Source organism: Chiloscyllium plagiosum, unplaced genomic scaffold (assembly GCF_037043375.1).
Source record: "Chiloscyllium plagiosum isolate Xiang-an unplaced genomic scaffold, Cpla_swu_hap1 HiC_scaffold_30, whole genome shotgun sequence".
NCBI classification, from domain to species: Eukaryota; Metazoa; Chordata; class Chondrichthyes; order Orectolobiformes; family Hemiscylliidae; genus Chiloscyllium; species Chiloscyllium plagiosum.
Genome location: NW_028270168.1, coordinates 24,579,517 through 24,704,784, shown reverse-complemented (window position 1 = coordinate 24,704,784; position 125,268 = coordinate 24,579,517). Strand labels below are relative to the sequence as shown.

The 125,268-nt window shown below is 42.4% G+C and overlaps 2 protein-coding genes and 1 pseudogene across 2 annotated transcripts; 1 reads left to right on the top strand and 2 right to left on the bottom strand.

Annotated features, from left to right (window-relative positions):
* Positions 1 to 9,936: 9,936 nt before the first annotated feature.
* On the top strand, positions 9,937 to 26,272 carry LOC148142164 (uncharacterized; annotated as a pseudogene).
* LOC148142163 (amine sulfotransferase-like) lies at positions 25,860 to 57,392 on the bottom strand. The gene is made up of 7 exons (XM_087976820.1): positions 57,321 to 57,392; positions 53,937 to 54,098; positions 46,319 to 46,515; positions 38,862 to 38,988; positions 34,534 to 34,628; positions 30,342 to 30,519; positions 25,860 to 29,187 (listed from the first exon to the last, which is right to left on the bottom strand). Exons 2-7 carry the CDS (start codon positions 54,082 to 54,084, stop codon positions 29,078 to 29,080), a joined length of 855 nt encoding a protein of 284 aa, XP_087832946.1. The 5' UTR covers positions 54,085 to 54,098; positions 57,321 to 57,392; the 3' UTR covers positions 25,860 to 29,077.
* Positions 57,393 to 86,244: 28,852 nt separating this feature from the next.
* LOC122563630 (amine sulfotransferase-like) lies at positions 86,245 to 113,097 on the bottom strand. Its single transcript, XM_087976816.1, has 7 exons — positions 112,946 to 113,097; positions 109,558 to 109,719; positions 106,967 to 107,163; positions 98,666 to 98,792; positions 94,952 to 95,046; positions 90,726 to 90,903; positions 86,245 to 89,577 (listed from the first exon to the last, which is right to left on the bottom strand). The coding sequence occupies exons 1-7, from the start codon at positions 113,019 to 113,021 to the stop codon at positions 89,468 to 89,470; spliced, it is 945 nt and encodes a 314-aa protein (XP_087832942.1). The 5' UTR covers positions 113,022 to 113,097; the 3' UTR covers positions 86,245 to 89,467.
* Positions 113,098 to 125,268: the final 12,171 nt, after the last annotated feature.

Sequence of the window (125,268 nt, the reverse complement as noted above, 5' to 3'; positions counted from 1 at the left end):
AACCTCAACTTTACATTCCTACATATTTTTACTAATCTTTAATCTCATGTGAAATAACGTCACGGAAATAACTTTATGGTATACCATCACCAAGTCACCCTTTATTAACACGTGCATGGTGCATGGACTCTGACTAGTCAGCTCAGAGACAGTCTCTCCAGTGAGAAGGATTTCTGTTACTTTTTTTTTTAACCCCCACACTATCACCTAAGTGGTATTTTTTCCCCAGAACCCATGGTGTGTGTGTGCAGGTGTGAGACACAGTGAAAGACACAAAGTGCACCAATCTTTATTCAAATTCCACCACCAGGAAGATAGGAAAACACCCGGGTGGCCAGTGACAAACACTGCCCTTCACATCAAAGGGCAGTGCTGTGTGATCAAAACAGTGAAGGGGAGGGTAGGGACTGGATTCCTGTTACTTTTCTTTTTAAGGACACCCGGGCCCTATCCCTGGGTTAATTTTTTTTTTCCCCCCTTTAACCCCCACACTACCACCTAAGTGCGGTAGTGCTTATTTTTTTCCCCAGCACCCATGGTGTGTGTGTGCAGGTGTGAGACACAGTGAAAGACACAAAGTGCATGAATCTTTATTCAATTTCCACCACCAGGAAGACAGGAAAACACCCGGGTGGCCAGTGACAAACACTGCCCTTCACATCAAAGGGCAGTGCTGTGTGATCAAAACAGTGAAGGGGAGGGTAGGGACTGGATTCCTGTTACTGTTTGTCAGTCTGGACTCTCTGATTGGCACAGATTAACAACCCCAATCAGGGAGCCCACACTCAATGAGGATTACGTGGCTAACCCCAGTCCAATCACTACACCATAGTAATCAAGAATCTATCTAACTCGGCTTTAAAAATATTTTTAAAATTAAATTAAAAAGCAGGACCAAAATGTAATAAACTCCAGGTCACTACCTGAACAATGAGCTAATTAGCACAAGGTCAGTATGATTAAACAGGCAAATGCATGGCTCACACTGGTGTGGGAGAAACAGGTTCCAATTTGTGAGACATCAAACAACCAAATTTACAGCCTCACTTTATAAGTGCCCAAAGAACTTAATTAAATAAGACCTATGTATCTTAAGAGTAAAATTAATACACCTTTGTTGTAGTAAAATTAATAAAACTCAAATTAGGAAGCAAGCCAATCAAATTTATTAAGTCAAAAGCTTTTGGGAGGGGCAGCATGATTCTGATCCTAACCATGGGACTTGACCACGCCATCTCTCTCAGAACAACAGGTACAGCAGTTTTTTATAGTCTGGATGACGTGTACAACAAAAGCCGGGATGAAGGCGGAGGGAACTGTAATGGCGAACAAAAGGGACCACATACGCAAGATAGCAAGATCTGGATCAATCCAGAGGGACCCAAGGGTAGACCTTGAGACCACAGACAAAATAAGTACCATTGTAAGTCCTCGGATAATCAGTCTGAATTGTGGTCCAAATGGTTTTGAACATTTTACCTGTGGTCATACTTTCAGAAAAAAACAATCGGCAGCCGGACGAGGTAAGGAGCAGGGAATGGGAACATTCGCTGGTTCCGGCATTTCACCCTTGTAATTGTAATTGAAGTACAATTACATTTAAAACAAATAGTCCCCGTGGGCGTTCATTCATCTGTGGTGTTTGTGAGGGACAGAGCCAGGGGCGTTTGAGAAAGGATGTAGTGAGGCTGGAACCAACCATTATACTTTTGCATGTTATAACCTACAGTCTCCCAGGTGACCTTATCATTGGCAACAGAAATAGTCTGGTCAGGGCCTCGCATGAGTGACTCGTGAGATTCTCTGTCAGACTTACCCCCCCCATCAAATGGATAATTGTGAGGACCGCTCCTCGTCCAACCACCATTCTGCCGCCTCTGATTTACGAAGTGGAATGGGTCTGCCCCCACTCGAGTATGAGGGGATTTGAGTACAAACCCAGCATTTAGAGATGGTATTTTGCTGCACGTGCATATAGAACATGTATAGGTAAGTATTAACATGTAACCCGTGCCTACTCCGGTAAGCAACTCATCCAGCAAAATGGATCCCCTGGTTGGAGTCCAATCCGGGATGGCAACCCCCGCCCGTCCATCACCCCGCCCCCCCCCCCCCCCCGACCACCACCAGAATCACCTGCTCAGTTAAAATCCTTGCCACAATGATGGTTGAGCAACTCTGGGTAGGGTAGGCCTCAACCCACCAGGTGAATTGGTCAATAATCACAGGACAATACATCTTCTCATGGGATTGGGGAAAAGGTCCCATAAAATCTATTTGTACACGCTCCCAAGCTCCCTTTGGGCGTGGCTGGTGCCCCATTCTAATTTTAATGGGCCTGCTTGGGTTGTGCTGGGCACACATCACACAGCAATGACAGATTCTGCCCATGTCCTTCCACCACCATTCCTTCCCGATGCTGGATATCATAGCATCACACCCCATGTGCAAAACGCCGTGATGTAATTGCATAAGAGTATGTTGGATATACACGGGGGCCAGGACCTCAATCTCCAGACACCTTTCTCATCTGGCGTGGACCCCTGCACCTTCCACCTGGCACATTCACCCTCAGGGGTACCAGTGTGCCAGGGGTAATGCTTATGGTGGGGCCATGCTCAGCAAAGATGGGAGACCAAGGATGGATGTCTTCTGTCTCTAGGGCTGATTGAGCAGCTTTGTCAACAGCCTGGTTCCCCTTAAAAGTGTGCCACTTTTATTCTATTTATCTGGTTCCTTCTAGTGGGCCTTGACCTTCAACACTGCAGTCTTTGATGGGAGCTTGCTTGCCTCCTAGAACGTAGAACATAGAACACAGAGAAGTACAGTACGATGTTGTGCCAAGGTTTAATTCTAATCTAAAATAAAATAACCTAACCTGCGCACCCCTCAATTCACTGCTGTCCATGTGCGTGTCCAGCAGTCGCTTAAATGTCCCTAATGATGCTGCTTCCACCACCGCCACTGGCAACACAGTCCATGCATTCACAACTCTGCGTAAATAACCTACATCTGATGTCTCCTCTATTATTTCCTCCCAACGTCTAAAACTATGACCCCTCGTGCCAGTCAATCCTGCCCTGGTGAGAAGTCTCTGACTATCAACTCTAACTATGCCTCTTATTACCTTATACACCTTGATCAGGTCACCTTTCTTCCTCCTCCTCTCCAGAGAGAAAAGTTCGAGCTTATCAACCTCTCGTCGTAAGACAAGCCCTCCAGTCCAGGCAGCAGCCTGGTAAACTTTCTTTGCACCCTCTCCAAAGCCTCCATATCTTTCCAATAACAGGATGACCAGAACTGGACACAATATTCCCAGTGTGGTCTCACCAGGATTTTGTAGAGTTGCAGCAAAACCTCACGGCTCTTAAACTCGACCTCCCATTAACGAAATCCAAAACACCATATGCTTTCTTAACAATCCTATCCACTTGGGTGGCAACTTTGAGGGATCTATGCACTTGAACATCAAGATCCCACTGTTCCTCCACACTGCCAAGAATCCTGTCTTTAATCCTATCTTGAGCATTCACGTTCAACTTTCCAAAATGCATCACTTTGCATTTATCCAAGTTGAACTCCATCTGCCATTTCTCAGCCCAGCTCTGCATCCTGTCAATGTCACGCTGCAGGCTGCAAGAGCCCTCGATACTATCAACGACACCTCCAACCTTTGTGTCATCGACAAATTTACTAAGCCACCCCTCAACCTCCTCATCCAAGTTATTTATGAAAGCTAAAAAGAGCAGAGGCCTAAGAATAGAGGCTTCAGGTACCACTCACCACTGACCTCCAGGCAGAATACTTTCCATCTACAACCACTCTCTGCCTTCTGTCAGCCAACCAATTCTGAATCCAGAGTCAAAACTCCCTGTATCCCATACCTCCTGACTTTATGAATGAGCCTACCATGTGGAACTATATCAAATGCCTTGCTGAAGTCCATATACACCACATCCACTGCCCAACCTTCATCAACCTGTCTCATCTCCTCAACGAACTCAATAAGATTTGTGAAGTATGACCTGCCCCTCACAAAGCCATGATGACTGCTTTTAATCACGATGTGCTTTTCCAAACAGTCATAAATCCTATCCCTCAGAATTCTTTCCAAAACCTTGCTGACCACAGACATAAGACTGACTGGTCTGTAATTGCCAGGGATTTCCCTATTACCCTTCTTGAAAAAAGGAAGAACATTCGCCTCCCTCCAGTCCTCCGGTACAACTCCCGTGGAGAGTGAGGAAGCAAATATGTTCGCCAGTGGCTTAACCACCTCTTTTCTCACTTCCCGGAGCAACCTAGGATAAATCTGGTCTGGCCCTGGGGACTTATCAATCTTAATGTTTTCCAAAATTTCCAGCACATCAACTTCCTCAATCTCGATCTGTTCAAGCCTGTTTCCTGGCTCCTCAAAGTTTTCATTCACAACAAGGTCCCTTTCCTCAGTGAAAACCAAAGTAAAAAGCTCATTCAGGGCTTCCCCTATCTGCTCAGGCACCATGCACAAGTGACCTACGCTATCCCTGACTGGCCCTACCTTCTCCCCGATCATTCTCTTATTCCTCACGTATGAGTAAAATGCCTTTGGATTCTCCCTAATCCTTCCCGCCAAGCCTTTTTCGTGCCCCTGCTGGCTCTCTGCAGTCCATTTTTGAGCTTCTTTCCAGTAAGCCTGTAATCCTTTAAAGCTGTGCTAGATCCTTGCTTCCTCCACCTTATGTAAGCTGCTTTCTTCCTTTTGATAAGAAGCTCCTCTCTTCTCATCATCCAAAGTTCCTGAATCTTACCCCTTCTTACCTGTCTCAGAGAACAAATTTATGCATCACTCGCAACAACTGTTCCTTAAACAGTATCCACATGCCTTTCTGTCGAACAATTGCTCTCAATCTGTACTTCCCAACTCCTGTCTGATAGCGTCATAATTTCCTTTTCCCCAATTAAATATCTTGCCATGGTAACTGCTCCTTTCCCTCTCGATGGCTATGGTAAACGTGAGGTCACCATAAGACCATAAGACATAGGAGTGGAAGTAAGGCCACTCGGCCCATCGAGTCCACTCCGCCATTCAATCATGGCTGATGCGCATTTCAGCTCCACTTACCAGCGTTCTCCCCGTAGCCCTTAATTCCTCTAGACAACAAGAATCTATCAATCTCGGCCTTGAAGACATTTAGCGTCCCTGCTTCCACTGCACTCCGTGGCAATGAATTCCACAGGCCCACCACTCTCTGGCTGAAGAAATGTCTCCGCATTTCTGTTCTGAAATGACCCCCTCTAATTCTGGTCACTGTCACCAAAGTGCTCTCCCACCGCAAGATCTGACTCCTGGCCTGGCTCATTGCCGAGCACCAAATCCAAAATGGCCTCTCCCCTCGTCCGCTTGTCTACATACTGAATAAAGAAACCATCTTGAACATACCTGACAAAAACAGCTCCATCCAAAACATCTGGAATAAGGAAGTTCCTGTCAATATTGGGAAAGTTGAAGTCACCCATAATAACAACCCTGCTACATCTGCATTTTTCCAAAATCTGCCGTCTATGAGTTCTTCCGTCTCCCTACTGCTATTAGGGGGTCTATAGAACACCCCCAATGAGGTGGCTACTCCCTTGCTGTTCCTAACTTCCACCCATACTGACTCAGTAGACAAATCTTCCTCGACAACCTTCATTTCTGTAGCTGTGACACACTCTCTGATTAACAATGCTACACCCCCTCTACTCTTTTACCCCCTGCCTGTTCTTTTCAAATGTTCTAAACCCTGGAACATCTAGCTAGCATTCCTGCCCCTGTGAAATCCAAGTCTCCGTTATGGCCACAACATCACAGTCCCAGGTACTGATCCATGCTCTAAGTTCATCACGTTTATTTCTGACACTTCTTGTGTTAAAGTAGACACACTTTAACCGATCCCTTTGTTTCATCACATGAAAAACTTCCCTGATAGATTTACTACATCCTGTCATTGCTCATCCTCAACTACCCCCCTCTCAGATATGTAGCTCTGGTTCCCACACCCCTGCCAAACTAGTTTAAGGTCTCACTTACTTAAAAAACAATCACTTACCCTTTGCAGCAGCCCTCGTTTCTCTCTGTCCTCTCTCCTCACCACTCTGTAAAAAGTGGAGGCCCGACTCCCGAGGTAAGTCCCTATTAAGTGGGAAAACCTACCCTTCCCGGCAGCCCTCGCTTCTCTCCGCTGCACTGTCTTTATTATCTGTCCGTGCTTGACAGGGGTGACTCCCATAGTGACAAATCCCCGTCTTCCCCAAATGGTCATGCAATCATGGACAATCCTGAAAGCATATCTACTATCAGTGTAAATGTTAACCCTCCTCCCTGACACCTCCGTGAAGGCCTGGGAGAGGGCCACTAACTCGGCCACCTGGGCTGACAGGCTTCCCTTTATTCTCCCCGCTCGACAACTCATAGTTCCATGTTCACTACTGTCCATCCCGTTCGTGGCAAACTGTCTACATATTTTTGCGAGCCATCCACAAACAGGGTCTCATCTGGTGCTTCCAAGAGCACATCCTTTATCCCACTTTCCTCTACTTCATTGTCCACATTCCCACACACGTGGTTCACCATTGCCTAACATCCCTTTCACTGGGTTTCCCCGGGTATCTCGTACAATGGTAATGGATTTGGTTGGTGGCAAAAGACCAGCCTCCCATTTTGCCCTTCTCATGTTAGAAACCGTGCGTACTTTTTCTGTATTTAACATTTCTACGAGGGTATGTTTGATACGCAAGACTAAATTCGCTGTCATCACAATAGGCTCACTGAACCTCACAGCCTACACAGCACAGTCTAAAGCAGCTATACATCTGAGCAAGGAGAAAGTGAGGTCTGCAGATGCTGGAGATCAGAGATGGAAATGTGTTGCTGGAAAAGCGCAGCAGGTCAGGCAGCGTCTAGGGAACAGGAGAATCGACGTTTCGGGCATTAGCCTGAAGAAGGGCTAATGCCCGAAACGTCGATTCTCCTGTTCCCTAGATGCTGCCTGACCTGCTGCGCTTTTCCAGCAACACATTTCCATACATCTGAGCAAGCCGTTCATGTCGGGACCCTCAGCAGTAGAGTAGTACCCTATAGGTCATTGTTTATTGCCATGGAGCTGGGTTACTACTGCCAAGTGCTTCAGGACTAAGTATAGTGCCTCCTGATGTCTTGGTTTGGATTCAGAATCCAGAAGGTTGTCATCGACATACCGGAATATCGTACTGTTGTGGTGCAGGTCAGTCTCCCTGAGTACTCTACTCATTACACGGTGGAAGATGGCTGGGCTATTATGGAACTCCTGGGGAAATCTGGTTCAAGTCTACTTTTTTTCCCCAACGGTCAATGCAAACTTATCTTGGGAGTCACGATGGGAGGGGGGGGGGGGGGGTGCCGTGGGTACACCAGAATCCATTCACAATATCCAATACAGTAAAGATTTTGGGGTTCTGGGAGAACCCATTTAAGATTGTGGATGGACTGGCAACTGTAAGGTATAATTTAGGCGTGACCCTGTTTAGAGCTGTATAATCAATTGTGAGATGGTAACTTCCATCAGGTTTACTGACTGGCCATGTGCGGGAATTAGTACTGCTTGTAGTGTCTCGGAGAATTCCCCTCTCCGCTAATCCTTTCACAATTTCCACAACCGCCCTTCTGGCTTCATGTTTTATGGGGTATTGGCGGTACGGCTTGTGTTCCGACCCTCCACGACTACAGGAGGGTCAGATCACAAACAAGCCTGTATCTAATTTAGTCTCCACCCATATTCCTGGGACAGAGGCGCAAATGGCACCAAAGCCTAGCTGCCAATCGCATCCCATAGTAGAGGCGACTTGAACAGTGCTCAAGTGGCTTGCGTAAGTCTGCATTTTTTCCTTTCTCCCATCGGAACAGGGCCAGATTAATTCACCCTTTCCCAGTCTATAAGGACTTTGTACTCCGAGATTAAATCATTTCCCATAATAGTTCCTTCATTATTTTTACATATATAAAATCGTATCAGTATATACAGGTTATTGATTTCTACTAGAGTGGTCTCACTCAAGTACGCAGGGGTTCCTTGTCCATTAATCTCCTTCACATAAATCATTTTGTTAGTGAGGGGCAGGGGTAAGTCAGTAATAGATGTGGAGGATCCCATATCCATCTCTCACTTTCCGCCCCCTGCCAGCAGAGACATGTAAATCCTTCCCTCCTTATCACCCGTTCCCATGGGGGCTGCTGGACATCAGTCTGATGTATTTTCAGTGTTTGTTCGTTTGCCATGTTTTTTCCAACGAGCATCTTCAGCGTCACCCCTTTTGCCACAGTACTGTCAGACACGTGTCGGCTTCCCGTTACTCTGTTTCCTCCCCCTGCAATCCCAGACAAAGTGGCCTGTCTTGCCACAATTGTAACACGTGGGTCTGAATTTTGTCATTGTGACAGCACCTAGGTTTTCCTGCTTTACAGACATGGGGGCTTTTCCTCCTGTGTCCTCATTAAAGCCTGTTGCCCATTCTACCTGGGCATCATAGTCTTTGAGAGCGACAACTCCCATTTTTAGGACTGCCTGGTACGGGGGAGACAGCTCGTCCTTGAAAGCCTGAATGAATGCCCAATCAGAGGAATCCCTAAACATTCTGGGCAGACCCTAAAGTGTCGTTCCCCTATCTGGAGGCGCCCTCCCCCCTCTGTTGTTTGGTGTTTGTTTTTTTGCCCAATTGGCGGGTGATTTCCCCAAAACACAATGGATTTCGGCCTTAAATTTGTCGAAGGGCTCCTGCTAATTATACCTGCTTTCATAGGGGTGTCCTGGGTCCACCTGCCTCTCCTATAGTCTTGACTTCATTGCTGTGCATAATCAGCTATGCCAGACCCATCAGATACTAGACGTCACTTGTCCTGAGGGCATGCAGCCCGAACCAGTTGGTGGATATCCCTTAAATGTAGTTGGTGGCCCACCTGGATGGTATCTAGTTCAGCCCAAAGCTCTGCATTATTACTGCGGGGCTGTAAGCGACCCAGGGAAGCTAAGATCTGCTGCAGTTCACCTGGTGTAAACAGCTTATATTTTGCATTCACATTAGCTTTTTCCCCATTGCAAGTTATTGGGGCTGAGTTAATTTCCTCAGGAGGGTCGTCTGACAGTTCAGGTGGTGTGACCGGGCTCTCCCAGATGATATGTGGTGGCAATGATACCAACTGACTATCCTCCAGGTACTGATCTTTCTTTCCCACTTCCCTTAGTTGGGATTGAAGCATCTGTTTTTCCTTAGTCCATTTCTTTGTGGATTCCAAAGTCTGACCTATGAGGCCAGCCAATTAATGGACCAAAAGGACACCTATTTTCTTGGTGTTATCTTTCTTTTTGCCCATGAGCCAATTTCGCTGTTGATGCAGGGCCTGGGATGGATCCCATCCACTCTTCCTCATCTGTCTAATGAGTGAATATTGATCTACTATCCTGCCATAACAATGAAGGGTTTATGTCATAGATCCTCTGTCGGATGATCATGTTTACCCACGGGCCATGACTTCTGTATGTTTTCCCACCAGCGGCTTCTCACCCAGAATGCTTCCTATCAGAGTCCAGCGATACCTGTTTTAGGGAGTGATCATTTCCCCGTATGCTGCTTATTTAATCTAGGCCTTTATCTCAAGCAGAAACAATCACACTGGCTTCTGAGTATGACTCACCTCAAAGGCCTCCCAACAGTCACTCTCTCGTTCACTCTGACCAGATCAACAGCTTCTGCTTTTGTCTGATATCCTGCCCCGACTCCTGGGAGGTGGCCACCCTACCCGGAACGTGAACAGGACCCTGCTCGCAGCGCCAATTTGTTGTAGTAAAATTAATAAAACTCAAATTTAGAAGCACGTCAATCAAATTTGTTAAGTCAAAAGCTTTTGGGAGGGGCAGCGTGATTCTGACACGGCACCTGACTATGCCGTACCTCATCCTGTGTGTTGCGTATGCGCGGGCAGTGATTGCTGTTTACGGGAGCGGCTACCACCCTGCAGTATTCTGCGACTACTTCTTCTTTAGTTAGTTTCTGTTTTCACCTTAAACGAACAAGGCATCATGTAATTGTAGCAAGATGTCTTCACTATTATACCCTCAGAAAGACAAGCACAACATTGCCTTCCTAATATCTTGTTATCCTGTTACTAGGAGCACAAAACCTCAATTTATTCTTAAGTAAAAATATGCATAATTTCCCAGTTTACCTGTCTTTTAGACCCAGATTGACAGAAAGCACTGATCAGATTTCTGTACTTAAGAAGGATTATTAATTAGAACAACTAGATAGATTCTACTACAATTATGAACTATTGAAATTTAACTGTACAAGTTAAAACTTTAATCTCCTCAATGAACCCCCCACCAATCCCACCCCCCACCACACACACACCACCACCACCACCAACCCACACATGCAGATGCACACAGATATAGATAGATAGACAGACAGACACGGTGGTGGGAAAAAAGTTCAGAAAGCAGTTCACTGGTTCCTTGCCAGCATTCTGCCAGATGAAAAATGGTGCACTGAGAACAACCTAGCTCTCAATGCTGGCAAAACCAAGGAACTCATTATTGACTTCCGGCGTGATGTTACTCATGTCCAGCCAACACATTAACAGCACAGAGGTGGAAGGAGTGGAGAATGTCAAGCTCCTAGGATGGTCATCCACAACAAGCTTTCTTGGACTCTTCATGTAAATACACTGGTTACAAATGCCCAACAACGTCTCTTCTTCCTTAGGCAGCTGAGGAAATTTGACATGACGGTGAATAAACTTGCCAACTTTTATAGGTGTGCTATCAAGAGCATGTTGTCTGGATGTATCACTACCTGGTATGGCAGCTGTACTATTCTAGATTGGAGATGGTTATGGAGAGTGGTGAACTCGGCCCGGACAATCACAAAGGCCAACCTCCCATCTGTAGAATGCATTTACAAGGCCCGCTGTCAAGGAAAGGCCACCAGCATTCTCAAAGATCCATCCCATCCTGGCTATGCTTTTCTACAATCTCTACTATCGGGGAGAAGGTACAGAAGCCTGAACACACGCACCAGCTGGTTTCGTAACAGTTTCTACCCTACTGTTATTAGAATACTGAATGGACTCACAAACTCTTAACATTCGCCTGTACCTGTGTTTTGGTTTCGCTGTTGTTTAGCTATTACTTACTTATCAATGCTACTTAGCTCTGTGAACTGCCTGTATTGCTCGCAAGACAAAGCTTTTCATTGTGCCTCGGTACGCATGACAATAAAATCAATACAATTCAATTCAATTCAATTCCATTAACTTATGAGGACTTTCTGTTCATTGAGTTCTCTCTTTTCCATATACCTTCACATGCTTGCTGGAGGCATAGAGCAATTGGTTCACAACTTATGAAGTCTCTCACTTATTGATAAAAAGCTTAAAGCAACAGGTGATGGAAAATAAACCAGCTTTCTTTATGTTTTAGATGTTTTTCTACAAGGCTAATGTTCCTTTCTTTCCAGTGGTTTGAAGGTTTCTGGTTATCCCATTCACACCCACAAGTTGTTCAGTTACCTGGGAGGCAATCACATGGTTGTTGGCAGACGGAACACCTTTGTCATCTTTGGCTGCAAAGAAATGTCTGGGAACTATAGACCAGTAAGCTTAACATCTGTGGTTTATAATTTACTTGAGAAGATTCTGAGAGATAAGATATACATGCATTTGGAAAGACAGGGTTTGGATGTAGTTTGCTCGCTGAGCTGGAAGCTTCAATTCCAGACGTTTTGTCGCCCTACGAGATAACATGTTCAGTGGGCCTCCAGATGAAGCACTGTTCATGATTCCTGCTTTGTATTTATATGTTTGGGTTTCTTTGTTTGTTGATAGTAAATCTTTACTCACTCATGCCACAGACCATGAATGGACAGACATAGTACCACAAACCATAGATATTAGACAGTGACAAACACAGAAAATGAAAAACCTAGACCTGCAGAAGAAACTAGATAAACTTACACAAAGTAACAACACTGACAATACAGAAGCATGGATAAAAACCTTATCTGACCGAACTTTAAAAGACACTGAAAAAGTTGAAAAATGTGGTGCTGGAAAAACACAGCAGGCCAGGCAGCATCCGAGGAGCAGGAGAATCAACGTTTCGGGCATAATCCCTTCTTCAGCCTCCCGCCTCCAACACACCCCATCTACCTGGCTTCTTACCCACCCTCGATCTCGCAGCCACTTCCGCCCCCAGCGACGCCACTCACCTGCTCAAGGACCACATCGCATGCTATGCCACTCCCACGTCGATCTCTGCCCCCACGTCGATCTCCGCCCCCACGTCGATCTCTTGCCCCACGTCTATCTCCGCCCCCCACGTTGATCTCCGCCCCCACAACTAACTCCGCCCCCAAAACTAACTCAGCCCCCGTGCCCAACTCCACCCCCACTCCCAGCTCCAGCCCCACACCAGGTCCTAGCTCCCAGCCCTGCCATATTTTCACCATCCCTCTAGACCTCCCCCTCTCTGAGGATGAATGATCAGTCCTCAGCAGAGGCCTCACCTTCATCCCCCTATGCTCCCAGATCAATGAGCTCGACACGCGGCTAGACATCAAGCATTTCTTCCGCCGCCTTCCCCTCCGCGCATACCTCTTCAACCAGGACTCTCGCTCACCCTCTGACGACCCCTTCTCCCGCTTCCAAAACACGCCATCCGCCTGGACACCCCATGCTGGCCTCTTACCCGCCCTCGATCTCCTCATTCCTGAAGAAGAAACATCGCTTCTCCTGCTCCTCGGATGCTGCCTGGCCTGCTGTGTTTTTCCAGCACCACATTTTTCGACTCTGGTCTCCAGCATCTGCAGTCCTCACTTTCTCCCAGGCAACTCACCGAAGAAACCCAGCAAACCATCAGACAGGTAGTCGCACCAACACTCAGCAAAAAAAAGGAAGGAAACACACTCAATACACAAGAAAGGAAAGCACTGGAAAGACGAAAAAAAGATAAAAACCTTGTTACCCTACCTGCAGACAAAGGACGCTTGACAGTCATTCTAAATCGAAGAGACTACATTGAAAAAGCGAATGCACTGCTTGCAGATACCAGCACTTACCAATGCATGACAATAGACCCAACCCCACAACTAGAGAACTGAATCACAGCCCTACTCAAAAACCTTCAGACATCTGGAGAAGTAAATAAGACCGACTTCCAAAACATGAAACCAGACAAATCCAACACACCACGCTTCTACAGATTACCCAAAATTCACAAACCAGGAGTCCCCCTCAGACCCATAGTCTCGCTACCTAGAACACCAACTTACAGATTGGCCAAGGTGTACACCAAAAACTAAAATACTGAGTAGTAGACTCACGCCGCTCCATCCACTCCACCCAAGAATTCCTGAAGACCATCAAAGACATGAAGATAGAAGAGGATGAAATAGTGGTCTCCTTTGATGTAACAGCCCTGTTTACATCAATCAACATTAACCTGGCCAAGGAAACACTGACTACACTATTAGAAAACCCAAATACACATACACCAAACACCACTAACTTCATCAGCACGGACAGTATCGTCAAGCTAGTGGACCTATGCCTTACCACACACTTCACCTTCAACAACAAAACCTACAGATAAACCAATGGAACACCAATGGGATCTCTGGTATCAGGGTTCTTAGTAGAGGCAGTAATGCAGAGACTGAAACAAACAGCTCTGCCAACCATCCAACCCAAACTTTGGGTCCGCTACGTGGATGACACCTTCGTCATCACGAAACGAAACAAGTTAGAGGAAACCTTCAAGATCATCAATAATACCCTTACTGGCATAAAATTCACTAAAGAGGTGGAAAACAGCAACAAACTACCATTCCTAGATGTCACTGTAGAGCGAACGACAAATGGGGAACTTCAAACCAGCGTCTATAGGAAAACAATACATACTGCCCAAATATCGAACTACAGAAGCAATCATCCCAACATCCACAAACGAAGCTGCATCAGAACATTATTTCAACGAGCCAATACACACTGCAGCACAGAGGAACTACGCAGAGCAAAGGAAAATCACTCATGCTGTATATTCAACAAGAATGGATACCCAAAGAACACAGTCCGCCGATTTCTCAGCAACAAACTCAAACAAGCAGACAAAAAACATCCAGAAACCCTAGCCACTCTCCCCTGCATCAAAAACATCTCAGAAATGAATGCCAGACTACTCAGACTCCTTGGCATCATGGTAGCCCACAAACCCACCAACACACTAAAACAGCAGCTAATGAACTTGAAAGACCGATACAGACAAGAAGCAAATCTAGTGTTATTTACAAAATACCGTGCAAGAACTGTTACAAACACTACATTGGACAAACAGGCAGAAAACTAGCCACCAGGATACATGAACATCAACTAGCCACAAAACAACATGACCCTCTCTCACTAGTATCGTTCCATACAGACAAGGAAGGACTGCACTTCGACTGGGACAATACATCCATCCTAGGACAAGCCAAACAGACACATGCACAAGAATTCCTAGAAGTATAGGATTCCAACTGGAATGCTATCAACAAACACATCGAGTTTGACCCCCATCTTCCACCCCCTGAGAAAAATAACAGGAATGACATCACCACAAGAAGTGACAGCACCAGAGGAAATGACATCATCAATTCAAAGAAAGCCAGACATATAAATAGAAAGCAGGAATCATGAACAGTGCTTCGCCTGGTGACCCACTGAAAATGTTACCTAGTAAGGTGACAAAACGTCTGGAAATGAACCTTCCAGCTCAGTGAGCAAACCTACATCCAGAACCTCAACCTGAGCTACAAATCTTCTTAAAGCTCGCTAAGACAAGGTTTGATTAGGAATAGTCAGCATGACTTTGTGAGTGGGAGATCATGCCTCACAAATTTGTTAGAGTTCTCTGATGAAGTGATCAAAAAGTTGACAAGTGCAGAGCAGTAGACATAGTCGATATAGATTTCAGTAAGGCCTTTGATAAGTTTCCACATGGTAGGCTGCTCCAGAAGGTTGGATCACATGGAATCCAGGGCTAGCTGGCAAATTGGATACAAAATTGGCTTGATGGTAGGAAGCAGAAGGTAATAGTGGAAGGTTGCTTGTTGGTTGGAGACCTGTGACTAGTGGAGTGCCTTGGGGGCCGGTGCTGGGCCCATTATTGTCTGTAATTTATATCAATGATTTGGATGAGAATACAAATGGCATGATTAGTAAGTTTGCTGATGACACTAAAATAGGTGGTATCGTGGACAGTGAGGAAGCTTATCAGAAATTGCAGCAGCACCTTGATCAGCTACAGAAGTGGGCCGAGAAATGACAAATAGAGTTTAATATAGATAAGTATAATGTCTTGCATTTGGAAAGACAAGTCAAGGCAGGAGTTTCACGGTGAATGGTAGGGCCTCGTGGAGTGTACTGGAACAGAGGGATCTTAGAGGTCAGGTGCACGGTTCTCTGAAAGTGGAGTCACCGTAGACAGGGCAGTGAAGAATGCTTTTGTCACACTGGCTTCATTAGTCAAAGAAGTATAGACGTTGGTAAGTTATGTTGTGGTCATATAGGACATTGGTGAGGCCATACTTGGAGTATTGTGTCCAGTTTTGGTCACCTTTTTAAAGGAAGGATGTTATTAAACTGGAAAAAGCGCAGAAGAAATTTACGAGGATGTTGCCTGGACTCAGTGGTTTGAGTAATAGGCAGAGGTTGTACAAGCTAGGACATTTTTCTTTCGAGGGTAGAATACTGAGGGGAGACCTTAGAGAGATGTGTAAGATCATGAGAGGCATGGATAGGATGAATGCACTCAGTCATTTTTCCAGGATTAGAGAATCGAGGATGAGAGGACATCAGTTTAAGGTTAGAGGGAAAGAGGGGATATAGGACAAGTGCAGGGAAATGGGGTTAGCGTGGATTGACATTTTAGTTGGCATGGACCGGTTTGGGCCAAAGGGCCTGAATCCATGCTGTTGGATTCTATGACAGTATGACTCTAACTAGTCATCACTTCACAGACCAATCAGCTACTTGTTGTCAGTTGGATCTCATTTTGTACACACTGCCAGGCTCCAGTTCATCTGCAACTCAATATACCCCCACTTGTTGAACAAACAACCAGGTAAAGAGCAAATACAATTAGTGGTTGTTACTCATTTTTCAGAAAGTGCAACGGTTCCTTTCACAATCCTTCATTTGTAAAATGGTCCTTTTCCCATTTCAGTCCACATTCAACAGTACATAAAACGAAAAAGATACACACTTCTCAGTACTGACATGTTAATTCTGATTCATGTACAAAGACAATCAAAGCTCTCTAAATAACATATTTTCCCAGTCATTTACCACGGAAAGATAAATGCAGACTTTTAAAAATGTTTTTGCACAAAATGTCATGAATTTAATGCCATCCCCACTTTATATTTCATCTGCCATGATCTTGCATCTGAACATTACTTGTCCATATCTTTTCATAACCTCTGTGCAACGTCCCACTGGTTACTTTCACAATCATTTTAATATTCTGAGAAAATTTAGATTTGTTACGATATTAGAAACTGAGACCCCAATGTTGATCCATGTTATATTCCTTCTAGTTAGAGCCTGCAATCTCAAAAATGACCGATAAATCCCTTCTCTGTTTTCCAATGACCAACCCTTTCTCATAGAGTCACAGAGTCATAGAGCACGGACACAGACTCTTGGGTCCAACTCATCCATGCTAACTAGGTTTCCCGAACTAAACTAGTCCCACTTGCCTGCACTTGGCCCATACCTGTCCAAATTTTTCCTCTTCGTGTACCTGTCCAAATGTCTTAAATGTTGTAACTGTACCTGACTCAACAACTCCCTCTGACAGTTCGTGGCACATAAGAACCACCCTCCGTGTGAAAACATTGCCCCTCAGGTCCCTTTTAAATCTTTCTCCTCTCACCTTAAAATTATGCCTTCCAATTTTGAACTCCTGTAGTCCAGGGGAAAGGCCTTAGCTATTCACCTTATCTAAGCCCTTCATGACTTCTTAAATTTCTACAAGGTCATTCTTTTACCTCTTACACTCCAGTGAAATATGTCCCAGCCTATCCGGTCTATCCTTGTAACTCAAACCCTCTAGTCCCAGTAAAAGCCTTAGAAATCTTTTCTGCATTCTTCCCAATATATAATAATCTATTTTCTAGAGCAGGGCAACCAGAATTGTACACAGAACTCCAAAAGTGGCCTCACCAATGTCCTGTACAACCTCAACATGACATTCCAACTATTATATTCAGTGGTCAGAGCAATGAAGGCAAACTTACTAAGAAACCTCTTTACCACCCTGTCTAACTGTGGCCCAATTTCCAAGGAACTACTGGCAATCTAATGATTCTAAATTTTGTGTAACAATTATTTGAATGACACCTATTTCACAGATTTTTGAAAATCGAGATCCCTTACATCAACCTGTGCCTCTGTCTCCACCCTACGAGTTAGTGGCTAAAACAAAATACTGAACAGAACTTGCTTTTTGTCAATCAGTTTTGATGCTGTCTTACCATATTACAATTGATCAATTGCTGAAATTTCCATTCAATCTGTTGAGAGATATTATTACACATGTCTGGAGCTGGTGGAACTTGAACTCAGGCCTTCGGGCTCAGAGGAGGGTCACTACCACGTCCACAAGAACCCTAACAGTTTTAACAGCTATTTTCTTATCATCCCATTCAGACATGTTATTAAGTATCTCTGGAATTAGTGGGACTTGAACCCTGGTACTGGGAGACGAACACTACAACTGCAACACAAGAACCGTTAATCCAATTTCTCTAATAGATATTTTCTAGATCAACCTCTTCAGAGATGTTATTATATACTACTGGAGCAGCTGCGATATGATCTGACATAGGGATGTCCATTGCACCACACAACCCCTGAATCTAATTGTTTTCATACTACATTTCCATTATAGATTTCCGCAGTTTCCCTACAGTTTTTAGTTCTCCATTTTTCCTCCTCTCCCTTTTTTAATAGGGAAGTTATACTGGCGACAACATTTTCAACATCTTCAAATTCCTGGATACTTGGGGAGGTAGGGATGTCAACAACATCAGAGACAAACTTCAGAGGGAAGTCTGCCATTCTCTCCTGGTAGATGGAGTCAAGCTATTCTTTCTGAAACACAAGAAATGCTTCTTTCAATCTCCAAGAATTTCGAGAAAAAAAGTCATTCCAGATTAAAACATTAAGTTAAAACAAACTATCACATTGATTTTGATACAGTAACATTGATAGTTCCGAAATGAAGGACAACCATATAGTTCAACACTAATACAGAAAATTGGATAATCCTATGATCCAACAATCCATCCATTTAGGAATGTATATCCATGAATGTGAATGCCTCCAAAATCATAGACTCTGCAGCAGCTAAGTGATGTGATTGCCCCTTGTGAGCAACTTGTAGGGATCAATAGAAATGCATTACAAGAACATGTATATTATTTTCCATTTCACCAATGAAAATTAATTGGGAAATTTAAGTAATATGCTTTGACATTTTAAAAATGTCCATCATTTCAGTTTTGGGCAATCCACTGTCTGAAAAGGAATTAATTTCAGGTACTCAATTGTATCTACAAATGTTGAGGCAATGTAAGAAATACATCACTGAGGACCATGAATGTTCAAGGTGCTCAATCACAACCATATGATTTGTCGGCATTTTTCTGCCAGTAGAAATAAGGGTTGGAACAGAAAAAAACTTCACACAGATTTATACTGACCTACTTATTTCCTGTGATCTACAGCATTACTCACCTTCTCTATGAAATCTGCCATTGACATCATCGTACAGATCTGGTGTAGCATGACAGCTTGTTGCAGGGTTTTGTTTCATATATTTAAAAGCGTAATGTTCCAAAATTGACTCCAAGGTTTCTCCATCCAACCTTTTTTTAAGGAAAAATGCATTTTTTCTACCACAATTCTGGGATCCTTTCACAAATTAAAATTAACTTGAGGTGACTCAATTATAAATCAGAAGTATAAGTCCATTGATCCCTCTCAGTAGCGAAAGTCCTACCTCCTCCAACTCCAGGTACAAGTTCCCACTACTATCCCTGATCAGCCTTAACCTTACTCTGGCCATGCTTTTGTTCCTCACATAAATGTAGAATGCCTGAAGGTTTCCCTTAATCCTACATACTAAAGCTTTTTCATGTTCTCCTAAGTGCATTCTTTTGTTCCTTCCTGGCTATCTTTTAACCATCTAGAGCCCTGTCTGATCCTTGCTTCCTCAACCTTAAGTAAACTTCCTTCTTGCTCTTCACTAGATGTTTCACATCCCTTATCACCCAAGGTTCTTTCATACTACTATCCCTTCCTTGCCTCAGTGGGACAATCCTGTTCAACACTAAAAGCAAGTGTTCCCTAAACAACCTCCACATTTCTGTCATGTATTTCCTTGAGAACATCGGTTCCCAATTTAGGCACCCCAGTTCCTGCCTAATAGCATCATAATTTCCCCTTCCCCAATTAGATACTTTCCCATTCCACCTGCTCCTGTCTGTCTCCATGAATCTCGTAAAGGTGATCGCTATCATCCATAACTGAGATCTCTATCATGCAAATGCTTTCTCACCAAGAGATCTGACAGCTGGCATGGTTCGTTGCCAAGCATCAAATCCAATATGGCCTCCCCTCTATTCAGCCTATCTTCATATTGCGTCAGGAACCTTTCCTGGACACATCTGACAAAAAACTGCTCCATCCAAACTATTTGAACTAAGGAAGTTCCAATCAGTAGTACAGGTGTTAAGTCACCATGACAACAACCCGGTTACTTTTGCACCTTTCCAAAGTCAGCCTTCCAATTTGCTCCTCTGTGTCTCTGTTGCTATTGGAGGGTCTGCAGAAAACTCCCAATAAAGTGACTGCTCCTTTCCTGTTTCTGACTTCCACCTGACTCATAACTCGATCAAACTTCTTCAGCATTTCATGAACATTTTTCCATTTCCCTTTAACACTTCTCTGTCCAGGTGAAATTTTCCCAGTATTCTGACCCTCTTCACTTCATTACATTTTGGCGTCCACAGCATCATTCTCTCTATGACCAAACTTAAGACCTAAATCTGTTCATGATGCTGTAACTGGAAGCTGGGGGTTTGTGTGTGCATTCATCCTGACTTCATCAATATTCCTTTCTACAGACTCCCAACATTCTACCTACAGTGTCATTGCCTGACCGATTGTCTCAGCATCAGACCTGGAGGTGAAATGATGCTCTAAGACATGAAAGGGATCACATGCCCAACTTTGACAACTCTCCCACTGCCACCAAACAATTGGAGGGAGCTGAATGATTGGAACATGTCAAGATGCTGCATGTTAGCTTTGGATTGACCATCAGCTACAGTAGTGGTGTCCATTTCCTTAAGGCTTTTCTGCATCTTACATTTAGCATTGAACCCAATATCTATTTACACAACAAGACAGCCCAGTAATTTATCAATGTGAACACCTTGTGATTTGAACTGTGGAAAGGTTGTATTTTTTTTTTCTGTATTTTTGATTGTGGACCGAAATAGAAAAATAACTGTTGGAAAAAAAAAACAAGGAATCATAGAATCCTTACAGTGTGGATTACTGCACTTTTTAATTAAAAGGTAAGTTATCTAACACTCATTGCAAATACTGTTTACTCAGCTGCTTGTGCAAGCAATTCTAAGCTGAGGTAAAGATGAGCTGGAGCCAAGGGTCTATGTGTAATGGAGCTTCAATTGGCAAAGAGTAGCTGAATGGTCCATGAACGAGAGACCAAATTACAAACACCTCCTGCTGAACAACAACTATGTGATAGGTTCTTGGGTGAATGTCTGTGAGTGAGAATATTTAGACAGAAGCCATTGTACCTCTAAAGGGAAGGAGCTGTCCTTCGCAGTGCAATAAAAAACCTCAAGGCCACAGAAAACCAGTTTATTTCCCCTCATCAGTTGCTGTAAGCTGTGATTCATAAGCAGTAAGTCAGAGACTTCATAAGTGCGAACCAGTTGCCCAGTTGTTCTTGTAAGCAAAAGAAAGTACCTGGAGAAGAAAGTTTCAGAAGTGACAGGATTTGACAAGCTAGTAAGTTCATCGTAGTAAACTTTGTGGATAGGGTCCACTGAACCACCTCCTACTCTTTACCACTACCATGGCATATATTTTGTGTCTGTCTGTGTTCTATGTCCATGAATGGGGAGTTTTAAAAAGGGGCCATTTAAGATTTTAGCTAATAGAGTTCATGATTGTTCATAAACCGTAGCGAGAATCCATGAATTTGTAGTAAATAGACATTCTTGTTCAATGCAGAAACCGAGTTTATACTTTCTGGGTGTAACAGACAGGTAAATTGGGGGATTCTGCACAATTTGTAAAATCTTTATTTTTTGTATTGTCTCTGGAACAACGGAGCTTGATTTCCAGTGTGCTACCGCAGTGAGGTGTACAAACTCAATGCTTGTCTTTCCCACAGGCCTCATCTGCTGATTTCCCAAATTTTTGAAGATTGTCTCTGAAAAGATACAAATTTCATTGAATTGCTAATTTCAAAGTGTGAACATATCATATTAACACTGGCAAAATGCTTGGGAGTGTTAAGGCTGGGAGGGTGGTGGTGTTGGGAAGCATTGGCATTGGTGGAGGTCGGAACAAGGACAGTGGCGGGAAATACCTCAAGGTGTATGCAGTAGTTAGAGTAGCATTGGAGGCCATTATAGGCTAGGGAACAGGGAGCAGGGATACAACTGACAGTGACCACTATTGTGGCCTCCACAGTTCATGCTCCAAGATGTTGTTTGGTTTTGAGTATCATCAAAGTTCCTCACTGCATGACGTCACCAAGTACCTGCTCTGATATCCCTGTTGAGATTTCTCAACATTTAGCTTATTTGGTGTGTTCACTAAGATAGGAAGCTGAATATTATTGAAGTTAGTTGTGTCAATAATAAGGTGTTTAACAATCCATAATTCCCTTAATTGGGAAATCACTGCTGCCAAGCAAGAAACTCAACTTTCTACTCAGCTGAGTTTAATAAATGGACTGAAACTATCCCAAGAAAAGGATTCTCTTCGTCAAATGTCTTGTCCAATTCTGCTCAGCCTCTTCATCAGAAACCTCTTCATGTTCTTCAAACTGTGCATTGAGGTCTATGTTCAGGCTGAGACAAAGCATTTTTTTCAATTCTATCACCATATGCCTTGGAGTATGGTAACCTAAACATAATTTGGCAGTCTCAAATAACACCATCGCCTCATCTTCACCATGAAAAATTTCCCCGGCCACCAACACCTCATCTTCACCATGGAAAACTGCCCCACTGAACTCATTTCTACCTACCTCGACACTGTCCTATCCCCCCTAGTCCAGGAACTCCCCACATACGTTCGAGACACCATCCACGCCCTCCACCTCCTCCAAGACTTCCGTTTCCCTGGCCCCCAATGTCTCATTTTCACCATGGAACCAATCCCTCTACACCTCCATCCGCCATGACCAGGGCCTCCAAGCCCTCCGTTTTTTCCTCTCCCGACATCCGCAACAGTACCCTTCCCCGACTCTCTCATTCGTTTGGCCGAACTGGTCCTCACCCTCAACAATTTCTCCTTCGAATCCTCCCACTTCCTCCAGACCAAAGGGGTGGCCATGGGCACCCGTATGGGCCCCAGCTATGTCTGTCTCTTTGTTGGCTACGTAGAACAGTCGATCTTCCGTACTTCCACCGGCACCACTCCCCACCTCTTCCTCCGCTACATTGATGACTGCATTAGCGCCACCTTGTGCTCTCGCGAGAAGGTTGAGCAATTCATCAACTTCACCAACACATTCCACCCTGACCGTAAATTTACCTGGACCATCTCTGACACCTCCCTCCCCTTCCTGGACCTCTCCATCTCCATTAATGATGACCGACTTGACACTGACATTTTTACAAAAACCCACCGACTCCCACAGTTACCTGGATTACACCTCTTCCTACTCTACCTCTTGCAAAAATGCCATCCCGTATTCCCAATTCCTCCGCTTCCGCCGTATCTGCTCCCAGGAGGACCAGTTCCACCACAGAACACACCAGATGGCCTCCTTCTTTAGAGACCGCAATTTCCCTTCCCACGTGGTTAAAGATGCCCTCCAACGCATCTCGTCCACATCCCGCACCTCCGCCCTCAGACCCGACACCTCCAACTGTAACTAGGACAGAACACCTCTGGTACTCCCCTTCCACGCTATCAACCTTCACATAAACCAAATCATCCGCCGCTATTTCCGCCACCTCCAAAAAGACCCCACCACCAGGGATATATTTCCCACCCCACCCCTTTCCGCCTTCCGCAAAGACCATTCCCTCCGTGACTACCTGGTCAGGTCCACGCCCCCCTACAACCCACCCTCCCATCCTGGCACCTTCCCCTGCCACCGCTGGACTTGCAAAACCTGTGCCCACACCTCCTCCCTCACCTCCATCCAAGGCCCTAAAGGAGCCTTCCACATCCATCAAAGTTTTACCTGCACATCCATCAAGATCATTTATTGTATCCGTTGCTCCCGATGCAGTCTCCTCTACACCTGGGAGACTGAACGCCTCCTAGCAGAGCGCTTTAGGGAACATCTCCGGGACACCCGCACCAATCAACCACACCGCCCTGTGGCCCAACATTTCAACTCCTCCTCCCACTCTGCCAAGGACATGGAGGTCCTGGGCTTCCTTCACCGCCGCTCCCTCACCACCAGATGCCTGGAGGAAGAATGCTTCATCTTCTGCCTCAAAACACTTCAACCCCAGGGCATCAATGTGGACTTCAACAGTTTCCTCATTTCCCCTTCCCCCACCTCACCCCAGTTCCAAACTTCCAGCTCCGCACTGTCCCCATGACTTGTCCTACCTGCCTATCTTCTTTTCCTGATAAGGTTGAAAGGGATCATGAATTCAAATCTCACTCCACTCCACCCTCCTCCCTGACCAATCACTTTCATCCCCTCCCCCACTCACCTACTGTACTCTATGCTACTTTCTCCCTACTCCAACCCTCCTCTAGCTTATCTCTCCATTCTTCAGGCTCTCTGCCTTTATTCCTGATGAATGGCTTTTGCTCGAAACGTCGATTTTACTGCTCCTCGGATGCTGCCTGAACTGCTGTGCTCTTCCAGCACCACTAATCCAGAATCAAATAACATCATGGAGGAGAAAATGAGGACTGCAGATGCTGGAGATCAGAGCCGAAAATGTGTTGCTGGAAAAGCGCAGCAGGTCAGGCAGCGTCCAAGGAGCAGGAGAATCATCGTTTCGGGCATGAGCCCTGAAGAAGGGCTCATGCCAGAAACATCGATTCTCCTGCTCCTTGGATGCTGCCTGACCTGCTGCGCTTTTCCAGCGACACATTTTTGGCTCAAATAACATCATGGCAAGGCCTGTGGCAGTCTGACCATCCTCATTTTCCATAACTCATCTCAGCATCTCTTTTATTAAAGGATGTCTTGGATTACCTTGAAATGTCTTCTTTTCACACTAATAGTAACTTGTTGAAATATGTTTTACTACAACTCACTTCAATTTTCTAGTCTTGAAGGATGCATTCAATCTGTTTTGAATCTGTGCCAACTTTAGAGGGTGAAGTCTGTAAGAATGTTGTTTAATTGGAACAGCATTTCCTATAAATGCATCATGCGTAATTAGAATAGTACTTTCTAGCTTATTCCCACATATCTTCCCATGTGATTGTAATAATTCTTCCAGTTCAATTTTCCTCTGGAAGGTAACTCAATAAATTATTACAGTTATTGAGACTTTCCTCATTGTTCAATTTGCTTAGAGGAATGTCCAATTCAGATTCATCTGTACTTTAGTTCTTCTTATTTTAGGAATGCATCACAAAGTGTTATGATTCAGACCAGGAAATCAATAATTGATACTGATAAACTAAAACTAAATTCCTGGTTCAGTGGGAGAAAATCTGGGCAGACAATCCCAATCATGTAATTGCTAATTACAAACTGATTTTAGTGATCTCTGTGAAACAGACAGACAAAACGAAATAAACTCAGTCTGCCCACACCGGGTGTGCTGGCCGCCATATTTTCATGATTGTTGCACAGTTGAAACTTTGCCAAGATAGAAGGTTTTCTGGATTGCACTGGAGAGTGAGGTGAGGGCTTAGCCTGTTATTTCAGGTGCTCCTCTTAAACTTCATGCTGTCGTGTATTTAGTCCCTTTCAACCTTATCAGATTTGAGTCTCCCCTTGCCTGGAAATTTATCCTTAAATTTTCCCAAAACCTTTTAGGGGTTATGATCAATTGTGTCAGACATATAACAGGCAATATAAATGTAGATATGTTGTAATGCCAACAGCAAGCTCAATCGCGGAATATTTCTATTGATGATTGTGCTGTGTCCAGCACCACATGTCGGCCAGATCAGAATATGACAGTGTGTTTCCTTCCAAAACACATTAGGGAAACAATTGGATTTTTATGTCAATCAAATTGATTTATGGTTATCGTTGTGGCTTTTTTTATCCTAGTGTTATTCATATTTTTTTAAAAACTGATTCAAACCCAAAAATTGTCTTGATGAGATTTGAATTCATGATCTCTATTCATCCTCACCTTGAGATTACATGTGCAAGGTAATTCTTTCTGTGAGTATGAAATCAAGAGAGATGTTGTAATGAATGGCTTCTCTGTTATTGCAGTTCTGTGAGATTATCCAAAGTCTAAAATTACTCAAAACTACAGCAGACACCACAAGCAAAGATAAGTTTAAAAAAAACACACAAGCAGACCAAAACAACCAATCAGCTAAATACCAGTTTCAGAAAAAAACTCTTTATTTCTCAATGTGATAAGATATTTCAACAAGTTACCATTTGAGTGAAAAGAAGACATTTCAAATTAATCCAAGACATCCTTTGACAAGAGATGCTGAAACAAGTTAAGGAAAACGAGGATGATGAGACTGCCACAGACCTTGCCATGGTGTTATTTGAGACCACCACATTACATTCAGTTACCATACACCAAGACAAATGGTGATAGAATTGAAAGAATACATTGTTTCAGCATGAACATGGACCTCAATTCTCAGGTTGAAGAATATGAAGAGGTTTCTGATGAAGAGGTTGAGGAACAAGAGAAGGAAAAAGAAGATGCAGAAGAAGACATTGCAGAGGAAGATGATGAAACAGAAGAAACACACAATGAGGAATCCACAGATGTAAAAGATTAATAATAAGCAATTGGATGGCTGAGATTTACATGAAATGGGGAAGTGTAATATCCTGAGACAAGAGACCATTAAACAGAATGAACAAACAATTAACTTTATCCCTATTAAAGGTCTGGGAGGGCAACTGATTTGTCTGTTACTTGTTTTCCTTCAAGTGAAACTACTGTAAATTTGGAATATTAAAACTGACTTTCTTGTGAAACTTGTCATGTAAACCTTTGGATTACTCCCAATGCCACATGCTCATGAGGATAGGAATAGCCAAATAGAATAGACAATATGTGGCTAAAGAACAAGAGCAGGATGGAGGTTTTATAATCCAGAATCACACTGGTTTGTGTCTCTAGAAGGTGGGACCTATGCAAGTCTGACAGGACGCATCAAAACTAAAACGGGGACACCATCCTTAAGGGAGGTTAGAATGTTCTTGGAGGCCGCTTGGAGCTTCAGTAGGGAGTGAAGTGCAGACAAGTATAGAAGAAGATGGTGCAGTGGTAGTAGCCCTATCTCTGAGCCAGGAAGCCAAGGTTTAAGTCCTATCTGCTCCAGGGGTGTCTAATAACATCTCTGAGCAGGTTGATTAGAATTTTTTTTATTATTAATAAAGTATAATCAGGTTAATCCAGAGAGATGTGCAAATATAGTCATTTTAAGGCATTTTGGAGCATGGCAAGGCTGCATGACATTTCATTTTTATTGCAAAGTGTCTGCACAATTTAAAATAGTAATCTTGGTCCCACACTGCTCTCCATTAAACTGTATGTAAAGTTCAATCATATTCTGGTTGCTGCTACTCAGGAGCACTTTCACCATGAAGTTAGGAGTTAATTCCATCTTATGTGGACACCGACTGAGAGTAAAGCTATCCCATCAAAATAATGGACAATGTATGTGAGGAGCTGCACTTCCAGTCACAGGCTGGTTCTGTCTTGCAAACATGGCAAAGAAACAGTCTGCAATCGGATCATCAGTGAGGTGAGTGGGAGCAGTCAGTAAGGCTGCCAGGCAGAAGACTGTGGCAATGGAAGATGAGGCCAGGGGCTGGGGAGCAAAGCTACCAGTCCTGGGGTCTGGAGGGAAGTGTAGCTGCAGAGTGGCTGGTGTTGCTAAAGTAGAAGCCTGAGGTTGCTAAAGTATGCCTGTTGTCTCATGCCAATTTAAATACTGCGGTGCAAAGGAAATTAATGATTGTGGCTTTAAGTTCACCAAAGTAAAGATACTTGAGGATATTGTTGAAAACTTTTAATTCTGAGAGCCCAAATATACCAAAGATCAGCAAAAATATCCCATGCATTAAGAGAAATCAAGAAGTTACTTTGTGACCTTATCATCTCAGAAAGGAGTTAGTGAGCATGAGAAAGGAGCCCTTGCAAAAGGTAGCCCATAAAATACAAAAAGTTACCCTGAAGAAAATCTCAAAAGAAGCCCTTGAAAAATAAAATATTTTGACACTGGTCAGATGAGCAAATGGAATTCAATTCGGAGAAGTGTTATCTGCAACTTTGGACAAAGCAAAGAAATACTCTATAAATGGTCCTGAGAGGTTTAGAGGAACAGAAGGACATTAGAGTGCTTATCCACAGGTTCCAAAAGATATCTGGGCAGTTGGTAGAGTGTTTAAGAAGGGATGCAGGATATATTTCTTTCTTATTGGGGAGAGGCTGTGGCATAATGAAAATATCACTGGATTAGAAATCCAGAGATGCAGGCTCATGTTCTGAGGACATGGGTTAAAATCTGATTATGGCAGCTGGTGAAATTTGAATTTAATATCATGTGAAATCAAAAACTCATCTAATGGTGGCTATGTAATCATTGTTGATTGTTGTAAAATCCACCTGGTTCACTAATGTTGTTTAGGGAAGGAAATCCATCATCTTTATCTGGTAGCCTACATATGACCCGAGATGCACAGTAACATGGTTAACGCTGAAGTAGCCCAGAAAACCAATCAGTTCAGGAGTTGTAAGGGAAAGGAAACAACTGCCAGCTTTACCAGGTTTGGGATACGTGAGGGAGAATTTTGAGAAAGGGGTTTATTGAGGCAAAGAAACGGAAAGCCAGTAAGGAATTCTTTGAAATTGTTGTGTCTCGAGACAAAATGAAATGTTTGGATCCAAGAAAAAAATTCTTGTTTAATGGAAAGGGAAGTGAATACAAAGGAGGAAGGTCATTCTTCAGTTATACCGGCTATTGGTCAGGCCATATTCAAGTACTGTTATAGTGTTGGTCACCTTATTTAAGGAAAAATACAGATACATTGGAAACAGAACAGAGAAGGTTTACTAAAGCAATGCCTGGTTTCCTGAGCAAACATTGAAGAGGATGGACTTGATCCAGTGGAGTTTCAAAAAATAAGAGCTAATTTGATTGAACCATACAAGATCTTGAAGGGTCTTGTCAGGTTTGATGTTTAATGGATATTTCTCAGTATGGGAGAATTTCGAATTACAAGTCTTTGTTTAAAAATAAAGGGTAGCTTATTTGGAATTCTCTTCCTCAAAAGGCAGTGGGAACAGCATCTTTGAATATTTTCAAGTCAGGGATGGATAGATTCTTCACGAACAAGGAGGGTGAAAGATTATCATGGTTAGGCAAAAATGTGAGTTTGAGGTGACAATCAGATCAGCTATATTTTCATTAGATAGAGCAGACTTGAAAAGCTAAAATGAAGTCTTCTGTTGCTGCAACTTCTTTGCATGCCCTTATAGGATATATCAGGAAAAGCTCAATAGAAATTTATTAGAGAATCATGCAGTTTGCAGTTTCAAAATGACAAATTATTTGGGAATGAAGTCTAATCAGTCACATATTGTCAAACTTCAGAGGGAAGTCTCCCATTTTCTCCTGGTAGATGGAATCAAACCACTCATTCTGAGACACAAGAAAGTGATTCTTCCAGTCTCCAGTAATTCCTAAAAGCAGATAATCAGAGATTAAATATTTAGTGAAATGTGCTCAACACATAGACACATTATATGGATAAGCATAAATTTGAAATTAGTATCAGATTATTCATCTGTTATTAACAGAATTATGCATTTACAATGTTGCACATCAATTCAAATCTGAATCGGAAACACAGATTGAATGGTTCTGTGATAGACCATTACTATTGAGGTCATGATTTGAATTGCAAAATTGAAAAGCATGGGGCATCAAAATTATTATATCCATGGAGTGTCACCAGGGAGTTCCTGAGATGGCGTCTTTGTGTGTGTAATGTTACTGCAGGAAGAATTGGAGTTTGGAATCACCCCTATGGAGTGCAAATAAAGATCTACTGTGAAACCATTCCCACCTAATTTGAAACATTCAACATTAACACTAATACTGTTTTTCTGTTAAGCAATTCTGTTTCTCAATTTCAGGTAAAATCTATCCCAATTTCAGATACTCGCTGGAAACTACAAGCACTTAAGAAGTCTAAGACAATATTCAAGGTTTGTGTAGAGATTTGTCACTCAGGTGCCGATTGTTGTGGTTGTAGTAGTGGATATGTTCGCTGAGCTGGGAAGTTGATTTGCAGACGTTCGTCCCCTGTCTAGGTGACATCTTCAGTGCTTTGGAGCCTCCTGTGAAGCGCTGCAATACTGTGTCTTCTGGATTCTATTTGGTTCCATTTCTGCTGATTCTGGTTGTCCATTGTAGTGGCCGGTATATTGGGTGTAGGTCAATGTGCTTGTTGATAGAGTCTGTGGCTGAGTGCCATACTGGCCACGACAACAAACAACCGGTACCAGCAACGAGTAGCAGCAGAAACGGAGCCAACTAAATTCCAGAAAGTACAGTACAGCAGCGCTTCACAGGAGGTACTGAAGATGTCACCTGGACAGGGGACAAAACGTCTGCAAATCAACTTCCCAGCTCAGTGAATATAACCACATCTAAGAAACCATCCTTGAAGACCATTAATGGTGAGAATGCACAATTAAGCCAATTATTTTTACATACTTTTTATTATTTTAAAATCCATCTCAGTAAAAATAAGGACTGAATTGATACCAATCTTCCAAGCAACCATAAAGCTGATTTGTACTAACCTGCTTGTGATCACTGCATTACTCACCTTTTCGATAAAAAGAGCCACTCTCAGAATTGAACAGGTCTGATACACCTTTGTAGTTTGTTTTTGGGTTTTCTTTCATATGTTTAAATGTGCATTGATTCAAAATTGACTCCAAGGTTTCTTCGTCCAATTTTTTATTTAGAAAAGATGCAACTTTTTGGACCACACTCCGGAGATCCTTCAATAATTCAGAACGGGAAGTCATTCAAAAATAAATCTAAAACATAATTATTTTCTAACATTCATAAATCTGACTAGCTTTCTCCTATAATTAAGGTATACACATTTACTTCAAACTTAGCAATACAATTTTTAATCAAATCATAAAAATTGTATACTGCCTCATAATGACTATAATTCAAATTTTTTTCAACATCGTCAGAATGAATTGCCCTGGTATAGTGTATTTATTAATAGCTTCTGGTGTTGTTCCAGTGCGTTAAGGTGCCTGCTGTGGGTAATTCACATTTCAGCTCCATGAGGAATGTGGGAAGGACAATGGCTTTGTAGACCAGAAGTTTAGTCTGAGCCTGTAGGTCATGGTCTTCAAACACCCTTCTTCTGAGATAGGCACAGTCTCCACTGGCACAGCTCAGATGGTGTATTTCTGCATTGAAGTTGGCCTTAGAGCAGAGAAGGCTGCTGAGGTATAGAAGGTGATCCATGTTTTCAAGGAGATGGTCATTGGCCCTTGTTGTAGGAGAGGTGGAGAGATTAATGATGGAGTACTAGAGTGCTTTATATGTTTAAGGCTGAGGCATAGGAGCTTTTGTTCCTTGGCAAAGCCATCCAAGATTCACTGCAGATCTTCCACAGAGCGTGCTGTGATGGCATTGTCATCAGCATATTGAAACTCCAAGTTGGAGGTAGTGGAGACCTCGTCCTTGGCCTTGAGCCTATAATGGTTGAACAGTCTGTGATCCATATGTTAAATGATTTGAATTTCCTTGGGCAGGTTTTAGCCAGTGAGATGGAGGGTGGCATCAATGAAGATGGTGAAAAGAATAGGTGCGATGATACAACCCTGTTTGACCCTGTCTCTACTGTGAAAAGCTCAGGCTCCAATCCACATTTGCTAAGCACTGTCTCAGACATGTCAACATGCAGCAGCCTCAGTATCCCGATGAACTTATCAGAGTAGCTGCATCATGACAGTATCCGGCACAGAGCCTGATGGTTGGCTGTGTCAAAGGCCTTAGATTGGCTAATGATGGCTTTGTAAAGTGATTGTTTCTGTGCCTGGCATTGAAGTCTCCAAGAAGAATTACCAGCAGCTTTCCCTTTCCAGAAGAAAGTGGCCTCCATCAGCATGGCAGGTTTCAGGAAGAGCAGCAAGGTCGCTCTGGCATCTCTTCAGTTCTCTGGCTATGATCGCAATTCTTCTCTCAGGTTGGTCACTTCTCAGGTCAGTCAGGGTTCTTATATTCCAGGCTCCAAAGTTTATTATTCTTTGTTTCTGACTACGTGTAAGTGATCCCTGTGGACCCATAACCCAGTCGGGAATTTTGAGGCAGGTATTCATTAGAACATCTTTCCCAGCCCCCTCACCTACTGGGTTGAGCAGCGCAGTTCCTAAACAGAGGTGAGTGCAGCTGTGGAAATGCTCTATCTTGTTGTCCAGGAGCAGGACAACTGAGTCTGACACCCACCACCTAGTGTGTCCGTTGGTGACCAAAGGTTTCCAGATATCACAGTCCTGCCCCCTCCACTACTAGATGATCACCATAGGACTTTTGTCCGAGATGTAAGTCGGACAGGAACGTCTTGGGAGGATGCCTGTGTGTAATGTCTTTTAACGTGGGGGTGTGAGTGCAGGAGAACAGACAGCCGCCACATGGATCATTATAGATAGGGGTTGAAGCCCAGTGATTTGGAGGCCGAGATGACTGGCTGCTGTTCTCTGTTGCAGATTTCATTCACCCTTGACAAGCATTGTGATGCTCTAATTTAAATTCAGCTCCCATTCTCCACCATTGAGGTCTTTATGCTTTGTTTGGAACCTCATCCTTAACCTTACTACCCTCCAGAGGGTTTAGCTCTGGGGTTCCTAAGTGTACCCAAGAGGATAGCTTCTAACATTTTCCTTGGAGAAGTTCATTGACATTGCCCACAACTTCCACCCCACCCTCAAAATCACTTGATCCACCTCAGACACCTCCCTCCCCTTTCCTGACCTCCCAAACCCACTCCCCCAAAACTCCATCCCGTTCTCCCAATTCCTCACCCTCCACCGCATCAGCTTGGATGAGGGGACATTCCACTCCCAACAATCCCAGATGTCCACCTATTTTGAACAACGCACTTTTCCTCCCTCTGTCATCCAGACAGCCTTCCACTGCAGTGACTCCATTCCCCATTCCACTGGTCTAAACTACCCACCCTCCCCCAAACACAATAAAGACAGAGTCCCCATTGACTTGTCCTACCAGTCCACCAGTCTCCGCATCCAATGCATCATGCTTAAACACTACTGCCAACTTCAAATAGACCCCACCACCAAGAACATCTTCCCCTCTCCATCCCTCTCTGCCTTCCACAAGGACTGTTCTCTTTGCCAATCCTTGGTTTGCACCACTCTCTCCACCAACCCCCCCCCCCCCCCACCCCAATTCCAGGTACCTTCCCCTGAAACCAGAAAAGATGCAAAACCTGCTGGCACTCCACCCCCCTCACCTCCATCCAAGGCCCCAAACAGTACTTCCAGGTCAGACAGAGGTTCACCTGTCTCTCTCCCAATCTAGTTTATTGTATCCATTGCTCCTGATCTGGTCTTCTCTACATCGGGGAGACCAAACGTAAACTTAGGGAACGGTTCACCAAGCATCTCAGCCAGGCCCTTGGGGCTAACTGGACCACTCAGTCACTGCCCATTTTAATTCCCCATCCCAATCCCTTTCCAACATGACATCCTTGGCCTCCTCCATTGCCACAATGAATCAGACCTCATATTGGAGGAACAATACCTCATCTTCTGCCTGGGCAGCCTACAGCCCGAGGAATCAACATTGAGTTCACCAATTTCAAGTGACTTCCCTTCCTATTGCCCAACTCCCTTCCCAGCCCCTTCTCTTCCCTTCAATTCCTGCCCCTCACCCCCTTTATCTGCAGCTCCCCTTAGATCCATTCCCAGTCCTGAAGAAGGGTTACACCATGTTGACTTCTCCACCTCCACATGCTGCCTGGCCCACTGTGTTCTTTCAGCCTTCTGCTTGTCTACCTTGGATTCCAGCATCTGCCTTTTTTTTGTCTGTAACCTAGTTTTTGGCATCTGTCCCACTTCCTTTTTTCTAATGGAACCTTCTCCAAATCTAGGGAAATTTGGGAATTAAATTTGACACATCAACTACCTGATAATTCACTTATTTTCAGCGCCAAAAAGAAAAGACCCATCAAGACCCAGAAACTTGTCAGCCTGTAGCGCCAACAATTTACTCAATACTACTTCTCTGACGTTTGTAATTTATTTGAGTTCATCACCTCTTTCCATTTCCTGATTTATCATTTCCTCAATAAATATTTTTTCTATCTTGCCATGTCTCTACTCTTTGATTTGTCACTTTTTCATTATTATGATCCCTTGTCTTCATTATTTAGTTTCAAAGTTTTTCTGCTTCCCTACTTGCATAGCTCATTAGAACATTGGTTCCACCAAAACCCAAGTACAGACCATCCCAATGGGACAACCCTCACTTTCCCTGGTACTGATGCCAGTGTCTCATGAAGCATGGCCCACATGTTAACATTAACCAGCCATTTTACCCATTTTTGTTTGTTTTATATTTCTAACCATGTGGAAAGTTTTGCTGATTTCCACCTTTGTTATTGTTTAACCAGCAGCACTGTCAACTAAACATGCTGCCAAATCTCTCTTCTAGTGAGGTAGTTTGAAGAAAACAACTCCCACTTTTCCCAAAATGATAGCCATTCTGACTTTCTTTCATTCATTCATTAATGGATTGGGAGCACTGGTTGCTAGTTTGGCCGACAGATGTTGCCTGTCCAAAATAGAATTGCCCATTCAATTTGCATACTTAGAATTTTGAGAATGTTCTTCAAAGTAAACATTCTGATTTATAGAAAACCTGGACACAGAACATTTAATAACATATTCCTTGCTGTAATTGTTTCAGGTCCATATAATTCATGATTTATTCAGCATCTTTGGTTCCATATATAAACAAATATCACTTACATTTTTCATATCCTCATATGCCACAAACAAGATGTTGAGTTCATCTTTATGACTGTGCCAGTCTCTGATATGTTCAAACCAAGATCCAAAAAACACTTCAAAAAAGAGTAAATATAGTGAGTCATCCACAAACATTCACTTCTGTCATTGCATGTCTGTTAATATTTATTGTAAATAATTGTGGTTAGTACTGATCCTGTGCCGCTCAACTTTTCACAAGCTACCATTCTATAAATGCTTCCTTTATTGCAATGTATTTTATTAGCCAGTCACCTGTTCATGCTGATGCACTACCTCCAATACCATGGCTCTTATTGAGTGGCCTTATATGTGCTGTGCCTTATTGAATGCCTTTTTGAATCCCAAAAATGTCAGATCTACTGGTTCCCTTTTATCTCACCTGCTTGTTACCTCGAGAAAGCACACTAATAAATTTCCCAGGCATCATTTTCATCTCGTGAAGACATGCTGACTGTGCTTGGATATATTGTGTATTTCTAAACCCTCTCCTATTACACAAAATACTTTATTGTTTGCCCAATGACATTTAAACTTTTGGAATAAATGTAAAATACTGCAGATGTTGGAAATCTGAAATAAAAACAAAACGAGCTAGGTAAACTGAGCAGATCTGGCAGCATCTGTGGTGAGAGAAAACTGAGGTGATTCGAGACCAATATTACTCTTCTTCAGAAATGAAAGGAACTGGAAAGTTGTGGTTGCCAGGATGTTGGCAGAGGGGGAGCAGTCGTGGGTGCGACAGATTGTGAGGCTATCCCCAGCAAAACATAAGAGTACTAATGATGATAAAGTGAACTAGAAATCTAAATGAAGGTATGACAAGGAGAATATGTATCTGTTTTGCCGTCAGCAGTCAACAAGAAATTGAAGATATGGCCAGCAGAGGGATGTAAGAGAAATGGAGGATAGAGGCCATGGAGATGTCAAAGTACCGAAGAGGAAACCAGTGTTAAGCTAACTGGGAGATAGTTGTCTGTTTTTTTTCCCTCTTCTTCTGTTTTTGAATAAGTATTTCCACTGGCAGTTTTCTATTGCAGAATCTATAAATTCCTGTTCAACTACTACCAGTATGTCCACTATCTCTGTGGCTACTTCCTTTGAAATCCTTGCACCCATCAGTTCCCTTCCCCACCTTTTCCTCCACGACATCAATGATTGTAGCAGTGCTACCTCATGCTCTCATGAGGAGCTTGAACAGTTCATCAACTTCACAACTACCTTCCGCCCCAACTTCAAATGCACCTGGAGTATCTCAGACACCTCCCTCCCCTTCCTGGACCTCCCCATCTCCATTGCAGCGACTGACTAAACACAGATGTTTAGTACAAACCCACAGACTCCCACAGCTTCCTGAACTACACCTCGTCCGCCCTGCCTCCTGTAAAAACACCATCCCCTATTACCAATTCCTCTGTGCTCTGCAGCATCTGTTCCCAGAATGACCAATTCCACCATAGAAAATCCCAGATGCCCTCCTGCTTCAAAGATTGCAATTTCCTCTCCCATGTGGTCAATAATTCTCTCCAGCTCATCCCCTCCACTTCCCGCACCTCTGCCCTTGAGCCCAACCCCTCCCAATGCAACAAGGACTGAACCCACCCAATCCCCAGTCCTCACCTTCCACCCCACCAACCTCCATATACATTGCATTATCCTCCACCACTTCCACCACCTACAAACAGATTCCACTGTTAGCGATACATTTCCCTCCCTGTCTCTATCAGCATTCCGGAGAGACCATTCCCTCCGTGATTCCCTTGTCAGATCCAAGTTCCTCCCCCCTCCCCCCACCAGCTTTCACCCCATACCCAGCACCTTCCACTGCCACCGCAGGAAGTGCAAAGTACTTACTGAGACCTCCCCCCTCACCTCTGTCCAAGGCCACAAAGGATCCTTCCACATCTAACAGTAATTTACCCGTACTTCCACACACATCATCTACTGTATCCATTGCACCCGATGTGATCTCCTCTACAGCAGGGAGACAGGACGCCAACTTGCGGATCATTTCAGAGAACATCTCTGGGACATCCGCACCAATCAGTCCCACCGCTGTGTCGCTTAACACTTCGACCCCACCCTCCCACTCCACCAAGGACATGCAGGTCACTGGGCCTCTTCCATCACCACACCCTTACCACCCGACACCTGGGGGAAGAATGCCTCATCTTCCGCCTTGGGACCTACAAACACATGGGAATAATGTGGATATCACTAGATTTTTAATTTCCCTTCCCCCCACTTAGACCAGTCCCAAGCCTCCAACTCGGCACTGCCCTCTTGACTGTCCATCATCTTTCTCATCTGTCCACTCCACCCTCATCTCCAACTTATCATCTTCTCCCCTGCCTTCATCTATCTATTGCATTCCAGCTACCTTCGCCCCCACCCCAATCCCATTTATCTCTCAGCCCCCTGCCCCCCAAGCCTCATTCATGATGAAGGGCACATGCCGATTCTCCTGCTCCTCAGATGCTACCTGACCTGCTGTGCGTTTCCACACCATACTCTTTGACTCTGATAGTTATTATGTGATATTTTAGCCTTTTGATTATTTCACATTTTGGGAATGCTATTCATGTCTTCTACTGTGAAGATTGTCACAAAGTATTATTCAACTCCTGAGCCATTTCTTGGTTCCCCATTCTTATTTTTCTCGTCTTCTTAGAGAAAAGGGCCTTTTTTAAAACATATTTAAAAAGAGCTTTTATTATTTCCTTTTACATTACTTGCTAATTTGCCCTCGGTTCATTTTCTCCCTAAATTATATTTTGGCCTTTTAAACTTTCCCAATCCTGTGGTTTACCACATTGTCTTTCACTCGGATACTAACCTTAACTTCCTTGGTTAACCAGGATCCATTTATCCCCTTGCTTGGATTATAGAGAAGTGACTGGTGGTGATTTAACCTAAGTGTTCCCAGATCTTAGGCGAGAGAAGAGGTTGAGAAGGAGAGTCCTTCATGGTAACCTCAAACTGGTGATGGGAATTGAACCCACACTGTTGGCATCACACTGCTCAGTAGACCCACAATCTAGCCAACTAATTCCCAATGCACATAGTGTTTTGAAGAAAAGAAATGAATTAATGCTACAAATAGACGTTAACGTGTATGATCCAACAATAATTACAGAGACATTGTTGCATGGAGATCAAAGCTACAAACTAAATATTCAGCCGTAGCTGCCTATTGAAAGGTCAGACAGGAAGGGAGGTTAGATTACTTACAGTGTGGAAACGGGCCCTTCAGAGGACCCAGAGGAAACCCACGCAGAATGTGCAAACTCCACACAGTCAGTCGCCTGATGCAGGAATTGAACGCAGGTCTCTGGTGCTGTGAGGCAGCAGTGCTAACCATTGCCACTGTGCTGCCCACGTTGGTGAGACTTGTTTGATAGTACACGAATGATAAGTGTAGTAACAGGAAATTATCTAGGATTGGATGGTATCAAATTTACATGGAAGGAGGTAAGAAGTAACAAGGGAAAGAAGACACGAAGTGGTAGTTTTCTGCAGGCCTTCTAACAGTTGGTGTTCTGAAGAACAGAATTAATCAGGATATAATAAGGGCATCGGTTTAGCTCAGTTGGCTGGATTGTGAGTTTACAGACCAGTGTGATGCTAACAGTGTGTATTCAACTGCCCTCACAAGTTTGAGGTTACCATGAAGGACTGTCCTTTCCAACCTCTTCTCTCGCCTGAGGTCTGGGGGCACTCAGGTTAAATCACCACCTGTTGCTTCTCTGTAATAAGAGAGTCCCTATGGTCTGCGAAAACTATGGGGACACAACAACTATATGCATTTAAGTAAACAGTCATTAATTTTGTCTTTTTGCCAGCTGTCTCTTCTTTGACCATAGTTGCTTACTTTTAAATGCTTGTACACTCTGTCCCACGCTGGATACCATTGTCACTATAATTTCCCTGTAATACCATCAGATCATTTTGCTTTATAAGTCGACATACTCCCCACCCAAGCCGTCCTCATCATTTGTTGTTGGTTGACACTCGAAACATATGCTGAAGTTTGTGGAAAATGGACCGTTTCAACAAATATGGCGGAGAAAGCTGGAACAGCTGTTTGATGTCATGATATGACGAGCTGGGAGGCTTCAGGTGTGTGCACGTATGTTCATTCCTGTATACGGAGTAGAGTAGGACCACATCAGGAGCAGCTCAAAGAGCTGTGTTCATCCCTCTGAAGGTTTTGGCTTTTGGAGCTGAATTTCTAGCTCAGAGAATCTTAAACAATTTGATTATTTAAAATATTTGATAAGTCCAAACAAAACTTTTGAAAAAAAACATACCATTCCCTTCAACAAAATTCTCTAAGAAATCCTGAAAATTCTTTGGTGCCTCCAAGAAACGACTATATTTGTGAAAGTGATATGATGACACAATCACATCCTTGGGATTTCTGGTGACATAAATAATCTGGGTGGGAAACAAATACAAGAACAAATACAAATTAGTTGTCAGCTGCTGTTCATTTCATAATGCCTATACTGGGCAATAATCAATCCAAACAATTAGGTTTAGTGCAAAAGCTAAAATTGCTGGAAAAGCTCAGCAGGTCTGGCAGTATCCGTGGAGGGAAATCAGTTAACATTTTGTGTCCTTGCTCAGAACTGGACCTGAAACGTTAACTCTGATTTCTCTCCACAGTTGCTGACAGACCTGATGAGCTTTTCCAGCAATTTCTGTTTTTTCTTTCTAATTTGCAGTTCTTGATTTTTAATTAGATTTAGTGCACTTGGTTTCTCAGTGCTTGTTTCATTCCTCTTACTTTGATTCAATACTTCTATACCATTTTCACATCTTAATTGTATTGTGACAGAATGCATAAATAACGCCTTTTACTGCACAATCATCACTGTGTGTAGAGGATAATAAGCCTTTAAAAGTCATTTCCCAGATCACAACATATAGATTAGGAAGGAGATTTTTCTTCTGGCAGCCAGAAAGAGCCACACAGCATCCAAGTGACTGCCAGTCTTTTTAGTGACTGTGTGAAAAATATTTCCTCTGGTCAGTCCTAAATTTATCATTGAGGAGAAAGTGAGGTGCTGGAGATCAGAGATGGAAATGTGTTGCTGGAAAAGCGCAGCAGGTCAGGCAGCATCTCGGGAACAGGAGAATCGACGTTTCGGGCATTAGCCCTTCTTCAGGAATTCCTGAAGAAGGGCTAATGCCCGAAACGTCGATTCTCCTGTTCCCTAGATGCTGCCTGACCTGCTGCGCTTTTCCAGCAACACATTTCCATCCCTAAATTTATCATTGTCTATTTTAAACTTGTGACTGCTTATTCTACTCCATATTAAACGGAAAGTATCTTTTGAAATTTACCACCTCCAGTTGTTTCACTTTGTAACATTCCTTTGTAAGATAAAATATCAAAAAAACATTTTACGGGCTAAGTGCTGGCAGGTGGAACTAGATTGGGTTGGGATATCTGGTCTGCTTGGATGGGTGGGACTGAAGGGTCTGTTTCTGTGTTTTTCATCTCTATGACTCTTTTGCAGTCTGAAAATGAGAAATATCTCCAAGCTTCCCTTCTCACTTAGATCTCTACCAAAACTATCATCAGCTTTATACGTTTCTTCTGCTTCTTCAAATATACTTCATCCAATTTATGACATGATTTTTTAGATGGTCATTCAATTCATTTTCTTTTTCTCTCTTTGAATGCATACATAGTCCCAGATGGCCTCCTTCTTCCACGATTGCAACATCCCTTCCCACGTGGTTGACGATGCCCTCCAGCATATCTCCTCCACTTCATGCACCATTGCCCTTAAAACCCACCCCTCCCAATGCAACATGGACAAAACCCCCCTAGTCCTCACCTTCCATCCCACCAACCTCCGCATACCATGCATCATTCTCCACCACTTCTGCCACCTCCAAACGGACCCCACAAACAGAGATATATTTCCGTCCCCACCCTAGTCAACGTTCTGAAAAGACCATTCTCTCTGCGACTCCCTTGTCAGGTCTACGCACCCCCACCAGCCCACACCCCACTCCTGGCACCTTTTCCTGCCACTACAAGAAATGCAAAACCTACGCCCACACCACCTCCCTTACCTCCGTCCAAAGCCCCAAGGGATCCTTCCACATCTGTCAGAAACTTATTTATACTTCTACCAATGTCATCTATTGCATCTGTTGCACCTGGTGTGGTCTACTGTATATCAAGCAGACAGGACGCCTTCTTGCAGATCATTTCAGAGAACATCTCTGGGACACTCGAACCCACCAACCACACCCCTCTGTGGCTGAACACTTCAACTCTCCCTCCCACTCCATCAAGGACATGCAGGTTCTGGACCTCCAGGCGTCTGGTGGTGTGGGAGCGGTGGTGAAGGAGGCCCAGGACCTCCATGTCCATGGCAGAGTGGGAGGGGGAGTTGAAATTTTGGGTCACAGGGCGGTGTGGTTGATTGCTGCGAGTGTCCCGGAGATGTTCCCTAAAGCGCTCTGCTAGGAGGCGTCCAGTCTTCCCAGTGTAGTAGAGACCGCATCGGGAGCAATGGATGTAATAAACGATATTAGTGGATGTGCAAGTAAGACTTTGATGGATGTGGAAGGCTCCTTGAGGGCCTTGGATGGAAGTGAGGGAGGAGGTGTGGGTGCAGGTTTTGCAGTTCCTGCGGTGGTAGGGGAAAGTGCCAGGATGGGAGGGTGGGTTGTAGGGGCGGCATGGACCTGACCAGGTAGTCATGGAGGGAACGGTCTTTGCGGAAGGCGGAAAGGGATGGGGAGGGAAATATATCCCTGGTGGTGGGGTCTTTTTGGAGGTGGTGGAAATGTCGGCAAATGATTTGGTTTCGCATAAACCAAATCATCCACCGACATTTCCGCCACACCTCCTCCCTCACCTCCATCCAAGGCCCTAAAGGAGCCTTCCATATCCATCAAAGTTTTACCTGCACATCCACTATTATCATTTATTGCATCCGTTGCTCCCGATGCGGTCTCCTCTACACTGGGGAGACTTGCCGCCTCCTAGCAGAGCGCTTTAGGGAACATCTCCGGGACACCCGCACCAATCAACCACACCGCCCTGTGGCCCAACATTTCAACTCCCCTTCACACTCTGCCGAGGACATGGAGGTTCTGGGCCTCCTTTACCGCCGCTCCCTCACCACCAGACGCCGGCAGGAAGAACGCCTCATCTTCTGTCTTGGAACACTTCAACCCCAGGGCATCAATGTGGACTTCAACAGTTTCCTTATTTCACCTTCCCCCCACCTCACCCTAGTTCCAAACTTCCAGCTCAGCACTGTCCCCATGACTTGTCCTACCTGCCTATCTCCTTTTCCACCTATCCACTTCACCCTCCTCCCTGACCTGTCACCTTCATCCCCTCCCCCACTCACCTATTGTACTCCATGCTACTTTCTCCCCACCCCCACCCTCCTCTAGCTTATCTCTACACGTTCAGGCTCTCTGCCTTTATTCCGGATGAAGGGCTTTTTTCCGAAACGTCAATTTTGCTGCTCCTCGGATGCTGCCTGAACTGTTGTGCTCTTCCAGACCACTAATCCAAATTCTGGTTTCCAGCATCTGCAGTCATTGTTTTTACCATATTCTTGAACCAGTTAAACTCTTTGTGGTGTTGATACATCCATGGTCTGTTGGGAAGGATTTTCGACCAGATAATTTGGTCTTATCAGTAAATTTGAGAACTAAGTGCAAACCAAGTTATTGGAGAAATATTAGCCACCCAATATAGATGAGTGTTTTTGCGAAGAGCAAATTAAAGTGAACAGAAATCTGTGGCATGCCAAGAAACAGGCAGGAACTTGGAGATTTTTGCATTTAACCAAAGCATCTTTGCTAATGTGGCCATTGCTCAATCATAAATGATATTTTAACATGTTGACATGCAATTAGAAGGAGTTTTAACCTTGGATTTGGTCTTCAGCTCTATGCACACAGCTTTCCAGGACCACCTGAAAGTCCCAGGTAAAGCAGTGGGGATTAACAGGGCTGAACAATTGACAGGCAAGAATGGCTTTAAAGACTAACATATGACATTGCTTCCTAACTTATGTAAAAGAGCTTTGCTCACAAGTCTTGTTCTCAGAGTATTTCATCACTCCATGGGAGGTGATGTCAAACCTTTGGAGGTCATTTGCACTATTTAGCTTTTTTTTTGCCCTTGGCCTGCACTTTCCAGCTGACAGCCTTGTCATCAGCATGGCGGGTGTTTAGGAAACTCTATCTTAACAACTGTAAAAAAGGTAGCTTCCCTTTAACTTCACACCTCTGCATAAAACAAAAGGAATGAAGATCGAGCACTATCTTACAGGAGACAAAACCTTCAACAGTGGGCATACTGGCAGCAAATTAAAATTTTGCACAAGGTGGAACCCCATGTTTAAGGAGACTCAGACATTCTGCTTGCTGGTTGCTGTTAATTGCAAATGGGCCACTAAACATGATTAGTTTCAATTCAAGATCCAGTACAGTTTAGGCAAATTACAATGTAAATGTTGAGACCATTCACCGTAAGACTCCCCACCGGAAAAACAACCTGGGGCTAATTGAAGGCTGGTGGCTGGTACTCTGCCAATGAACAAAGTCAAAAGCAGCTAATGAACAAAGTCAAAAGCATTCCCTCTGACATACAGGTTACGATTCAGCCAAGTCCCTTCAATGCGCATATGAGTGAGATCCAAACCAAGGTAGAGCCAGGAATAGTTTTGTTTTTGACATCTCTCTCAAAAAGGCCTCAGACAACTCAGCTGATTGACTTTGACCACACCACAACAAGAAGGCTCAACAGCTGCCAATCTGATGCCAGCTGATGAAGGAATCCAAACAGGCACAAATGCTGTTGAGATCCTGAAAAGGATCAGACAAGAGCAATAAGATTTCTGAAGGCTGCTCCATGACACAGAGAGCGGTGATGCAGCTCATGCTTCCTAAAAGCCTCAAGTGGCAAGAGTTAATTGGGGTTCATGATCAAGCACAACACCAAGCAATGGGAAGAATTACTGCCCTGATCAGAGAGCAGTGTTACTGCTTCTGGATGGCTGCTGATATTGAGGAATACTGATGAAGTTGAGAGAGGTATACTTTTGCCAAGCAGCAATCAACCTCATCCTGGCATGGGATCCCTGGTGATCAAAAGACCTCCAGAGGTCCTTGCAGTGGATTTTCCAGACTTTGACCCCAGCAATTAACAGGCCAAGCAGATTCTCATACACATGAATGTCTTCAAGTTTGTACAGGACATTCCCACCTATGACAGAGAGCCTAAATTATTGCCAAAATATTACTGTGTGAGTGGTTTATCTGTTTCAGAGTTCCATCTTGGATTCACAGCAATCAGGAATGCAATTTCAAAAGCAAGATCCTGTCGGAGCTTTGCAAGGCCTACGACATTGCCAGAGGGTAATCGAAAGTGCCAACTATTCAACCACACAGTACAAGTTGGTTTATGAATCTGTTCAGACACAGCTCTGGACCAGGAGAAAGTGAGGACTGCAGATGCTGGAGATCAGAGCTGAAAAATGTGTTGCTGGAAAAGCGCAGCAGGTCAGGCAGCATCCAAGGAGCAAGAGAATCAACTTTTCGGGCATAAGCCCTTCTTCAGGAATGAAGAGAGTGTGCCAAGCAAGCTAAGATAAAGGTAGGGAGGAGGGACTTGGGGGAGGGGCGTTGGGAATGCGATAGGTGGAAGGAGGTTAAGGTGAGGGTGATAGGCCGGAGAGGGGGTGGGGGCGGAGAGGTCGGGAAGAAGATTGCAGGTCAAGAAGGCGGTGCTGAGTCCGAGGGTTGGGACTGAGCTAAGGTGGGGTGAGGGGAAATGAGGAAGCTGGAGAAATCTGCATTCATCCCTTGTGGTTGGAGGGTTCCTAGGCAGAAGATGAGGCACTCTTCCTCCAGGCGTCATGTTGCCATGGTCTGGCGATGGAGGAGGCCAAGGACCTGCATGTCCTTGGCGGAGTGGGAGGTTGGTTGGTGCGGGTGTCCCAGAGGGGTTCTCTGAAACGTTCCGCAAGTAGGCGGCCTGTCTCCCCAATGTAGAGGAGGCCACATCGGGTGCAGCAGATGCAGTAAATGATGTGTGTGGAGGTGCAGGTGAATTTGTGACGGATATGGAAGGATCCCTTGGGCCTTGGAGGGAAGTGAGGGGAGAGGTGTGGGCACAAATTTTGCATTTCTTGCAGTTGCAGGGGAAGGTGCCAGGAGTGGAGGTTGGGTTGGTGGGGGAAATGGACCTGATGAGGAGTCGCAGAGAGAGTGGTCTTTCCAGAACACTGATAGGGGAGGGGAGGGAAATATATCCTTGGTGGTGGCGAAAATGACGAAGGATGATATGATGTATCTGGAGGTTGGTGGGGTGGTAGGTGAGGACCAGTGGGATTCTGTCCTGGTGGCAATTGGAGGGGCGGGGTTCAAGGGCAGAGGAGCGGGAAGTGGAGGAGATGCAGTGGAGAGCATAGTCAACCACGTCTGAGGGGAAATTTGGTATTGGAATTGGTCCTCCTGGGAGCAGATGCAGCGGAGGCGAAGGAATTGGGAATATGGGATGGCCTTTTTACAGGGGGCAGGGTGGGAGGAGGTGTAATCCCCAAGAGATCCTTCCATATCCGTCACAAATTCACCTGCACCTCCACACACATCATTTACTGCATCCGCTGCACCCGATGTGGCCTCCTCTACATTGGGGAGACAGGCCGCCTACTTGCGGAACGTTTCAGAGAACCCCTCTGGAACACCCGCACCAACCAACCCAACCGCCCCGTAGCTGAACACTTTAACTCCCCCTCCCACTCCGCCAAGGACATGCAGGTCCTTGGCCTCCTCCATCGCCAGACCATGGCAACATGACGCCTGGAGGAAGAGCGCCTCATCTTCTGCCTAGGAACCCTCCAACCACAAGGGATGAATGCAGATTTCTCCAGCTTCCTCATTTCCCCTCACCCCACCTTATCTCAGTCCCAACCCTCGGACTCAGCACCGCCTTCTTGACCTGCAATCTTCTTCCCGACCTCTCCGCCCCCACCCCCTCTCCAGCCTATCACCCTCACCTTAACCTCCTTCCACCTATCGCATTCCCAACGCCCCTCCCCCAAGTCCCTCCTCCCTACCTTTTATCTTAGCCTGTTTGGCACACCCTTCTCATTCCTGAAGAAAGGCTTATGCCCGAAACGTCGATTTTCCTGCTCCTTGGATGCTGCCTGACCTGCAGCGCTTTTCCAGCAACACATTTTTCAGCACAACTCTGGACCAGGTGGCATTTGAACCCAGGACTCTTGATCTGTTTCGAAGTTGATAGTCTGAGAGTAAAGAACAGTACATTCAAGGAAATTGCCTCCCTTTAAGACATCTTAAATGTTAGTGCCACAACTATGGCTCAACTTTTCATTTAAACAAATGAAGTAAAATATATTGGCTGAGCTAACTTAGTAAGTTACTGCACTTCAGTTAAGTGAGTAACACTGAGGAAATGTCTCCAGCATAGACAAGTTCCAGACTGGGGGTTGAGCCACATTGAGCCACTCTATACTTAGCCACAATAGAATGATAGTTTTAGGTTTTTACTTACTTGAGAAAAAAAAAATCACGTTCATGAAAGAAATATAACTAATATGCTGCTAGAAATTAGAGATCTTGTATGGTTAGAGCTTATTTTCTGTATATTTGAACTTAATCTGAAAGATTGAGTGAAACAGGTAAGTACAATTTCACTATAGCAAATATCTTATTGAACTGCAATTATATTTAAAGTTAGTTTCAAACACACCTTGAACATTTTGCTTTTCACACAGTTTGGCACCATTTGGTAGTTTAAGTGTGTTGTCAATATCTGGCAGTCCCTGATTTCAAGGTTGAATCGAACACTCTCCATCCATGGGGCTCTCGTGTAGAGGTTTATCATTTTTTTAGAATCATTGTCATTGCATAAAATCAGACTCATAATCTGCTGCATCCAAGTTGTTCCTGAACCAGGGAGATGTAAAATTGTTAATTAATAGAAAAACAGTTTGGAAAAAGGTGCCTTAACTTCTCTATCTTGTTCACAACACGGGGTAAACCCCTCTGCTCATTTAACCCACTTCGCACTGTAATCTGTTAATTTTCAAGAGGCAAAGAACTACTCCAGATTTTATTATTTGAAGTAAAAATTAGCAATTTTATTCTTTTAAGTCCTACAGAGAACATTAAAACAACAACTATTTGCAACTGCTTTCTCTTAAACCTATCTTTTACCTCCCACTCTACAATACTGGTCCGATTGAAACAAAAATAACCCTGATTAAGATTTTTTTTAAAAATTCACTTTTCAAAACCAGCCAGCATTGTCGATTTTCCTCTGTATTTTCCAGGGTCATCTTCGGTATTCAGCTGCACAAATTTCTTATGGATAGGTCCCTTTCAGAGAGCTATTCTGCTGGCAGTCTTGGTGCTTGCGTGGCTGCTCTTGCCAGTTCTTCCCCCAAACTGTTCAAAATGTCCAAAACTTCGGATCATTTCATTGGTTTGATGTGATCCCATACAGTAAAAATTAAATTCCATTGAATTTTGAGATCTGGGCATAATATAAACTGATTGGCCAAATTTGAATTTGTTTTTGTTCCATGGCAATGCAACTCCAGCTATTTGTTTCAATCAAATGTTACACTGTTAAATTGTTCAGCACACTCAGTGCTTCCAGTCAGTCTTTGTTAGCTTCCTCTCTCTCTCAAAGGTACAGTACACACCTACACCTTCATAACACCTCCCCCTTAAGGAAAAATGAACCAGCACAATGAAAAGATGCATTCATTTTTTTTCCTCTCTCTATTGCTTAACCACATTACCGTGACATACACATAACTTTAATCAAAGGTCATATTAACTTCTTTCCACATATATAAAGCATTGAATAGATACCTATCTCATCTATACTTCATCAATTAAATCCGTGATAACTCATCTGAGATTACATTCTTACAACCCGCAACATGTACGATTTGTAATTTAAAAGTCTGTGACATAAAACTGCAAAGAAATAGTTTCATATTCTCGTCTTTAAATTGTTCCAAGAATGTAAGTGGATTGTGATCTGTGTACACAACCGTCTCCGACACATTGTTCGTGACGTACACATTAAAATGTTATAAAGCCTGTACCAAACTTAATAGTTCTTTTTCGATCGTGGAATATTTCTTATGGTGTATGTTGAGTTTCTTTGAAAAGTAACCAATTGGCAGTTCAATCCCATCCTCATCTTCCTGTAGCAGTACAGCTCCAACTCCTATGTCACGAGTATTGATGGGAACTTTGCAGGATTTTGAAAGGTTTGGTGTAGCTGAAACTGGTGCGTGGTTAATATTGTTTTTAACTGGTCGAATGCCTCCTGGCATTGTTCTGTATATCAAAAGCTTGTGTTCTTCTTCAGAAAATCTATTATCGGTGCCACGACATTGCTGAGGTTTAGAACAAACTTCCAACTGAATCCGCTTAGTCACAAAAATTGAAGCACCTCTTTCTTTGAGGTTGGTCGTGGAAATTCCTCAATGGATTCCGTGGGGTCAACCGTCCATAACCAATGTTATGTCCCAAGAACATCACCTCTGCTTTCGCAAATTCAGTTTTGTTAAAGTTTATTACCAGTTTTGCTTCTTGTAGTTGTTCAAGGAGCTCTGCCAACTGTACCATGTGACCTTTCCAGGAATTACTAAAGATCACAACATCGTCCAAATGCTGCACCATTTGTTAACCCAGCCACAACTCTGTTCACGAGTCTTTGGAATGTGGCAGGTGCATTCTTCATTCCAAAGGGCATGACTTTGAATTGATAGTGCCTATTTGGGGTTACAAATGCAGAAATTTTTTTCGCTGTCTCTGATAAAGGTAGTAACCATGCAATAAGTCCAGCTTGGTGATATAACTGGCTTGTCCAACTTTCTCGATACAGTCCTCCAATTTCGGTACTGAATATGAGTCCAGTTTTGCAACGACGGTGACCTTTCAATAATCCACGCAAAATAGTTGAGTTCCGTCCAGTGGGAACAAAGATGATCAGCGAAGTCCACTTGCTCTGGCTCAGTCCGATCATATCCTCATTGTGCTTGGCCTCCATCTCCTTCTTGACCTGTCAGCCTTTGAAAGGATTATGCCGCTAGGGTTGTTGTTTTATCGGAGCAGTATTCCCTACATTTACTTCATGTGTAGTAGCATTAGTCGTCCCCATCTGATTCTTACGTATGCCCCTTTACTGCAGTAATGAACCTTTCAACTACGTCCTTTGCTCCTGAGACAGATAGTTTACTAACCTATCCCATTCCTCAAGGACTTTTTGATTTTTTTAACAAATTTTGAGGCAAATCAATAGCCACATCATCTGGATTTGATTTCTCACTCTGCAGGGCAAGAACTAATACCTGTTTCTCCAGTTCTTTCTCTCTAGTATAATGTGGTTTCAACATGTTCACATGACATAACCGATACCATTTTTTCATATCTGGCATCTTTACTAAATAGTTCACCTGACTCAACTTTTTCTCAATGTGATAGGGACCACTAAACCTGGCTTTGAAGGGACCTCCTATCACTGGTAACAGTACCAACACCTCATCCCCTTGGGAAAATGTCGGCGCCTTAAAGCTTTTATCAGCCACCTGCTTCATTCTATACTGTGCCCTCTTTGCGTGCTGTTTGACTAAATCACCTACTTGATTTAATCTCTCCCTCACCTCCGACTTATAATCTAAGTTTGAGATCTCTGACTTTGGTCCTGTAAATTTCTCTTTGATTCGTTTCAAAGGGCTTCTCACTTCATGCCCGAACATTAACTTAAAGGGAGTAAACTGAGTAGATTCATTTGGGGTATCTCTCATGGCAAACAGTACAAATGGGATACCTTTATCCCAATCATTCGGGTAATCCTGACAGTTTGCTCTCAACATGTTCTTCAAGGTCTGATGCCATCTTTCTAAAGCTCCCTGAGATTCAGGATGGTACACACTTGATTTAAAGTGCCGTATACGTAAGCTAGCCATGACCTCCTTAAACAGCCCAGCATTAAAATTAGATCTTTGATCTGACTGGATCTCTCTGGGTATCCCATACCGTGTGAAGAAAGCTACTAACTCCTCTACCATCATTTTTGCCTTGATAATGCACAATGGAATTGCTTCTGGAAATCTGATAGACACATCCATAATGGTTAACATGTACTGGTTCCCACTTTTAATTCTTGGGAGGGGATGTACACAATCAATTATAAGTCACATGAAATATTCTTCAAATGTGGGAATTGGCAGCAAGGGTGCTGGTTTTATTGCCACCTGTGACTTACCTACCATTTGACATGTATAACATGCACAACAAACATTAAGCATATCCTTCTGCATTCCAGGCCAATGAAAATGTTAACCAGAGCCTTTCATAACCTCCTCCAGGTTGTTCATGTGCTCCCCGTAACTCCTCCTGTCTGTATGCTACCAGTAACACAGTCTGGTGCACTTCAGCCCATTTCTCCTCTGCACTAACCTGCTGTGGTCTCCAGTTTCGTCTTAGGATTCTATCTTTCAGATAATATCCCTCTGAAATATTCTCTGCCTCCTTTTTGTACCTTTTATCGTCTTGTCTTGCTGTTGCAAGTCCCTTGGCCTTTCAAGACTAAACACTTCTGTCTGACCCTTTGACAGTTCAGGGTTTTCCTGCACCATTACATCAAACAGGGTGACCTCTCCTGGCACTCATTCTCAGATTCAATCAATAAGCACCCGACCTGGACCCAATATACCGACCACAGCAACAGACAGCTGGAACTGACAACCGGAAGCGGCAGATTCAAACCACTACAAATGCCGGAGGAAAGATCACAGAAGCGCTTCACAGGAGGCTCCCAAGTACTGAGGATGTCATCTAGTCAGGAGACGAAACGTCTGCAACACAAATTCCCAGCTCGGCGAACAGAACCACAACTGTGGTAAACACTTACCAGTGCTCTCTACTCGGTTTCACAGTGTAGGATCTCCCCTTCTTCCAACTTCTATCCCTTACAGGCCGAAATTCTGGTCGGAAAATTGTCTGATGTACCAACATGTATTCATCTGCTAATGCTGCTGCCCTTCTTACTTCCTGAACTTTCTGTTCATGAGTGTGAATTCTTACCATCTCTGGACATGCATTTTAATTTCCTCCAGCAGAATAATCTCTCTTAGAGTCTCATAGGTCTAATCTATCTTCAACGCCTGCATCCATTTATGAAAATGACTATTCTTTCCAACTCAACAGAAGTCTGACCTGGTTCCTTCTTTGTGTTTCTGAACTGCTGTCTATATGCTTCTGGTACCAGTTCATAAGCATTTAAAATAGCCTGTTTGACCCCTTCATAATCTCTTGAACGCAACGCTCCCCCCCTCCCCCCACCCCCATTTAACAGCTTAGCAAATACCTCACTGGCTCTGCCTACCAGTTTAGTCTGAATTAGCATTACCCATATATACTTGGACCACCCCATCTACCTAGCCAATTTTTCAAATGAAATGAAGAAGGCTTTAACATCTTTCTCATCAAAATGTGACGGAGTTTTAACATATTTGTATATATCATTACCTTCTCTTTTAATCTCCATCCTGCTACCCTGACTTTGCTGACTAAGTCACAACTTCTCAAATTCAAATTCTCTCTCTTTTCCTCCCTCCCTTTCTTCTCTCTCTCTTTGCTCAGTTAAGCACTTTCACTCTCTTCAATTTTCCTCTCTCTCTTCTCCCTTTCTTTATCTCTCCTTGCTCTCTCTCACTTTGTTTATCTTCTAATTCCATCTTCCTCAATTGTAATTTAAGTTTGTCTAACTCAACTGCACTTGTCTGTTTCTCTGACACAGCTAGTATTCGGTTAGTTCTCTTACAATTTCCATTTTACTTTTGTCCTTAGTTAAACCTCTTTGCTAATTCTTAGAGTATGGTCTTTTTCTTTTCTAAACTTTCTTGGCAAATTTGGAAATCATCTTCAAATCCCACAACCTCTTTAGTCATTTTCACAGGTATTTCTCTCACTTTTAATTTAACTAACCACTGCTAACCCAAATTATACAAATTGTCTCACCTACGTTTTATTTAAAGATCTAGGACACTAATCGGCAAGTGTTTAAATGTACTGGGCTTTTCTTGTTCCCCAAATCTATTCAAATCTGGGTAAATCTCAGAATGGACCTGTCTAAACATGTTCAAATTACGGACGAGAGCCCCCAAACTATTATGACACTGGGTTTGCCCCTCTGCAAATTTAAACCCACCTCGCATCGTAATCTGTTAGGTTTCGAGAGGCAGAGAACAATCCCAGATTTCACTATTTAAAATAAAAATTAACCATTTTATTCTTTAAATCCAACAGAGAATATTAAAACAACAACTATTTACAACTCCTTTCTATTAAACCTATCTTTTACGTTTCACTCCGATTTAAAAAAAAAACAACCCCGATTAAGATTTGCAACATTTTAAAACCATCCAGCATTGTCAAATTTCCTCTGTAGATTTTCCTCTGTATTTTCCTGGGTCATCTTCATATTCTGCTGCACAAATTTCTTATGGATAGGTCTCTTTCAGAGAGCTATTCTGCTGGCAGTCTTGGTGCTTGCTTGGCTGCTCTTGCCAGTTCTCCCCCCTAACCTTTCAGAATGTCCAGCTTTATACCCCAAAACATCAGATAATTTCATTGGTTTGATGTCTTCCCAACAGTAAAATTCAAATTCCATTGAATTTTGTTATCTGGGGCATAATTTAAACTGATTGCCGAATTTGAATTTGTTTTTGTTCCATGGCAATGAAACTCGAGCTATGTTTCAACCAAATGTTACATTTTTAACTTGTTCAGCATACTCTATGCTTTCAGTCAGTCCTTGCTAGCTTCCTCTCTCTCAAAGGTACAGTACACAACTTACACTTTCATAACAACCCTCGTGTGGCAGGTTCATTATGCAATTTCTTTGTGACTTTACTCATAAAATTTATGAACTTACTACCAATTCAAATGTTATCAAATAAATAGCAACTCTTGTGTTCATGAGTGACTGTTCCATTCTTTCTGTCAGGGGACACACATACGCTCAAAACAGGAGGATCAGAATACACGGGGGAATGTCATTGTTCTGAAACTGTCAGCAGCACATTGTCCACTGTGAAATAATTGAAATGCAACATGCTTGAACAAAATGGATTATGTCAGTCTCAGTCAAATTTTAAAATTCTTTCCATTATAGATTTAAGGGTTGCTGCCAAATTTAATTATTTACATCCGGAACAAACACTGGCTCCTAGCATCATCATATAAGATTAAGGTTTCCATTTACATTTCAAGTATCTTTAATAATGTGGAATGAATATACTTTAAGCCACATTAAGTTATAATTGCAATCTACAATGAGGTAGTTTCTTCGGAAAGAGCATTGTTGGTTCAATTCCCATCAGCGATTTGAGGATACTATGAAGGGCTCTCCTTTTCAACCTCTTCCCTCGCCCTCAGATTAAGGCACCCCAGTCGCTTGTCTCTAATGAGAGAGCAGTCCCTATGATCTGGTAAGACTATTGCAACACAATCACAAAAGTGTCTGAAAATTTGGCAAGAGCACTGTACTTAGATGAGAGAAGTTAACAATATTGTACATGCATCGTGGACATCCAGTAAAAGAGAGAATGGAAACGCTGTAACATGCGTGTGGAGGTCAGCTGGCAACTGGACAGACCAGCCCAATCTATCAGATATTGCAAGAACTTTGGGCCAAAACTTCTGTTAATGCTATGCCTTGTCTGTCAGCTTCTAGGTTTGGTCAAGGAGACCAATGCTGAGAAAATTCTGATGTTAAATAGATTCTTTATATTTGTTTGCATTTGTTATCAACCATAACCTATTGTCAGTAAAAGTGACATTCTTTTGAGGGTCTCAAAAGAGAACTGATAATTATCTGAAAAGATCTTCACAGTTACTGGAAATAAATAGGGAATGAGACTTGGTGAATTTCTCTTGTGACACTTTGCGATATTCTCCATCACGGACTGGCACTGGTTATCTAAGCTAACAAGGACAAAGTAAATACCTGGGCAGCACTATAGGTCCTGCAAATGTGATCAGCAGACACTGATTTCTGCTGCTTTCTACAACTCCATTTAAAATGAGGCATTCTGCATACCAACCAAGCCCAAGCGATAACAGAATTCAGTTTTTCTGGGAGGCTGATATATAAAGAGTATGAATGTATTTTTATCACAGATTCACAGATCACCTTCATTCATGGATTCAACCCTCACAGGGAGAAGCTCACAAACAGAAGAGAAAATCAAAAGGCACAAATACATGTTAAACATTCTTTTGAAGTAATTGTTCAGCAACTCTGGACACAACAACATTAAATCACAACGGTTTCTGACCAGATTTGGGGTAAGTAATAAGGACTGGAATATGTGGATCTATGTTGAAATCTTTCAGCCTTTCAAGTCGCTCAGCTGAGTGTAACGGTGAACAGAATATGATGCCATTATGACGAAAGTACGTCATTGGTTCTTCACTGTCTTCCATCGTGGAATTTTTATCTAAAAAGAAAATATTTACTTTAGGCTTCATTTTGCATACATTAGCAGCAGGCAATTGCAAGATCAATCCAGAATTCTGTAACATATTACAAGAATTATTATCCACGCCTTTGCTTCAACTTGTGCCTTCTCTCAGCACAAAGTCAGGGAAAATGTGTGGAGGTTCAAATCTCTGCCCCTTCTGTGTTACCCAAAGATTTCCAGGAGTTTATCTGAAAGCCGGATAGGCTTGTTTTCCCCACCTTCCTGCCCCACAGCCATTCTAGTCACCTGCCACCCACCATTCGCCCACCCACGACCTACTAGCCATTTGCTTACTCACCCACTTCTACCATTTTCTTGCTCACCCAGCCAGTCACTCACATGGAGTACCGGCCGGGTACAGTATCACACAAGCCCAAAAGATAAAATGGTGCCATATGTACACTAGTGAAGCGAGCCATTTCATTTTTCTATCATGCAATAGGAACATGTGGTATTTTCCAATAACTGGACCAGGAATATATCACGTGTCACAGAACTGATATGATGCAGAAGGAGGCTATTCAGGTCTGCAATGACTGTCTTTGATTTATTGTCAATTTCCTGACTTATTCTTCTACCTCTGGGCATTGATTATTCAAACCAATTGATTATTTCACGTCTATATCGTAATTCCAAAAACAAATTTCACCTCCAGACTCTGAGACCTAAGACTCTGCTTCTCCCTTTTACGACTGGATCCTAAACTTCCTGATCTCCAGTCTGCAATCAGCAAGAATAGGCAACAATACCTCCTCCACGATAATTCTCAACACTTGTGGCCTACAAGGCTATGTTCTAAGCTCCTTACTATCCTGCTTATGCACTCTCAAGATTATGTGGACAAATTCCGCTCTAACTCCATTTAAACATTTGCTGATGACCCCACCATATAGTGGGTTGGATCTCAAACAACAACAAGACAGAGTACAGGAAGGAGATAGGCACCTTAGTGGCATGGTGTGAAGACAACAATCTCTCCCTCAATGTCAGCAAAACAAAGGAGTTCGCCATCGACTTCAGGAAGTGGAGTAGAGGTCATGTTCATGTGTGTAAATGGTGCTGAGGTGGAGGTGGTTAAAAGTTACATGTTTCTTGGAGTAAATGCCACCAATAATCTATCCTGGTCCATGCACTTCAACGCTAATGTCAAAACAGCACACTCGCCTTTACTTCCTCAAAAGGCTAAGGAAATTCAGCATATCTGCAATGACTCATCAATTTTTACACAGAATTGTGTATATATATATATATATATATATCAATATCAAAGTTATGGAGTTTCAAGTGGAAAAGTGTGTAGTGATTCAATTTGGAAGATGCAACAGGAATAAAGAGTATTGGGTGAATTGTAGGATTCTTGTTAGTGTAGATGAGCAAAAGAGATCTTGGTGTCTATGTATGTAGATCCCTGGAAGTTGCCACCCAGGTTGAAACGGTTGTTAGGAAGGCATACGGTGTGTTAGCTTTTGTTAGTAAAGGGATTGAGTTTCGGAGTCACGAGGTCATGCTGCAACTGTACAAACCCTTGGTGTGTCTGCACTTACAGTATTGCACAAAGTTCTGGTCACTGCATTACGGGAAGAATGTGTAAGTTTTGGAGAGGGTTCAGAGGAGATTTACTAGGATGTTGCCTGGTCTGGAGGGAAGGTCTTATGAGGAAAGGCTGAGGGACTTGAGGCAGTTTTCATTAGAAGAAGATTGAGAGGTGACTTAATTGATACAAGATAATCAGAGGGTTAGATAGGGTGCCTTTTTCCTCAGCTGATGATGGCTAGCACAAAAGGACATAACTTTTAATTGAGGGGTGATATATATAGGGCAGATGTCAGAGGCAGTTTCTTTACTCAGACAGTAGTAGGGCATGGAATGCACTGCCAGCAACAGTAGTAGGCTCGCTAACTTTAAGGGCATTTAAGTGGTCATTGGATAGACATATGGATGAAAGTGGAATAGTGTAGGATATATGGGCTTCAGATTGGTTCCAGAGGTTATCGCAATATCGAGGGCCGAAGGGCTTGTTCTATGTTCAATAGAAAGCAACCTTTCTGGATATATATATGGCAATTCGGCTGCCCAAGACCACAAGAAATTACAAAGAATTGTAAATACAGCCACGTTCATCACAAAACATCGCCATCCTTCCATTGACTTCGTTCCACTTCCAGCTGCCCTGGGAAAACAGCCAACATAATTAAAGACCCTTCTGACCCCGGTTAGACTCTTTTCCACCCTCTTACGTTGGATAGATGATGCAAAAGTTTTAAAACACGTATCAAAGGATTTAATAACAGCTTCCGTCCTGCTGTTATCTAACTTATGAACGGACATCTTATATATGAGAGTTGACCTTACTCTGCACCTTCTCTCTAGTTTTAACATTAAATTCTGCATTCTATTTTATTACCTTGATGTATTTATGTAAGGTATGACTTGTCTGATTAGCACATAATACAATTCCTTTCACTGTATCTTGGTACATGTGACAATAATAAATCAAAACAAAAATAGAAACATTGAAAGCCATCTTGAATGCCTGAATTCAACCACAATCCTAAGTAGTGCATTCCTTACCCTAACTACTCACTGTGTAAAAAAAAACTGTTTCTTACCTCATATTTGCATCTTGATCCTTTTACAAGTGGGAAAAGTTTCTCTCTATTTACTCTGTCCAGGCTCATCATGATTCCATAAACTTCCATCAAATCTCCTCTGAGCTTTCTCAAATCCAAGCAAAAATGATCCAATTTTACCAATCTATTTTCACAATTGAAGTTTCTCATCCATGGAATCATTTTTAGGATTCTTTTTCTTCACTCACTCCAATGTATTCACATCCTTCCTAAGGGTGCAGTGTGCAGAAATGTACACAGTACTCCAGCTGAGGTTTAAGTAGTATCACATAAACATTCAAGATACCTTCCCTGCTTTTGTACTCTATGCCTCTACCAAATAAGCCTAGAATACTCTCCTCTTTATGAGCAGCTCTGTCTACCTGTGCTGCCACCTTTAAAAATGTAATCGCACACAATCCGGTCCCTTTGCTTATGCACAACCTTTAGAGTAGGATCTTTGATTGTAAACCATCATTCTATATTCTTTGGATCAAAAACCATCACATTTTTGCATTGAAATTCATAAATCATCCGTCCGCCCATTTCACCAAGTTCCTGTGGTCTCACCATATTTCTGAGATCTTACATTTTGATTTCTTCTCTGAACAGAGTTCTCACTCTCTCAATCGCAGCAGCAGGTTGCCTCTCTCAATGGCAGCTGAACTCTTCTGGCCTCCCATCCTTCCTTGCACTGTTTTTTAAATTCACGGCCTTGAACTTACCCCTTAGTCTCTATTCATTTCAGTGAATATTCAGTCAATAAAAATACTGTGGGTGTCATTGCCCATTTCATTCAATTTCCCAATTTGACCAAAGTACAAGCTACAGCGAACAATACAACACAGAATTTGTTTTTCAAAATAAACACCAGTGTAAAACAAGCAACCAGTTAAATACTTTCTTGCAAATCAGTCGTCCTTGTACTAGCCCTTCCAATCACTTGAAACCCAGATCTGTAAACCCATTTTAAGCAGGTTAAATCTTGTAACTAACCTGAGACAGGAAATAGCATAAAGTTGCTTGAGTAGTCACTGTACCCTCATGCACAGACAAACTGGATGACCAAAGCACACCCAACTCAATAGGACATTGAGCCATCAGGCACACAATATCACCAGGTAAAACAGCTTCTGTCATGGTAATGCCCCAACCTCTGGGCCAGAAATTCCAGTTACTTTCAAGTCATAACGTGTCATAACATGTCCCAACAAGTTGATGAAAATAACTATCACCAGGCTAACTTCAGATGTCACAACATCCATTTTCCCCACAGTAAATCAGCCATGATTTGAAAATCCTCAGAGGATTACTTCTTAAAAGATATTAAAAGCTCCCTTAAACTCTGATTTCAACTTTTCTGATTGTTCCAGCCTAAAGTCCAAATGATCACAAAGTAGTTTGTTTTTTCCAGTTAAAAAAATCACACAATACCAGGCTATAGTCTAACAGGTTTAATTGGAAGCACTAGCTTTCGGAGCGCTGCTCCTTCAACCACCTGATGATGGAGCAGCGCTCTGAAAGCTAGTGCTTCGAATTAAACCTGTTAGACTATAACCTGGTGTTGTGTGATTTTTAACTTTGTACACCCCAGTCCAACACCGGCATCTCCAAATCACAGTTTCCCCAGTGACAGAATGATCACAAAGTAGGTTGTTTTCCCCAGTGACAGATCAAGTCAGTTGTTTACTATGAACTTTGTTCCAATTAAGTATTAGAAGGTAAACTTTGGACTCCAGACTTTTTGTATAATATTGGTGTCAATTCCTTCCAATTCAACATTCCTTAAACACCAAAAAAATTGCTGTTTGAAATTTGATCCATCCAGGAAAGATCATATTGAAAACAAATGTGGGCACGGCTACAAGCTTTACTCTCAGATTTCAATACAGATTAACTTAATGGACATTGACAATGGGAGTAGCTCTTAATGTGCACAAATTTGATCATAATCAACAGAATTAACCTGACACAAATTTCACAATTTTATAACATCTGGATGATGCAATAGCTGAACAGCTCACTACATCAGAAACGTCCAAAACCACTTCAAACTGCAACCCACAAAACAGCTGAAATTGCAATCCATGAGGGATTTGCTCTCACTACTTTTATTCATGCAGGAAGAGAAAGGGAAACCTGCAGATTATCCCATTTTAAAAATTGGAGAAGCTGTTTCACAGATTAATTGTGAAATGGTGGAGAACTTTCTACTTAGATTGTAATCTTGCGTTGCATGTAAGCACTAAATGGCAGCATTAGGAAAGAATATCAGCAATGTACGAATTCACGGAAATTTACAGGTTATTCTGCTGTAGCGCACGTTTCATTAGCATGAATTTGCTACAATACGATTGACGAATTCGTTCCTAAAGCATGATGTTTTAAAGCTTGTACTGGTTATAACGTGATTCCAGCCCCATGAGTTTAAATGGTGCTGCTCTTACATGACTTTCTTATAACACAGGGTTGCCTGAGAACAGAACTACTGCTTTATAGCAGAACTGACTGGCTTTTCAATAAAATTAAGTGCAAAAATTTAATCTTTGGATTTAAAGACAGCTTGTTGCATGGTTTTAGGTTTTAATATGTTACACCGAAAGGAGATAATTTTGGGTTGTAACATATATTAGCCAGATAGAAAACAGTGCATGTGCACCAATCTGTTCAAATTGGTGCAGATCATTGAAGTTTTCATAGCCCAGCCTAATTTAACTGCGGTCGGACTTTTCATGCCATTCGTGCTGTCCAATGGACAATTCTCCATGTGGGGAAATCTGAAAGTTTTGAGTTTGCCATTAATTAAAGGCAACCTGGAAAATTAAAATGGTAGGTATACTTTTCTGTGATGTCCAATGGATTTTCACATTTAGGATTTTCAGAAAATTGACTTAAATCATTACATCAAATTTGCTACAATTCAGCTCCTCACAGATAAAAATCAATCAGAAGAGCAAAATTTGTTTCCTTCCAACGGTTGGCATGTGGCTGGACAAATGTTTCTGCAGCAATAGATAAAGACCTCAGAAGTTGTAAAATCATCTTTAGAATTATTCTCAGGACTTGTTCTTTGGGTATAACCCTATCAGCATTGGCAGTGGAAGAATTTCCTTCATGTCACACACCATTGCATTATTATACTTGAATCACAAACCCACTATCAGTTCTGTGGTTCCCAAATCATTTTTCAATTATAACAAAATGCTTCATTGCATCTTGTTGTCCTTGCACATTCTCAAAGCCTCCTTGCATACTCTCAAACAATTCTGCCTCTTGGTTATGCCAGCAAATCTTTTCTACTGTCATGTATTCTGTTTTAAGCTGCCTCATAGAATAGGACAGATGCCAATCCACACATACTGCCTGAAAAACGGATGCACAACAGATTGGGTAGTAGAAGAAGAGAAGGCTTTGCTGCCTCTGACCCTGGTGTCTGTGGGAACATCTGCCACCATTCTGATTGACAGAGAGCAAGCTGGCAGCAGGGAGATGGTCTGAATGGAGGCGATAATCAGCAATTTGTTCATGAATTGATTCTTTCTTTTCACTTAACATGCAGTCAGCCTGGTGGGCCATTGGACTGCCACTCTTTGCTCCTGCTTAATGTTAGCATGATATGTTAACCTCGGCTTGTCCAGTCTTTCTTGTACGTGGGTGTCACATTTCATTTACACTGTCAGTTGGGTTTGCGTGCAGTGAGCAAATCTCACAAAGATAAGGTTTGCAACAACATGTGTCTTGGGAGTGGTGGAGGAAGACAATTTCAAAATATGAATGGATCATTTAAATCAATAATTAACACAAATTACCATTCAAACATGCAAGGCATTCAAGCAAACTAACAAAGCCCCTTATTTTGTTTCGGATGTAAAGTGAGAATGAATAAAATTTAGGTCTTGACCATCTGAAAATGGTGCAGAGATAGGGGTTGCTGAGCTAAGGAGTAGAATAACCAGATACAGCCTGGTGGGGCAACCTCCAAACTTGCAGGCAGGGAATGGAAGGGAAGGATAGACGTGTACAGAACAATCCAAATCATTTCACCGGCCACTCCATCAGTAATTCACTCATCGATCAACATTTCTTTCCCAGGCATCTGCTTTCCGCACACACTTCCAGTTGCTCTCATTCACCAACCCACTCCAGTCAGTTTCTCACTCAGGGTCATCTACATCTTCCAGCCCCTCATTCACTGTGTCACCCACACCCTCCAGGCCCTCACTCACTCACCGAGTCACCCACATCTCCCATTCCCTCATTCACTCACCAGTTCATCCACACACCCCAGTCAGTTGTTTGCCTGCGCGCAGCTCCCCTAGTTGCTCGCCTGTTCTCTCATCCAGCCGTGCACCTGTCTTCATCGCTAGCTTAGCATATCACACCTCCCTGTCAATTGCTCCTCCACTTAATCCTGTAGCCATCTAGCTTGTCTGCTCACCCACCCTGTTATCCATTGCTCATGCATACACCAACAAAGTCACCCAGTACCTTCGATTTTCTGGCACACTCATCTGCACAGTCAGCCACCCTTCCCAGACCCTCACTCACCCACTCAACCAGTCACTTTGCCCTCCCACTCAGCCACCTTGCCATTCACTCACACATGCATCCTCCCTCCATTCACTAACTCACTGACTTGACCGTCTCACTCACTTGTTCACACGTTTCATTGGTTTACCAAAGCCACTCTCTCCACCATTTATGCCATCCTTCCCCCAGTTACCAATCCCTCCCATTCCTCTCACATCTACATCTGCCCCTCAGTCCCTCACACCAAAACCCACTGTTCCACTCTCTCACCTGCATGGACGTTCTGGAGGTCACTTAGATAATGATACACACCTCCAGATGCTCAGTCATGCACCAATCCTAGTCGGTGTGTCATCTGCTCAAACAGTCATTCATCTCTACCAATTTCTGTCCTGGTCACTCCTCCCCATTCCTCCCTGTCCCTTCTTTGCCACACCCTACACACCCTTCCTGGTCATTTGATCACTCATTTTCTACCTACCCCTCCTAATCACTAGCTTGTTCTCACAGTCACTCATTCATTCCCTACCCACCCTTCCCAGTCACTCACTTGCTTACCCCTTATGTATATATATTTCCCTATCATTTGCTTGCACTCTCCCTCACCTACTTTTCCTGGTCACTCACTTGCTCACTAGATACCCATCTCTCCCTGTCCTTCGCACATTCAACCCTACTCAACAGTCCTATTCACCCATTCACCCTCTGAGTCCCATGCTTAATCATGCGCTCCTCCCAATCACTAATTCAATGCCTCTTCATGCTTCACTCACTCATCTGCCCATGTTCCATTCACAGTCACTCGTGACTCAACCCTCCCAACACTCTTCTGCTTATATTCATACATATACTCGCTTACCCACCTAATAAGTCCACCAGTCATTCACTCACTCTTCATCCACACTTCGCGCAGCCAACCAACCAGCTGGTAATTCAGTTATTCTGCCAATCATACACTCGCCTGGAATAGTTAATTATGGTTAATAGTGTGTGAATATGTGAAAGTGGGGAGCTTGTAGTCAATGGATAAGTTTTATGAAAGTTAGTTAACTGAAATAAAACTCTCACTGAAAGTGTGAACTTGGATTCTGTTCAAAACTGTTATCTTCAACTAAATAATGGTGGTAGCAGAGGATAGTGAGTGAAAATGTAACATTTCAGGGTATGATTACCCACCTCTGTTTTCTAAAGATGCTCTTTATGACCAGTGGAGGAACCAAGTAATTACATTACTTTATAAAGTGGAAACAAGGTATGTCCCAGCTATTGATGTCTTCATGGCGGAATCTTTCAGTTGAGCAGTATTAGAAAGTGATGGATATCTACTGCATATGGAATAGACTGGCTAAAATGCTACTTGGACTCTGAGGAAAAAAATTCAGGAGAAAGTTAAGCATTTGAAGAGTTCTGTCAGTTTCAGACATGAGGATAATGGCATAATAAAATCTTTTCAAGAGCAAACATTCTCTTTAATATATCCAGAGTCAATAATTCTAAGGTTGGTTTTTCAGACCATTGACCACTAAGTGTGTTTTCTCTTCCATCCTCTTTACATTGGCGTGGTTATCCATAATACCAAAGTGTTCCTGACACAGATATGTTATGTATTGTCAGCTTAACAGGCCACAGGAAGTATCTGTGCCTGAACCACTCAGCAGGCAGGGGATATGGGGGAAGGGCAGGTGGAGACTGTAGCTGATGGAGTGGAGTTTTCCCTCACTGGCAGTGTCTGCAGAGAAGGCTTTCTTAGTCACTGCTCCTTTGTGATAGTCGCTTCATCACCACTACCTCACCACTCAACCCTCTCTAGCTGCCATTCTGCCTAATTCAACCATTTAAAAGTGAGTACAGGTAGACAACCTTGTATCTGAAATCCCGAAATCTGAAAAGCTCCAAAATCCAAAGTTTTTTTGCAAAGTTTTTATCTCATTAACAAGGTTGTTTGGGATGCAGTTAATCCAACTCCACACCCACTCGATGCAAGTCACTCAGATGCGACTTGGGTGGGTGTGGCCCAATACTGGCAGACCTCAATTCTGTCTCAGGACTCGTTACTCACAGTGAGTCTACTGTTCAGTAAGATTTTCGATAAATTCCGAATTCTGAAAATCAGCTGATCCCGAGCGTTTCAGATAAAGGATTGTGTACCTGTACTGAAAAATAAGTTTCCAAATTGAATTTATGCAATATAATCTTTATATAGTCTATAGTTTGCATGATATACTCCTCTGTGTAATAAACATCTGTCTTTTTAAAAGTTCACACCTCATAAGTATTTAAAAGACTGTATTTCTTACAAATGTCAACCCATGAAATCTTATACAATATGCAGTCTTCATCACTGTCAAACCAATGGGCATTAACTTCACACTTTTTTGCAGACTTTGTTTTTTGTCAGGAAATGACTTTGCCAAGGCCAGCACTTATTTGCTCTTTCGTAAAACCATAACCAGAATAAACATATCCAATCCAGTGGTGGATAATCATGTCAACACTCGAAATGCATCGTCAGCCATTTGTCTATTACAAATGGAATTCTGATTAGTCTTCTGACCTTTTTTTCACTTGATTTCAATCTTGACCTTGAGGCATCCATTTGTTTGTCCTGTGTAAAAGTGACATATAAAACAAAACAATGATACTTTGCTTGATAATAAGATTATTCAGAGAATGCAATATTTGACACCTCTGTTTCCTGCCTTCCAAACCAGCTTCGCTTTATATAAATATACAAATAAGGAACAAGAGTAGACACTGGGCCCTTCAAGCTTTCTCCATCATTTAATAAGACTGTGGCTGATCTGACTTTAACCTCAACTTTACATTCCTGCATATCTTCACTAATCTTTCATCCCATGTGAAATAATGTCACGGAAATAACTTTATGGTATACCATCACCAAGTCACCCTTTGTTAACACGTGCATGGTGCATGGACTCTGACTAGTCAGCTCAGAGACAGTCCCTCCAGTGAGGAGGATCCCTGAGATTCCTGTTACTTTTTTTTTTACTTCAAAGGGCAAGCACACCTGTTTTTCTTTTTTTTCCTTTTTTTTTTCCCCAGCACCCATGGTGTGTGTGTGTGCAGGTGTGAGACACAGTGAAAGACACAAAGTGCACGAATCTTTATTCAAATTCCACCACCAGGAAGATAGGAAAACACCCCGGTGGCCAGTGACAAACACTGCCCTTCACATCAAAGGGCAGTGCGGTGTGATCAAAAACAGTGAGGGGGAGGGTAGGGACTAAATCAAAATAGAGTTGGAGGGAGAAATGATGCACTCCACTCCCTGCGGCGCCCACCTCTCCCTGAACAACTGCAGGGTGTTGGTCGACACCGCGTGCTCCTTCTCCAAGGACACCCGGGCCCTAACGTAACCGCGGAAGAGGGGGAGATTCCTGTTACTATTTGTCAGTCTGGACTCTCTGATTGGCACAGATTAACAACCCCAATCAGGGGTTGTTAATGAGGTATACCTGGCTAACCCCAGTCCAATCACTACACCACCGTAATCAAGAATCTATCTAACTCTGCCTTAAAAATATTTTAAAAATTAAATTAAAAAGCAGGACCAAAATGTAATAAACTCCAGGTCACTACCTGAACAATGAGCTAATTAGCACAAGGTCAGTATGATTAAACAGGCAAATGCATGGCTGACACTGGTGTGGGAGAAACAGGTTCCAATTTGTGAGACATCAAACAACCAAATTTACAGCCTCACTTTATAAGTGCCCAAAGAACTTAATTAAATAAGATCTATGTATCTTAAGAGTAAAATTAATTCACCTTTGTTGTAGTAAAATTAATAAAACTCAAATTAGAAAGCAAGCCAATCAAATTTAAGTCAAAAGCTTTTGGGAGGGGCAGCATGATTCTGACCCTAACCATGGGACTTGACCACGTCAGAACAACAGATACAGCAGTTTGTTATAGTCTGGATGACATGTACAACAAAAGCCCGTAAAAGATGGTTTCTTGTGTTCTGCACATGCTCACGCAGAGATCATTGTTTCCGGGATCAGCATACCATGCCGTTGTGTTCAGCCAGTATTTCTTTTTTAGTTAGTTTCTGTTTTCTGTCCTCCCTTGTGGTCTGAGACATGCAGGTGTATGACGAACAGACCACCTACATCCAGTAACCATCAGTGGGGCCAGAAAGGGGGTCACTCCCAGGTGACTCAACGTGGAGGCTAGCACCCGTCATAATTCTCGCCGTCAAAACTTTCCAACACTGGTTAAGGACAGCCATAACAACACAACAAGAGATGACAAAAACAATGTACGTGATGAAGGCATGCAAAGGTACGAGCCCTTACATCCTCCTCGTAGCCATCCTAGTCATCCCGGGGGATTATAATAATGAAGCTGTTTCTTTTCCTGCCGGATCTTATCGGCCTCCAGGTGGATATGATCTGCTATGTTAGTTATGTTGTCTGAGGCATATGGAATGTGTGTGCAGCACTCGGGGCCAATAACAGCACAAGTGCCACCTTGTGCTGATAGCAAGTAGTCAATGGCCAAATGCTTCTGCATTGCAACAGTACAGGTGGTAATAATGTCAGCCGCCTTTCCAGAGATGGCCGTGCTAACAACTGCAAAGCCAACGACAGTCTCATTAGCCAGCCTTTCCAAGGTTGAGGCCATATTGATCAGATCCCGAGCAGCCTTAGCAGTCCCATCGACGGGGAAGACGATTGTAAAGAATCGCTCAGTCTCAGTGATGGACCGTTTGGATCGAAGTAGGTGTATGTTGGGATGGAGGGAACTGTAATGGCGAACAAAAGGGACCACATACGCAAGGTAGCAAGATCTGGATCAATCCAGAGGGACCCAAGGGTAGACCTTGAGACCACAGACAAAATAAGTACCATTGTAAGTCCTCGGATAATCAGTCTGAATTGTGGTCCAAATGGTTTTGAACATTTTACCTGTGGTCATACTTTCAGAAAGAAACAATTGGCAGCCGGACGAGGTAAGGAGCAGGGAATGGGAACATTCGCTGGTTCCGGCATTCCACCCTTGTAATTGTAATTGAAGTACAATTACATTTAAAACAAATAGTCCCCGTGGGTGTTCAATCATCTGGGGTGTTGTGAGGGACAGAGCCAGGGGCGTTTGAGAAAGGATGTAGTGAAGCTGGAACCAATCATGATACTTTTACATGTTATAACCTGCGGTCTCCCAGGTGACCTTATCATTGGCAACAGAAATAGTCTGGTCAGGGCCTCGCATGAGTGACTCATGAGATTCTCTGTCAGACTTACCCCCCCCCCCCCCCATCAAATGGATAATTTTGAGGATTGCTCCTAGTCCAACCACCATTCTGCCGTCTCTGATTTATTAAATGGAATGGATCTGCCCCCACTTGAGTATGAGGGGATTTAGGTACAAACCCAGCATTTAGAGATGGTATTTTGCTGCACGTGCATATAGAACATGTATAGGTAAGTATTAACATGTAACCGTGCCTACTCCGGTAAGCAACTCATCCAGTAAAATGGATCCCCTGGTTGGAGTCCAATCCGGGATGGCAACCCCTGCCCGTCCCTCTCCCCGCCCGCCACCCGCCACCGGAATCACCTGCTCAGCTAAAATCCTTGCCACAATGATGGTTGAGCAATTCTGGGTAGGGTAGGCCTCGACCCACCTGGTGAATTGGTCAATAATCACAGGGCAATACATCTTCCCATGGGATTGGGGAAAAGGTCCCATAAAATCTATTTGTACACGCTCCCAAGCTCCCTTTGGGCGTGGCTGGTGCCCCATTCTAATTTTAGTGGGCCTGCTTGGTTGTGCTGGGCACATGTCACACAGCAATGACAGATTCTGCCCATGTCCTTCCACCACCATTCCTTCCCGATGCTGGATATCATAGCATCACGCCCCATGTGCAAAACGCCGTGATGTAATTGCATAAGAGTATGTTGGATATACACGGGGGCCAGGACCTCAATCTCCAGACACCTTTCTCATCTGGCGTGGACCCCTGCACCTTCCACCTGGCACATTCACCCTCAGGGGTACCAGTGTGCCAGGGGTAATGCTTATGGTGGGGCCATCCTCAGCAAAGATGGCAGACCAAGGATGGATGTCTTCTGTCTCTAGGGCTGATTGAGCAGCTTTGTCAACAGCCTGGTTCCCCTTAAAAGTGTGCCACTTTTATTCTATTCATCTGGTTCCTTCTAGTGGGCCTTGACCTTCAACACTGCAGTCTTTGATGGGAGCTTGCTTGCCTCCTAGAACGTAGAACATAGAACACAGAGAAGTACAGTACGATGTTGTGCCAAGATTTAATTCTAATCTAAAATAAAATAACCTAACCTGTGCACCCCTCAATTCACTGCTGTCCATGTGCGTGTCCAGCAGTCGCTTAAATGTCCCTAATGACGCTACTTCCACCACCGCCACTGGCAATGCAGTCCATGCATTCACAACTCTGCGTAAATAACCTACATCTGGTGTCTCCTCTATTATTTCCTCCCAACGTCTAAAACTATGACCCCTCGTGCCAGTCAATCCTGCCCTGGTGAGAAGTCTCTGGCTATCAACTCTAACTATGCCTCTTATTAGCTTGTACACCTTGATCAGATCACCTTTCTTCCTCCTCCTCTCCAGAGAGAAAAGTTCGAGCTTATCAACCTCTCGTCGTAAGACAAGCCCTCCAGTCCAGTCAGCATTCTGGGAAACTTTCTTTGCACCCTCTCCAAAGTCTCCATATCTTTCCAATAACAGGATGACCAGAACTGGACACAATATTCCCAGTGTGGTCTCACCAGGATTTTGTAGAGTTGCAGCAAAACCTCACGGTTCTTAAACTCGACCTCCCATTAATGAAAGATAAAACACCATATGCTTTCTTAGCAATCCTATCCACTTGGGTGGCAACTTTGAGGGATCTATGCACTTGAACATCAAGATCCCACTGTTCCTCCACACTGCCAAGAATCCTGTCTTTAATCCTATCTTGAGCATTCACGTTCAACTTTCCAAAATGCATCACTTTGCATTTATCCAAGTTGAACTCCATCTGCCATTTCTCAGCCCAGCTCTGCATCCTGTCAATGTCACGCTGCAGCCTGCAAGAGCCCTCGATACTATCAATGACACCTCCAACCTTTGTGTCATCGACAAATTTACTAAGCTACCCCTCAACCTCCTCATCCAAGTTACTTATAAAAGCTAAAAAGAGCAGAGGCCTAAGAATAGAGGCTTCAGGTACCACTCACCACTGACCTCCAGGCAGAATACTTTCCATCTACAACCACTCTCTGCCTTCTGTCAGCCAACCAATTCTGAATCCAGAGTCAAAACTCCCTGTATCCCATATCTCCTGACTTTATGAATGAGCCTACCATGTGGAACTATATCAAATGCCTTGCTGAAGTCCATATACACCACATCCACTGCCCAACCTTCATCAACCTGTCTCATCTCCTCCTCAACGAACTCAATAAGATTTGTGAGGTATGACCTGCCCCTCACAAAGCCATGATGACTGCTTTTAATCACGATGTGCTTTTCCAAACAGTCATAAATCCTATCCCTCAGAATTCTTTCCAAAACCTTGCTGACCACAGACATAAGACTGACTGGTCTGTAATTGCCAGGGATTTCCCTATTACCCTTCTTGAAAAAAGGAAGAACATTCGCCTCCCTCCAATCCTCCGGTACAACTCCCGTGGAGAGTGAGGAAGCAAATATGTTCGCCAGCAGCTTAACAACCTCTTTTCTCACTTCCCGGAGCAACCTAGGATAAACCTGGTCTGGCCCTGGGGACTTATCAATCTTAATGTTTTCCAAAATTTCCAGCACATCAACTTCCTCAATCTCGATCTGTTCAAGCCTGTTTCCTGGCTCCTCAAAGTTTTCATTCACAACAAGGTCCCTTTCCTCAGTGAAAACCAAAGCAAAGAGCTCATTCAGGGCTTCCCCTATCTGCTCAGGCACCATGCACAAGTGACCTACGCTATCCCTGACTGGCCCTACCTTCTCCCCGATCATTCTCTTATTCCTCACGTATGAGTAAAATGCCTTTAGATTCTCCCTAATCCTTCCCGCCAAGCCTTTTTCGTGCCCCTTCTGGCTCTCTGCAGTCCATTTTTGAGCTTCTTTCCAATAAGCCTGTAATCCTTTAAAGCTGTGCTAGATCCTTGCTTCCTCCACCTTATGTAAGCTGCTTTCTTCCTTTTGAGAAGAAGCTCCTCTCTTCTCATCATCCAAAGTTCCTGAATCTTACCCCTTCTTACCTGTCTCACAGAACAAATTTATGCATCACTCGCAACATCTGTTCCTTAAACAGTATCCACATGTCTGTGGTGCCCTTTCTGTCGAACAATTGCTCTCAATCTGTACTTCCCAACTCCTGTCTGATAGCGTCATAATTTCCTTTTCCCCAATTAAATATCTTGCCATGGTAACTGCTCCTTTCCCTCTCGATGGCTATGGTAAACGTGAGGTCACTGTATCCAAAGTGCTCTCCCACCGCAAGATCTGACACCTGGCCTGGCTCATTGCCGAGCACCAAATCCAAAATGGCCTCTCCCCTCGTCCGCTTGTCTACATACTGAATAAAGAAACCCTCTTGAACACACCTGACAAAAACAGCTCCATCCAAAACATCTGGAATAAGGAGGTTCCTGTCAATATTGGGAAAGTTGAAGTCACCCACACTAACACCCGTGCTACATCTGCATTTTTCCAAAATCTGCCAGTCTATGAGTTCTTCCGTCTCCCTACTGCTATTAGGGGGTCTATAGAACACCCCCAATGAGGTGGCTACTCCTTTGCTGTTCCTAACTTCCACCCATACAGACTCAGTAGACAAATCTTCCTCGACAACCTTCATTTCTGTAGCTGTGACACACTCTCTGATTAACAATGCTACACCCCCTCTACTCTTTTACCCCCTGCCTGTTCTTTTCAAATGTTCTAAACCCTGGAACATCTAGCTAGCATTCCTGCCCCTGTGAAATCCAAGTCTCCGTTATGGCCACAACATCACAGTCCCAGATACTGATCCATGCTCTAAGTTCATCACGTTTATTTCTGACACTTCTTGTGTTAAAGTAGACACACTTTAACCGATCCCTTTGTTTCATCACATGAAAAACTTCCCTGATAGATTTACTACATCCTGTCATTGCTCATCCTCAACTACCCCCCTCTCAGATATGTAGCTCTGGTTCCCACACCCCTGCCAAACTAGTTTAAGGTCTCACTTACTTAAAAAACAATCACTTACCCTTTGCAGCAGCCCTCGTTTCTCTCCGTCCTCTCTCCTCACCGCTCTGTAAAAAGTGGAGGCCCGACTCCCGAGATAAGTCCCTTTTAAGTGGGAAAACCTACCCTTCCCGGCAGCCCTCGTTTCTCTCCGCTGCACTGTCTTTATTGTCCATGCTTGACAGGGGTGACTCCCATAGTGACATATCCCCAAATGGTCATGCAATCATGGACATTCCTGAAAGCATATCTACTATCAGTGTAAATGTTAACCCTCCTCCCTGACACCTCCGTGAAGGCCTGGGTGAGGGCCACTGACTCGGCCACCTGGGCTGACAGGCTTCCCTTTATTCTCCCCGCTCGACAACTCATAGTTCCATGTTCACTACTGTCCATCCCGTTCATGGCAAACTGTCTACATATTTTTGCGAGCCATCCACAAACAGGGTCTCATCTGGTGCTTCCAAGAGCACATCCTTTATCCCACTTTCCTCTACTTCATTGTCCACATTCCCACACACATGGTTCACCATTGCCTAACATCCCTTTCACTGGGTTTTCCCGGGTATCTCGTACAATGGTAATGGATTTGGTTGGTGGCAAAAGACCAGCCTCCCATTTTGCCCTTCTCATGTTAGAAACCGTGCGTACTTTTTCTGTATTTAACATTTCTACGAGGGTTTGATACGCAAGACTAAATTCGCTGTCATCACAATAGGCTCACTGAACCTCACAGCCTACACAGCACAGTCTAAAGCAGCCATACATCTGAGCAAGCCGTTCACGTCGGGACCCTCAGCAGTAGAGTAGTACCCTATAGGTCACTGTTTATTGCCATGGAGCTGGGTTACTACTGCCAAGTGCTTCAGGACTAAGTATAGTGCCTCCTGATGTCTTGGTTTGGATTCAGAATCCAGAAGGTTGTCATCGACATACCGGAATATTGTACTGTTGTGGTGCAGGTCAGTCTCCCTGAGTACTCTACTCATTACATGGTGGAAGATGGCTGGGCTATTATGGAACTCCTGGGGAAATCTGGTTCAAGTATACTATTTTTCCCCAACGGTAAATGCAAACGTATCTTGGGAGTCACGATGGGGGGGGGGCACACGGGTACACCAGAATCCATTCACAATATCCAATACAGTAAAGAGTTTGGGGGACTGGGAGAACCCATTTAAGATTGTGGATGGACTGGCAACTGGAAGGTATAATTTAGGCGTGACCCTGTTTAGAGCTGTGTAATCAATTGTGAGATGGTAACTTCCATCAGGTTTACTGACTGGCCATGTGCAGCAATTAGTACTGCTTGTAGTGTCTTGGAGAATTCCCCTCTCCACTAATTCTTTCACAATTTCCACAACCGCCCTTCTGGCTTCATGTTTTATGGGGTATTGGCGGTGCTGCTTGTGTTCCGACCCTCCACGACTACAGGAGGGTCAGATCACATGAGCCAATTTCGCTGTTGATGTAGGGCCTGGGATGGATCCCATCCACTCTTCCTCATCTGTCTAATGAGTGAATATTGATCTCCTATCCTGCCATAACAATGAAGGGTTTATGCTCCCAGATCCTCTGTCGGATGATCATGTTTACCCACGGGCCATGACTTCTGTGTGTTTTCCAACAGCGGCCTCTCACCCAGAATGCTTCCTATCAGAGTCCAGCGATACCTGTTTTAGGGAGTGATCATTTCCCCGTCTGCTGCTTATTTAATCTAGGCCTTTATCTCAAGCAGAAACAATCACACTGGCTTCTGAGTATGACTCACCTCAAAGGCCTCCCAACAGTCACTCTCTCGTTCACTCTGACCAGATCAACAGCTTCTGCTTTTGTCTGATATCCTGCCCCGACTCCTGGGAGGTGGCCACCCTTCCCGCCTCAGGCGACTGACTGTGTGGAGTGTGCACGTTCTCCCCGTGTCTGCGTGGTTTTCCTCCGGGTGCTCCGGTTTCCTCCCACAGTCCAAAGATGTGCAGGTCAGGTCAATTGGCAATGCTAAATTGCCCGTAGTGTTAGGTAAGGGGTAAATGTAGGGGTATGGGTGGATTGCGTTTCGGCGGGGCGGTGTGGACTTGTTGGGCCAAAGGGCCTGTTTCCACACTAAGTAATCTAATCTAATCTACCCGGAACGTGAACAGAACCCTGCTCGCAGCGCCAATTTGTTGTAGTAAAATTAATAAAACTCAAATTTAGAAGCAAGTCAATCAAATTTGTTAAGTCAAAAGCTTTTGGGAGGGGCAGCGTGATTCTGACACGGCACCTGACTATGCCGTACCTCATCCTGTGTGTTGCGTATGCGCGGGCAGTGATTGCTGTTTACGGGAGCGGCTACCACCCTGCAGTATTCTGCGACTACTTCTTCTTTAGTTAGTTTCTGTTTACACCTTAAACGAACAATGCATCATGTAATTGTAGCAAGATGTCTTCACTATTATACCCTCAGAAAGACAAGCACAACATTGCCTTCCTAATATCTTGTTATCCTGTTACTAGGAGCACAAAACCTCAATTTATTCTTAAGTAAAAATATGCATAATTTCCCAGTTTACCTGTCTTTTAGACCCAGATTGACAGAAAGCACTGATCAGATTTCTGTACTTAAGAAGGATTATTAATTAGAACAACTAGATAGATTCTACTACAATTATGAACTATTGAAATTTAACTGTACAAGTTCAAACTTAAATCTCCTCAATGAACTTACCAATGCATGACAATAGACCCAACCCCACAACTAGAGAACTGAATCACAGCCCTACTCAAAAAACTTCAGAAATCTGGAGAAGTAAATAAGACCGACTTCCAAAACATGAAACCAGACAAATCCAACACACCACGCTTCTACAGATTACCCAAAGTTCACACGCCAGGATTCCCCCTCAGACCCATAGTCTCGCTACCTAGAACACCAATTTACAGATTGGCCAAGGTGTACACCAAAAACTAAAATACTGAGTGGTAGACTCACGCCACTCCATCCACTCCACCCAAGAATTCCTGAAGACCATCAAAGACACGAAGATAGAAGAGGATGAAATAGTGGTCTCCTTTGATGTAACAGCCCTGTTTACATCAATCAACATTAACCTGGCCAAGGAAACACTGACTACATTATTAGAAAACCCAAATACACATACACCAAACACCACTAACTTCATCAGAAAGGACAGTATTGTCAAGCTAGTGGACCTATGCCTTACCACACACTTCACCTTCAACAACAAAACCTACTGACAAACCAATGGAACACCAATGGGATCTCTGGTATCAGGGTTCTTCGTAGAGACAGTAATGCAGAGACTGAAACAAACAGCTCTGCCAACCATCCAACCCAAACTTTGGGTCCGCTATGTGGATGACACCTTCGTCATCACAAAACGAAACAAGTTAGAGGAAACCTTCAAGACCATCAATAATACCCTTACTGGCATAAAATTCACTAAAGAGGTGGAAAACAGCAATAAACTACCATTCCTAGATGTCACTGTAGAGCGAACGACAAATGGGGAACTTCAAACCAGCGTCTATAGGAAAACAATACATACTGACCAAATATCGAACTACAGAAGCAATCATCCCAACATCCACAAACGAAGCTGCATCAGAACATTATTTCAATGAGCCAACACACACTGCAGCACAGAAGAACTACGCAGAGCAAAGGAAAATCACTGATGCTGTATATTCAGCAAGAATGGATACCAAAGAACACAGTCCGCCTATTTCTCAGCAACAAACTCAAACAAGCAGACAAAACACATCCAGAAACCCTAGCCACTCTCCCCTGCATCAAAAACATCTCAGAAATGACTGCCAGACTACTCAGACCCCTTGGCATCATGGTAGCCCACAAACCCACCAACACAATAAAACAGCAGCTAATGAACTTGAAAGACCGATACAGACAAGAAGCAAATCTAGTGTCATTTACAAAATACCGTGCAAGAACTGTTACAAACACTACATTGGACAAACAGGCAGAAAACCAGCCACCAGGATACATGAACATCAACTAGCCACAAAACAACATGACCCTCTCTCACTAGTATCATTGCATACAGACAAGGAAGGACTCCACTTCGACTGGGACAATACATCCATCCCAGGACAAGCCAAACAGAGACACGCACGAGAATTCCTAGAAGTATAGGATTCCAACTGGAACGCTATCAACAAACACATCGAGTTTGACCCCCATCTTCCACCTCCTGAGAAAAATAACAGGAATGACATCACCACAAGAAGTGACAGCACCAGAGGAAATGACATCATCAATTCAAAGAAAGCCAGACATATAATTAGAAAGCAGGAATCATGAACAGTGCTTCGCCTGGCGACCCACTGAAAATGTTACCTAGTAAGCTGACGAAACGTCTGGAAATGAACCTTCCAGCTCAGTGAGCAAACCTATATCCAGAACCTCAACCTGAGCTACAAATCTTCTTAAAACTCGCTAAGACAAGGTTTGATTAGGAATAGTCAGCATGACTTTGTGAGTGGGAGATCATGCCTCACAAATTTGTTAGAGTTCTCTGATGAAGTGATCAAAAAGTTGACAAGTGCAGAGCAGTAGACATAGTTGATATAGATTTCAGTAAGGCCTTTGATAAGTTTCCACATGGTAGGCTGCTCCAGAAGGTTGGATCACATGGAATCCAGGGCTAGCTGGCAAATTGGATACAAAATTGGCTTGATGGTAGGAAGCAGAAGGTAATAGTGGAAGGTTGCTTGTTGGTTGGAGACCTGTGACTAGTGGAGTGCCTTGGGGGCCGGTGCTGGGCCCATTATTGTCTGTAATTTATATCAATGATTTGGATGAGAATACAAATGGCATGATTAGTAAGTTTGCTGATGACACTAAAATAGGTGGTATCGTGGACAGTGAGGAAGCTTATCAGAAATTGCAGCAGCACCTTGATCAGCTACAGAAGTGGGCCGAGAAATGACAAATAGAGTTTAGATTAGATTAGATTAGATTACTTACAGTGTGGAAACAGGCCCTTCGGCCCAACAAGTCCACACCGACCCGCCGAAGCGCAACCCACCCATTCCCCTACATTTTACCCCTTGACCTAACACTACGGGCAATTTAGCAGGGCCAATTCACCTGACCTGCACATCTTTGGACTGTGGGAGGAAACCGGAGCACCCGGAGGAAACCCACGCAGACACGGGGAGAATGTGCAAACTCCACACAGTTAGTCGCCTGAGTCGGGAATTGAACCCGGGTCTCTGGCGCTGTGAGGCAGCAGTGCTAACCACTGTGCCACCGTGCCGCCCACGGTTTAATATAGATAAGTATAATGTCTTGCATTTGGAAAGACAAGTCAAGGCAGGAGTTTCACGGTGAATGGTAGGGCCTCATGGAGTGTACTGGAACAGAGGGATCTTAGAGGTCAGGTGCACGGTTCTCTGAAAGTGGAGTCACCGTAGACAGGGCAGTGAAGAATGCTTTTGTCACACTGGGCTTCATTAGTCAAAGAAGTATAGACGTTGGTAAGTTATGTTGTGGTCATATAGGACATTGGTGAGGCCATACTTGGAGTATTGTGTCCAGTTTTGGTCACCTTGTTAAAGGAAGGATGTTATTAAACTGGAAAAAGCGCAGAAGAAATTTACGAGGATGTTGCCTGGACTCAGTGGTTTGAGTAATAGGCAGAGGTTGTACAAGCTAGGACATTTTTCTTTCGAGGGTAGAATACTGAGGGGAGACCTTGGAGAGATGTGTAAGATCATGAGAGGCATGGATAGGATGAATGCACTCAGTCGTTTTTCCAGGATTAGAGAATCGAGGATGAGAGGACATCAGTTTAAGGTTAGAGGGAAAGAGGGGATATAGGACAAGTGCAGGGAAATGGGGTTAGCGTGGATTGACATTTTAGTTGGCATGGACCGGTTTGGGCCAAAGGGCCTGAATCCATGCTGTCGGATTCTATGACAGTATGACTCTAACTAGTCATCACTTCACAGACCAATCAGCTACTTGTTGTCAGTTGGATCTCATTTTGTACACACTGCCAGGCTCCAGTTCATCTGCAACTCAATATACCCCCACTTGTTGAACAAACAACCAGGTAAAGAGCAAATACAATTAGTGGTTGTTGCTCATTTTTCAGAAAGTGCAACGGTTCTTTTCACAATCCTTCATTTGTAAAATAGTCCTTTTCCCATTTCAGTCCACATTCAACAGTACATAAAATGAAAAAGATACACACTTCTCAGTACTGACATGTTAATTCTGATTCGTGTACAAAGACAATCAAAGCTCTTGAAATAACATATTTTCCCAGTCATTTACCACGGAAAGATAAATGCAGACTTTTAAAAATGTTTTTGCACCAAAGTCATGAATTTAATGCCATCCCCACTTTATATTTCATCTGCCATGATCTTGCATCTGAACATTATTTGTCCATATCTTTTCATAACCTCTGTGTAACGTCCCACTGGTTACTTTCACAATCATTTTAATATTCTGAGAAAATTTAGATTTGTTACGATATTAGAAACTGAGACCCCAATGTTGATCCATGTTATATTCCTCCTAGTTCGAGCCTGCAATCTCAAACATGACCGATAAATCCCTTCTCTGTTTTCCAATTACCAACCCTTTCTCATAGAGTCATAGAGCACGGACACAGACTCTTGGGTCCAACTCATCCATGCTGACTAGGTTTCCCGAACTAAACTAGTCCCATTTGCCTGCACTTGGCCCATACCTGTCCAAATTTTTCCTCTTCGTGTACCTGTCCAAATGTCTTAAATGTTGTAACTGTACCTGACTCAACAACTCCCTCTGACAGTTCATGGCACATAAGAACCACCCTCCGTGTGAAAACATTGCCCCTCAGGTCCCTTATAATCTTTCTCCTCTCACCTTAAAATTATGCCTTCCAATTTTGAACTCCTGTAGTCCAGGGGAAAGGCCTTAGCTATTCACCTTATCTATGCCCTTCATGACTTCTTAAATTTCTAAAAGGTCATTCTTTAACCTCCTACACTCCAGTGAAAAATGTCCCAGCCTATCCAGTCTATCCTTCTAACTCAAACCCTCTAGTCCCAGTAAAAGCCTTGGAAATCTTTTCTGCATTCTTCCCAATATATAATAATCTATTTTCTAGAGCAGGGCAACCAGAATTGTACACAGAACTCCAAAAGTGGCCTCACCAATGTCCTGTACAACCTCAACATGACATTCCAACTATTATATTCAGTGGTCAGAGAAATGAAGGCAAACTTACTAAGAAACCTCTTTACCACCCTGTCTAGCTGTGACCCAATTTCCAAGGAACTACTGGCAACCCAATGATTCTAAATTTTGTGTAACAATTATTTGAATGACATCTATTTCACAGATTTTTGAAAATCGAGATCCATTACATCAACCTGTGCCTCTGTCTCCACCCTACGAGTTAGTGGCTAAAACAAAATACTGAACAGAACTTGCTTTTTGTCAATCAGTTTTGATGCTGTCTTACCATATTACAATTGACCAATTGCTGAAATTACCATTCAATCTGTTGAGAGATATTATTACACATGTCTGGAGCTGGTGGAACTTGAACTCAGGCCTTCGGGCTCAGAGGAGGGTCACTACCACGTCCACAAGAACCCTAACAGTTTTAACAGCTATTTTCTTATCATCCCATTCAGACATGTTATTAAGTATCTCTGGAATTAGTGGGACTTGAACCCTGGTACTGGGAGACGAACACTACAACTGCAACACAAGAGCCGTTAATCCAATTTCTCTAATAGATATTTTCTAGATCAACCTCTTCAGAGATGTTATTATATACTACTGGAGCAGCTGCGATATGATCTGACATAGGGATGTCCATTGCACCACACGACCCCTGAATCTAATTGTTTTCATACTACATTTCCATTATAGATTTCCGCAGTTTCCCTACAGTTTTTAGTTCTCCATTTTTCCTCCTCTCCCTTTTTTAATAGGGAAGTTATACTTGCAACAACATTTTCAACATCTTCAAATTCCTGGATACTTGGGGAGGTATGGATGTCAACAACATCAGAGACAAACTTCAGAGGGAAGTCTGCCATTCTCTCCTGGTAGATGGAGTCAAACTATTCTTTCTGAAACACAAGTAATGCTTCTTTCAATCTCCAAGAATTTCTAGAAAAAAAGTCATTCCAGATTAAAACATTAAGTTAAAATAAACTATCACATTGATTTTGATACAGTAACATTGATAGTTCCAAAATGAAGGACAACCATATTAGTTCAACACTAACACAGAAAATTGGATAATCCTATGATCCAACAATCCATCCATTTAGGAATGCATATCCATGAATGTGAATGCCTCCAAAATCATAGACTCTGCAGCAGCTAAGTGATGTGATTGCCCCTTGTGAGCAACTTGTAGGGATCAATAGAAATGCATTACAAGAACATGTATATTATTTTCCATTTCACCAATGAAATTTAATTGGGAAATTTAAGTAATATGCTTTGACATTTTAAAAATGTCCATCATTTCAGTTTTGGGCAATCCACTGTCTGAAAAGGAATTAATTTCAGGTACTCAATTGTATCTACAAATGTTGAGGCAACGTAAGAAATACATCACTGAGGACCATGAATGTTCAAGGTGCTCAATCACAACCATATGATTTGTCGGCATTTTTCTGCCAGTAGAAATAAGGGTTGGAACAGAAAAAAACTTCACACTGATTTATACTGATCTACAGCATTACTCACCTTCTCTATAAAATCTGCCATTGACATCATCGTACAGATCTGGTGTAGCATGACAGCTTGTTGCAGGGTTTTGTTTCATATATTTAAAAGCGTAATGTTCCAAAATTGACTCCAAGGTTTCTCCATCCAACCTTTTTTTAAGGAAAAATGCATTTTTTCTACCACAATTCTGGGATCCTTTCACAAATTAAAATTAACATGAGGTGACTCAATTATAAATCAGAAGTATAAGTCCATTCTAACACATTGATCCCTCTCAGTAGCGAAAGTCCTACCTCCTCCAACTCCAGATACAAGTTCCCATTACTATCCCTGATCAGCCTTAACCTTACTCTGGCCATGCTTTTGTTCCTCACATAAGTGTAGAATGCCTTAAGGTTTCCCTTAATCCTACATACTAAAGCTTTTTCATGTTCTCCTAAGTGCATTCTTCTGTTCTTTCCTGGCTATCTTTTAACCATCTAGAGCCCTGTCTGATCCTTGCTTCCTCAACCTTAAGTAAACTTCCTTCTTGCTCTTCACTAGATGTTTCACTTCCCTTATCACCCAAGGTTCTTTCATACTACTATCCCTTCCTTGCCTCAGTGGGACAATCCTGTTCAACACTAAAAGCAAGTGTTCCCTAAACAACCTCCACATTTCTGTCATGTATTTCCTTGAGAACATCGGTTCCCAATTTAGGCACCCCAGTTCCTGCCTAATAGCATCATAATTTCCCCTTCCCCAATTAGATACTTTCCCATTCCACCTGCTCCTGTCTGTCTCCATGAATCTCGTAAAGGTGATCACTATCATCCATAACTGAGATCTCTATCATGCAAATGCTCTCTCACCAAGAGATCTGACAGCTGGCATGGTTCGTTGCCAAGCATCAAATCCAATATGGCCTCCCCTCTATTCAGCCTATCTTCATATTGCGTCAGAAACCTTTCCTGGACACATCTGACAAAAAACTGCTCCATCCAAACTATTTGAACTAAGGAAGTTCCAATCAATAGTACAGGTGTTAAGTCACCATGACAACAACCCTGTTACTTTTGCACCTTTCCAAAATCAGCCTTCCAATTTGCTCCTCTGTGTCTCTGTTGCTATTGGAGGGTCTGCAGAAAACTCCCAATAAAGTGACTGCTCCTTTCCTGTTTCTGACTTCCACCTGACTCATAACTCGATCAAACTTCTTCAGCATTTCATGAACATTTTTCCATTTCCCTTTAACACTTCTCTGTCCAGGTGAAATTTTCCCAGTATTCTGACCCTCTTCACTTCATTACATTTTGGCGTCCACAGCATCATTCTCTCTATGACCAAACTTAAGACCTAAATCTGTTCATGATGCTGTAACTGGAAGCTGGGGGTTTGTGTGTGCATTCATCCTGACTTCATCAATATTCCTTTCTACAGACTCCCAACATTCTACCTCCAGTGTCATTGCCTGACCGATTGTCTCAGCATCAGACCTGGAGGTGAAATGATGCTCTAAGACATGAAAGGGATCACATGCCCAACTTTGACAACTCTCCCACTGCCACCAAACAATTGGAGGGAGCTGAATGATTGGAACATGTCAAGATGCTGCATGTTAGCTTTGGATTGACCATCAGCTACAGTAGTGGTGTCCATTTCCTTAAGGCTTTTCTGCATCTTACATTTAGCATTGAACCCAATATCTATTTACACAACAAGACAGCCCAGTAATTTATCAATGTGAACACCTTGTGATTTGAACTGTGGAAAGGTTGTATTTTTTTTTTCTGTATTTTTGATTGTGGACCGAAATAGAAAAATAACTGTTGGAAAAAAAAACAAGGAATCATAGAATCCTTACAGTGTGGATTACTGCACTTTTTAATTAAAAGGTAAGTTATCTAACACTCATTGCAAATACTGTTTACACAGCTGCTTGTGCAAGCAATTCTAAGCTGAGGTAAAGATGAGCTGGAGCCAAGGGTCTATGTGTAATGGAGCTTCAATTGGCAAAGAGTAGCTGAATGGTCCATGAACGAGAGACCAAATTACAAACACCTCCTGCTGAACAACAACTATGTGATAGGTTCTTGGGTGAATGTCTGTGAGTGAGAATATTTAGACAGAAGCCATTGTACCTCTAAAGGGAAGGAGCTGTCCTTCGCAGTGCAATAAAAAACCTCAAGGCCACAGAAAACCAGTTTATTTCCTCTCATCAGTTGCTGTAAGCTGTGATTCATAAGCAGTAAGTCAGAGACTTCATAAGTGCGAACCAATTGCCCAGTTGTTCTTGTAAGCAAAAGAAAGTACCTGGAGAAGAAAGTTTCAGAAGTGACAGGATTTGACAAGCCAGTAAGTTCATCGTAGTAAACTTTGTGGATAGGGTCCACTGAACTACCTCCTACTCTTTACCACTACCATGGCATATATTTTGTATCTGTCTGTGTTCTATGTCCATGAATGGGGAGTTTTAAAAAGGGGCCATTTAAGATTTTAGCTAATAGAGTTCATGATTGTTCATAAACCGTAGCGAGAATCCATGAATTTGTAGTAAATAGACATTCTTGTTCAAGACAGAAACCGAGTTTATACTTTCTGGGTGTAACAGACAGGTAAATTGGGGGATTCTGCACAATTTGTAAAATCTTTATTTTTTGTATTGTCTCTGGAACAACGGAGCTTGATTTCCAGTGTGCTACCGCAGTGAGGTGTACAAACTCAATGCTTGTCTTTCCCACAGGCCTCATCTGCTGATTTCCCAAATTTTTGAAGATTGTCTCTGAAAAGATACAAATTTCATTGAATTGCTAATTTCAAAGTGTGAACATATAATATTAACACTGGCAAAATGCTTGGGAGTGTTAAGGCTGGGAGGGTGGTGGTGTTGGGAAGCATTGGCATTGGTGGAGGTCGGAACAAGGACAGTGGCGGGAAATACCTCAAGGTGTATGCAGTAGTTAGAGTAGCATTGGAGGCCATTATAGGCTAGGGAACAGGGAGCAGGGATATAACTGACAGTGACCACTATTGTGGCCTCCACAGTTCATGCTCCAAGATGTTGTTTGGTTTTGAGTATCATCAAAGTTCCTCACTGCATGACGTCACCAAATACCTGCTCTGATATCCCTGTTGAGATTTCTCAACATTTAGCTTATTTGGTGTGTTCACTAAGATAGGAAGCTGAATATTATTGAAGTTAGTTGTGTCTATAATAAGGTGTTTAACAATCCATAATTCCCTTAATTGGGAAATCACTGCTGCCAAGCAAGAAACTCAACTTTCTACTCAGCTGAGTTTAATAAATGGACTGAAACTATCCCAAGAAAAGGATTCTCTTCGTCAAATGTCTTGTCCAATTCTGCTCAGCCTCTTCATCAGAAACCTCTTCATGTTCTTCAAACTGTGCATTGAGGTCTATGTTCAGGCTGAGACAAAGCATTTTTTTCAATTCTATCACCATATGCCTTGGAGTATGGTAACCTAAACATAATTTGGCAGTCTCAAATAACACCATCGCCTCATCTTCACCATGAAAAATTTCCCCGGCCCCCAACACCTCATCTTCACCATGGAAAACTGCCCCACTGAACTCATTTCTACCTACCTCGACACTGTCCTATCCCCCCTAGTCCAGGAACTCCCCACATACGTTCGAGACACCATCCACGCCCTCCACCTCCTCCAAGACTTCCGTTTCCCTGGCCCCCAATGTCTCATTTTCACCATGGAACCAATCCCTCTACACCTCCATCCGCCATGACCAGGGCCTCCAAGCCCTCCGTTTTTTCCTCTCCCGACATCCCCAACAGTACCTTTCCCCGACTCTCTCATTCGTTTGGCCGAACTGGTCCTCACCCTCAACAATTTCTCCTTCGAATGCTCCCACTTCCTCCATACCAAAGGGGTGGCCATGGGCACCCGTATGGGCCCCAGCTATGTCTGTCTCTTTGTTGGCTACGTAGAACAGTCGATCTTCCGTACTTCCACCTGCACCACTCCCCACCTCTTCCTCCGCTACATTGATGACTGCATTAGCGCCACCTCGTGCTCTCGCGAGAAGGTTGAGCAATTCATCAACTTCACCAACACATTCCACCCTGATCGTAAATTTACCTGGACCATCTCTGACACCTCCCTCCCCTTCCTGGACCTCTCCATCTCCATTAATGATGACCGACTTGACACTGACATTTTTTACAAAAACCCACCGACTCCCACAGCTACCTGGATTACACCTCTTCCAACCCTACCTCTTGCAAAAATGCCATCCCGTATTCCCAATTCCTCCGCCTCCGCCGTATCTGCTCCCAGGAGGAACCAGTTCCACGACAGAACACACCAGATGGCCTCCTTCTTTAGAGACCGCAATTTCCCTTCCCACGTGGTTAAAGATGCCCTCCAACGCATCTCGTCCACATCCCGCACCTCCGCCCTCAGACCCGACTCCTCCAACTGTAACTAGGACAGAACACCTCTGGTACTCCCCTTCCACGCTATCAACCTTCACATAAACCAAATCATCCGCCGCCATTTCCGCCACCTCCAAAAAGACCCCACCACCAGGGATATATTTCCCTCCCCACCCCTTTCCGCCTTCCGCAAAGACCATTCCCCCCGTGACTACCTGGTCAGGTCCACGCCCCCCTACAACCCACCCTCCAATCCTGGCACCTTCCCCTGCCACCGCTGGAATTGCAAAACCTGTGCCCACACCTCCTCCCTCACCTCCATCCAAGGCCCTAAAGGAGCCTTCCACATCCATCAAAGTTTTACCTGCACATCCATCAATATCATTTATTGTATCCGTTGCTCCCGATGCAGTCTCCTCTACACCTGGGAGACTGAACGCCTCCTAGCAGAGCGCTTTAGGGAACATCTCCGGGACACCCGCACCAATCAACCACACCGCCCTGTGGCCCAACATTTCAACTCCTCCTCCCACTCTGCCAAGGACATGGAGGTCCTGGGCTTCCTTCACTGCCGCTCCCTCACCACCAGATGCCTGGAGGAAGAATGCCTCATCTTCTGCCTCAAAACACTTCAACCCCAGGGCATCAATGTGGACTTCAACAGTTTCCTCATTTCCCCTTCCCCCACCTCACCCTAGTTCCAAACTTCCAGCTCAGCACTGTCCCCATGACTTGTCCTACCTGCCTATCTTCTTTTCCTGATAAGGTTGAAAGGGATCATGAATTCAAATCTCACTCCACTCCACCCTCCTCCCTGACCTATCACTTTCATCCCCTCCCCCACTCACCTACTGTACTCTATGCTACTTTCTCCCTACTCCAACCCTCCTCTAGCTTATCTCTCCATTCTTCAGGCTCTCTGCCTTTATTCCTGATGAATGGCTTTTGCTCGAAACGTCGATTTTACTGCTCCTCGGATGCTGCCTGAACTGCTGTGCTCTTCCAGCATCACTGATCCAGAATCAAATAACATCATGGAGGAGAAAATGAGGACTGCAGATGCTGGAGATCAGAGCCGAAAATGTGTCACTGCAAAAGCGCAGCAGGTCAGGCAGCATCCAAGGAGCAGGAGAATCAACGTTTTGGGCATGAGTCCTGAAGAAGGGCTCATGCCCGAAACATCGATTCTCCTGCTCCTTGGATGCTGCCTGACCTGCTGCGCTTTTCCAGCGACACATTTTTGGCTCAAATAACATCATGGCAAGGCCTGTGGCAGTCTGACCATCCTCATTTTCCATAACTCATCTCAGCATCTCTTTTATTAAAGGATGTCTTGGATTACCTTGAAATGTCTTCTTTTCACACTAATAGTAACTTGTTGAAATATGTTTTACTACAACTCACTTCAATTTTCTAGTCTTGAAGGATGCATTCAATGTGTTTTGAATCTGTGCCAACTTTAGAGGGTGAAGTCTGTAAGAATGTTGTTTAATTGGAACAGCATTTCCTATAAATGCATCATGCGTAATTAGAATAGTACTTCCTAGCTTATTCCCACATATCTTCCCATGTGATTGTAATAATTCTTCCAGTTCAATTTTCCTCTGGAAGGTAACTCAATAAATTATTACAGTTATTGAGACTTTCCTCATTGTTCAATTTGCTTAGAGGAATGTCCAATTCAGATTTATCTGTACTTTAGTTCTTCTTATTTTAGGAATGCATCACAAAGTGTTATGATTCAGACCAGGAAATCAATAATTGATACTGATAAACTAAAACTAAATTCCTGGTTCAGTGGGAGAAAATCTGGGCAGACAATCCCAATCATGTAATTGCTAATTACAAACTGATTTTAGTGATCTCTGTGAAACAGACAGACAAAACGAAATAAACTCAGTCTGCCCACACCGGGTGTGCTGGCCGCCATATTTTCATGATTGTTGCACAGTTGAAACTTGGCCAAGATAGAAGGTTTTCTGGATTGCACTGGAGAGTGAGGTGAGGGCTTAGCCTGTTATTTCAGGTGCTCCTCTTAAACTTCATGCTGTCGTGTATTTAGTCCCTTTCAACCTTATCAGATTTGAGTCTCCCCTTGCCTGGAAATTTATCCTTAAATTTTCCCAAAACCTTTCAGAGGTTATGATCAATTGTGTCAGACATATAACAGGCAATATAAATGTAGATATGTTGTAATGCCAACAGCAAGCTCAATCGCGGAATATTTCTATTGATGATTGTGCTGTGTCCAGCACCACATGTCGGCCAGATCAGAATATGACAGTGTGTTTCCTTCCAAAACACATTAGGGAAACAATTGGATTTTTATGTCAATCAAATTGATTTATGTTTATCGTTGTGGCTTTTTTATCCCAGTGTTATTCATATTTTTTAAAAAACTGATTCAAACCCAAAAATTGTCTTGATGAGATTTGAATTCATATCTCTATTCATCCTCACCTTGAGATTACATGTGCAAGGTAATTCTTTCTGTGAGTATGAAATCAAGAGAGATGTTGTAATGAATGGCTTCTCTGTTATTGCAGTTCTGTGAGATTATCCAAAGTCTAAAATTACTCCAAACTACAGCAGACACCACAAGCAAAGATAAGTTTAAAAAAAAACACACAAGCAGACCAAAACAACCAATCAGCTAAATACCAGTTTCAGAAAAATCTCTTTATTTCTCAATGTGATAAGATATTTCAACAAGTTACCATTTGAGTGAAAAGAAGACATTTCAAATTAATCCAAGACATCCTTTGACAAGAGATGCTGAAACAAGTTAAGGTAAACGAGGATGATGAGACTGCCACAGACCTTGCCATGGTGTTATTTGAGACCACCACATTACATTCAGTTACCATACACCAAGACAAATGGTGATAGAATTGAAAGAATACATTGTTTCAGCATGAACATGGACCTCAATGCACAGGTTGAAGAATATGAAGAGGTTTCTGATGAAGAGGTTGAGGAACAAGAGAAGGAAAAAGAAGATGCAGAAGAAGACATTGCAGAGGAAGATGATGAAACAGAAGAAACACACAATGAGGAATCCACAGATGTAAAAGATTAATAATAAGCAATTGGATGGCTGAGATTTACACTAAATGGGGAAGTGTAATATTCTGAGACAAGAGACCATTAAACAAAATGAACAAACAATTAACTTTATCCCTATTAAAGGTCTGGGAGGGCAACTGATTTGTCTGTTACTTGTTTTCCTTCAAGTGAAACTACTGTAAATTTGGAATATTAAAACTGACTTTCTTGTGAAACTTGTCATGTAAACCTTTGGATTACTCCCAATGCCACATGCTCATAAGGATAGGAATAGCCAAATAGAATAGACAATATGTGGCTAAAGAACAAGAGCAGGATGGAGGCTTTACAATCCAGAATCACACTAGTTTGTGTCTCTGGAAGGTGGGACCTATGCAAGTCTGACAGGACGCATCAAAACTAAAACGGGGACACCATCCTTAAGGAAGGTTAGAATGTTCTTGGAGGCCGCTTGGAGCTTCAGTAGGGAGTGAAGTGCAGACAAGTATAGAAGAAGATGGTGCAGTGGTAGTAGCCCTATCTCTGAGCCAGGAAGCCAAGGTTTAAGTCCTATCTGCTCCAGGGGTGTCTAATAACATCTCTGAGCAGGTTGATTAGAATTTTTTTTTTATTAATAAAGTATAATCAGGTTAATCCAGAGAGATGTGCAAATATAGTCATTTTAAGGCATTTTGGAGCATGGCAAGGCTGCATGACATTTCATTTTTATTGCAAAGTGTCTGCGCAATTTAAAATAGTAATCTTGGTCCCACACTGCTCTCCATTAAACTGTATGTAAAGTTCAATCATATTCTGGTTGCTGCTACTCAGGAGCACTTTCACCATGAAGTTAGGAGTTAATTCCATCTTATGTGGACACCGACTGAGAGTAAAGCTATCCCATCAAAATAATGGACAATGTCTGTGAGGAGCTGCATTTCCAGTCACAGGCTGGTTCTGTCTTGCAAACATGGCAAAGAAACAGTCTGCAATCGGATCATCAGTGAGGTGAGTGGGAGCAGTCAGTAAGGCTGCCAGGCAGAAGACTGTGGCAATGGAAGATGAGGCCAGGGGCTGGGGAGCAAAGCTACCAGTCCTGGGGTCTGGAGGGAAGTGTAGCTGCAGAGTGGCTGGTGTTGCTAAAGTAGAAGCCTGAGGTTGCTAAAGTATGCCTGTTGTCTCATGCCAATTTAAATACTGCGGTGCAAAGGAAATTAATGATTGTGGCTTTAAGTTCACCAAAGTAAAGATACTTGAGGATATTGTTGAAAACTTTTAATTCTGAGAGCCCAAATATACCAAAGATCAGCAAAAATATCCCATGCATTAAGAGAAATCAAGAAGTTACTTTGTGACCTTATCATCTCAGAAAGGAGTTAGTGAGCATGAGAAAGGAGCCCTTGCAAAAGGTAGCCCATAAAATACAAAAAGTTACCCTGAAGAAAATCTCAAAAGAAGCCCTTGAAAAATAAAATATTTTGACACTGGTCAGATGAGCAAATGGAATTCAATTCGGAGAAGTGTTATCTGCAACTTTGGACAAAGCAAAGAAATACTCTATAAATGGTCCTGAGAGGTTTAGAGGAACAGAAGGACATTAGAGTGCTTATCCACAGGTTCCAAAAGATATCTGGGCAGTTGGTAGAGTGTTTAAGAAGGGATGCAGGATATATTTCTTTCTTATTGGGGAGAGGCTGTGGCATAATGAAAATATCACTGGATTAGAAATCCAGAGATGCAGGCTCATGTTCTGAGGACATGGGTTAAAATCTGATTATGGCAGCTGGTGAAATTTGAATTTAATATCATGTGAAATCAAAAACTCATCTAATGGTGGCTATGTAATCATTGTTGATTGTTGTAAAATCCACCTGGTTCACTAATGTTGTTTAGGGAAGGAAATCCATCATCTTTATCTGGTAGCCTACATATGACCCGAGATGCACAGTAACATGGTTAATGCTGAAGTAGCCCAGAAAACCAATCAGTTCAGGAGTTGTAAGGGAAAGGAAACAACTGCCAGCTTTACCAGGTTTGGGATACGTGAGGGAGAATTTTGAGAAAGGGGTTTATTGAGGCAAAGAAACGGAAAGCCAGTAAGGAATTCTTTGAAATTGTTGTGTCTCGAGACAAAATGAAATGCTTGGATCCAAGAAAAAAATTCTTGTTTAATGGAAAGGGAAGTGAATACAAAGGAGGAAGGTCATTCTTCAGTTATACCGGCTATTGGTCAGGCCATATTCAAGTACTGTTATAGTGTTGGTCACCTTATTTAAGGAAAAATACAGATACATTGGAAACAGAACAGAGAAGGTTTACTAAAGCAATGCCTGGTTTCCTGAGCAAACATTGAAGAGGATGGACTTGATCCAGTGGAGTTTCAAAAAATAAGAGCTAATTTGATTGAACCATACAAGATCTTGAAGGGTCTTGTCAGGTTTGATGTTTAATGGATATTTCTCAGTATGGGAGAATTTCGAATTACAAGTCTTTGTTTAAAAATAAAGGGTAGCTTATTTGGAATTCTCTTCCTCAAAAGGCAGTGGGAACAGCATCTTTGAATATTTTCAAGTCAGGGATGGATAGATTCTTCACGAACAAGGAGGGTGAAAGATTATCATGGTTAGGCAAAAATGTGAGTTTGAGGTGACAATCAGATCAGCTATATTTTTATTAGATAGAGCAGACTTGAAAAGCTAAAATGAAGACTTCTGTTGCTGTAACTTCTTTGCATGCCCTTATAAGATATATCAGGAAAAGCTCAATAGAAATTTATTAGAGAATCATGCAGTTTGCAGTTTCAAAATGACAAATTATTTGGGAATGAAGTCTAATCAGTCACATATTGTCAAACTTCAGAGGGAAGTCTCCCATTTTCTCCTGGTAGATGGAATCAAACCACTCATTCTGAGACACAAGAAAGTGATTCTTCCAGTCTCCAGTAATTCCTAAAAGCAGATAATCAGAGATTAAATATTTAGTGAAATGTACTCAACACATTGACACAATATATAGATAAGCATAAATTTGAAATTAGTATCAGATTATTCATCTGTTATTAACAGAATTATGCATTTACAATGTTGCACATCAATTCAAATCTGAATCGGAAACACAGATTGAATGGTTCTGTGATAGACCATTACTATTGAGGTCATGATTTGAATTGCAAATTGAAAAGCATGGGGCATCAAAATTATTATATCCATGGAGTGTCACCAGGGAGTTCCTGAGATGGCGTCATTGTGCGTGTAATGTTACTGCAGGAAGAATTGGAGTTTGGAATCACCCCTATGGAGTGCAAATAAAGGTCTACTGTGAAACCATTCCCACCTAATTTGAAACATTCAACATTAACACTAATACTGTTTTTCTGTTAAGCAATTCTGTTTCTCAATTTCAGGTAAAATCTATCCCAATTTCAGATACTCGCTGGAAACTACAAGCACTTAAGAAGTCTAAGACAATATTCAAGGTTTGTGTAGAGATTTGTCACTCAGGTGCCGATTGTTGTGGTTGTAGTAGTGGATATGTTCGCTGAGCTGGGAAGTTGATTTGCAAACGTTTGTCCCCTATCTAGTGACATCTTCAGTGCTTTGGAGCCTCCTATGAAGCGCTGCTATACTGTGTCTTCTGGATTCTATTTGGTTCCATTTCTGCTGATTCCGGTTGTCCATTGTAGTGGCCGGTATATTGGGTGTAGGTCAATGTGCTTGTTGATAGAGTCTGTGGCTGAGTGCCATACTGGCCACGACAACAAACAACCGGAACCAGCAACGAGTAGCAGCAGAAACGGAGCCAACTAAATTCCAGAAAGTACAGTACAGCAGCGCTTCACAGGAGGTACTGAAGATGTCACCTGGACAGGGGACAAAACGTCTGCAAATCAACTTCCCAGCTCAGTGAATATAACCACATCTAAGAAACCATCCTTGAAGACCATTAATGGTGAGAATGCACAATTAAGCCAATTATTGTTACATATTTTCTATTTTTTAAACTCCTGAGTAAAAATAAGGGCTGAATAGATACCAATCTTTCAAGCAACCATAAAGCTGAGTTGTACTAACCTGCTTATGATCACTGCATTACTCACCTTTTCTAAAGAAAGACCCACTCTCTGGATTGAACAGGTCTGAAAGATCTTTGTAGTTTGTTTTTGGGTTTTCTTTCATATGTTTAAATGTGCATTGATTCAAAATTGACTCCAAGGTTTCTTCGTCCAATTTTTTATTCAGAAAAGATGCAACTTTTTGGACCACACTCCGGAGATCCTTCAATAATTCAGAACGGGAAGTCATTCAAAGATAAATCTAAAACATAATTATTTTCTAACATTTATAAATCTGACTAGCATTCTCCTATAATTAAGGTATACACATTTACTTCAAACTTAGCAATACAATTTTTAATCAAATCATAAAAATTGTATACTGCCTCATAATGACTAAAATTAAAATTTTTTTCAACATCGTCAGAATGAATTGCCCTGCTCGAGGGTATTTATTAATAGCTTCTGGTGTTGTTCCAGTGCGTTAAGGTGCCTGCTGTGGGTAATTCACATTTCAGCTCCATGAGGAATGTGGGAAAGACAATGGCTTTGTAGACCAGAAGTTTAGTCTGAGCCTGTAGGTCATGGTCTTCAAACACCCTTCTTCTGAGATAGGCACAGTCTCCACTGGCACAGCTCAGGTGGTGTTGTATTTCTGCATTGAAGTTGGCCTTGGAGCAGAGAAGGCTGCTGAGGTATAGAAGGTGATCCATGTTTTCAAGGAGATGGTCATTGGCCCTTGTTGTAGGAGAGGTGGAGAGATTATTGATGGAGTACTAGAGTGCTTTTTATGTTTAAGGCTGAGGCATAGGAGCTTTTGTTCCTTGGCAAAGCCATCCAAGATTCACTGCAGATCTTCCACAGAGCGTGCTGTGATGGCATTGTCATCAGCATATTGAAACTCCAAGATGGAGGTAGTGGAGACCTCGTCCTTGGCCTTGAGCCTATAATGGTTGAACAGTCTGTGATCCATATGTTAAATGATTAGAATTTCCTTGGGCAGGTTTTAGCCAGTGAGATGGAGGGTGGCATCAATGAAGATGGTGAACAGAATAGGTGCAATGATACAACCCTGTTTGACCCTGTCTCTACTGTGAAAAGCTCAGGCTCCAATCCACAATTGCTAAGCACTGTCTCAGACATGTCAACATGCAGCAGCCTCAGTATCCCGATGAACTTATCAGAGTAGCTGCATCATGGTGATGGTTGGCTGTGTCAAAGGCCTTAGTCACCAACGGACACACTAGGTGGTGGGTGTCAGACTCAGTTGTCCTGCTCCTGGACGACAAGATAGAGCATTTCCACAGCTGCACTCACCTCTGGCTTTGTAAAGAGATTGTTTCTGTGCCTGCCATTGAAGTCTCCAAGAAGAATTACCAGCAGCTTTCCCTTTCCAGAAGAAAGTGCCCTCCATCAGCATAGCAGGTTTCAGGAAGAGCAACAAGGTCGCTCTGGCATCTCTTCAGTTCTCTGGCTATGATTGCAGTTCTTCTCTCAGGTTGGTCACTTCTCAGGTCATTCAAGGTTCTTATATTCCAGGCTCCAAAGTTTATTATTCTTTGTTTATGACTACGTGTGAGTGATCCCTGTGGACCCAGTAACCCAGTCGGGAATTTTGAGGCAGGTTATCATTAGAACATCTTTCCCAGCCCCCTCACCTACTGGGTTGAGCAGCGCAGTTCCTAAACAGAGGTGAGTGCAGCTGTGGAAATGCTCTATCTTAGTTGTCCTAGGAGCAGGACAACTAAGTCTGACACCCATCACCTAGTGTGTCCGTTGGTGACTAAGGGTTTCCAGATATCACAGTCCTGCCCCCTCCACTACTAGATGATCACCATAGGACTTTTGTCCGGGATGTAAGTCGGACAGGAACCTCTTGGGAGGATGCCTGTGTGTAATGTCTTTTAACGTGGAGGTGTGGGTGCAGGAGAACAGACAGCCGCTACATGGATCGTTATAGATAGGGGTTGAAGCCCAGTGATTCGGAGGCCGAGATGACTGGCTGCTGTTCTCTGTTGCAGACTTCATTCACCCTTGACAAGCATTGTGATGCTCTAATTTAAATTCAGCTCCCATTCTCCACCATTGAGGTCTTTATGCTTTGTTTGGAACCTCATCCTTAACCTTACTACCCTCTAGAGTTCCTAAGTGTACCCAAGAGGATAGCTTCTAACATTTTCCCTGGAGAAGTTCATTGACATTGCCCACAACTTCCACCCCACCCTCAAAATCACTTGATCCACCTCAGACACCTCCCTCCCCTTTCCTGACCTCCCAAACCCACTCCCCCAAAACTCCATCCCGTTCTCCCAATTCCTCACCCTCCACCGCATCAGCTTGGATGAGGGGACATTCCACTCCCAACAATCCCAGATGTCCACCTATTTTGAACAACGCACTTTTCCTCCCTCTGTCATCCAGACAGCCTTCCACTGCAGTGTCTCCATTCCCCATTCCACTGGTCTAAACTACCCACCCTTCCCCAAACACAATAAAGACAGAGTCCCCATTGCCCTGTCCTACCAGTCCACCAGTCTCCGCATCCAATGCATCATGCTTAAACACTACTGCCAACTTCAAATAGACCCCACCACCAAGAACATCTTCCCCTCTCCATCCCTCTCTGCCTTCCACAAGGACTGTTTGCCAATCCTTGGTTTGCACCACTCTCTCCACCAACCCCCCCCCAATTCCAGGTACCTTCCCCTGAAACCAGAAAAGATGCAAAACCAGCTGGCACTCCACCCCCCTCACCTCCATCCAAGGCCCCAAACAGTACTTCCAGGTGAGGTTCACCTGTCTCTCTCCCAATCTAGTTTATTGTATCCGTTGCTCCTGATCTGGTCTTCTCTACATCGGGGAGACCAAACGTAAACTTAGGGAACGGTTCACTGAGCATCTCAGCCAGGCCCTCAGGGGCTAACTGGACCACCCAGTCACTGCCCATTTTAATTCCCCATCCCAATCCCTTTCCAACATGACATCCTTGGCCTCCTCCATTGCCACAATGAATCAGACCTCATATTGGAGGAACAATACCTCATCTTCTGCCTGGGCAGCCTATAGCCTGAGGAATCAACATTGAGTTCACCAATTTCAAGTGACTTCCCTTCCTATTGCCCAACTCCCTTCCCAGCCCCTTCTCCTCCCTTCAATTCCTGCCACTCACCCCCTTTATCTGCAGCTCCCCTTAGATCCATTCCCAGTCCTGAAGAAGGGTTACACCCAAAACGTTGACTTCTCCACCTCCACATGCTGCCTGGCCCACTGTGTTCTTCCAGCCTTCTGCTTGTCTACCTTGGATTCCAGCATCTGCCTTTTTTTGTCTGTAACCTAGTTTTTGGCATCTGTCCCACTTCCTTTTTTCTAATGGAACCTTCTCCAAATCTAGGGAAATTTGGGAATTAAATTTGACACATCAACTACCTGATAATTCACTTATTTTCAGCGCCAAAAAGAAAAGACCCATCAAGACCCAGAAACTTGTCAGCCTGTAGCGCCAACAATTTACTCAATACTACTTCTCTGACGTTTGTAATTTATTTGAGTTCATCACCTCTTTCCATTTCCTGATTTATCATTTCCTCAATAAATATTTTTTCTATCTTGCCATGTCTCTACTCTTTGATTTGTCACTTTTTCATTATTATGATCCCTTGTCTTCATTATTTAGTTTCAAAGTTTTTCTGCTTCCCTACTTGCATAGCTCATTAGAACATTGGTTCCACCAAAACCCAAGTACAGACCATCCCAATGGGACAACCCTCACTTTCCCTGGTACTGATGCCAGTGTCTCATGAAGCATGGCCCACATGTTAACATTAACCAGCCATTTTACCCATTTTTGTTTGTTTTATATTTCTAACCATGTGGAAAGTTTTGCTGATTTCCACCTTTGTTATTGTTTAACCAGCAGCACTGTCAACTAAACATGCTGCCAAATCTCTCTTCTAGTGAGGTAGTTTGAAGAAAACAACTCCCACTTTTCCCAAAATGATAGCCATTCTGACTTTCTTTCATTCATTCATTAATGGGTTGGGAGCACTGGTTGCTAGTTTGGCGGACAGATGTTGCCTGTCCAAAATAGAATTGCCCATTCAATTTGCATACTTAGAATTTTGAGAATGTTCTTCAAAGTAAACATTCTGATTTATAGAAAACCTGGACACAGAACATTTAATAACATATTCCTTGCTGTAATTGTTTCAGGTCCATATAGTTCATGATTTATTCAGCATCTTTGGTTCCATACATAAACAAATATCACTTACATTTTTCATATCCTCATATGCCACAAACAAGATGTTGAGTTCATCTTTATGACTGTGCCAGTCTCTGATATGTTCAAACCAAGATCCATAGAACACTTCAAAGAAGGATAAATATAGTGAGTCAACCACAAACATTCATTTCTGTCACTGCATGTTATTAATATATATTGTAAATAATTGTGGCTAGTACTGATCCTGTGCTGTACCTTATTAAATGCCTTTTCGAATCCCAAAAATATCAGATCTACTGGTTCCCTTTTATCTCACCTGCTTGTTTCCTCGAGAAAGCACACTAATAAATTTGCCAGGCATCATCTCCATCTCATAAAGTTATGCTGACTGTGCTTGAATATATCATGCATTTCTAAATCCTCTCCTATTACACAAAAGACTTTATCGTTTGCCCAATGATATGTTAAGCTCTCAAATAAAAGCAAAATACTGCAGATATTGGAAGTCTGAAATAAAAACAAACAGTGCGGGGGAAACTGAGCAGGTCTGGCAGCATCTGTGGTGAGAGAAACTGAGGTAATTTGAGATCAATATTACTGTTCATCAGAAATTAAAGGAATTGGAAAGTTATGGTTGCCAGGCTGTTGGTAGTCATGGTTGGAACTGATTGTGAGGCTATCCCCAGCAAAACATAAAGAGTGCTCATGATAGTGAAGTGAACTAGAGATCTAAATGAAGGTGTGACAAGGAGAAAATGGGTCTGCTCTGCTGACAGCAGTCAACAAAAATCAAAGATATGACCAGCAGAGGGATATAGGAAAAATGGAGGATAGATGCCATAGAGATGGCAAAGTGCCAAAGAGCAAGCCAGTGTTAAGCTAACTGGCATATAGTTGTCTGATTTTTTTCCCTTCCCTTCCCTTTTTGAATAAGTGTTTCCATCGGCCATTGTCTATTCCAGAATCTAAAGATTCCTGTTCAACTACTACCAGTGTGTCCACGATCGCTGTAGCTACTTCCTTTAAAAGCCTTGGACACATCAGGTCTAAGACAATAATCAACCATTCGCGCCATTGGTTTCCTTCATACCTTTTGTTCTAGTGATAGTTATTATGTGTTACTTTAACTCTTCAATTGTTTCACATTTTGGGAATGCTATCCGTGTCTTCTACTGTGAAGATTGTCACAAAATATTATTTAACTCCAGAGCCATTTCTTGGTTCCCCATTCTTCGTCCTCTTCAATAAAAGGGCCTATGTTCACTTTGGATTCTCTCTTCTATTTTTATGTATTTAAAAAAACACTTATTATTTCCTTTTATATTGCTTACCAGTTTGCCCTCAGTGCATTTTCTCCAAAAATTATTTTTTGGCCTTTGTTGGCTTTTAAAACTGTAGTTCACGACTAAACTTTGCCACATTGTATATTTTTCTTTCAATTAGATACTATCCTTAACTTCCTTGATCCATTTATTCCCTTCCTAGGATCCGCCTTCCTCACTGGAATTTGTCTTTGCTGTGAATCATAAACATTTTTTTAAAGTGTTGTTATGAAGATGTCAGTGTATTGTACCTTAGAGAGTTAAAAGCTAGCAAAAACTACCTGACAGCACCAAGTGTTCTGGGAATAAAAAAATCATGTAACATTTGGTCGATCAACTCAATTACCTGGGTGCTTAGAGACAAAAAGAAATACAATTTAGGCCAATCAGCTTAAATTATATCCCAAAATATCCACCTCCAATCAAGTTTGAATTGATTTTATTAACTATCTTAAAAGCCAATGATATAATCTGATTCTATGGGGGTATAAGGCTGGGGAAAATTGAACAGTTGAGCAAGTAAAGACTGCCTGAAAGTAGCTCTCTTAAAGGTACCTTTATCAATCAATAACCTGTGAAACAGAATCCCCAAGAAGAAGAAAAAAAGACAGGAATACAGAGGAGAATCAAAAGCTGCCTGATTTTGATATCAGAAGTTTTGTTTTGTAAATCTTAATTGGGAGTTTTCTCGGACTGGTATTGTGGATAGGGAAGATAAAAGATAGGATAGAGGAAAGAGTTGTAAATAGTTATTAGCTAATTATTCTCGCTTATACTTTAAAAATAAAGATGTTATTTTTACTTTAACTCGGGTCTTGGCCTATCAAATTTTCACAGATTGCTGCACGGAATAAATCTTTTCTGTGTTGTTGGGTTAAAACTAAGCAGGGCAGTTTACTCCATATTGTAACAGTGTCTGCCATTATTCATCACCTATCTTTCTCACTAAATTACTTTCCAGTCCACTCCAGTCAACGGTGCCCAGATTCCATTGTAATTGCTCTTATTTAAGTTTACCACTGTTGTTTCTGATCCAAGTTTTTCAAAGTAAAGGCTAAATTCTACCATGTTATGGTCACTATTCTCCAGGGAATCTTTTACTCTGAGATCATTTATTAAATCTGCTTCATTACATATTACCAGATCCAAAATAACCTGATCCCTGGTTGGAACCTCAACGTATTGTTCCATTCCATGAATGCTCCTTGTGGATACCTTTGCCAGTTTGATTGTCCTAATCTGCTTGAAGATTAAAGTTGCCTTGGTAATATACAGCCTCTTTCATGTGCCCTGATTATATATCCTGATTAATTCTGTTCAATAGAACACCAACTGTTGGAAGACCTTAGTGTCTTCTTTCCCTTGTTATTTCTTACCTCCATCCATGTGAATTCGATACCATCCAATCCTAGATAATTTCCTGTTACTACACATATCATTTGTATACTATCAAATGAGCCTCACCACCCTCCCTTCCTGTTTGACCTTACAATAGTTAGCTACCACTGAATATTTAGTTTCTAGCTTTGACCTCCCTGTTACCATGTCTCTATAATTATTGTAGGATCATACATATTAACATCTACTTGTAGCATTAATTTATTTCTTTTCTTCAAAATACTATGTGCATTTAAGTAAACAGCCATTAAATTTGTCTTTTTTGCCATTTTCTCTTTTTGACCCTATTTGCTTACTTTTAAATACTTGTATACTCTATCTCACTCTAGGTATCATTGTCACAATAATTTCTCTGCAAAACCATCACATCATTTTTCTTTATAAATTTACATATTCTCCCACCCCAAGCCATCCTCATCAGTTGTTGATGGCTGACCCTCTAGACACATGCTGAAGTTTGTGGAAAATGGACCGTTTCACCAAATATGGCGGAGAAAGCTGGAACAGCTCTTTGATGTCATGATATGACGAGCTGGGAGGCTTCAGGTGTGTGCACGTATGTTCATTCCTGTATACGGAGTAGAGTAGGACCACATCAGGAGCAGCTCAAAGAGCTGTGTTCATCCCTCTGAGGTTTTCACTTTTGGAGCTGAATTTCTAGTTCAGAGAATCTTAAACAATTTGATTATTAAAACAAAGGACATGGTGTAAATCTATTATGAGCATGTACTTAGTTGTTCAATTATTCTGTTGTTTATCGCGAGTAATGTACGATATCCTATTTTATGTTTTGGCTGTTTGTAAGATAAATCAGTAGTTAGTTGGGTTTTTCTCTTTTTCTTGTTTTGGTTATCATTTATTACTTTTCTTTTTTCTTATTTACTTAATTTTATATTGGTGTTTATACTTGTTTGTATTGCTTCTCTAATTTTGTAAAAACTTCTTTGAAAATTTCCTTTTTTCAATAAAAATACGTATATAAAAAAAAGGAATAATGTGATACATTTGATAAGTCCAAGTAAAACTTTAGAAAAAAAACATACCATTTCCTTCAACAAATTTCTCCAAGAAATCTTGAAAATCCTTTGGTGTCTCCAAGAAACGACTATATTTGTGAAAGTAATATGAAGACACAATCACATCCTTGGGATTTCTAGTGACATAAATGATCTGGGTTGGAAACAAATACAAGAACAAATATAAATCAGTTGTCAGCTGCTGTTCATTTACTAATGTCTGTACCGAGCAATAAGCCACCCAAACAATTCGATTAAGTGCAAAAACAAAAATTGATGCAAAAGCTCAGCAGGTCTGGCAGCACCAATGGAGAGAAATCAGTTATCATTAATCAGCTTTGCTGACCAGACTTGTTCTCAGAGTATTTCATCACTCCATGGGAGGTGGTTTCCAAACCTTTGGAGGTCATTTGCACTGTTTACTTTTGTTTTGCCCTTGGCCTGCACTTTCCAGCTGATAGCCTTGTCGCCAGCATGGCAGGTGTTTAGGAAGCTCTACTTTAACAATTGCAACAGATGGCTTCCCTTTAACTTCACACTTCTGCATAAAACAAAAGGAATGAAGATCAAGCACTATCTTACAGGAGACAAAACACTGAACAGTGGACATACTGACAGCAAATTAAAATTTTGCACAAGATGGAACCCCATGTTTAAGGAGACTCTGACTTTCTGCTTGCTGGTTGCTGACACTTGCAAATGGGCCACTAAACATGATTAGTTTCAATTCAAGATCCAGTGCAGTTTAGGCAAATTACAACGCAAATGCTAAGGCCATTCACTGGAAAATTCCCCACAGCAGGAGAATAACCTGGGGCTAATTGAAGGCTGATGGCTGGTACTCTGCCAATTAACAAGTCAAAAGCAGCATTCTGTCCCCGATTCCCTCTGACATACACGTTATGATTCAGCCAAGTCCCTTAAATGCTCTTATGAGTAAGGTCCAAACCAAGATAGAGCCAGGAATAGTTTTCTTTTTGATCTCTGTCTCAAAAAGGCCCTCAAACAGCTCAGCTGATTGACATTGACTACACCACAACAACAAGGCTCAACACTGCCAACCTGATGCCAGCTGATGAAGGAATCCAAACAGCCACAAACGATGTTGAGATCCTGAATCACACTATTCGTCCAACACTTTCGCATTCACAAAGACCAAGGTGGGGTTAAAAATATTCCTGGTCACTCTGGGAAACAGGAGCAATAAGTTTTCTGAAGGCTGCTCCATGACAGTGAAAGAGAGGTGATGCAGCTCATGCTTCCTAACAACCTCAAGTAGCAAGTGTTAATTGGCGTTCATGATCAAACACAACACCAAGCAATGGGAAAAATGACTGCTCTGGTCAGAGAGCAGTATTACTGCTCCTGATGTACAGGAATTCTGATGAAATTGAGAGAGGTGTACTTTGGCCAAAGCAGCAAATCAACCTCACCCTGGCATGGGGTCCCTGGTAATCAAAAGACCTCAAGAAGTCCTTGCAGTGGATTTTCCAGACATTAACCCCAGCAATTAATAGTGCCAGCAGATTCTCAGACTCATGGATGTCTTCAAGTTCATACAGGGCATTCCCACTTCTGACAGAAAGCCTAAATTATTGCCAAAGTATAACTGTGTGATTGGTTCACCTGTTTCGGAGTTCCATGTTGAATTCACAGCAAACGGGTATGCAACTTCAAAAGCAAGATCCGACAAGAGCTTTGCAAAGTCTATGACATTGCCAGAGGGTAATGGAAAATGCCAACTATTCAACCATACTGTACAAGTTGGTCTATAAAAGTGTTCAGGGATATTATTACACACCTCTGGACCAGGTGACACTTGAACCCAGGACTCTTGATCTATTTAAAAGTTGATAGACTGGGGATCCAAGATAGCGGCAACCCAGCAAGTCTGAGTCTACAGTGCTCCTCCCAAGACTTGGGCAAAGTGGGTCACCCACCCCCACCACACTCACCAAATCATTTAAAATAGCTGTTTAATTTAATTAGTTGCTTAGTATTAAATTTAAACAATCTAATCTTCAGTAAAAATGACTAAAGGGAAGGGAGCCCGCAACTCTCAGCAAGCAGGAACCCCTCCCCCACCCTCTCCAGCTGCAGCTGAGGCATCCACAGCCACCCTGGGGGACTTGCATACAGTGGCGAGCCTCGTGGAAATCATCTCCAAAGTGGATGCGAAGATCGACGCTTTTATTGAAGAATCCCCAAGTCGATGGGACTCACTCTCGTCCGCGCTGCAAAAGCACGACCGAGACAGAAAGGAAATCAAGTGCCGAGTCGGGGGGGCGGAGCTAAAGGCCGCAACCTCCGAAACTACAGCACAATCGGCCGTGGATCGGGACCGGACTCTCGAACAGCAAATCATATTGATGACCTCGATAATCGAGGTCGTTGAAGACATATTCGTTTGCTGGGCCTTCCCGAACGGGAAGAGGAAGGCCAGCTTACAGCGTTTCTCGAACAGTGGCTGCCACAGCTTTTAAATCTGAAGGTTGGATCAGGCCAAGTAAGGGTGGAATGGGCCTATCGGGTCGCAATACGTGGGCCCGGCTCGAACCAGCGTCCCCGTCCCCTGTTCCGGCTGCAGAGCTATAAGGAAAGGCAGATACTCCTAGAAGCCTCTAGAAATCTTGGAAAAGATTCCCAAGCCATAATCTATAAAGGATCCAAGATCATGTTATTCCAGGACTTTTCCCCAGCTCTGGTCCGAAAGAGGAAGGCATTCAATGAGGCGAAGAAGTGTTTAAGGGACTTAAATATTCAGTACTCCTTACGCTACCTAGTGACGCTGCGCTTTAACCATGAAGGATCCGTGTATAACTTCAGATCGCCGGAAAAAGCTAAGGAATGTTTGGACTCTCTTAAATAAATTGTAAGAGATAATGGATGTTGGTTTGCCTTCCCCCCACTCTGGTTTATATCCCCCCCATTTTCTTTTTTTTTACCTTACTGTTTAATATTATCTTGGGGGGTGGGGAGAGGGATTTATTTATTTGTTCTCTATTTAACGATTTTCTCCCCCCCTTGGGTTTTTTTAAATTATTCTATATATATAAAAGCCTTATTCTATTTTACCTCTGTCTCTTGTTATTTTGTATTATTATATTTAATTATTATTTGTTGAGGTTGTAATTTTATAGTTATAGATTAGATTAGATTAGATTACAGTGTGGAAACAGGCCCTTTGGCCCAACAAGTCCACACCGACCCGCCGAAGCGAAACCCACCCATACCCCTACATTTACCCCTTACCTAACACTACAGGCAATTTAGTATGGCCAACTCACCTGACCCTGCACATCTTTTGGATGGTGGGAGGAAACCGGAGCACCCGGAGGAAACCCACGCAGACATGGGGAGAACGTGCATATATGTTTATACATGGTATTAACATTACCAAATATATCCAGGTGTTGGTGTGGGTGGGGGTAGGGTGCTCACTGTTAACTCTAGCTTTGTAGTATATTTGAATTCTCCTCATCCTATTGAGGAGCGCCTGGGTCAAGGGTAGGGCACTGGTTGGGAGACGATACGATGGACCTTTGGAAAGGAAGTGATACCCCCTGGGAACAAGGGGGAAAATCTCCATTTAAATACATTTTTTTTATTATTTAGAAATAGTTTTTTATTATACTTTTGTGAGTGTATTAGAGAGCCTTTATTTTTGTGAATTTTATATGCTCTATGCTCGGGATGTTCTGGATAGGGTTTCCCCTCCCGAGGGGTCTCAGATTTGCCCGGATGATTATGATTGATCAGTCGGTTAAGTGGTGCACCTGGAATGTCAAGGGGAGTAATTCATCAGTCAAAAGGAAGAAAATATTATCAAATCTCAAGAAAGAAAGAGTTGATATAGCTCTCCTATAGGAGACACACCTGTTGGATAAAGAACACTTGAAATTACGACAGGGTAGATTTGATCAGGCCTTTTTTTCTTCTTTTAGCTCAAAAAATAGGGGAGTTGTTATTCTTATTCGGAAGAACTTCCCTTTCAGAATCCTAAATCAGATAAAAGACGAATCTGGACAATATATTCTGATTAAAGCCCTTATAAATGGAGAGGAATATGGGATTTTAAATTTGTACTGCCCCCCGGCACACCCCTTCAAATTTATAACGGAAGCCTTCTCAAAATTGATGGCTCTTGGTGCCCGTCATACAATTATAGGGGGAGACTTTAATTGTATTATGGATCCAGAAATAGATAGGATTCCCAAGAGTACTGCAGGAGTATCTCCTAGATCTAGACAATTGGTGGATCTGAACAAAGAATTAGGATTAGTAGATGTATGGAGATGTCTTCATCCACAGGGCAGAGATTTTTCTTTTTACTCCAATCCACATAAATGTCATACCAGAATTGATATGTTTTTTGCCCCCTCGATTTTTTAAAATTCCATATCATCCTGTAAAATAGATAGTATAGCAATTTCCGACCACGCTGCTGTATATATGGAAATCACGGCAAGGAACAATAGGACATCCCTTCGGCATTGGCGTATGGACCCCTTCCTGATGAAAGATAGTAAATTTGTAAAGTACTTCTCTCAAGAATTTAAAACTTTTTTAGAAATTAATTTAGGTACGGCTAGCAACCCATCAATGATGTGGGAGACCATCAAAGCTTACGCGCGAGGTTTGATCATCTCCTACTCAGCGACCCAGAAAAAATTAAAGGGAGAACAACAGCGTCTGCTCGAAACTCGCTTAAAAGCAGCTGAAACAGCATACGCTGATAGACCTTCTATTATCAAATTGCAAAGGATTACGGCCCTTAGGACAGCTCTAAACACCACGCTTACCCAAACGGCTAAGAGGGAAATATTTGCAAAACAAAGGTTATATGAATTTGGCGACAAACCAGGTAGATACTTAGCATTTCTTGCAAAGAAAGAAAAGGCCCCTCAAACTATCACGTCTATCAAGGAAAGTACGGGTATTTTGACTCATGATCATAAAAGGATTAATGCTATTTTTAGAAAATTTTATTCTGACTTCTATAAATCGCAGGATTGTGAAGACAGGACTAGGAGGATGCAATCATTTTTTAAAAATTTGACCTTTCCGGACCTAACTCCGGAACAGGTATCGGTCTTAAATGCTCCCCTAACAGTTCAAGAAATACTTGACACAATCAGGCAACTTCAGAGCAGTAAGGCACCTGGCCCAGATGGCTTTCAAGCTGAATTCTATAAAGAATTTACAGGAATATTGGCTGGTCCACTTATGGACATGTATAACTATGCACATAGTCAGGGCTATCTCCTGCCTTCGCTGAAAGAGGCAAATATCTCTCTTATCCTTAAAAAAGGAAAGGATCCAGAAGATTGTGCGTCATACAGACCAATATCCTTGCTAAATGTAGATTTTAAAATCCTTTCTAAAACATTAGCATTGAGACTAGAAAGGGTATTGCCACATATTATAAAGGAGGATCAGACGGGGTTTATTAAGGGCTGTAGATCATCCAATAATATTAGAAGGGTTTTGAATATGATTCAAGCCTGCCATCAGAGAAAGAAACCAGGAGTAGTAATCTCATTAGACGCGGAAAAGGCATTCGATAGGGTTGAATGGTCATATTTGTTTTACACATTGGAACGGTGTTTACCAAATGGGTCTCAACATTGTATAGTGATTCCAAAGCAGTTGTGGTTACCAATGGATTAAGTTCGGATAGCTTCAGTGTGGGTAGGGGCTGCCATCAGGGATGTCCTCTCTCGTCATTATTATTTACGCTAATAATTGAACCACTAGCAGAAGCTATACGGGCTGATCCTAATATCACGGCCCCGAGGATTGATACAGGTAAACATAAAATTACCCTTTATGCAGATGATGTTCTTCTATTCCTCAGTAATCCTCTGATGTCCGTACCTCGCTTAATCCAAGTTATTAATACATTTAGCGCATTCTCAGGCTATAAAATTAATTTCTCAAAATCAGAGGCTATGCCATTGGGTGGCCTTGCTATGATACCCTACTTAGTGGACGGATCCCACTTTCCCTTTCGTTGGTCCCTGGAGGGTTTCTTATATTTAGGCATTTTTATTACCCCAGTATTTGGTCAGTTATGCAAGGCTAACTTTGTGCATTTACTGGAAAGGATAAGGCAGGACCTCCAGCCTTGGGGAGACCTTCCAATTTCCTGGCTGGGTAGAATAGCACTAATTAAAATGAATGTCCTGCCCCGTCTCCTATACCCTATGAGAATGCTTCCGGTGATGCTGCCGAGGCTGGCACTATGTAAATTATATGGCTGATTGGATTCCTTCATCTGGAATCATAGACGGCCCCTCATTAAGCTGAAGAAGCTACAGCAAGGGGAGGATTGGACTTCCCAGATTTTAGGAAATATCAGTTAAGTTCCCTATTAAGTTACATAGCTGATTGGGTCTTGTCTGATCCGCAATCAATCTGGCTGGACATCGAGGCTTCTCAAGTAAAATGCCCACTTATTAACCTTTTATTTTCAGACAAGAGGAAAATCATTACGGATCACTGTAAAACCCCTATAATACTAAACACAATTAAAGCTTGGAATATAATGCGGCAAAATGAGGGCAACTCACATAAAACATCCCCCTATGCACCGATTCCAACCGGGGTTTACAGATGCCACTTTTAAACTCTGGAGATCCAGGGGTATCTCATGTCTAGGGGACCTATTTAAAGATGGGGTCCTAATGTCTTTTGAACAGCTGCATCAGAAATTCGGATTACCTAATGGAGACCTCTTTCGATACTTCCAAATTCGAGATTATATACAGAAGAAGACTACGTTATTAGATAGTCTTTATAAATCAGATAGAGAATGTAGAGTACTACGAGCAATGGGGGTATCTTCCGTCAGTACTATTTATCATTTACTACATGATGAAGTATCGGGAGATATGGACAATCTGCTTAAAACATGGGATCAGGATTTTGGACTAGAAATCTCTATAGAAACGTGGAATGACATTTGGGAAAATGCCAGAAGAATCACCATTTATAACAGAACTCAGGCTATCCAGCTGAAGATACTTCATAGGGCCCACATAGCACCGGATCGATTGGCAAAATTTAAGGCAGGGGCATCCACAATGTGTCCCAAATGTAAAATAGAGGTGGGCACTCTTGTACATTGCCTATGGGCCTGTCATAAGATCCGTAGATACTGGACTAAAGTAGCAAGTACCCTGATAGAAATTTTAGGAATGGAAATTAAAGTGGACCCTGTATCTCTCCTTTTGGGCTTTTCGAACTTATCCTCCCTGGATATGCACGGGAAGAGACTATTTTCTATTCTCTCTTTCTGTGCAAGGAAAAATATTTTGGTAAACTGAGTGGCTGAGAGCCTCCCTGGTCTTTCAAATTGGTACAGATTAATTATGGAATGTATTCCCCTTGACTTCCTTACAAATATGGTGCACCGAAAGACCGAATTATCTCATAAAATATTGAATTATATGAATACAGATATTACGGCTATCCTAACAAGGGCTTTTATTTAATTGAGATTACGAACCTGGCTGGTCCTTGGGAGAGGAATCCCGCACGAATACGGGTTTTGTTACATTTGATGTTAACACATTCCGAGCATGTATCTCACTACCCAATTCCTGTGTTATCCGTTGTTTTTATTTCTTTCTCTTATTTGAATAATGTAAGAAACTTAAATATACACTCTGGTTAGTTGTAGGTTAGATTAGTAGTTAGTTGAGTTTTGGTTTTCTTTCTTTCTCGGTATTTTACTTTTGTTAAATTTTGGTTATTATATATTTAAGAATTAATTGTATATCAATGTTTGTACTTGAGAGTTTTGTTTATTTTTGTAAACTTGTAAAAATGTTAAATTTCTAATAAAAATATCTATATTAAAAAAAAAGTTGATAGACTGAGTAAAGAACAGTACATTCAAGGAGATTGCTTACCTTTAAGGCACCTTAAATGTTAATGCCACAACCATTGCTCAACTTTTAAATTTAAACAAATGAAGTAAAATATATTGGCTGAGCTAACTTAGTAAATTACTGCATTTCAGTTGAGTGAGTCACACTGAGGAAATGTCCCCAGCGTAGACAAGTTCCAGACTGGGGGTGGAGCCACATTGATCAACTCTATACTTAGGATGATTGTTTTAGGTTTTTACTTACTTGCGAAGAAAATGTATGACATTCATGAAAGAAATATAACTAATATGCCATTAGAAATTAGAGTTACTGTATGGTGAGAGTTTATTTTCTGTACATTTGAACTTAATCGGAAAAATAGATTGTGTACAATTTCAATGTAACAAAGAACTTATTGGACTGCAATTATATTTAAGGTTGGTTTAAAACACACCTTGAACTTTTTGTTTTTCACACATTTTGGCACCATTTGGTAGTTTAAATGTGTTGTCAACATCTGATAATCTGTGATTTCAGGCTTGAATATCATAATCTCCATCCACGGGGCTCTGGCATAGAGGTTCATCTCTTTTTTAGAATCATTGTCATTGCATAAAATCAGACTTGTGACCTGCTGCATCCATGTTGTTCCTGAACCAGGGAGACATAAATAATTAATTAATAGAAAAACAAGGAAAAAGGTGCCCTACCTTCTCTATCTTGGTATGGGAGGTTCAATACGCAATTTCTTTGTGACTTTACTCATAAGATTTATGAACTTATCATCAACAGAAGTGTTGTCAAATAAATAGCAACTCTTGTATTGACAAAACAGACTGGTCCATTCTTTCTGTCAGGGGGCACACGTGCACTCAAAACAGGAGAATCAGAATACACAGGGGAATGTCATTGTTCTGAAACTGTCAGCAGCACACTGTCCACTGTGAAATAATTGAAATGCAACAGATATTCAACATGCTTGAACAAAATGGATTATGTCAGTCTCAGTCAAATTTTAAAATTCTTTCCATTATAGATTCAAGGGTTGCTGCCAAAATGCAATGTCATCAGCAAATGTCTGTTTCGGTAAATTTAATTATTTACATCGTGAACAAACACTGGCTCCTAGCGTCATCATCATGAGATTAAGGTTTTAATTTATTTTTCAGGGATCTTTAATTAAGTGGAATGAATATATTTTAAGTCATATTAAGTTATATTTGCATTCTACAATGAGGTAGTTTCTCCAGAAAAATCATCTTGGAGATACTTTTGGTTATAGTATTACAGACAGTAGTACTTGCTATCATTATCAGTTCCCCATTTAAAGTTTCAGATGATAGACAGGTCCTTGGATAACTGTAAGACTTCAAAGTGGCATGGGGCAAACAAGTTTCTGACCTAGGGTTGAGGTTTCTATTTATAAAGACTGAAAAGTGTCTGGGGAATCAGTGCAGTACATTTGGCTGGATCGTTGCTTTGCAAAGCAGTGTGACACCAACAGCACGGGTTCAATTCCCATCACCACATTGTGGTTACTATAAAGGACTCTCCTTCTCAACCTCTTCCCTTGCCTGAGATCTGGTGGTCCTCAGCTTAAATCACCACCAGTTGCTGGTCTCTCATGAGGGAGCAGCCCCTATGGTCTGGAAGGACTATGGTGACAGAACCACAAAAGTGTTTGAAAATAGGGCAAGAGCATAGTACTTAGATGAGAAATGTTGGCGAAGTGCTTCTGGCTGAAATGTCGATTCTCCTGCTCTTCGGATGCTGCCTGGCCTGCTATGCTTTTCCAGCACCACGCTCTCGACTCTAATCTCCAACATCTGCAGTCCTCATTTTCTCCTAATACTGCACTTGCATCGTGGACATTCCAGTTGCTGAAAAAATGGGAAACGCTGTGATATGCGTGTGGGGGTCAGCTGGCAACTGGATACACCACCCAGTCTATCAGACATTGCAAGAAATTTGGGCCAACTTATCTGTAAATCCTATCCCTTGTCTCTCAGCTTCGAGGTTTCGTATCACAAAAGAGACCAATGATGAGAAAATTCTGATGTTAAATAGATTCTTTTTTTTGCATTTGTTATCAACCATGGCCTATTGTCAGTAGAAGTGACATTCTTTTGAGGGTTTCAAAAGAGAACTGATCATTATCTGAAAAGATCTTCACAGTTACTGGAAAAAAATAGGGAATGAGACTTGGTGAATTGCTCTTGCAGAGAATTAACACGCGTTTGTTGAGTCAAATGGCCTCCTGTGATTAAGTCATTCTGTAATTCTGTTGTTAGCTTCTTTTTCTTGTCATAATAATGGCATGACACTTTGTGATATTCACTTTGTGATACACGGACTGGCACTGGTTATCTAAGCTAACAAGGACAAAATAAGTGCCTGGGCAGCACTTTAGGTCCTGCAAATGCGATCAGCAGACACTGATTTCTGCTGCTTTCCATAACTCCATTTAAAATGAGGCATTGTGCATACCAGCCAAGCCCAAGTGATAACAGAATTCAGTTTTTATGAGATCCTGACAGATGAAGAGTATGAATGTATTTTTATCACAGATTCACAGATCACCTTCATTCATGGATTCAACTCTCACAGGGAGTAGCTCACAAGCAAAAGAAAAAATTAAAAGCCATAATTATGGGCGGCACGGTAGCACAGTGGTTAGTACTGCTGCCTCACAGCGCCAGAGACCCGGGTTCAATTCCCATCTCAGGCGATTTTCTGTGTGGAGTTTGCACATTCTCCCAGTGTCTGCGTGGGTTTCCTCCGGGTGCTCTGGTTTCCTCCCACAATCCAAAAATGTGCAGGTTAGGTGAATTGGCCATGCTAAATTGCCTGTAGTGTTTGTGAAGGGGTAAATGTAGGGGAATGGGTCTGGGTGGGTTGCGCTTCGGCGGGTCGGTGTGGACTTGTTGGGCCGAAGGGCCTGTTTCCACACTGTAAGTAATCTAATAATTACATGTTAAACATTCTTATGAAGTAATTGTTCAGCAACTCTGGACACAACAACATTAAATCACAACGGTTTCTTACCAGATTTGGGGTAAGTGACAATGACTGGAATATTTGGATCTATGTTGAACTCTTTCAGCCATTCAAGTCGCTCAACTGTGTGTAACGGTGAACAGAATATGATGCCATTATGTTGAAAGTACGTCATCGGTTCTTCACTGATTTCCATCGTGGAATTTTTATCTAAAAAGAAAATATTTACTTTAGGCGTCATTTTGCATACATTAGCAGCAGGCAATTGCAAGATCAATCCAGAATTCTGTAACATATTACAAGAATTATTATCCACGCCTTTGCTTCAACAACTTGTGCCTTCTCTCAGCACAAAGTCAGGGAAAATGTGTGGAGGTTCAAATCCCAGCCCTTTCAGCATTACCCAAGGATTTCCAGGAGTTATCTGCAAGTCCGATAGGCTTGCTTTGCTAAATCTCCTGCCCCACAGCCATCCTAGTAATCCCCTCACCCACCAACTACCTACTAGCCATTTGCTTACTCACCCACTTGTACCATTTTCTTGCTCATCCACCCAGTCACTCACAGGGAGTACCGGCCGGTTACAGTATCACAGAAGACCAAAAGATAAAATGGTGCCATATGTGCATGAGTGAAGATAGCCATTTCATTTTTCTATCATACCCTAGAAACATGTGCTATTTTTCAACAACTAGTCCACAAATTTATCAGTGTCACAGAATTGATATGATGAGGTGGAGGCTATTCAGGTCTGCAAAGACTGTCTTTGATTTATTGTCAATTTCCTGAATTATTCTTCTACATCTGGGCATTGATTATTCAAATCATTGATTATTTCTCCTTCCACATCATAATTCAAACAAACTCACCTCCAAACTCTGAGACGAGGTCTCTGCTTCGCCCTTAACTTCCTGACCTACAGACCGTAATCAGCAAGAGTAGGCAACAACACTTCCTCCGCGATAATCCTCAACACTTGTGGCCCACAAGATTATATTCTAAGCCCCTTTATATACTCCTTATGCACTCAAGATTATGTGGCCAAATTAAACTCTAACTCTATTTAAACATTTACTGATGACCCGACCATAGTGGGTTGATCTCAAACAACGACAGGACAGAGTACAGGAAGGAGATAGGCAGCTTAGTGGCATAGTGTGAAGACAACAATTTCTCCCTCAATGTCAGCAAAACAAAGGAGCTAGTCATGAACTTCAGGAAGTGGAGTAGAGGTTATGTTCATGTGTATCAATGGTGCTGAGGTGTAGGCGGTTAAAAGTTTCAAGTTTCTGGGAGTAAATATCACCAATGATCTATCCTCGTCCATCCATTTCAACGCTAATGCCAAAACAGCACATCAATGCCTTCACTTCCTCAAAAGGCAAAGGAAATTCAGCAAGTCTGCAATGACTCTTATCAAGTTTTGTATATGTACCACAGAAAACTTCCTATCTGGATATATCACAGCTTGTGGTGCAGGAGAAGCACAGCAGGTCAAGCAGCAATCAAGGAGCAGGAGAGTCGACATTTCAGGCAAGAGACATTCATCAGCTGATGAAGAGCTCATGCCCAAAACTTCGATTCTCCTACTCCTCGGATGCTGCCTGATCTACTGTACTTTTCCAGTACCACACTCTCAACACTGATCTCCAGCATCTGCAGTCCTCAGTTTCTCCTATATCACAGCTTGGTATGGCAACTGGCTACCCAAGACCACAAGAAATGGCTGAGAACTGTGAATACAACCTAGTCCATCACAAAAAGTCGCCTTCTTTCCATTTTCTTCGTTACTTCATTCCACTTCCTGCTGCCCTGGGAAAACAGCCAACATAATTAAAGACCCCACCTCTGGTTCGACACTTTTCCACCCTCTTCCATTGGACAAAAGATGCAAAGGTTTCAAAACACGTAACAAAGGATTTAACAACAGCTTCTTCCCTGCTGTTATCTGACTTATTGATGGACTTCTTATACTTGAGAGTTGACCTTTCTCTGCACCTTCTCTCTAGCTGTAACACTGTATTCTGCATTCTATTCTGTTTTCATTATGTACTTATGTCAAGTAGGACTTATCTGATTAGCACACAATACATTACTTTTCACTGTATCTTGGTACATGTGACAATAATAAATCAAATCAAAAATAGAAACATTGAAAGCCCATCTTGAATGCCTGAATTCAACCTGAATTTTAGATTATAGATTCCATACCCTAAACTACTCACTGTATGAAAAAGCTTTTTCTTACCTCACATTTGCATCTTGATCCTTTTACAAGTGGGAAAAGTTTCTCTCTATTTCCTCTGTCCAGGCCCATCATGATTCCGTAAACTTCCATCAATTCTCCTCTGAGCTTTCTCAAACAAAAATGATCCAATTTTACCAATCTATTTTCACAATTGAAGTTTCTCATCCATGGAATCATTTTTATGATTCTTTTTCTTCACTCTCTCCAATGTATTCACATCCTTTCTAAGGGTGCAGTGTGCAGAAATGTACACAGTACTCCAGCTGATGTTTAAGTAGTATCCCATAAACATTCAAGATACCTTCCCTGCTTTTGTACTCTATGCCTCTATCAAATAAGCCTAGAATACTCTACACTTTATGAGCAGCTCTCTCTACCTGTGCTGCCACCTTTAAAAGTGTAATCACACACACACGTTCCAGTCCCTTTGCTTATGCACAACCTTTAGAGTAAGATCTTTGACTGTAAACCATTATTCTGTATTCTTTGGATCAAAAAGCATCACATTTTTTGCATTGAACTTCATCTACCACCCGTCTGCCCATTTCACCAAGTTCCTGTGGTCTCACCATATTTCTGAGATCTTACATTTTGATTTCTTCTCTGAACAGAGTTCTCACTCTCTCAATCGCAGCAGCAGCAGCAGGTTGCCTCTCTCAATGGCAGCTGAACTCTTCTGGCCTCCCATCCTTCCTTGCACTGTTTTATTTAATTAATGGCCTTGAACTTACCCCTTAAACTATATTCATTTTTATGAATATTACGTCAGTAAAGATATCGTGGTTGTCATTCCCGTTTTATACAGTTGCCCAATTTGACCAAAGTACAAGCTACAGCGAACAATACAACACAGAATTTCTTTTTCAAAATAAACACCAGTATAAAACAAGCAACAAGTTAAATACTTCCTTGCAAATCAGCTGTCCTTGTACTAGCTTCTCCAATCACTTGAAACCCAGATCTGTAAACTCATTTTAAGTTGGGTAAATCTTGTAACTATCCTGAGATAGGAAATAGCATAAAGTTGCTTGAGTAATCACTGTACCCTCATGCACAGCCAAACTGGATGACCAAAGCACACCCGACTCAATATAACATTGAGCCATCAGGCACACAATATCACCAGGTAAAACAGCTTTTGCCTTGTAATACCCCAACCTCTGGGCCAGAAATTCCAGTTACTTTTACCTGTGTCATAACATGTCCCAACAAGTTGATGGAAAATAACTATCACCAGGCTAACTTCAGATGTCACAACATCCATTTTCCCAACAGTAAATCAACCATGATTTGAAAATCCTCAAAGGATTACTTCTTAAAAGATATTAAAAGCTTCCTTAAATTCTGTCTTCAGCTTTTCTGATTGTTCCAGACAAAGGTCCAAATGATCACAAAGTAGGTTGTTTTCCCCAGTGACAGATCAAGTCAGTTGTTTACCGTGAACTTTGTTCCAATTAAGTATTAGAAGGTAAAGTTCGGACTCCAGATCTTTTTTTTTAATAATTTAGGTCTCAATTCTTTCAAATTCAACAATCTTTGAGCACCAAATAGCTGCTGTTTGAAATTTGATCCATCCAGGAAAGATCATATTGAGAACAAACAAGGGGATGGCTACAAGCTTTATTTTCAGATTTCAATACAGATTAACTTAATGGACATTGACAATGTGGGTAGCTCTTAATGTGCACAAGTTTGATCATAATCAACAGAATTAACCTGAAACAAATTTCACAACTTTATAACATCTGGAGGAGGCAATAACTGAACATCTCGCTACTTCAGAACTATCCAAAACCAGCTTCAAAGTACAACCCACAAAACAGCTGAAATTGCAATCCATGAGGGGTTTACTCTCACCAGTTTTACTCATGCAGGAAGAGAAAAGGAAACCTGCAGATAGTCCCATTTTAAAAAGTGGAGAAACTGTTTCACAGATTAATTGTGAAAAAGTGGAGCACTTTGATTTTAGATGGTTACATGTAAGCACTAAATGGCAGCACTAAGAAAGAATATCAGCAATGTATGAATTCACAGAGAATTACAGTTCATTCTGTTATAACGCACATTTCATTCACACAAATTCGCTGTAACGTGATTGATGAATTCATTTCAAAAGCATGACGTTTTAAAGCCTGTACTGGTTATAATGTGACTCCAGCCCCATGAGTTTGAATGGTGCTGCTCTTACATGACTTTCTTATAACACGGGGTTGCATGAGAACAGAACTACTGCTTTATAATGAAACTGACTGTGTATATTTTTTTTCTGGCTTTTGACACTGTTCTGCAGTTGAAGGCATGTACTGTGCCTTTAAGAGAGAGTGAATACGTTTTTGCACTAAGAGCTTACAAACACCTGTCAGATGGCTTGTAACAGTCTCAGGGTGTACTGGAAAATTGGAAATATGTAATATTTAGCTGTGAAGCAGATATCTGAGTTGGTTGCTGTTTTGACAATAATTCCAATTTAGCCAGTTTCAATTTTGCCCCAGGATACTAAAACCCAATTGAGTTTGGATTTATTGTTTTTGCCAACCTTGAACAAATGAGACAATCCAATGTTAGAGGTATATGGAAGCAGGCATTTTGAAAGTCGGACAGAGAGTAATTTCCATCAAGAGAGTAACTGCCATCGAGAGAGTAATTGCCAGCAAAACACTCTCTATCAAATGTAGCTTTTCTCGTATGAAATGTCTTCACGATAAAAAGAAAGAAGATAACCCAGGGATATCTTCAGACAGAAGAAGACAAATACCCATGACAACAGCTGCTGTATGGTTTTGAAATTAAGTTGATGCAATTTTAATACGGGTTTTTATTAGAACAGTATAGTGTTATACAGTTAGAGACAGATAATAAACAGTTAAGAGACGGGGGCTTAGAGTTGTAAATAGTTGTAGTTTAGTGTTCACTTTTCGAGTTAAGGAATAAATTGATATTATTTTCTTCAAATAGTGGAATTTGGGAGTTCTCTGTCACTCATATTTTAACAGATTATGAGGCAAGATGATCATTTTTGGTTGTTTAGTTTAATTAATAGAAGGTTTAACTGCTGTGTTGTAACAGTTTGGGGTCTCGGGTCCGTGATTTGGATAGGCTTAGACAGATCTTGTCTGAGATTTGGACAGATTTGAACAGGTTTCGGGGTATGAAAGATCCCAGCAGATTTAAACACTTGCCGATTATTGCCAGAGATCTTTAAATAAAATGTAGATGAGATAATTTGTTGAATTCCGGTTACTTGTGGTTGGTTAAATTAGAAGTGAGAGAAATGGCTCTAAAGATTCCTAAAGAAGTTGAGGAGTTTGAAGATGATTCCCAAACTTGCCAAGAAAATTTAGAAAGGCAGAAATGTCCATACTTTTAGAATTAGCAACTAGGTTAGAATTGGGTCAAACCAGGGACAAAAGTAAAGCTGAAACTGTAAGGGAGTATATCAAGCACTTAGGTGTGTCTGAGGAACAAACCAATGCAGCAGAGTTAGAAAAACTTGAATTACAATGGAGGCAAATGGAGTTAGTGGATAAAGAAAGAGAGAGAAAGTTCTTAGCTGAGCAAAGGGAAAGGGAGAGAGAAGAAAGAGAAAAGGAGAAAGAATTTAAACTTCAGAAGTTGTGAATTAGTCAGGAAAGTCAAGTTAACAGGATGGAGATGAAGAGAGAAGGTAGTGATATGTACAAGTATGTTAAAACATTGCCACATTTTGATGAGAAAGATGTTGAAGCCTTCTTTATATAGTAGAATCCCTACAGTGTGGAAACAGGCATTTTGGCCTAACAGTCCACATTGATTGTCTGAAGAGTAACCCACCCAGACCCATTCCCCTACCCTATTATCTTATATTTACCCCTGATTAATGCACCAAACCTACACATTCCTGAACACTCTGGGCAATTTAGCATGGCCAATTCACCTAACCTGCACATCTATGGATTGTGGGAGGAAGCCAGACCACCCGGAGTAAACCCATGCTGACATGGGGAGAATATGCAAACTCCACACAGACAGTCTCCCAAATCTGGCACCAAACACATATCCCTGACAATGTGAAGCAGCAGTGCTAACCATTGAGCCGCTGTGCTGCACATTCATTTGAAAAATTGGCTGGGCAGATAGAGTGGTCAGAGAACTTGTGGGTAATGTTAGTTCTGACTAGACTGGTAGGCAGAGCTAGTGAGCTATTTGCAGCGCTGTCAGGTGAGGGGTCAAGAGATTATGAAGATGTCAAACAGGCTATTTTGAGTGCTTATGAAATGGTACCAGAAGCATATAGACAGCGGTCCAGGAACATAAAGAAGTAACCAGGTCAGACTTACCTTAAGTTCAGAAGAATTAACATAGTAATTTTGATAGATAGGTGCAGGCCTTAAAAGTAGGTAAGACCTATGAAGCGCTAGGAGAGATTACTCTGCTGGAGGAGTTGAAAAACTCACTCCCAGAGATGATAAGAATTCACATGGAGGAACAGAAAGTTCAAGAAATGAGAAGAGCAGCAGAGATGGCAGATGAATATGCATCGCTACAGTACAAAACAAAGAGTAGAGCACACTGATAAATAATTTACCACAGGTTAATAAAGTCCAACTGGATGGACAGGAGGTGAAAGGCCTCAGGTTTTTCCACTGTGGTAAAGTGGGACACATAGTCACAGTGCTGGTCATTAATGAAAGGCACTGTGGAAAAAGCTGTGGTGAAAGAGGCTGAACCTGTGGCATTACTGAAAGTAGTAAAGGAAACCCCAAGAAAAGTCGAGGACCTGCAGAAGAGTGCACAGCCCAGGCAGGGACTGGGTATGAAGTTAGTGCCCTATCTCTATAAAAACTGCGCCTCTGTGGGGAAAGTTTACTCAGAAAGAACAGGGGAGGACAAGAAGTTATAATTTTGAGAGGTGCAGGATCTAATCAGTCTCTAATACCAAGAGATGAACGTATTTGCACTCTTTCTAACCTGTTACCTGAGAGAGTGGTAATTTGTGCGATAGGTTGACAGAAATTTAACATTCTCCTGTGTAAGATCAGGTTGGACTACCAGCTCAAGACTGAGGAAGTAACAGTGGGAGTGACTGACAGAGTGCCCGTTCCAGGAATACAGTTTGCTCTTGGGAACCTTTATCAGAATCCCCAGTGAAAATGACACCCTTTGTTGTGGAGAAGCCAAAGGAAGACCATGGAATTGAGGATTTAAAAGAAAAATAACCTGTGAGTTTTTCCAGTCTGTGTAGTAACAAGATCCCACTATCATAAGTCACAGCACCAAGTAAAAACTAAAGAGAAAGATGAATGAGTTGAAACTCAGTTAGTGGACACCCTGTTTGATGTAACGGTGCAAGAAAAATCTGAACAGGCAAAGGGTCAGGCAGAAGTGTTTAGTCCTGAAAGGCTAATGGACTTACAACAGAAAGACAAGAGAATAAAATCTATATATATTGATGCACACAAGGAAAAGGTGTCAGAATGTATTCCTGAGGGTTATTACCTTAAATTAAAAATCCTAAGATGAAAATGGAGACTACGGCACGGTAGTGCAGAGGAGAAATGTGCTGAAGTGCATTAGATTGTGTTGTCGGTAGCATACAGACATTAAGTGTTCCAGGTAGGACATGAACTACCAGTAGGAGGTCACCTAGGGGTAAGGAAGACTCAAACCAAGGTACAAAAGCATTTCTATTAGCCTGGAATTAACAAGAGTGTGGTTAACCTTTGCCGTACATGTCATACATGCCAAATGGTAGGTAAGCTACAGGCAGAAATAAAACCAGCACTTCTGTTGCCAATTCCCACATTTGAAAAACTTTAACGCAGGTTATGATTGATTATGTAGGTCCCATCCTGAAAACTAAAAGTGAGAACCAGTACTTGCTCACCATAATGGATGTCTCTACCAGATTTCCAGAGGCAATTCCATTATAGAGTATTAAGGTAAAAAGGGTAGTAGAGGAGTTTGCAGCTTTCTTCACATGGCATGGGCTAACCAGAGAGATTCATTCAGACCAAGGGTCTAATTTTACTGCTAGGCTGTTTAAGGAAGTCATTGATAGATAGGCATGTAGCACTTTAAGTCAAGTGCTTACCATCCTGAATCCCAGGGAGCTTTGGAAATGTGGCATCAGATCCTGAAGAGGTATACAAGATGATGAGTGGAATAGATAGAGTCATTAGCCAGAGACTTTTCCCCAGGGCAGGTTTGACTGGTATGAGGAATCTTAGTTTGAAGATATTAGGAGGAAGGTATAAAGGAGATGTCAGAGGTAGGTTCTTTACAAAGAGAGTTGTGAATGCATGGAATGCATTGCCAGCTGTGGTGGTGGAAGCAGAGTCATTGGGGACATTTAAGCGACGGCTGGACATGCACATGGATAGCAGTGAGTTGAGGGGTGCGTAGGTTAAGTTATTATACTTTACATTAGGATTAAACCTCAGCACAACATCGTGGGCCAAAGGGCCTGTTCTGTGTTGTGCTTTTCTATGTTCTATGTTAAGAGTGTATTGTCAGGTTTATCTGAAAGATTGGGATAAAGGTATCCCAGTCATAATGTTTGCTATTAGAGATGCCCCAAATGAATCTACTCAGTTTACTCCCTTTGAGTTAATATTCAGATGAAGTGAGAGGGAATTTGAAATTAATTAAATAGAAAGTGACAGGACCGAAGTCAGAGATCTCACACTTGGATAATGTATCTGAGGTGAAGGAGAGATTAAATCAAGTAGGCGAGTTAGCTAAACAGCACCTGAAGAGAGCACAGCATAGAATGAAGCAGGTGGCAGATGAAAACTCTGAAATTTGGATGTTTTCCCGTGGGGATGACGTATTAGTATTGTCACCAGTGGTAGGAGATCCCTTCAAAGCCAGGTTTAGTGGTCCTTATCAAATTGAAAAGAAGTTGAGTCAGGTAAGTTATCTGGTAAAGATGCTGGATAGAAAAAAACTGTATCGCGTATGTTATGTGAATATGTTGAAAGTTTATTATAAGAGAGTGTGGGAACTGGAGAAACGGGTGTTAGTTACTGCCCTGCAGAGAGAGGGATCAAATCCAGATGTCATGGAGTTTGATGTGTCTCAGAATATATTAAACAATGAGCAAATCCTTGGGGAGTGGGATAAGTTAGTGAACAATCTGTCTCATGAGCAAAGAATCCAGTTGAAAGTTTTGTTGCAGCAAAATGAGGATATATGCAGGAATAAGATGGGGAGGACTCATGCTATTCTGCTTGAGGTAAAAGTAGGGAATGCTATTCTGATTTAAAAAAACTCCCCTACAGGATTAAACCATTCAAAGGTACATACGTCCAGAATGCTCAATGAACATATCATCGCAAAACGAGTCAGAGCGAGTGGAGTTCACCGATCACGTTAGTTCCCAAACCTGACAGGAGAATGATTTTGTGTAGACTATCAGAAGGTTAATGCATAACAAAACCAAGATTGGCAGACTGTATAGAGAAAGTGGGACAAGTCAGTTACATCACAAAGTTAGACTTCTTGCGTGGTTATTGGCAAGTACCTTTATTAGAGAAAGTGAAAGCAGTTTCTGTACTTGTAACCCCAAGAGGCTATATCAATTCAAAGTGATGCCCTTTGGAATGAAGAACCCACCAGCCACATTCCAAAGGCTCACGAACAGATTCTGTGTCAAACTGTGAATCTATCTGGATGATGTTGTGATCTTTAGTGAGTCATGGAAAGATCACGTGGTACAGTTAGCGGAGCTCTTTGAACGATTAAGAGAAGCAAAACTGGATATAAAACAAGTATTTTGCATCAGTATTTACTGTGGAAAAGGACATGGAAGATATAGAATGTAGGCAGATAGATGGTGACATCTTGAAAAATGTCCATATTACAGAGGAGGAAGTGGTGGTTGTCTTGAAATGCATAAAGGTGGATAAATCCCCAGGACCTGATCAGGTGTACCTCTTTGGGAAGCTAGGGAAGAGATTGCTGGGCGTCTTGCTGAGATTTTTGTATCATCGACAGACACCGGTGAGGTGCAGGAAGACTGGAGGTTGGCTAATGTGGTGCCACTGTTTGAGAAGGGTGGTAAGGACAAGCTAGGGAACTATAGACCAGTGAGCCTGACGTCGGTGGTGGGCAAGTTGTTGGACGGAATCCTGAGGGACAGACTGGCCAAGAATTTGGAAAGGCAAGGGCTAATTAGGGATAGTCAACATGGCTTTATGTGTGGTAAATCATGTCTCACAAACTTGATTAAGTTTTTTGAAGAAGTAACAAAGAGGATTGATGAGGACAGAGTGGTAGAAATGATGTATATGGACTTCAGTAAGGCGTTCGCCAAGGTTCCCATGGAAGACTGGTGAGCAAGGTTCGATCTCACGGAATAAGGGGAGAACTAGCCATTTGGATACAGAACTGGCTCAAAGGTAGAAGACAGAGGGTGGTGGTGGAAGGTTGTTTTTCAGACTGGAGGCCTGTGACCAGTGGAGTGCCACAAGGATCGGTGCTGGGTCCACTACTTTCCTTTATTTATCTTAATTATTTGGATGTGAGCAAAAGAGGTATACTTAGTAAGTTTGCTGATGACACCAAAATTGGAGGTGTAGCAGACAGCGAAGAAAGTTATCCTCAGATTACAACAGGATCTTGATCAGATGGGCCAATGGGCTGAGAAGTGGCAGATAGAGTTTAATTTAGATAAATGTGAGGTGCTGCATTTTGGGAAAGTAAATCTTAGCATGACTTAATGGCAAGGTCCTGGGGAGTTTTGCTGAACAAAGAGACCTTGGTGTGCAGGTTCATAGCCTCTTGAAAGTGGAGTCACAGGTAGATAGGATAGTGAAGAAGGCGTTTGGTATGCTTTCCTTTATTGGTCAGAGTATTGAGTACAGGAGTTGGGAGGTCATGTTGCAGCTGTACAGGACATTTGTAGACCACTGTTGGACTATTGCATGCAATTCTGGTCTCCTTCCTATCGGAAGGATGTTGTGAAACTTGAAAGGGTTCAGAAAAGATTTACAAGGATGTTGCCAGGGTTGGAGGATTTGAGCTATAGGGAGGTTCAATAGGCTAGGGCTGTTTTCCCTGGAGCGTTAGAGGCTGAGGGGTGACCTTACAGAAGTTTATAAAATCATGAGGGGCATGGATAGGATAAATAGACAAAGTCTTTTCCCTGGGGTGGGGGAGTCCAGAACTAGACGGCATAGGTTCAGGGTGAGAGGGGAAAGATATAAAAGAGACCTAAGGTGCAACCTTTTCACACAGAGGATGGTGTGTGTATGGAATGAGCTGCCAGAGGAAGTGGTGGAGGCTAGTACAATTGCAACATTTAAAAGGCATCTGGATGGGTATATGAATAGGAAGGGTTTAGAGGGATATGGACCGGGTGCTGGCAGGTAGGACTAGGTTAGGTTGGGATATCTGGTCAATATGGATGAATTGGACTGAAGGGTCAGTTTCCATGTTGTACGTCTCTATTACTCTATGACTCTAAATGATTTATCAATATATTTCAGCTAGCAGAATTAATGATTGGAACAGAAAAAAAACTTCACACTGATTTATACTGACCTACTTATTTCCTGTGGTCTATAGCATTACTCACCTTCTCTATAAAATCTGCCATTGACATTATCATACAGGTCTGGTCTAGCATGACAGCTTGTTGCAGTGTTTTGTTTCATATATTTAAAGGTGTAATGTTCCAAAATTGACTCCAAGGATTCTCCATCCAACTTTTTATTCGGAAAAATGCTATTTTTTCTACCACACTTTTGGGATCCTTTCACAAATTAAAATTAACATGAGGTGACTTAATTATATTCCATTCGTATAAGTACATTCTGACACATTGATCAAAGGACAATGCTAATCAGATAAAGTTTACACTGATCCACTAACAAATGTGGCAACATAACCTGAATACACCTCAAATTCTCTGTAATCTTCCAAGATCCTTTCACAAATTAATATTTACTCAATGATCAATCTGAAGTATAATTTATTTTTAACACACTGAATGACTGTCATTCTTCTACATGAATATATATTATCAAATTGCCTGCATCTGCCTCACAATTGTTGAAGTGAAAACTTTTTAAGTGTGGTTTTTAACATTTTAATAGTGATTCAAAGCCTGTAGGCCTGTTCATTACAGTTACGGACAGAATTCTCACTTCAGAGAATTGATAACACAATATAAACGCAAACATCAATGCAGTACAAAAGAATATTATGTTGTCGTAAGCATCGGCTTTTGGAATATTTCCTAACATGCTTTGTGAAGATTTTAACTTGAAGCTTTCTTAACCACTGATTACCAAATCAGAAGAAATAACATAAAACATAGAACTGCCCTCAATGTTGTGCCAACCTTATATCCTACAGATCAAACTAAACTACATACCTTTCATTGTACCATCTTCCATGTGCTTATCCAAGACTTGCTAAAATGTCCCTAATGTATCTGATTCTACTACCACCACTGGCAGTGCATTCCACGCACTCACCATTCTCTATGTAAGGAAACTCCCTCTGACATCTCCCCTAAACCTTCCTCCAATCACCTTAAAATTATACGCCTTCAGGATAGCCATTTCTCCCTGGGAAAAAGTCTCTGGTTATCCATTCTATCCATGCCTTGTACACTTCTGTCAAGTCACCTCTCATCTTTCTTGGCTCCAATGAGAAAAACCATAGCTCCCTCAACCTTACTTCATAAGACATGCCCTCAAGTCCAGGCAGCATCCTGATAAATCTCCTCTGCACCCTCTCTAAAGCTTCTACATCTTTCCTATAATGAGGTGACCAGAAGTGAACACAATATTCCAAGTGTGGTCTAACCAGGGGTCTATAGAGCTACAGCATAACCTTGCAGCTCTTTAACTCAATCCCCTTGCTAATGAAAGCCTACGCACCACAAAGCCTTCTCAACAACTTTATCAACTTTGAGGGATTTATGGACAGGGATCCCAAGATCCCTCTGTTCCTCAACACTGCCAAGAATTCTCTGACAGATGTCAGAGGTAGTTTCTTTACTCAGAGAGTAGTAAGGGTATGGAATGCTTTGCCTGCAACGGTAGTAGATTCGCCAAGTTTAAGCGCATTTAAGTCGTCATTGGACAGGCATATGGACGTACATGGAATAGTGTAGGTGGGATTGGCTTTAGATTAGTATGACAGGGCTGCGCAACATCGAGGGCTGAATGGCCTGTACTGCGCTGTTATGTTCTATGTTCTATGACTCCACTCCCTGAAGCGCCCACCTCCCCCTGAACAACTCCAGGGTGTTGGTGAGAGAATCCCTGTTTTTTTTTCCTTTCTTGTTTGTGTGTGCAGGTGTGAGACACAGTGAAAGACACAAGGTGCACAAACCTTTATTTAGTTTCCACCACCAGGAAGAAAGGAAACACCTGTGTGACCAGTGACAAGCAGTGCCCTTCACATCAAAGGGCAATGCTGTGTGATCAAACAGTGAAGGGGAGGGGCAAGGATTAAATCAAAATAGAGTTGGAGGGGGAAATAATGCACTCTACTCCCTGCGGCGCCCACCTCCCTCTGATAAACTTCAGGGTGTTGGTGAGAGAATCCCTGCTATAATATTTTATTAAACAAAGTACAAAACAGTTTACAAAAAACATTCACAGCTGTACACAAGAGACAGCAATTTTACAAGGGAGAGGAGCAGCAAAGCTAGGCCCCAAACCCTACCGTTCAACCATTTTACAGGAAGATGAGGACAAACCTCAAATCCCAGTTCCACATATGACAAGACAGTGACAATGACATTTATACACAAAAAAAAACTAATCCAGTTACATAAACAGTGCAGACAATAAAGACCCAGCAAGCCCAGGTCCCTTCCACCTTCCGGCCACTCTAAGGCAGCCCGCTCCTACATACTTTCCAGCTCTCGGTCCACCCCATGCCCCTTCCAGTTCTCGGTCCGCCCTGACACACCTTTCGACCACCTCAATGACAGCCCGCCACGGTACCCGCCCGGGGTGACAGCAGTTAGGACGGCCTACCCACCTTCCGGCTTCACTAACCACCCTCAGCACCTTTCAACCACCTCTGGGGCAGCCCGCCCCAGTACCTGCCCGGGGTGACAGCACTGAGGACGGCTACCCGCCTTCTGGCTCTCGGTCTGCTCCTACGCATCATTGGGCTCTCACTCATCCCGATGCGCCTCCGGCCAATGGGCTATCCTGGCACACCTTCCGGCCACCTCTAGGACAGCCCGTCCCCTTCCCTGGGACGACAGCGAGAGAAACCCTGCTTTTTATTTTTTCCCGGGTGGCCAGTGATAAACACTGCCCTTCACATCAAAGGGCAGTGCTGTGTGATCAAAACAGTGAAGGGGAGGGTAGGGACTAAATCAAAGTGGAATTGGAGGGAGAAATGATGCACTCCACTCCCTGCGGCGCCCACCTCTCCCTGAACAACCCCAGGGTGTTGGTGGACACCGCGTGCTCCTTCTCCAAGGACATCCGGGCTCTAACGTAACCGCAAAAGTGGGGCAGGCAGTCGGTCCTAACGACCCCCTCCACGGCCCGCTGCCTGGACCTATTTATGGCCAGTTTGGCCAGGCCCAGGAGCAGACCCACGAGGAGGTCTTCAGACCTGCCCTCCTTCCTCCGTACCGGGTGCCCAAAGATCAGGAGTGTGGGGAGAATCCCTGCTATCTGTCAGTCAGGACTCCCTGATTGGTCCAAATTAACAGCCCCAATCAAGAAACCCATACTCAATGAGATCGAACTGGCCAACCCCAGTCCAATGATTACACCTCGGTAATCAAGAATCGATCTAACTCTGCCTTAAAAATATTTTAGAAATTAAACTAAAAAGCAGAACCAAAAATGTAATGATCTCCAGATTGTTACCTGAACCTTGAGCTAATTAGCACAAGGTCAATATGATTAAACAGGCAAATGCATGGCTCACACTGGTGTGGGAGAAACAGGTTCCAATTCATGGGATACGAAACAACCAAATTAACAATGCCACCAAATTGCAAAATTCCTCAATTTATCTGTTTTTTTAGACCCAGGTTGACAGAAAGCACAGACTAGATTTCTCTACTTCAGAAAGATTACTGATTATTACAACAAAATAGATTCCACTATAATCATGAACCATTGACCTGTCCAAACCTTTCCTCTTCATGTACCTGTCCAAATGTCTTTTAAATGTTGTAACTGTACCTGACTCTACAACTCCGTCTGGCAGTTCATGGCACATATGAACCACCCGCCGTGTGTAAACAGTGCCCCTCAGGTTCCTTTTAAATCTTTCTCCTCTCACCTCGTTTTGAACTCCTATAGTCTTGGGAAAAGGTCTTTGTATTCACCTTATCCATGCCCTTCATGATTTCATAAACTTCCATAAGATTATTCTTTAACTTCCTACACTGCAGTGAAAAGTGTCCCAGCCTATCCGTTTAACTCAAACCCTCCAGTCCTAGTAACTGCCTTGTAAATTCTTTCTGCACTCCCTCCAATATAATAATATCTTTCCTATAGCAGGGCAACCAGAGTTGTAAACAGAACTCCAAAAAGTGG

Bases quoted from the DNA above. Each gene is read 5' to 3' on its own strand.
- LOC148142163 (XM_087976820.1), bottom strand. From the start codon at position 54,084: ATGGAAGACAGTGAAGAACCAATGACGTACTTTCGTCATAATGGCATC. The intron at 38,989-46,318 runs GTGTGTTTGAAA...TTTCCCACCCAG, and splicing joins TGAAAAGCAAAATGTTCAAG to ATTATTTATGTCACCAGAAA. The intron at 30,520-34,533 runs GTAAGTGATATT...GAATTATTGAAG, and splicing joins CATATGAGGATATGAAAAAT to GATCTCCGGAGTGTGGTCCA.
- LOC122563630 (XM_087976816.1), bottom strand. From the start codon at position 113,021: ATGGATGTTGTGACATCTGAAGTTAGCCTGGTGATAGTTATTTTCCAT. The intron at 107,164-109,557 runs GTAAGAAACCGT...TCCCTGGTTCAG, and splicing joins TGTCACTTACCCCAAATCTG to GAACAACATGGATGCAGCAG. The intron at 90,904-94,951 runs GTAAGTGATATT...GAATTATTGAAG, and splicing joins CATATGAGGATATGAAAAAT to GATCTCCGGAGTGTGGTCCA.